General features: G+C 39.0%; 8 protein-coding genes, 1 long non-coding RNA gene and 1 pseudogene across 16 annotated transcripts; 5 read left to right on the top strand and 5 right to left on the bottom strand.

The window, feature by feature from the left end:
* Positions 1-30,248: 30,248 nt before the first annotated feature.
* On the top strand, positions 30,249-33,975 carry LOC125204673 (UBP1-associated protein 2B pseudogene; annotated as a pseudogene). Of its 4 annotated transcripts, none has more exons than XR_016130734.1 (2): positions 30,249-31,851; positions 33,322-33,975. The product of XR_016130734.1 is annotated as a UBP1-associated protein 2B pseudogene, transcript variant X4 (transcript). The 4 variants fall into 4 exon arrangements; XR_016130733.1 differs by having other exon boundaries at positions 30,249-31,861; XR_016130732.1 differs by lacking the exon at positions 33,322-33,975 and adding an exon at positions 32,874-33,214.
* Positions 33,976-34,649: 674 nt separating this feature from the next.
* Positions 34,650-42,180, bottom strand: LARP1A (LA RNA-binding protein). Its single transcript, XM_089058973.1, has 15 exons — positions 41,785-42,180; positions 40,602-41,121; positions 40,354-40,525; positions 39,790-39,880; positions 39,624-39,695; positions 39,257-39,485; positions 38,948-39,143; positions 38,287-38,359; positions 37,488-37,586; positions 37,081-37,409; positions 36,756-36,899; positions 36,550-36,613; positions 35,570-35,715; positions 35,377-35,481; positions 34,650-35,110 (listed from the first exon to the last, which is right to left on the bottom strand). The coding sequence occupies exons 1-15, from the start codon at positions 42,043-42,045 to the stop codon at positions 34,981-34,983; spliced, it is 2,631 nt and encodes an 876-aa protein (XP_088915099.1). The 5' UTR covers positions 42,046-42,180; the 3' UTR covers positions 34,650-34,980.
* Positions 42,181-54,714: 12,534 nt separating this feature from the next.
* Positions 54,715-57,942, bottom strand: LOC125190755 (uncharacterized). Of its 3 annotated transcripts, none has more exons than XM_048088144.2 (7): positions 57,856-57,942; positions 56,048-56,963; positions 55,813-55,980; positions 55,600-55,731; positions 55,396-55,477; positions 55,203-55,316; positions 54,715-55,132 (listed from the first exon to the last, which is right to left on the bottom strand). In XM_048088144.2, the coding sequence occupies exons 1-7, from the start codon at positions 57,869-57,871 to the stop codon at positions 54,971-54,973; spliced, it is 1,590 nt and encodes a 529-aa protein (XP_047944101.1). In that variant the 5' UTR covers positions 57,872-57,942; the 3' UTR covers positions 54,715-54,970. The 3 variants fall into 3 exon arrangements, with proteins under 3 accessions (XP_047944101.1, XP_088914636.1, XP_047944099.1); XM_089058510.1 differs by lacking the exon at positions 57,856-57,942 and adding an exon at positions 57,510-57,839; XM_048088142.2 differs by lacking the exon at positions 57,856-57,942 and having other exon boundaries at positions 56,048-57,839.
* A 1,576-nt stretch (positions 57,943-59,518) lies between these two features.
* Positions 59,519-62,429, top strand: LOC125188848 (early-responsive to dehydration stress protein (ERD4)). The gene has a single exon (XM_048085910.2). It carries the CDS (start codon positions 59,653-59,655, stop codon positions 62,119-62,121), a length of 2,469 nt encoding a protein of 822 aa, XP_047941867.1. The 5' UTR covers positions 59,519-59,652; the 3' UTR covers positions 62,122-62,429.
* Positions 62,430-72,446: 10,017 nt separating this feature from the next.
* Positions 72,447-79,284, bottom strand: LOC125188368 (protein argonaute 4-like). Of its 2 annotated transcripts, XM_048085165.2 has the most exons (24): positions 79,178-79,284; positions 78,809-78,855; positions 77,583-77,824; positions 77,282-77,487; positions 76,970-77,194; positions 76,745-76,881; positions 76,526-76,623; positions 76,332-76,429; positions 76,078-76,240; positions 75,878-75,994; positions 75,680-75,787; positions 75,488-75,550; positions 75,294-75,407; positions 75,044-75,209; positions 74,846-74,958; positions 74,591-74,728; positions 74,247-74,377; positions 73,927-73,992; positions 73,678-73,741; positions 73,494-73,605; positions 73,315-73,388; positions 73,030-73,124; positions 72,914-72,945; positions 72,447-72,805 (listed from the first exon to the last, which is right to left on the bottom strand). In XM_048085165.2, exons 3-24 carry the CDS (start codon positions 77,814-77,816, stop codon positions 72,630-72,632), a joined length of 2,730 nt encoding a protein of 909 aa, XP_047941122.1. In that variant the 5' UTR covers positions 77,817-77,824; positions 78,809-78,855; positions 79,178-79,284; the 3' UTR covers positions 72,447-72,629. The 2 variants fall into 2 exon arrangements, with proteins under 2 accessions (XP_047941122.1, XP_047941124.1); XM_048085167.2 differs by lacking the exon at positions 78,809-78,855 and having other exon boundaries at positions 79,178-79,277.
* Positions 79,285-91,967: 12,683 nt separating this feature from the next.
* Positions 91,968-93,507, top strand: LOC125191401 (calmodulin). Its single transcript, XM_048088954.2, has 2 exons — positions 91,968-92,126; positions 92,951-93,507. Exons 1-2 carry the CDS (start codon positions 92,051-92,053, stop codon positions 93,322-93,324), a joined length of 450 nt encoding a protein of 149 aa, XP_047944911.1. The 5' UTR covers positions 91,968-92,050; the 3' UTR covers positions 93,325-93,507.
* A 148-nt stretch (positions 93,508-93,655) lies between these two features.
* On the top strand, positions 93,656-96,430 carry LOC125191400 (uncharacterized). Its single transcript, XM_048088953.2, has one exon. It carries the CDS (start codon positions 94,955-94,957, stop codon positions 96,242-96,244), a length of 1,290 nt encoding a protein of 429 aa, XP_047944910.1. The 5' UTR covers positions 93,656-94,954; the 3' UTR covers positions 96,245-96,430.
* A 3,579-nt stretch (positions 96,431-100,009) lies between these two features.
* Positions 100,010-107,312, bottom strand: AKINBETA1 (5'-AMP-activated protein kinase beta-2 subunit protein). Its single transcript, XM_048085161.2, has 4 exons — positions 106,993-107,312; positions 104,108-104,283; positions 103,827-103,989; positions 100,010-100,676 (listed from the first exon to the last, which is right to left on the bottom strand). Exons 1-4 carry the CDS (start codon positions 107,161-107,163, stop codon positions 100,359-100,361), a joined length of 828 nt encoding a protein of 275 aa, XP_047941118.1. The 5' UTR covers positions 107,164-107,312; the 3' UTR covers positions 100,010-100,358.
* A 3,804-nt stretch (positions 107,313-111,116) lies between these two features.
* On the top strand, positions 111,117-112,422 carry LOC125187303 (uncharacterized). Its single transcript, XR_016130351.1, has 2 exons — positions 111,117-111,255; positions 111,915-112,422. It is a non-coding gene; the product is annotated as an uncharacterized LOC125187303 (long non-coding RNA).
* A 7,917-nt stretch (positions 112,423-120,339) lies between these two features.
* LOC125186304 (GCN5-related N-acetyltransferase 6, chloroplastic) lies at positions 120,340-125,005 on the bottom strand. The gene is made up of 9 exons (XM_048082654.2): positions 124,685-125,005; positions 123,354-123,576; positions 123,162-123,214; positions 123,046-123,082; positions 122,629-122,700; positions 121,896-122,000; positions 121,569-121,725; positions 121,392-121,468; positions 120,340-120,697 (listed from the first exon to the last, which is right to left on the bottom strand). The coding sequence occupies exons 1-9, from the start codon at positions 124,795-124,797 to the stop codon at positions 120,632-120,634; spliced, it is 903 nt and encodes a 300-aa protein (XP_047938611.1). The 5' UTR covers positions 124,798-125,005; the 3' UTR covers positions 120,340-120,631.
* Positions 125,006-125,757: the final 752 nt, after the last annotated feature.

Below are 125,757 nucleotides of genomic sequence, written 5' to 3'. Positions count from 1 at the left end.
TATCAATTTTTTTTTTCACTCTTCTTAGCTCACACACTTACACACACTTGGGAATGGATCTGGGGTAGTCGGGAACAGAAGGTTACTTTCTTAGAAATTTCGTGGTTGGCAACACTGTCCGAGTGAGGGCGAAGATACAATTACTTTTAATTTCAGTTGTTTTGCTTGTTTTCACCGTCGAACTTCACTTTTGGGAGTCGACCTTGATGTTGATGATGCTTATTTGTCTTTCCGTTTGTTGATCTGCGCTTAGCAGTTAAATTTCAAGTAAATTTGCATAGATCTCTCTGCTGTTAGTTTATTTCTTCAAATGTTATGTCGATCTCTGTTTATTTTGATGTTGTGGTGTTTGATATGGAATTTGGTGACAGATCTGTGGTTATTTGAGTATTCGGAGTTCCTTGTTTAAATCTGACGAGATGAAGTGTTTCTGTTGGTTGGAGTTTGAGTCGGACGCTTGGATCCGGAGTGGATTTAGCGTCTGAGGTTGGATTTGACGTGTGGAAGGATAGTTGTTAGAAGGATTTTGTTTCTCTTTGTTTTTTTTAGATTGCTTCGTCTAGAGTATGCAGATCCGTTAGGTTCTTTGTTGTTTATGCATTAATTTGATTTAAAGGTCAGTTGCTCTGTTTTAAATTTCGCTCATGTTGAATTTCTCGAGAAGTTTTAGGCAATTTGGTTGTAGAAGACGATGTCGCTGTAGTTAGTACGAGAGTTAGTTATTCTGCCAACTTTTCATTCGTACCTCGCTTTTTCAGACATGGTCCCCACAGTAGGTTTATTTCCTAGGTCTAGTAGTGTAGTGGTTTTCTTAGATCAAGTGTCGGACAGTTAAATTTCCTTTACTACGCTCTTTCATGATTTTGCCTAGGTCTAGCTGTTAGATTAAGAATTTTAAAGGTTCCCAAGTCAAGTTAATTTTGATTTTTCCTCAACCCAAGAAAATGCGTGGCAGCAGCCAACACCAAAAACACACCCAAATCCTTGAACATGAGTATTACGCATCCTTCTCTGCGGGATCGATCCCTACTTCCCTATACTAGGTTTAGTAAAGTGGTTGAGGGTTTTTGAAAAGAAGTGCTCTGTGTGTCCGACGACCGGGATTCCTCGCGTTCAACGAGTTCCTAGACCACGTGATCTAGTGGATTTACTGGATCTAGGGAACCTGTTATTCCCTATTTTTGAATACACGCACACACACACTAGAGGGCTTCTCAAATGGCGCCGTTGCCGGGGATGGATGGCATTTGTTGTTATTTCATTTAAGGATTTGGAAATAAAATTTTGATTTCTGTTATTTTCTTTCTCTCTGACAGTTTATGAAAGCAGGCTTCCAATCTGGAAGTTGGGCAAGCTCGTCTGGATCAGGGAGTGGCCAATACAAGTGGCGAGTCAAGGAATCTACATCTACCATCACCACCAGATCAGGTTTGAGGATGGAAGATCCATTTCCGTTCGAGTCAGAAAGTGAAAAGGAGTGGAATTCATCGACAGAGGAGAACCCAGGAACATCAACCGAACCAGAGCATTCCGAGACCGAGGAGGAGAAGGACCCAGATATGGCTCATCTACTAGACCCCGATCCGGAAATAGGGTCGCTCACCGCACATCTTGACGGTGAACCCGCTCATGCCATAGTCTCGAACCAACGGCGGAGGTCGATTGATATCAAGACCAATGTACTTGGAGTTCTACCTACTTTCTCTGAGCGAAGGAACGAATGCCCCTATGAATTCTTGAACGAGTTCGGTAAATTATGCAGCATTCAAAAGCGACCCAACGAGGCAACGAGGAGGACTACCGTCTTCGAGCAATTCCGTTTGCTCTCAAGGGGGAGGCGAACACTTGGCTGCTAAGGCTTCCACCGGACTCGATCAACACGTGGAAGGATTTCAAACTGGAATTTCTGGACTACTTTTTTCCATCCAACAAGACGAATGCCTTGAAGAAGGAGATTCAGGAGTGCAAGCAAGAATACGATGAGTCTCTGAGTTCTTATTGGTCCCGTTTCAAGGGGCTGTTGGATGCTTGTCCAAACAACGGGATGATAGAAGCAGAGACGTACTATTTGTTCTACGAAGGGGCAAACCCTGAATCAAAAGACTTGATGAACTCCTCGAGCGGGGGAAACTTTACTAAGAATAAGGCAAGTGAAGCTCGGGAAACCTTGGGGAGGCTGATCGAGGCAAAAAAAAGCCTATGATAACCCGCGAAGCATATTAAGGAGAGGATCAGCTAATGCAATGTTGGATCAAGAAGACAAGAAGGTGGAAGATAGGATCGATAAACTGGAAAAGGCCCTGCTAAATGCAATCGAGAAATACAATCCGCATGCTCCAGTGGAAATTGAGAAATCCCCTGGTCAAGAGGAAAGGCAACTGCAACCATACTACGGTCAGCCCTGCGAAGGGGAGTGTCAAGCTCAAGCAAATTCGATGGGGAGTTGGAATCCCGATGGAAGTTGGAATCAAGGAAGACAGAGGGACGCTCCATGGAGGACTCACCCAAACTTTAGATGGACTGACCATGATCAAAACCAGCCACCTCCATTTCATCTCACGAATTTTGCACACCCTCCGGAGAGGCAGTCCAACTGGTCAGGGAAAGGTCAAGAAGGACAATTGCAGCTGGGGTATAGGAATCAGGACCAAGCTAATTGGGGAAACAAAAATCAGAACAACCCAGGAAGCTCCTATGTGCCACCTCATCAGAGAAACAATCAAGGAAACTACCAGAACTCCCAACCGAATCATCAAGGGAATTGATAAGGCTAATTTCATGCATCGGTAATGTGCAAAAAAATGTTATAAATTTCTGGGTCTAACACGTTTCCTAAGCCAGGTATGTGAAGAAAATCGCTAGTTCAAGGAAGTAATGAAGGAGATGGTCTAGCGAGAGAAAAGGACGAAATGAGCAGGATTTACAAGGAAAAATTGGCGTGACGGGGGAGTCTACAGCTGAGGGCAACAAAGTCATTATCAATACCTCGCTGGACCCACTAAAGCGCCTATAAATAGAGAGGAGCATGTAGCGTAATGGAGATAGTTTTTCACTCTTCTTAGCTCATACATTTTTACACACACTTGGGAAACATTCTGGGGGATAATCGTGATAGGGGGGGTACTTTCTAAAGATCTCGAGTTTGGTAACACCGTCCCAGTGAGGGCGAAGATACATTTGTTTTAATTTCAGCTGTTTTTGCTAGTTTCCACCGTCGAACTTCACTTTTGGGAGTCGACTTTGATGTTGATGATGTTTAACTGCTTATCGCTCATGGATCTGAGTTTAGCTGTTTAATTTCAAGTTACTTTTGCTTAGATCTCTCTACTGTTAGCGTAATTCTTAAATTGCTATGTCGATCTCTGTTTATTTCGTTATTGAGGTGTTTGATGTGGAATTGGGTGACAGATCTGTGGTTGATTGAGTGTTCGGAGCTTAAATTTGTAAATCTGACGTGATGGAGAATTTCTTCTGTTTGGAGTCCGTGTCGGACGCTTGGATCCGGAGTGGATTTAGCGTCTGAAGTTGGTTTTGGCGTGTGAAAGAAACAGTAGTGGATAGACTTGTTTTATTTCCTTTGTTTTCTATTTCCCTTCGTCTAGGTATGCAGATCTGTAAGTTCTTCGTTATTTATGCATAGATTTGATTCCAAGTTAGTAGCTCTGTTTTTTATTTGCTTATGTGTTTTCTCAAGAAGTTTTATGCGAATTTGGTTGTAGAAGACGATGTCACTGTCAGTTAGTACTAGAGTTAGTTATTCTGCCACTTTCCAGTCGTACTCTGCTTTTTCTTAGATGTGGTCCCATCGTAGAATTATTTCCTAGGTCTAGCTGTTAGGTTAAGTTTCTTTCTAATATTCCCAAGTCAAGTTAATTTTAATTTTTCCTCAACCCAAGAAAATGCGTGGCAGCAGCCAACACCAAAAATACTCCCAAATCCTTGATTACGATTCTTACGCATCCTTCTCTGTGGGATCGATCCCTACTTCCCTATACTAGGTTTAGTAAAGTGGTTGAGGGTTTTTTGAAGCGGGGAAGTACTTGTGTGTCCGACGACCGGGATTCCGCACAACCTACGAGTTCCTAGACCAAGTGATCTAGTGGACTTGCTGGATCTGGGGAACCTGCCTTATTTGAATATCCCAACACTGCACACACACCACACTTGTACTGTCACATCCACACGTAGCTTCAAGTGGCGCCGTTGCCGGGGATGGATGGCGTTTGCTGTTATTAAGGATTTGTTGTAAATATTCTAATTTTTGTTATTTTCTTTCTCCCTGACAGTTTATGAAAGCGGGCTTCCAATCTGGAAGTTGGGCAAGTTCATCTGGAGCAGGGAGTGGCCAGTACGAGTGGCGAATCAAGCAATCTACATTTACCATCACTACTAGATCAGGATTGAGAACGGAAGATCCATTCCCGTTCGAGTCAGAAAGTGAAAAGGAGTGGAATTCATCGACAGAGGAGAATCCAGGGACATCAACAGAACCAGAGCAATCCGAGACCGAGGAGGAGAAGGACCCACATATGGCTCATCTACTAGACCCCGATCCGGAAATAGGGTCGCTCACCGCACATCTTGACGGTGAACCCGCTCATGCTATAGTTTCGAATCCACGACGGAGGTCGATCGACATCAAAACAAATGTGCTTGGAGTTCTACCTACTTTCTCTGGGCGTAGGAATGAATGCCCTTATGAATTTCTGAACGAGTTCAGTAAACTATGCAGCATTCAGAAGCGACCCAACGAGGCAACAGAAGAGGACTACCGTCTTCGAGCAATTCCGTTTGCTCTCAAAGGGGAGGCAAACACTTGGCTGCTGAGGCTTCCACCGGACTCGATCAACACGTGGAAGGATTTTAAACTGGAATTTTTGGATTACTTTTTTCCATCTAATAAGACGAATGCCTTGAAGAAGGAGATTCAGGAGTGCAAACAAGAATACGATGAGTCCCTAAGTTCTTATTGGTCCCGCTTCAAGGGGCTGCTGGATGCTTGTCCAAACCACAGGATGATAGAAGCGGAGACTTACTATTTGTTCTATGAAGGTGCAAACCCTGAATCAAAGGACTTGATGAACTCCTCGAGCGGGGGAAATTTTACTAAGAACAAAGCAAGTGAAGCCAGGGAAACGCTGGGGAGATTGATTGAGGCAAAGAAGGCCTATGATAACCCGCGAAGCATATTGAGGAGAGGATCAGCTAATGCAGTGATGGATCAAGAAGACAAGAAGGTGGAAGATAGGATCGATAAACTGGAAAAGGCCTTGCTAAGTGCGATCGAGAAATGCAATCCGCATGCCCCAGTGGAAAATGAGAAATCCCTTGGTCAAGAGGAAAGGCAACTGCAACCATACTACAGCCAACCCTACGAAGGAGAGTGCCACGCTCAAGCAAGTTCGATGGGAAGTTGGAATCCCGATGGAAGTTGGAATCAAGGGAGACAGAGGGACGCTCCATGGAGGACTCACCCAAACTTCAGATGGACTGACCATGATCAAAGCCAGCCACCTCCCTTGCAGCTCACGAATTTTGCACACCCTCCGGAGAGGCAGTCCAATTGGCAAGGGAAGGGACAAGAAGGACAATTGCAGCTGGGATACAGGAACCAGGATCAAGCTAATTGGGGAAACAAAAATCAAAACCCAGGAAACTCCTATGTGCCACCTCACCAAAGGAATAACCAAGGCAATTTTCAGAATTCCCAACAGAACCATCAAGGGAATCAAGGGTCGAGTAACCAATACAACAATCATCAAGGAAATTTTCGACAGAACCAAGGTCAAGGACAAAATTTTGGTCAATCCAACTTCAGACCACAACGGAGTTTGGATGACATGGTCCATGATTTGGTAAATCCACAGCAGTTCATGCAAGGTAACCTACATTCCAATAATGACATGGTGCACAAGTTACAAGATGCTCAGTCAGAGCAAAAAGCCGCCATGGACATGATGGCAAAACAACTTTCCCAGATCGCGGTATCTTTGAATGAGATGCGAGGGAATGAAGGTAAACTTCCTGCTACCGTCAAACCGCCAGATCGGGCAAATATTAGTCAAATTACTTTGAGATCTGGGCGGGGTTATGAAGGGCCAACGTTGGGAGCCGATGAGGAAGCGCCTATGCAAGCCAAAGAAGGGAAACAAAGTCAGAAACAGCATGAAGGAGGCGCTGAACCAAGGGAGATCATTGTTACCCCCAGAAGGAAGATTTAGGGGGATCTCTACCTCGACCAAGGGACCCATTCTTCCTAGACCCCGAACCTGAGGAAGTAAGTAAGGAAGGAAACAAGGGAGTTGATGAAACCCAGGCTGGGACGTCCACAAATGCAGTAAAGCGAGCAAAACCATTTCCATATCGTGGGGAGGCGAAGAAGAAAAAGGATGATACAGAGGATCTCATGGAGATTTTCAGCAAGTTGGAAATCAACTTGCCATTCTTGCAAGCCTTGAAAATGCCCACCTTCAGTAAGTTCATCAAGGAGTTTATTGCAGGGAAAACCAAACTAGATGGGAAGATTGTGATTAGAGAAACTGTGTCTACTGTGATACAAAAAAAAAGGATGCCCTCAAAATGCACGGACCCAGGTATGTTTACATTACCCATTTCTTTAGGGGATATCAAGGTTGAGCATGCCATGTGTGATCTAGGGGCGTCAATAAATGTTTTGCCTCTTTCAATCTATAAAAGGTTAACTGGGGTAAGAATGGTTGATACCAAAGTAGTAATCCAGCTAGCAGATAGAACTTGCATTTGCCCTGAAGGAGTGTTGGAAAATATTATAGTCAGGGTGCATGAGTTTCTATATCCGGCTGATTTTTACGTGATCAAGATGAATGATAATGAGTCTGCTGAGTCCAGTGGGGTACTTTTGGGGAGGCCATTTTTGCGTACGGCTAAGACCATTATCGATGTGTTTGATGGAACAATTTGCTTGGACTATAATGGGGAAAAATACACCTTTAGCATAGATGAGGGGATGAAAAGACCTTTGGATGTTGAGAATATCTATGCTATTGATGTTATTAACCCTTTAGTCCAAGAATATCTTGAGACAGAATTGATACAGGAACAGATTGATAACTCGGAGTTGAGCCATTCGATTGACAAAGAAGTTGTGGGATGGTGTGCAGCAGTGAACACAGAGGAATTGACAGATGAAGAGCTCATGGAGGCCATAATGGAATTCTGCAGGAACCCGGAATCAGCTAGGTCCAAGGGATCGGCTTATGTGGCCAGTTTGGAAAAATCCCCTGGGTTAGGGAAAGAGACTTCACCAGAAAATTCAGAAAAAAATCCCTTGCCCCAGGAGACAAATGGAACGAAAAAAGAGCTGAAAACACTCCCACCAGGCCTTAAGTACGCTTACTTGGAGAAGGACGAGACATTTCCAGTAATAGTCAACAGCAACTTGACCAAGGAACAGGAGAAGGAGTTGCTAGAGGTCATTAAAAGGAACAAGAAGGCAATAGGATGGACTCTCTCAGATTTGGTGGGAATAAGTCCAGATCTTTGCATCCACCACATCCGTCTAGAAGAAAGTGCAAAGGCTCATCGAGATGCACAACGGAAGCTGAACCCAAACATGCGAGAGGAAGTCTTGAAGGAGGTATTGAAGTTGCTTGCTCTAGGAATCATTTATTCCATTCCTGACAGTGAGTGGGTCAGTCCTGTCCATATGGTGCCAAAGAAGTCTGGGATACAAGTCGTCAAAAATGAGAAGAATGAATTGGTACCCACCAGATTAGTGACAGGGTGGAGGATATGCATCGACTACAGGAAGTTGAATGAAGCCACAAAGAAGGATCATTTTCCTTTGCCTTTCATTGATCAGATGCTGGAAAGATTGGCAGGCAAACAGTATTTTTGTTTCCTTGACGGATACAGCGGATATTTCCAAATCTACGTTAATCCGGAGGATCAAGAGAAGACCACTTTTACGTGCCCTTTTGGTACATATGCATACCGAAGAATGCCGTTTGGATTGTGTAATGCACCGGGGACTTTTCAACGATGTATGATGAGCATTTTTTCGGATCTGTTGGAAGTATGCATTGAGATATTCATGGACGATTTCACCGTCTATGGGAACTCATTTGATGCTTGTTTAGCCAGCCTAGATCTAGTGTTGCAGAGATGTCAGGAAAAGCATTTAGTGTTGAACTTCGAGAAGTGCCACTTCATGGTAACTGAAGGCATTGTCCTAGGTCACGTGGTTTCTGAGAGGGGTATCCAGGTAGACAAGGCGAAGGTGGATGTGATATCAAAATTACCATACCCTACGAATCAAAAGAGGTGAGAGGTTTCCTAGGCCATGCAGGGTTCTATAGGAGGTTCATAAGGGATTTTGCAAAAATCGCGCAACCACTCACTCGGTTGTTACAAAATGATGTTGAATTCGTCTTTGACGAAGGATGTGAGAGGGCATTCCAGCTGCTTAAGGACAGGTTAGTATCAGCACCAATAATCAGGGCACCAGACTGGAATCATCCTTTCGAGATAATGTGTGATGCGAGCGATTTCGCTGTGGGAGCTGTCTTAGGACAAAAAATTGATGGAAAAAGCTATGTGATCTTCTATGCTTCCAAAACACTAAATCAAGCTCAGAAGAATTATGACACCACGGAGAAGGAATTGTTAGCCATCGTGTATGCCTTTGAAAAATTCCGAGCCTACCTTCTTGGGTCAAGGGTTATAGTCTTCACGGATCACGCAGCAATAAAATACTTACTAGCTAAGAAGGAGTCGAAGCCAAGGTTAATCCGTTGGGTGTTACATATACAAGAATTCGATTGGGAAGTACGAGATAAAAGAGGAACGGAGAATAGGGTAGCAGATCATTTGAGCAGAATCTTCCAAGGAGAGACAGAAGAGGCTATACTCGATGCCTTTCCCGAGGAACATTTGTACCTTTTGGAGAAATTTCCTAGACCACCTAACTGGGAAGCAGTTTTGGCTCTGACCGGTCTAGGGGAATCAGATAAAGAGAAGCGCACGCTGAATGCAGAACCATGGTTTGCTGATCTAGCCAATTACTTGGTCACAGGAGAGATGCCGGTTTCAGAAGAAGTTTCCCGGGCCAAAGGATGAAGATTAGAAGCGATTCCAAATTTTATTTTTGGGATGATCCTTACCTGTGGAAGATGTGCTCAGATCAAGTGATTAGGCGCTGCATTCCCGAATGGGAACAAAGGGATGTATTAAATCATTGTCACGCGTTAGCATGTGGAGGCCACTTTGGGCCAAGGAAAACAGCGAGGAAGGTTCTAGACAGCGGATTTTATTGGCCAACATTGAATAAGGATGCTTTCGAATTCTGCCAGTGTTGTGAGAGATGCCAACAGACAGGGGGAATTTCAAGGAGAGATGAGATGCCTCTGATCCCAGTGATCGTGTGCGAAATTTTTGATGTATGGGGAATGGACTTTATGGGACTGTTTCCGTCATCATGTGGGAATACCTACATATTGGTTGCAGTGGATTATGTATTTAAGTGGATAGAAGCCAAGGCCACCACAACTTGCGAGTCAAAGGAGGTGGCGAAATTTCTCAAGGATAACATTTTCAACAGATACAGGGTTTCTAGAGCAATCATCTCAGACCAAGGAACACATTTCTGTAATCGCACAATCGAGGCTTTGATGAAGAAATATGATGTACACCATCGAGTGTCAACTCCTTACCATCCTCAGTCTAATGGCCAGGCAGAGATTTCTAATCGCGAGATCAAGGCGATATTGGAGAAAACAGTTAATCCGTCAAGGAAAGACTGGAGCAAAAGACCCGGGGACGCATTGTGGGCCTACAGAACTGCCTTTAAAACACCTATTGGAATGTCACCCTACAGACTTGTGTTTGGCAAGATGTGTCACTTGCCTGTAGGAATTGAACACAAGGCATACTGGGCAGTGAAGGAAATGAACATGAAGCCGATAGCATGCGAAGAAGAGAGGAAGTTGCAATTGCAAGAGTTGGAGGAACTTCGGCTGGAGTCGTTTGAATCTGCCATGTGGTACAAAGAAAGAACGAAATTATGGCACGATAAAAACCTTCGGGTCAAGGAACTTCATGTGGGACAGAAAGTGCTCCTTTTTCAGTCTCGGCTTAAGCTCATGCCAGGGAAACTGAAGTCTAAATGGATTGGCCCATACACCATCGTTGGCATCCGAGCAAATGGAGCAGTAGAGATCCAGGGAAGTGCTCCAAACTCTGTTCCTTTCCTTGTAAATGGTCATAGAGTGAAAGTCTATAGGGATAATTCCGAGTTGTGTGTTGTGGACGAGATTCCACTACACACACTCCCTATTATTGCCTAAAAAGGACGAGGGTAATTTCCGATGATATTCCTGGGTCAAGGGGTAAGTTAATAATTTTGGAAATTCACAACTGACCCAGGGAATCTCGGAAATACAACATGTAAATAGTTTAATCATTCTCTAAAAAAAAAAAGTGAAAAAAAAATGTGTATTTATGTGTACATAATTTCGAAGCACCAAACTCCTAGGGGAGCTCGTATTGTATTTCCTAACCTAGACCCAGGGGTCTGAAATCTTCAAATTTTATTTTGTAGGGCATGGTCGAGGGGATTCGCCAGGAGAGACCCTGAAGGAAGGAGTCAAGGAGGGAAAGGATATTTTGAATTTCAAATTCTGGCCGATAATTATGGGAGATGTACGGTTGCTTACATCACGCCTGCAACCGCACCATCTTTTCACCAGAAAAGGCAACCGTCGTCCTTCTCTGTCCATCATTCCTCATTAGACAAAAAAAATTGAGTTTGATCTTCCTTCTCTCTTCATTCACTTCTCTATCTAAAAGACGGACGAAACCCTAACAACAAAATTGCCCTGTTCTTTTCGTTTTCTTCTTCAGATCTAAACCGATGGATTCTACCAAGGGAACTGAGTATGACCCCACTTTGTTGGCCGAATTGACACAGAAGGTGGGAAGCATAGAGAAAGCGAAGGAGGTGTACGCCCTATTCGCCGCCAGTCTGATGTCGTCTGCGCCGACTGTACCGTCACTGCCAATTCCGGCGGATTCGGTCGCGACACCGGCAAGTCTCTCTGAAACAAAATCGCAAGTCGCGGAACCGCCGCATGCAAAGGCCGTTTCGCAAGTAGCGGAGAAAGAGGAGGTTTTACACAGGCAATCGGAGGACGGTGAACAGACGCATGACGAGACCTTGAAGGAGACTGAAGGTAAGGTACCGGAGAACCCTAATTTTGAGGGTAGGGAAATGTATGAGGGGGAAACCCCTGTTGCTGATGAAATTCTTGAGGGGGAAACCCCTATTGCTGTTGAAATATATGAGGGGGAAGCCCCTATTGTGTTTGAAGTTCGTGAGGGGGAAACCCCGGTTTCTGTTGATATTGCTGAGGGGGAGACCCCTGTGTTTGAGAAGGCTGCTGAGGGGGAGACCCCTATGTTTGAAACAATTACTGAGGGGGAAACCCCTACTTTGGAGAGAATCGCTGAGGGGGAAACCCCTATTCCAAGAGATGTCAGGGGGGAGAACCCCATCTATATTGAGGGGGCAACCCCAATGTTGATTGGAGAGGGGGAAACCCCAGAAAACTTGTTGGCGGAGTCGGATCTACATTCGACGGAGGTATCGGAGCCCGAGGAAGGGCTGAAATTGATCGTGGACCTGGTTGATGACCAGGAAACAAGTGAGCCCAAGATTGATGAAAGGGCCGAAAGGAGGCGCACCAGGAGAAGCCTCCTTGACGAAGTTGATGACTTCATACCTGAAGCGACAGAGACAGAAGCGCGCTTGGCCAAGGAGAGAGCAAGAAAAGGAAAGGCGTCGGCGACTGCATCTACCCGGTCAAGGAAAGCTCCCTCCGTCCAGGAGGTCGAGGAGACCCTTTCCCCTGAGACCGAGGAAACCCTTGTCGACGAGCACGAGGAGCCCATCCCTGAGCCAAGCTATAACTCTGAGGAGGTTGAGGAAGAGCCAATTCCCGGACGCCCCGTGATTTGGCTGACCAAGAGCTTGCTGGAGGAAATGAGACAGTTTGACGACCAGAAAAGAATCGCAGTGTACAAGGAACGATGCAGCGCAGGAAAAATGGCCAAGTCAGAAAAACAGTATAGCAAGAGGGAGCTCAAGATGATTGCATGTGACAAAGAATTTCGCGCCTATATCCAGGCAATAGGGTTTGAGTGGCTGTTGCAGCACAGCCAAGAGAGGGTACCAGTGGATCTGGCAAGGGAGTTTTTCTCCACTTTTCGTTTGAAGAATACCTCAGACCTGGACGCGAATTCCATCACATTCAGACTCTTCAATCAGGAACACGAGTTGAGCATTAGGGAGTGGTCCCTACGGATGGGGTTATTCACTAAGGAAGAAGATGAAGAGGGGGCTTGGAACGACAGGATGGTGGGGATGCCAAAGAACACACCTGGGTTCAAAGTCCAGACAGCATGGGAACTGGTCACGCACTCTAAATCAGGGGCGTTCAAATCCAGCTACTCCAAGGCCTCCCACATCGAAGATCGGATCCTCCGTTTTGCTCAAACATTTATCAGTTACAATTTGATGGGCAGTGCGAATTCAGCCCTCACTACTACCGATCTCTACTTCACTTGGTGCATGGCAGAGGGTGTTAAGGTGCACCTCGGATATTGGATGGCTCAGGCGTGCCACCAGATGACGAGCAACCCAGGACGTCATATGTACACCTGCCACCTCATCGGCGCTTACCTCCAGAGGAATATAGAAATGAGAATTGCCAAGGCTGCTCCACTTGTAGTCATGTGCGACCCCCCAGAGGTGTTCAGTGTTGATTATTTCTTCAACAAGGGGTTGCTGCAGACTCAAGGCACCAAAACTCTCTTCTATTCTTTAGGAGACAAGGTGAAGGCGGAGCCGGAGGAAGCAGAAGAGGCCATACCAAGTGAAGAGATCGAGGAGCTGCGGAAGGAAGTCCAGGACATGAAAAAGGAGATGCAGATAATGCGGAAGGATATGATGAAGGAACTCGGTGGGATAAGGAACGAATTGATGGGGAATCGGGAGGCAGTGCAGACCCTGAGGGGAAATATTGCTGATTTGGCAGTGAAATGTGCCAAACAGAATGATAGGATGACGGAAGCGGTGGAGCTTTCAATGAAAATGTTGAAGTGGATGCAGCAGACGCTCCCCTTGACCCAGTTGAGGACAACTCCTGGGTCCAGCAGTGAAGTCAGGCAGACCACCCATAGCAGTCCCTCCGTCAAGCGACCACAGCAGTCGCTTCAGATGATCTCCCCGACCATTCCCGTGCAAATTCCAGCCCCACCAAAATCAAAATCGATCGTGAGAAAGTCAGTACCGGAAATCCCAGAGCAGAAGGAAGAAGAGCTGGAGCAGCCAGCTAGGAAGAAGGTGAAAGTAACCCGCCCCGGAGTCCCACCCCAGTCTGGCTCCCGAGGGAGCCAGCCCCAGAAATGATCGAACATCTCTTGACCAAGTAACTTTTATTTTTCGTTCTTTTCGTTTTTTTTATTGTCCACCTGTTATATATGTGTTTAACATTTATTATATCTTCTCCCACTTAGCCCACTGCGTGGTCTAAGTGTGAGAAGTTCGTGTTTTCTGTTGTTTTATTTGTTTTTTTTTATGTTTTTCTGTGTCTTTCTCCCACTTAGCCCATTGCTTGGTCTAAGTGTGAGAAGTTTTATGATTTTAGTTTTGCATTGATCTCTCTGTTCCCCCCTTCACGACGATGGCTTAGGGACAAGCTTGAGTGAAGTGGGAGGGGGAGAGGAGTCAATGCATTACCCGTTTTACATGTTAAGAGTTTGTTAGTTTTAAGTTTTGTCACATGAGCCAGTGGATTTAATACGGCATGATTCTCTTAGTGAAAGTAATTGAAGATAGGAGGCATTTCAACTTAGAAGCTTTTTCCTTAAATGAGCCTAGTTAATTTGAATGAAGCAAGAATGACGGAGAATGCCTCTACTTACTTAGTTGTGAAGCCCTACTATATAGTGAGTTATAAACCTCAGATAACTTTGAGCTAACAAATGTTTAAGGGCCACCACTGAATGCTTAGGGAAGAAGAGCTATGAAGGAGAAAGAAAAAAAGGGGGAATTGGGTTATGAAGGCATAAGCTGGACGAAGTCCAGGGTAAGGCGGTATAAGCTGGACGAAGTCCAGGAGAAAAAAATGGAGGAACAAGCTGGACAAAGTCCAGATAAAAAAAAAAAAAAAAAAAAGAGAGAAGAAAAGAAAAAAAAAGAGGAGGAATAAGCTGGACGAAGTCCAGAGGGGGAATGGTCTAAAACGGGAATAATGATAGCCTGCGCCAGAAAGGAGATAACTCTCATAACCCAACGCTTCAGTGGTGTAGCATTAACTTAAGAGAGAATCGATCCTAACATCCCTGGTGAGGAATGAGTGATCGAGTGAACTTAACAATTGGGTAAGTAGAGAGCTATCTTGACAAACTGACAGATTGGCTAGGCAAAGGAAGGGAAAGGGCCTATTTGGAGGAGTGCAAACTATTGGAATGACCTTAATCTTGTGGGGACAGATGCCTAAAATTGAAACTAGCTCATGTATATATGTGTTTTGCGTGTTTGTGTGATTTTCTTATATTTCTTAGTTTTTCTTGAGTCTAGGTCTAGGAGTCGGTCAAGAGATAACCTCGCTTGAAATTTGCCTTATTCTTTTTCTTTTCTTGTCTTTATACTTGAGGACAAGTATGGTTTAAGTGTGAGCAGTTTGATAAGGCTAATTTCATGCATCGGTAATGTGCAAAAAAATGTTATAAATTGCTGGGTCTAACACGTTTCCTAAGCCAGGTGTGTGAAGAAAATCGCTAGATCAAGGAAGTAATGAAGGAGATGGTCTAGCGAGAGAAAAGGACGAAATGAGCAGGATTTACAAGGAAAAATTGGCGTGACGGGGGAGTCTACAGCTGAGGGCAACAAAGTCATTATCAATACCTCGCTGGACCCACTAAAGCGCCTATAAATAGAGAGGAGCATGTAGCGTAATGGAGATAGTTTTTCACTCTTCTTAGCTCATACATTTTTACACACACTTGGGAAACATTCTGGGGGATAATCGTGATAGGGGGGTACTTTCTAAAGATCTCGAGTTTGGTAACACCGTCCCAGTGAGGGCGAAGATACATTTGTTTTAATTTCAGCTGTTTTTGCTAGTTTCCACCGTCGAACTTCACTTTTGGGAGTCGACTTTGATGTTGATGATGTTTAACTGCTTATCGCTCATGGATCTGAGTTTAGCTGTTTAATTTCAAGTTACTTTTGCTTAGATCTCTCTACTGTTAGCGTAATTCTTAAATTGCTATGTCGATCTCTGTTTATTTCGTTATTGAGGTGTTTGATGTGGAATTGGGTGACAGATCTGTGGTTGATTGAGTGTTCGGAGCTTAAATTTGTAAATCTGACGTGATGGAGAATTTCTTCTGTTTGGAGTCCGTGTCGGACGCTTGGATCCGGAGTGGATTTAGCGTCTGAAGTTGGTTTTGGCGTGTGAAAGAAACAGTAGTGGATAGACTTGTTTTATTTCCTTTGTTTTCTATTTCCCTTCGTCTAGGTATGCAGATCTGTAAGTTCTTCGTTATTTATGCATAGATTTGATTCCAAGTTAGTAGCTCTGTTTTTTATTTGCTTATGTGTTTTCTCAAGAAGTTTTATGCGAATTTGGTTGTAGAAGACGATGTCACTGTCAGTTAGTACTAGAGTTAGTTATTCTGCCACTTTCCAGTCGTACTCTGCTTTTTCTTAGATGTGGTCCCATCGTAGAATTATTTCCTAGGTCTAGCTGTTAGGTTAAGTTTCTTTCTAATATTCCCAAGTCAAGTTAATTTTAATTTTTCCTCAACCCAAGAAAATGCGTGGCAGCAGCCAACACCAAAAATACTCCCAAATCCTTGATTACGATTCTTACGCATCCTTCTCTGTGGGATCGATCCCTACTTCCCTATACTAGGTTTAGTAAAGTGGTTGAGGGTTTTTTGAAGCGGGGAAGTACTTGTGTGTCCGACGACCGGGATTCCGCACAACCTACGAGTTCCTAGACCAAGTGATCTAGTGGACTTGCTGGATCTGGGGAACCTGCCTTATTTGAATATCGCAACACTGCACACACACCACACTTGTACTGTCACATCCACACGTAGCTTCAGGAATCAAGGGTCTGGTGGCCAGTACAATAACCATCAAGGAAATCAAGGGTCGAATAACCAATACAACAATCATCAAGGCAACTATCGACAGAACCAAGGTCAAGGACAAAATTCTGGTCAATTCAACATCAGACCACAGGAGAGTTTGGATGACATGGTCCATGATCTGGTGAATTCACAACAGTTCATGCAAGGTAACCTACATTCCAACAATGACATGGTGCACAAGTTGCAAGATGCTCAGTCTGAACATAAAGCCGCCATGGACATGATGGCAAAACAACTTTCCCAAATCGCAGTTTCCTTGAATGAGATGCGAGGGAATGAAGGCAAACTTCCTGCTACCGTCAAACCGCCAGACCGAGCGAACATTAGTCAAATCACCTTGAGATCTGGGCGGGGTTACGAAGGGCCGACGTTGGAAACTGAAGAGGAGGTGCCTCAAGCTAAAGAAGGGGAACAGAGTCAGAAACAGCAGGAGGAAGGCGCGGACCGAGGGAGATCATTATTCAGAGAGACCTCCAGAAGGAAGATTTAGGGGGAACTCTACCTCGATCAAGGGACCCATTCTTCCTAGACCCCGAACCTGAGGAAGTAAGTAAGGAAGGAAACAAAGCAGTTGATGAAACCCAGGCTGGGACTTCCACAAATGCAGTAAAGCGAGCAAAACCATTTCCATATCGTGGGGAGGCGAAGAAGAAAAAGGATGATACAGAGGATCTCATGGAAATTTTCAGCAAGTTGGAAATCAACCTGCCATTCTTGCAAGCCTTGAAAATGCCCGCCTTCAGTAAGTTCATCAAGGAGTTTGTTGCAGGAAAAACCAAGCCAGATGAGAATATTGTGATTGGAGAAACTGTGTCTGCTGTGATACAAAAAAGAAAGATGCCCTCGAAATGCACCGACCCAGGTATGTTTACATTACCCATCTCCTTAGGGGATATCAAAGTTGAGCATGTCATGTGTGATCTAGGGGCGTCCATAAATGTTTTGCCACTTTCGATCTATAAGAAGTTAACTGGGGTAAGAATGGTTGCTACCAAGGTAGTGATCCAGCTAGCAGATAGAACTTGCATTTACCCTGAAGGAGTGTTGGAAAATATTATAGTCAAAGTGCATGATTTTCTATATCCTGTTGATTTTTATGTGATCAAGATGAATGATAATGAGTCTGCTGAGTCTAGTGGGGTACTTTTAGGGAGGCCATTTTTGCGTACTGCTAAGACCATTATCGATGTTTTTGATGGAACGATTTGTTTGGACTATAATGGGGAGAAATATACCTTTAGCATAGATGAGGGGATGAAAAGGCCTTTAGATGTGGAGAATCTCTACGTTATTGATGTTATTAACCCTTTAGTCCAAGAATATCTTGAGATAGAATTGATACAGGAACAAATCGACAACTCGGAGTTGAGCCATTCGATTGACAAAGAAGTTGTGGGATGGTGTGCAGCGATGAACACAGCAGAATTGACAGATGAAGAGCTCACAGAGGCCATTATGGAATTCTGCAGAAGCCCGGAATCAGCTAGATCTAAGGGATCAGCTTATGTGGCCAGTTTGGAAAAATCTCCTGGGTCTGGGAAAGAGACTTTACCAGAAATTGCAGACAAAAATCCCTTGCCCCAGGAGACGAATGGAATGAAAAAAGAGCTGAAGACACTTCCACCAGGCCTCAAGTACGCTTACTTGGAGGAGGATGAGACATTTCCAGTCATAGTCAACAGCAACTTGACCAAGGAGCAAGAGAAGGAGTTGTTGGAGGTCATCAAAAGAAACAAAAAGGCAATAGGATGGACTCTCTCAGATTTGGTGGGAATAAGTCTGGATCTTTGTATGCACCAAATCCGTCTAGAAGAAAGTGCAAAGGCTCATCGAGATGCACAACGGAAGCTGAACCCAAACATGCGAGAGGAGGTCCTAAAGGAGGTATTGATGTTGCTTGCTCTAGGAATCATCTACTCCATTCCTGACAGTGAGTGGGTTAGCCCTGTCCATATGGTGCCGAAGAAGTCTGGGATACAAGTTGTTAAGAATGAAAAGAATGAATTGGTATCCACCAGATTGGTGACAGGATGGAGGATGTGCATCGACTACAGGAAGTTGAACGAAGCCACAAAGAAGGATCATTTTCCTTTACCTTTCATTGATCAGATGCTGGAGAGATCGGCAGGCAAACAGTATTTTTGTTTCCTTGATGGATACAGCGGCTATTTCCAAATCTACGTTAATCCAGAGGATCAAGGAAAGACCACATTCATGTGCCCTTTTGGTACGTATGCATACCGAAGGATGCCATTTGGATTGTGTAATGCACCGGGAACTTTCCAACGGTGTATGATGAGCATTTTCTCGGATCTGTTGGAAGTATGCATTGAGATATTCATGGATGATTTCACTGTATATGGGAACTCATTTGATACTTGTTTAGCCAGCCTTGATCTAGTGTTGCAGAGATGCCAGGAGAAGCATTTAGTGTTGAACTTCGAGAAGTGCCACTTCATGGTGACTGAAGGCATTGTCCTGGGTCACGTGGTTTCCAAGAGGGGTATTCAAGTAGATAAGGCAAAGGTGGATGTGATATCAAAATTACCATACCCTACGAATCAAAAAGAGGTAAGAGGTTTTCTAGGCCATGCAAGGTTCTATAGGAGGTTCATCAAGGATTTTGCAAAAATCGCGCAACCACTCACCCGGTTGTTACATAATGATGTGGAGTTCGTCTTTGACGAAGGGTGCGAAGGGGCGTTCCAGTTGCTTAAGGATAGGTTAATATCAGCACCAATTATCAGAGCACCAGACTGGAGCCATCCTTTTGAAATAATGTGTGATGCAAGCGATTTCGCTGTGGGAGCTGTCCTAGGACAGAAAATTGATGGAAAAAGTTATGTGATCTTCTATGCTTCCAAGACGCTGAATCAGGCTCAGAAAAATTATGACATCACGGAGAAGGAAATGTTGGCTGTCGTATACGCGTTTGAAAAATTCTGACCCTATCTTCTTGGGTCGAGGGTTATAGTCTTTACGGATCACGCGGCGATTAAGTACTTGCTGGCTAAGAAAGAGTCTAAGCCAAGGTTAATCCGTTGGGTGTTACTCTTGCAGGAGTTTGATTGGGAAGTGAGAGACAAGAAGGGAACGGAAAATAGAGTGGCTGATCACTTGAGCAGAATACATCAAGGGGAAACAGAAGAGGCCATACCCGATGCCTTCCCCGAAGAGCACTTATACCTTCTGGAGGAATTTCCTAGACCACTTAACTGGGAAGCAATTTTAACTTTGACCAGTCTAGGGGAATCGGATAAGGGGAAGCGCACACTGAATGCAGAACCATGGTTTGCTGACTTAGCCAACTACTTGGTCACGAGAGAGATGCCAAGTTCAGACGAGATTTCCCGAGCCCAGAGGATGAAGATTAGAAGTGAAGCTAAATATTACTTTTGGGACGATCCTTACTTATGGAAGATGTGCTCAGATCAAGTGATTAGACGCTGCATTCCCGAATGGGAACAAAGAGATGTGTTAATTCATTGCCACACGTTGGCATGTGGAGGCCATTTTGGAGCAAGAAAGACAGCGAGGAAAGTCTTAGACAGCGGTTTTTATTGGCCGACGCTGAACTGGGATGCTTTTGAATTTTGCAAATGTTGCGGGAGATGCCAGCAGACGGGGGGGATTGCAAGAAGATACGAGATGCCTCAGGTCCCAGTGATAGTATGCGAAATTTTCGATGTATGGGGAATGGACTTTATGGGACCGTTCCCATCGTCTTGTGGGAATACATATATACTGGTTGCAGTAGACTATGTGTCTAAGTGGATAGAAGCTAAGGCCACCATAACATGTGAATCGAAGGAGGTGGCAAAATTTTTGAAGGCCAATATTTTCAACCGGTATGGAGTTCCTCGGGCCATTATCTCGGACCAAGGAACTCATTTCTGTAATCGCACCATCGAGGCTTTGATGAAGAAATATGGGGTTCACCATAGAGTGTCGACTCCTTACCATCCCCAGTCTAATGGCCAGGCAGAGATTTCCAATCGCGAGATCAAGGCAATATTGGAGAAAACCGTTAATCCGTCAAGGAAGGACTGGAGCAAGAGACTCGGGGACGCATTGTGGGCTTACAGAACTGCTTTCAAAACGCCTATTGGAATGTCACCTTACAGACTTGTGTTCGGCAAGATGTGTCACTTACCTGTTGGTATTGAACACAAGGCGTATTGGGCAGTGAAAGAAATGAACATGAAGCCGATAGCTTGCGAAGAAGATAGGAAGTTACAATTGCAAGAGTTGGAGGAACTTCGGCTGGAGTCGTTTGAGTCTGCCATGTGGTACAAAGAAAAGACGAAGTTATGGCATGATAAAAACCTCCGGGTCAAGGAACTTCATGTGGGACAAAAGGTGCTCCTTTTTCAGTCTCGGCTCAAGCTAATGCCAGGGAAACTGAAGTCTAAGTGGATCGGCCCGTACACCATCTTTGGCATTCGAGCAAATGGAGCAGTGGAGATCCAGGGAAGTGCTCCAAACTCTGTTCCTTTCCTTGTAAACGGTCATAGAGTGAAAGTCTATAGGGATAATTCCGAGTTGTGTGTTGTGGACGAGGCGCCACTACATACACTCCCTATTATCGCCTAAACAAACGGGGGGGAGGGGGGGAATTTCCGATGAATTCCTGGGTCAAGGAGTAAGTTAACAATTTTGAAAATTCAAACTGAACCAGGGAATCTCGGAAATACAACAAGGATGTAAATAGTTTAATTGCTTTTTTTAGAAAATCCAAAAAAAAAAAAAAAAATTCGAAGCACCAGACTCTAAGGGGAACCGATATTTTATGCTCTAACCTCAACCTAGGGGTCTGGAACCTTCATTTTCTCTGTTTTGTAGGACATGGTCGAGGGAATTAGCTAGAGGAGAATCTGCGGGAAGGAGACAAGGGAAGTCTGGAAGAAGGAGTCAAGGAAGGAAAAGATATTTCGAATTTCAAATTCTGGCCGATAATTATGGGAGACGTACGGTTGCTTACATCACGCCTGCAACCGCACCATCTTTTCACCAAAAAAGCAACCGTCGACCTTCTCTCCAGTTATTCCGAATTAGACGAAACAAAAATTTATTTGCTCTCACTTCTCTCTAATTTCATTTTCTCTCTCTAAAAACAAACGAAACCCTAACCAAAAATTGCCCAGTTTCTTTTCAATTTTTTCAGATCTACACCGATGGATACTACCAAAGGCACTGTGTATGACCCAACCTTGTTGGCCGAGTTGACGCAGAAGGTGGGAAGTATAGAGAAAGCAAAGGAGGTGTATGCCCTATTCCGCCAGTCTAATGCCGTCTGCGCCGACCGCACCATCACTGACAATTCCGGCAGATTCGGCTGCGAAATCGGCGAATCTCCCTGAAGAAGGGTCGCGAGTCTCTACATCACCGCATGCAGAAACCGGTTCACAAAGAGGGGAGGAAGAGGGGGCATTACACAAACAGCCGGAGGATGGTGAACCGACTCACGACGAGACCATGGTGGAGACAGAAGGGAAAGAAACTGAGAGCCCTAATCTTGAGGGTAGGGAAGTGTGTGAGGGGGAAACCCCTATTTCTGTTGAAGTTCGTGAGGGGGAAACCCCTGTGTTAGATGAAGTTGCGGAGGGGGTAACCCCTATGGTGGAGAATGTGGCTGAGGGGGAAACCCCTGTGTTTGAAAAGACTACTGAGGGGGAAACCCCTAATTTGGAGAGAATCGCTGAGGGGGAAACCCCTATTCTGGAGACGGGGGATGGGTCCCCGATTGATTTCAGGGGTGCAGCCCCTGAGTTCGTGGAGGAGGGGGCAACCCCAGGAGATGTCAGGGGGGAGAACCCCATTTATATCGAGGGGGCAACCCCAATGTTGGTTGGAGAGGGGAAAACCCCAGAAAAGCTTTTGGCGGAGTCAGATCTACATTCAACTGAAGTACCGGAGCCCGAAGAAGGGCTGAAACTGATCGTGGACCTGGTTAATGACCAGGAAGAAAGTGAGCCCAAGGTTGATGAGAGGGCAGAAAGGAGGCGCACCAGGAGAAGCCTCCTTGATGAAGTCGATGACTTAGTGCCTGACGCAACAGAGGCAGAGGCGCGCTCTGCCAAGGAAAAGGCAAGAAAAGGGAAGGCGCCGGCGTCCTCATCCACCCGGTCCAGGAAAGCTCCCTCCGTCCAGGAGGTCGAGGAGACCCTTTCCCCTGTGACCGAGGAACCTTTTGTCGAGGAACACGACGAGCCCATCCCTGAGCCCAGCTATAACTCTGAGGAGGCTGAAGAAGAGCCGATTCTAGGACGCCCGGTAACTTGGCTGACTAAAAGTTTGCTAGAGGAGATGAGGCAGTTCGATGATCAAAAGAGGATCGCGGTATACAAGGAGAGGTGTAGCGCCGGGAAGATGGCTAAGTCAGGAAAGCAGTACAGCTCAAGGGAGCTCAAAATGATCGCATGTGACAAAGAATTCCGCGCCTGTATCCGAGCGATAGGGTTCGAGTGGCTGTTGCAGCACAGCCAGGAGAGGGTACCAGTGGATTTAGCAAGGGAGTTCTTCTCCACTTTTCGTTTGAAGAATACCACTGACCTGGACGCGGATTCTATCACATTCAGACTTTTCAATCAGGAGTATGAGCTGAGCATTAGGGAGTGGTCTTTGCGGATGGGGTTGTTTACCCAGGCAGAAGATGAGGAGGGGGCATGGAATGACAAGATGGTCGGGATGCCAAAGAACACGCCTGGTTTCAAAGTACAGACAGCATGGGAACTAGTCACGCACCCTAAATCAGGGGCTTTTAAATCCAGCTACTCCAAGGCCTCCCACATCGAAGACCGGGTTCTCCGTTTTGCTCAAACATTTATCAGCTACAATTTGATGGGCAATGCGAATTCAGCTCTCACTACTACCGATCTCTACTTCACATGGTGCATGGCGACGGGTGTTAAGGTGCACCTCGGATATTGGCTGGCGCAGGCATGCCACCAGATGACGAGCAACCCGGGGCGTCATATGTACACCTGCCATCTCATCGGCGCTTACCTCCAGAGAAACATAGAAATAAGGATTGCCAAAACTGTTGGGGATAATCGCAGCGGAAATTGCAAATAAAATAAATCCACAAAAAGAATCTATTTAGGTGATTATGTGGGTCGATTCAATTTCATGCTTGAACATGTAGAAACATATAATTGCGCAATTAATCACATAATTTAAATTAAATTATGTTATTGAATACTTGCAACAATGATTCTCCAAAGAATCGAAGTGGCTTGCTACTTCTCCACGTGTAGATCTTGAAGCTTGATTATGAATGCAAGACCAAAGATCTTCTAACCTATGACCCTTAACTCTATAGATCTAAATTCCTTGTGGGAGGAATCTCTTAGAAATTATAAGAATCTTGAAGGAGAAGACAAGAAAGCCAAGTGTGGAGGCTAGGGTTTGTAATGACATGTGTGTCTCCTCCTTACATTCTTATTTATAGAGTTTATGGTGGGCTAGGTTAGGGATCTATGGGGCTTGGATTGGGCCTCCCCAATTGGACCTTCTTTACTAATTAAATTATAACCCATAATTTAATATAAGGCCAATGGAATATTTCTTGTGCCACTATAGAAGAAATATTGACCGCCCATCCAATCCGTGATTAGAAGCAATCCGGGTTAACCTCTTTAATATATCATTTCCCGTGTCTAAGACTTTCTATATCCATCAATTAATTTGTAGTCTGCTATAGACTTTAAATTAATTAATATCTTTATTTCCAAGAGTTTGTCTAGTACGAGATGTATATTAAAATATACTTTTCCTTTTCTATTTATTCTTGGATTAAATCCAAACCGGCCGGGTTTCCGAATAATAAAACTTCTCTCGAACACCTCTTGGGGATATAGTCAAACCGCGCAGGCACACGATTCAATGTAATAATAAAACTGACACCATTCTAGTTATTAATTACTACTACCCAAGATATCAGGAATATTGGGTTACGAAAAACCCGCACCTATTGATAAGTCAAAGCAGCGTATGATTAAATAACGTGTGTCATATATTATTACAAAGATTAGGAAATATTAAATCTCCAAGACATCGTCTTACAGTAGATAGCAACAAAGACGTGTCTATACTTTAGATCCATTCAATGCTATACCACACCAGTGTCACTAGTCATTCTCAAGGTAAAGACGACTTTCGGATGGACACTGCAACCTTTCACGATAGGTAGCCAAAGCCTATCTAGGTTGTGAAAAAGTTTTACTTCTACAAGGTACCGGTTGGGCCACCTACTGTGATGACCTGTTCCACGACCCAACCTTAAATGTAGAAGACTTAGACTGATTTTACTTTCCGGCGTTTTAATTATATAATTTAATATATAATTAAATACGGTCAATACCCATTAAAGTAAAATACACAGTGTGAAGAAAATATTTATTATTCTCATTAAATGAAGAGTGTTTACAATATACAAGCAATTTATCAAATTCAAAAACTCGAAAAATGCTTTTTAGTATATATGTTCCAACAAAAACCACTCCGCTGGTAGTCATGTGCGAACCCCCAGAAGTGTTTAGTGTCGATTATTTCTTCAACAAAGGGTTGCTGCAGACTCAAGGCACCAAGACTCTCTTCTATTCGTTGGGAGACAAGGTGAAGGCAGAGCCGGAGGAAGCCGAGGAAGCCATGCCGAGTGAAGAGGTTGAGGAGTTACGCAAGGAAGTTCAGGACGTAAAGAAAGAGATGCAGTTGATGAGGAGAGAAATGATCAAGTAGCTTGGTGGGATAAGGAAGGAATTGATGGGAAATCGGGAGGAAGTACAGACCCTGAGGGGAAATATTGCTGATTTGGTGGTAAAGTGCGCCAAACAGAATGAGCGGATGACGGAAGCGGTGGAGCTTTCATTGAAGATGCTAAAGTGGTTGCAGCAGACGCTCCCCTTGACCCAGTCGAGAACGACTCCTGGGTCCAGCAGTGAAGTCAGGCAGCCCACTCAGAGCAGTCCCTCCGTCAGGCAGTCGCAGGAATCGCTCAAGCAATTGATCTCCCCGACCGTTCCCATGCAAGTTCCAGCCCCACCAAAACCAAAGTCTATCGTGAGAAAGCCAGTATCTAAACAAGCAACACAGGAGGAAGAAGAGCTGGAGCAGCCAGCAAAGAAGAAAATCAAAGTGACCCGACCCGGAATCCCACCCCAGTCTGGCTCTCGAGGGAGCCAACCCCAGAAGTGACCAATCATCTCTTGACCAAGTAACTTTTATTTGTCGTTCTTTTTAGTTTTTTTTCATTTTATCCCTGTTATATACGCGTTTAAATATTTGTTATATCTTCTCCCACTTAGCCCACTGTATGGTCTAAGTGTGAGAAGTTTGTGTTTTCTGTTTGATGTGTTTGTTTTCTTATGGTTTCTGTGTTTCTTCTCCCACTTAGCCCATTGCTTGGTCTAAGTGTGAGAAGTTTGTGTTTATATAATCTGTTTGTTATTTTGCATTGATCTCTCTGTTCCCCCCTTCACGACGATGGCTTGAGGACAAGCTTGAGTGAAGTGGGAGGGGGAGAGGAGTCAATGCATTGCCTTTGTCTGCATATTAAGAGTCTGTAGGTTTTAAGTGTTGTCGCATGAGCCAGTAGATATAATACGGCATGATTCCCTTAGTGAAAGTAATTAAAGATAGGAGGCATTTCAACTTAGAAGCTTTTTCCTTAAATAAGCCTAGTTAATTTGAGTGAAGCGAGAACGATGGAGAATGTCTCTACTTACTTAGTTGTGAAGCCCTACTATATAGTGAGTTATAAGCCTTAAATAACTTCGAGCTAACACATGTTTAAGGGCCACCACTGAATGCTTAGGGAAAAGAGCTGTGAAGGAGAAAAAATTGGGAATTGGGTTATGAAGGTATAAGCTGGACGAAGTCCAGGGAAAGGCGTTATAAGCTGGACGAAGTCCAGAAGAAGGGAGAAGTGGAGGAATAAGCTGGACAAAGTCCACAGAAAAAAAAAAAAAAAAAACATATAAAAAAAATAATATAAAAAAAAGGAGGAATAAGCTGGACGAAGTCCAGGGGGAGAATGGTCTAAAAACAGGAATGGTAATAGCCTGACCCAGGAAGGAGGAACTCTCATAACCCGACGCTTCAGTGGTGTAGCATTAACTTTAGAGAGAATCGATCCTAACATCCCTGGTGAGGAATGAGTGATCGAGTGAACCCAACAATCGGGTAAGTGGAAGCCATCTTGACAAGCTGACAGATTGGCTAGGTAAAGGAAGGGAAAGGGCCTATTTGGAGGACTACAACCTATTGAATTGACCTTAATCTTGTGGGGACAGATGCCTAAAATTGAAGCTAGCTCATGCATATGTGTTTAAGTGTTTGTATGTTTTCTTAGTTTTTTTTCTTCTTCTTATATATTTTCTTAGTTTTTCTTGTCTAGGTCTAGGAGCCGGTCAAGAGATAACCGTGCATTGAAATTCGCCTTATTCTCTTTCTTTTCTTGTCTTTATACTTGAGGACAAGTATGGTTTAAGTGTGAGCAGTTTGATAAGGCTAATTTCATGCATCGGTAATGTACGAAAAATGTTATAAATTGTTGGGTCTAACACGTTTCCTAAGCCAGGTGTGTGAAGAAAATCGCTAGATCAAGGAAGTACTGAAGGAGATGGTCTAGCGAAAGAAGAAGCGAAGTGAGCAAGATTTACAAGGGGAATTGGCGTGACAAAGGAGTCAAAAGCTGAGGGCATTAAAGTCTTATCTATACCTCGCTGGGCCCCACTCAAACGCCTATAAATAGAAGAGCATGCAACGCAGGGATTATCACATTTTTTTTCACTCTTCTTAGCTCACACACTTACACACACTTGGGAATGGATCTGGGTAGTCGGGAACGGAAGGTTACTTTCTTAGAAATTTCGTGGTTGGCAACACCGTCCGAGTGAGGGCGAAGATACAATTACTTTTAATTTCAGTTGTTTTGCTTGTTTTCACCGTCGAACTTCACTTTTGGGAGTCGACCTTGATGTTGATGATGCTTATTTGTCTTTCCGTTTGTTGATCTGCGCTTAGCAGTTAAATTTCAAGTAAATTTGCATAGATCTCTCTGCTGTTAGTTTATTTCTTCAAATGTTATGTCGATCTTTGTTTATTTTGATGTTGTGGTGTTTGATATGGAATTTGGTGACAGATCTGTGGTTATTTGAGTGTTCGGAGTTCCTTGTTTAAATCTGACGAGATGAAGTGTTTTTGTTGGTTGGAGTTTGAGTCGGACGCTTGGATCCGGAGTGGATTTAGCGTCTGAGGTTGGATTCGACGTGTTGAAGGATAGTTGTTAGAAGGATTTTGTTTCTCTTTGTTTTTTTTTTAGATTGCTTCGTCTAGAGTATGCAGATCCGTTAGGTTCTTTGTTGTTTATGCATTAATTTGATTTAAAGGTCAGTTGCTCTGTTTTAAATTTCGCTCATGTTGAATTTCTCGAGAAGTTTTACGCAATTTGGTTGTAGAAGACAATGTCGCTGTAGTTAGTACCAGAGTTAGTTATTCTGCCAACTTTTCATTCGTACCTCGCTTTTTCAGACATGGTCCCCACAGTAAGTTTATTTCCTAGGTCTAGTAGTGTAGTGGTTTTCTTAGATCAAGTGTCGGACAGTTAAATTTCCTTTACTACGCTCTTTCATGATTTTGCCTAGGTCTAGCTGTTAGCTTAAGAATTTTAAAGGTTCCCAAGTCAAGTTAATTTTGATTTTTCCTCAACCCAAGAAAATGCGTGGCAGCAGCCAACACCAAAAACACACCCAAATCCTTGAACATGAGTATTACGCATCCTTCTCTGCGGGATCGATCCCTACTTCCCTATACTAGGTTTAGTAAAGTGGTTGAGGGTTTTTGAAAGAAGTGCTCTGTGTGTCCGACGACCGGGATTCCTTGCGTTCAACGAGTTCCTAGACCATGTGATCTAGTGGATTTGCTGGATCTAGGGAACCCGTTATTCCCTATTTTTGAATACACACACACACACACTAGAGGGCTTTTCAACTACCGGGTTGAGACGCCTGGATCTGTAGGATCCACTTTCGCCTCGGACTCTGAGTTCGATCCATTCTTCGGCACCGAGGAGTATCGGGTTGAGGATATGGAGCCTAGTTGTGGGCAACCTCCTGCCCCTGCGCCGCCGCCGCCGAGGAAAGGGATGAAGAAGATGGCGCGGAAAGAAAATGCGCCATCGTTCCCAGTCCCACTCCCATCCGATGAGCCTAACGAGGAGTACGCAACAGGGTGTACTGACTACGAGTTGGATGAGTACCTGAAGGTGGCTCAGTGTTGGGTCGATATATCGGAGGATTCGATATCCTCCAACAACCAGACTTCGGCCAGGATGTGGGGTCGCATTGAGGAACGCTACAACGAGGTGAAACCGAGGTGGGCGTTCAAGCGGACCAAGGTTCAGCTGCGCAAGTGTTGGGATCGGATCAAGCTCCACGTCAACAACTTCTGTTATATCTACAACAGGAACAGGGATGGAAGGGCTAGCGGTGAGAGCATGGAGGATGTCCTCAACAAGTCGTTGCCCGAGTACCAACGGCAATTCGGGGAGTTCAAGCTGTACAATGTTTGGCTGATCTTGAAGGACAAGGCGAAGTTCAACGGAGGGATACCGGCTGGATCCTCGGCTGCGAAGCGGACGAAGAACACCGCCACTGGCGGTTACACGAGCAGCGGCCCATCTCCTGTGGATCTGAACGTTGAGCCGGAAGGGAGTTCCGGCACGCCTACGTCTACTTTTAGACGTCCCATTGGCACCAAGGCTGCCAAAGCCCAAGCGCATCTAGATCGACGGCTCCCCCGCAGGCTGCACCTCCTCCATCTGCTCAGCTCATGGACAGGGCGATCAAAGAGTTCAGAGGTTATCGCGAGGTGGTTGAGTATAGGTTTATACTTGACACCCAAAACAGTCTTCGTCAGGAAACCGATCCGGAAGCCCGACAGAGGACGAAGAATATGATTAAGAATTTGGCACAGAGGTTGAATTTAGATGACTAGTTTGTTTTATTTTAAATTTAGTATTTTAGTTTTAATGTAGTTTTTTTTTAGCTAAGTATGATGTAGTTTTACTTTTAAATTAAGTAATGTAGTTTTTTTTTTTTTTGCATTTGTGGTGTTTAATATAATATATTTTGGTATTTTAATTTAATTAAAACAAAATTAACAAATAATGATTTAAAATTGAAATGAAAAGTGGATAAGAAATAGGGTATCCACTAGGGCTTCACCATTACAGAAAGATAGGGCATGCTGATGTGGCAACCACTAGGGCTTTCACTAGGGCATCCATTGTGGATGCTCTTATCACAAAAGTCAAAGAAATATTCAAAAATATTGTTTGAACAAAAATAAAACTAAAATATGAACTCCTAGAATTGGATTGGGCGGATTGGAGGTCTCGTCTTCAATCTTGCGATGAATACTCATCCTCTGCTCGTTCTTCTCTTCTTTCTAGGTGAAAAACTGGTATTTTTTAGGGCTCGAAATTTCCTTCTTTAGAATTGTCGGCCGAACATGGCGGGTCGTCAGGTTCGTCGAGCGTCGAAGCTGGCGACTCACCAGCTGCTTACAGCGATTTTGAGTGGAGATCATGGCGAGTCGCCAGGTTGGTCAGTGCGAAGCTGGCGGCCCGCCAGTTGCGTTTGGCAATTTCGCCCTTTTCCATCCCGGAATCCGGATGCTTCCTTTCGCCATTTAACTATTTAAGCTCGTTTTTCGACCATTTTTCTACACATTCTTCATAAAATGATCAAAATATCAATATCATAGAGAAGTAGTAGCTATAATCATGCCTTAATGTACAAAATATATAATTAAAACCAATTAAAACTATCCTCTAAAACCACATAAAATCCAAGTGAATAAATTATCAGCTGTTTAGTAGTATTGTGTTAATATAGTCGAATAAATAACATTTATGGAATCATACACAATCTATATGAAGAGAAAAGATAAATGTCATTGTTTAAGAAATTGGAAAACAGGTAAATAGCGAGTACTCGAGTCTCGCAGCTATCAACCTATATAAGACTCCCTTTTGTTAGGTATAGTTCCCCTTTTTCATTTTCCCCCAAATTGTGATAATCCATTTATCGTGAAACCCTAGCCACCACCAAACAAAACCCTAACCCACCAATTTCTATGGCCCGGAAACGGAAAACCCGCGCTGCTGAACTCCCTCAGGACCCCGAAATCGTGCAGCAGGAGGAGGAGCCCGAGCCCGAGCCCGAGCCCGAGCCTGAGGTCAAGGTCGAGGAGGTTGAGCCCGAGCAAACAGTAGGAGAAGAGGAAGAGGGAGAAGGGGAAGGAGAGGAGGAGGAAGAAGAAGAAGAAGAAGCGGTCGACGAGGAAGAGGAGCAGCCGGACAACATGGAGGAACACAAGGACGAGGATATTCCGGAGACGAGTGCCGAAATTAAAGATGAAATTAAAGAGGAGCCCTCCGAGAACGTCATTTCCGAGAATGGCGCTGGTGTTCAAGGGGAGGATGAGGATTTTGAGGAAGAGCCTTTGGAGATGCTTCTCGAGCCCTTCTCTAAGGACCAGCTCACTCTTCTAATCAAAGAAGCGCTTGGAAAACACCCAGATCTGGCTGAGATTGTGCACAGGATGGCTGACTCCGACCCTGCCCACTGCAAGATTTTTGTCCACGGCCTTGGTTGGGATGCCAATGCGGAGACGATTACGTCGGTGTTTGGGAAGTATGGCGAAATTGAGGACTGTAAGGTGGTTAGAGACAAGAATACCGGGAAATCGAAGGGATATGGTTTCATTCTTTTCAAGAATAGGGATGGGGCTCGTCGCGCTCTCAAGGAACCTCAGAAGTTGATTGAAGGCAGAATGACTTCTTGCCAACTGGCGTCGTCTGGGCCAGTTCAGACTCCCACGCAGACTGCAGCGCCGTCCGTTTCTGTACCACCCGCGTCAGAGTACACACAGAGGAAGATATACGTTAGCAATGTGTCTGCCGAACTTGAGCCGAAAAAGCTTTTGGACTACTTCTCCAAATTTGGGGAGATCGAGGAAGGGCCTTTGGGTTTGGATAAACAGACTGGAAAGCCTAGGGGTTTCTGTTTGTTTGTGTATAAGAGTATTGAGAGTGCGAAAAAGGCGCTGGATGAGCCGCACAAGCATTTTGAGGGTCAGATACTGCACTGCCAGAAGGCAATTGATGGCCCGAAACACAGCAAGGGTTTCTTCAACCAGCAGCATGGTCAGCAGCAGCCGCAGCCACAGCAACATCATCACCAGGGGCACCAAGGGTATTATCATCATCAGGCTAAGAAAGGGAGATATGCTGGTAGTGGTGGTGTGGGGCACACAGGTGGACACTTGATGGCCCCAAGTGCGGGACCTGCTGTTCCTTCTGTAGGGTTTAATCCAGCAGTTGCCCCTGCGGCTATAGGACAGGCTGTGGCAGCACTGCTGGCCACTCAGGGGGCTGGATTGGGAATTGGCAATTTGCTCGGGGGGATTGGAAATCCACAGGGTGTACCACCTATGATGAACAATGCAGGTTACGGAGGTCAGGGCGCTGGTGGCTATGGAGGTCAACCTGGTATGCAGGGGGGTTATGGTGGCCAGCCACAGATGGGTCAGGGTGGTGTAAGGCCACATCAGGGTGGGGCACCCTATATGGGTCATGGTCACTAGGTAAGCGGAGGTACGTGCATGTTTATTATATTACTACTGTCTCTACATTCTAGCAACTTTCGTTGTGATACCTGAGCACCACATTACATACTGACTCTATAGTGTCTTAGACAGTAGTTGCTTTTTAGTAAATGCTGTTGCTTAATGGAAGCAGATGAAAATGATTTCTTTTGTATAAAAAATGGAGTTATCAAATTTTTGTAATCTATATCCTGCCCCTCCACCTTTTTCCTACTAGTTACTGTTTTCTGTTTCCATATTACCAATGGAAATGGTTATAATGCAATTATGCAAATCTCAACAACATACTGATTTAATATTCACTCATAGTCTTTAGTTATCCTGGATAGTTAAAATATGAAGCTTAGGAAACTGATCTCCCTTAAATGTGAATATTGTTTTCTCATGTCAAAGGAAGACGTCTGCAGCCATATCCATAATATTTTTGGAGCTATGTGGCTTGACATTTAAGTTGACTGAATATGACCGATATTCATATAGTGGAGAGACTTTCGATCTTGAACTTGGGGTCCAACAAATAGGTGAAGCAAATCAGTTGGACTAAAAATTGCTTGATCATCTCCTCCATTGGAGATCACTTAGATTTCGGTAGTGGTAGTTTATATATGTTTGTGTAACTATGTTTGGTGAATGCTTGTTATAGAGCTGTATAGTGAAACGAAGCCATTTATAAGAAAGATTAATAGTGTTATTGTGGTGTTTCTGTAGCATTTATTAAAACTCCTGCCATGCATATACTGCCGACACAGTTATATCTGTTCTCTTCATCCATGTGTCATTGAATTTTAGTTTAGTAACGTCTACATGCTTCAGATAGTAATTTACTTTCCCAGATTTCACAATTTTATGCAGTTGAGTTTCAATTTTCATGATTTTAAGAGTTTGCGATATTCCTCTTATGGTTAAACTTTTACTATGACTCAGCTTCAGCCTTTTTTGTTTCTATGAGCAAAAATTGTTTGCTTTTCAAATTAGTTTTTTATGTTTTTTTCATTGTGCAGATTCTTCATAAATGCATCAATCTTTTAGTTTTGGACTCTGGTGATTCTTCTGAAGTTCGGGCAATCATGCTAATGAAGTCTTTCCTTGTAGCAAAAAGTTTCCATTTGCCTAAAGACTAGAATCTAAAATATGTACCATGTTTCTCTTTTTATTACTTCTCTATGTCGAATATTTTTCTAAAATGTCTTATTTCAGTCTAATAACAACTTTTCGAAAAGGTTGAGTACTAGTTACTTGATTCCCACTTCTGTGTCTCTGAGATTTGGGGTGTTGGTCAAGTATGTATCTTTACTTTCACCTTCCGTTTGATTTATTTGAGAAACTACATTTTAGTATCCAATCCTTATTTTTGTTTCCAACGATGATCTCTAAGTAGATGACTGGATGGATTAGCATCTTCAATGCCTTGATTTTTACTAACATTCATCATACTTGATCTTTTAACAGCTTTGTTGCAGGAACTTATAGAGCTTGGCAACTCATAGCATATCAGTGCAACTGCCAATTCTTTGCTGTTTGTTCATTACACATGAGATGTTGACTAATACTTTCAGGGTTGCTTTTGAATGAGTAATGCGCTTGGGTCTAAAAAGTTTGTCTTCATTAAAAACAGTGAATCAATTCTTCTGGTGGGTGACTTTCTCAACTGATTCCTCAAGTTTCATATGGGCTTCACATCTTTGGTTGAAAATTGTGGATTTGTTAAGCTTCCCTTAGCTGATTTCTCAAATTTTACTTTCCATACTCTTTGGCAAGCCTAGGTCTAAAAATCTTGTTTTTGGTATCATATTCTCATTCCCCTAATGCTTAAAATCTGTTGCGAATCCATTGGCCTCATAATTATTCGAAGGCTTGATGAGTGTTTGAAAGTTGGTGCTGGACGAGCTTGGTTCAGATCTTGTTGCGCAGAGCAGGTAACTGCTTCTTGTCACTAGGAAGGCCTCATTGTTGATTCTAAAGCAACTTCACCTTTATGATGGAAACTACATTTCCATAGTGCCATGAAACATTATTCGATCTGGCATGTTTATGTATCACACTTGGGGTTTTTCCAGGAATCGTATCAGTGCTCCACTTGCCTCGGTGGTTGCCTGTTTATTATGATGATCTCCATGTTTGTGGCTTTAATAGCATAAGATAAAAGACACAAAAGCCAATTTGCGGTTACTATGCAACGAAATTCAATTATAGGTAACTTGGTCAATTAAGGCCTTCAATTTGACCCACAAAAATTGTAATGTAGTACTCCCTCCGGTCCCCATTAATCATGTACTTTTGACATTTTCGTTCTTGTTCACTTTTACTTTTTTATTATGTAGGCTCACAATTTACTAACTTATTTTACTATAAAATTATCATATAAAATGAGACACACGTCCCTCTATTGTTTTCTAACTCACTTTTCTTTATAATTTTTTTAAAACTCATGTCAGAATTAAAGTAGACAATTATTGAAGGACGGAGGGTGTAGTATAATTTTTTTCTTTCACTAAACACAACATTTTTCAAATTATCTTATCTGTGTTGAATTGACCATCGTTGGGCCTACCGATCAGAAAACTTGAATTTAAAAGTGAAGCGAATCAAGGAATTTCATTAGAAATTACGTTCGATTATATTCTCCTACTCATCCCCGCGACAGCTGCCTTTGGCCATTGCATGCACCATAAACATGTCCAATATACTTGAAATTATTGCTACTAGTTTATATATACGTTTCCATTTAAAAATGATGTTTTGAAATTGGAACCACTAACGACGAATTTGGATGCAAGTTAAAAAAGAGTTTCATGTTCTATTAATAAAAAAACCTCATCAAATCATCTATTGTAATTTATAAGTGTACAAGTTAAATCTACTTAGACAACAGAGTACCTCCCTCAACAGGCAGGCGGTAGAAAATAACTGTTACAAGTTCTGGGGTCAAATAGCTTGTTTATCTCGACGACTGATTTGTCGACAACTTGTATTTACGGAAACCAGCTTTGATTCCCATGTAAAAAAAACTGGAACCGCTACTAGTTTTAGATTTGCTCTATATGACTGTTAGAATTCTCTCCCAAAATTTCTGATGGCACTTCACCATACCTGTGATAATATGAATGCTTAACCTCTTTTACTCTTTGCTTTTTCCTGTTTGAAGTCGTCCATGCTACGATATTCCTCTCTAAGCAGTCTGTCCAGTTCTGGATGTTTCACCACTGGTTCATCATCTGCCCGGTAATGGTGAAATGCCCTGCATCATAAGAAAATGGCATTGTGATACCAGAATGACCTACCTCATGACGATTCATTCTATCATTCTAAGCACAAGACTTTGAAGTTAAAACATCCAAATAACGAAAAATACCCGATACTTATTGTGGAATATCACAAGGACGGATTGGGATGAAACTGGCAACATGACATCCTTTTGAAAGGTAGTTTTTTTCTCTAATCGAAGGTGAAGGTGATTGTGATGTGGTGTATGAGAAATATGATAAGGGAAGGAATCGAGATTACCAGTACTTCTCCAAACCATACAGGCTCCCCTTCTTATAAGAATCAAGTGTAAGCTGTTCAAAGTCCTCATATACTTCCCTTCTGAATTCCTTCTCCAAGCCATAACTTACATAGATAAAAATCAGAACAGAAAGGGTAAGTTGAGATTCAGCATACAAGGATCCTTATGTGTCAAACAAAACTCAAATCCCACCTATAAAATCTGAACAAGCACTCCATTCCGTAGTTATAACCAGCAGCAGCATCTTCTATAGCATACTTCTTGAATTCAGCATACATGGTAGGATTAAACATGTCCCTCAAGAAAAATGACCAAAACCTATAAAGAGTATTCATCTCCTGCAATTATGGAGTTCCATGTCATTAAACATCAGTGCTTACACATGAGAACAGATCATACATGTTACATTAGTGCCAGAATTCTTTGGTCGCAACACCTGGCACATTGGAGTGGACATATACAGATGAACTATCAGAACAAGGAACTTGATAAGACAAGAAAGGTTTAGATGAAACTAGAAAAGTCAAGTATCAGGTTTTGGGTCAACACGACTCAAACCGTGATTTGTTTAACGACACGATGATTCACACCCCAGTCTTTTATATAGTCAGGTACCTTTTGGCATTAAAAATGAACTACTACCCTTACCAACCAGAGAAAGGATGACTGGTGAACAGGTTTTCAGAGGCTGTCTTTGGAAAGATGGTGCTACAGGCATCTTTTACCATAGACCAAGGGACTTATTTTCTTTTCTTTGTTATGTACTCTGTTGTCATGTTGAAACTTGAAAGGACATAATTCTGAAACATATGATATGCTGGCCTTTCAGATTTAGGAATACCATTTACAAAAAATTTAAGAAATAGCATCTTGAAGCCTGGTAGGACAAAAGGGCTCAAAGTATCTTGGAACACCAGTGTAGACTAAAATTTAAGTTGACAGCCAATCTGAAACTGTACGAAACCTAAAGCAACCACTGGAATAGCGTTAATTTTAGTTTGTCATGTCATACAGTTCTAAATGAGGCTAGGCTTCTCTTATAAAAATGCAGGCAAAAGTATTCCAAGATGAAGAGAGATTGGTTAATTAAAGAAGACATCTCAAAACATATGGGCATGTTGGAAAGAGATCATAAAAAGATACAGCACAAGATCAAAAGTTAATGAAGATACCTCACTACAACCAACACCCATCCTCTTCCGCTCAGCAAGGCAGCGCTTGTTATACTTCTTGTACCTGAGACAAAATGCTCTTAAACTTAGTTGAATACTGGAGGACATTTCAAGAAAAACTTAGGCACAACCATGGATTTTGCAGGGAAGTGTAAATTTAAGCATGCAAACTTAGAGTAGCAATTTCACTTAATAAATTCGCTTACAGCTGCTGTTTGAAACCATTTTCCTCTAGAAGTTTATGACTTGGATGCTGAAATGGTGGGAATGGCTTTGGCACTGATCCAACTGGTGGACTACTTCCTAACAGATGGCTATGAGGAGAAGCACTCAATTTTGAAGGCCTCAGCCTGCAAAATAAAGTTTAGCATCAGTTAAGTCAAGTGGAGCTTGGTAGCAAATGGTTACTCTGAAGCAAAAGTAGAAACATTACGGTCAGGAAGACAATTACATAAGAGCTTACCCTTCACTGTTCCTTCACATAGCATAGTTTATAACGAAAAATGAAGAAGACAGAAATTTTATGCTCACGTATTACTATCTGGAGGTGTTGAACCAAAGAAAAAGCCAATAGCTTCACTAGGAGGACTTTCAGAAACTATTCCATGGGAGTTCCGCCCACTTCCATGATATTTTAAGTTTCCAGGGAAGAGCCGCTGCTTATGACTGAAATGATGTTTGGAATTGCTCTTGTTTTGCTTCCTTCGAGAATTAGAATTTCCATGTCCTTCACTGCTACTTCCCCCAGTAGAGCAATCAACAGCTCTTGGATTTATCAGAGAAGCATCATTGGAGTTCTCATCTCTGCTGCCGATGATAGGCTCATTGTTTCTTCTATAAGATCTATGGGATTTTAGTTCCTGCAAATTGATGACATTGAATGCTGCAGCATTTTTTTATACAAGAGCAACACGAAACAGATAAAACAATCATAATACCTGCTCATAAAAGTAGAGCCCATCATTTATCATAGCAGATTGAAGCTCACTGCATACGGCCTCTGATTCCTCGCCAGGTCTCTCACCTTTTCGCCTATTCTGCACCACACAATCTCATGAGCTAGTTCTTAAATCATTCAATTCCCTTAACTAAATAAGACAAATGGGACTTTTGCGTTAAAAATTAAATTACATACACATATATCTGGTCTGACATACTCCAAGTACAAATATAGATTTCAACCAGTGACGCCTTTTATAAAACTATAAATTTATCCAAGTATAAGAAGTTGACCCAACTCAAGTTGGTCGAAATGGAGACTTTTGAGGTTATCCAAGCATTGAAATAGCTTCTTCTGGAAATCAAAGGTATTGCACATCTGCAATGATCCACTCAACATTGCCACGGTGCAAGAAGGGCCAGTCTTTGGAATGTTATGCGGTGAGTCGGTGACCACACGCATAGTTAGGGCCATTTCCTTTGATGGAGGATAACACTAAATCAAATTACACAGAATGTAAATACTCTGTCCCCTAGAGTTAGGTCGTTATCCTTCATTATAATGGTCAGATAGTATCCCTAAGAGAGAAAGATGCATAAGGCAGTTAATATCGTCTACTGCTAATCAGATTTAAACAAGGAACGATACCCTTGAGAAAGTCTTCATCCTAGCATGAGTTTGAAATAGTGTGATTTAAAGGAACAAAAAAAATTGAAATTTGCCACAAAAAAGACATCAATTATCTCTACACACTTAGATCAGCAGACAACCTGTGCATCTAAAAAGAGTGGCCTTACCTGAGTGACAATCACAAGCTTCTCAACTGCTTGATCATTAACCATGACGACCTCTTCATCTTCATCTTCAAACCTGATTTGTAGAGGCAAGTAACACCTTTGAGCACATAAACTGATAGGATGTGCAATGATAAAAAATCGTGCAACAAAAAAATATTGTGCAGTTCAATATGGATGACATTTGAATACTGAAAATATTTCAGAATTGACAATATATAAAAAATAATGTGTAGTAATTAAAAAGATAATACCATACCAATAACAACGCCAGCGCAAAGTCGCAAAGGTGAAAATGAAAGAATAATAGATACAAAGTTTCCCTTATAATTGTTCATATCAAAATGACAATCAGGGAGAACAATAAATATATACACAAACCAATGGAAATCACACTATTCCAGGTACAAATATAAAACAGTACTACATTAAAGATAGACCAAAATATCTTAAACTGTCCCATTTTTAATTACTATTTGGACTTTGGAGCAAATTAAAGTGTTTTGAACAATTTTAAGAAAATTCAATCTGAGTTTTATATATTCTTTTCCAAAACACAGAAGCTTATCAAGAGACTGCAGAAAGCAGAAAATCCAATCTGAGTTTTCTATATTCTTCTCAAAACACAGAAGCTTATCAAGAGACTGCAGAAAGCAGGAATTACCTCTCCAAGGTAGAAGGTCTATCGCTCCTTTCTGTTCCCTGATCAAGGTCCAGCTCTTCGTCAAGCAAAAATGTGCTTGAAAAATCATTAGATAAGTCATTCAGGCGCGCTTTGTGGCGCGAATTAGTCTGCATCCTTTGGTTTTTGCTATTTTTATCAACACTTGACTTTGCTGAGTCTGCCCCTTTTGAGATATCTGGTAAATTTTATTCATTATCCAGTTCAGTTCATATGTAATATCATCAAGATGAAAATCTATCCCCATGATTGAATTATTTCCAGATGTTTTACCACTGAAAGAAGCCTTACCCTTGTTTTGATCAGTGTTGTCACCAACTGATTCACTTGTGCAGTTTTCATCTAATTGCATGGGACCCAGAGCATTTGATGAAGGTACTTCCTTTAAGCCTTCAGCGCAGTCACCTCTATTTTCAGTGATATTATCACTCTTCCCATCACTTGAACCAGGAGAAGTTTGGTGATCTGCTGAGGTTGGAATCCACTTTGACCACTCATTGCGTCTCCTTACCTTTTGACCCTACAGTGATTGAAAATCAAAGCAAGAGAAGTTTATTTAGAGAAATGGTCAAATACAAAAGGAAAATCACAAGGAAAGTTTATGAGGCAAATGTATGGGACTGATTGTGAGGTACTCAAGAGAGGAGTATTATTTTACCTGTGTTTCGATGACCTCTGAAGCCTGCAATGCATCCAGAATAAACGGAACATCTGCATCCATTCTTTTAACCTGAAAAAGAAATTTAGATAACATAATCCAACTTACTCTACCAAAATGTGTCGATGGCATGCAATATCATGCACATGAACTTTTAGTATATTACCCTTTTAAAGTCAGCAATTACTGACACTGGCACCCAGCCTTGGTCGTCCATCAAAGAAATCAAGTATGGATCAGTCTGCAGATTCTCATCGCTGCCAAAAATAGAAATCTCTGAAAGCTCAGTCATCATCATTTGCAATATAAAAACAATTAACTAGTGTAATTAGCACAGCATAAGGACAGTTCCACTAAGACAGCAGCACGTCCTACTCATCATAATTTTCTTTGAATTATGAACTGTTCCAAATGAAAACTTGGCAGGCTCAGGACACAGATGCATCATTCGAATAATTATCATGACCAGTCAGTGTCTTCTAATATTGAATTATTTAAAATTTTAAACTAGACTCCACATGTTCGATAATACAATCCATTGATTCATTACAAATAGGTTAACATCAGAATTCCTCAGTAAAGCAGTATAACATACTCCACTCCACAGACTGAATAAGATTCTTCCAATTGTATGTTCTTGGGGGGAGGGGGTTTGAAAATGTTAATTATGTAATCCATTAGCACTGCAGTAATGTTGAAGCATTGGCAAGCTTGGGATCTTTCAGTTCACCTAAAATAATATTCAATTTGTTTCACAATTTTAGCCCTCAAAGCTAAGGCTGGTGAAGGAGGCGGCATTGGAATTCCAGAGCTCAAAGGATGTGGAACAAAAACTGGAGGGTACGGTACTCTCACAGCGCTTGAAGGAGGAGCAGGAAAATAATATACAGTTCCTGGAGGACCTGTACAACAGATAACCTTGTTAGGTGATAAAAATTATCACATACTGACAGCATCATATTTAATTAATTCATATACCTTGGAAGTTTGCTCCATCAATGAAGCCTGCAGGGACAAGGAATGGAGGTCTTATGAAAGGTCTTGGAACCATCGGCTGTTGCAAATGGAAGTTGTTGTTAAAACCAGCTGGCCTTTGATTATTCCACGAAGGATTCATTTGACCATCCTGTTCTTTTACATTAGGCTTTCTTTCAACAGAATTGGAATCATGAGCATTTGAATTAGCATGTGGTGAAGACTGCATGTCACCATTCGCTGGAGGAACAAAGGGTTTTGAAGTAGCATCACCACCAGGCTTTACCAAACGACCATCAACTCTGGGAAAACCTCCAGGAGGGAATGGATAGGGGTAACCAGGAGCTGAATTAGGGGGAATGGGAACCATAGTATGAAAAAGTGGTGGATAAATGGGTAAGGGCACAGGTAATGGAGATGCACCATTTGGGCCATGGTGCTTGGGACCAGTTTTATGTTGGTAAGTGGGCTTCCGGGGGGATCTGATATTGCCTCGTCCATGGAACTTCTGCTGCTCTGGAGCCTGAAAGACCAGCAAATAACTATCAGGGAAGCTGCTGGAATAACTAATAATAATATATGTGTATTTACTTGGCTAGCTTTTTAAAAGAGCAGGAAAACTACAACATTCCTATGTGAGTGATTCCAATCCAAAGCAAAGCTGGTCTCTCTTGTTTTATTCCCACTCAGGTAATTCACTAAACACCATTTTCTTAAATCACGTGCTCAAAACAAACGCATCAAGTAAGGTGAGATGAAGGGAGTAGTTTTTTAAATATTGGCCCATAATAGCTCAACTCACCTCAATGTTAACAAAAAGCTTTGCTACACTTGAAACAGAAACTTTTTCAGGTTTTTGTTGGACTTGAAAAGGTTTATTTTATACATTTAACCATTTTCCAACTTAAAAATAAGCAACTATATATTCATATCGCACACAATTATCAGCTATTTGATAATGAAACCTCAAATGCTTACAAAATAATTCCTCACTTCACAATATTAAGTTGTTGTTTCCGATGTTCATACTTTATATAATATCTATTCCCGATCAGACTGCATGCAAAATGAGACCACAAATTTGGACTAAAACAACCTGCATTGATAGATACATAGGCAAAAGCACAAAAACGAGAGAGGGAGAGGTAAAAATGAAATTAAGAAGCAGCAAGGCAACAACACTCACCGGCCGCATCAGCGGAGGTTCACCACCGTTACCATCAGCCTGTGGTTGAGCTGGCGGAGATTTGGCGGAGTTGAAATCGATAACCCCGTTGCACTTGGGCCGCTGTTGCGCATCGCCAAGCGCGGGCCAGGACTCGGAATCAGAGGCCGCAGCTGGAGAAACAGCGGCAGGGGTCTTCCACGGCGACTTGGAGGGGGCGCCGACAACGACGTCGTTGGGGCTATCGAACTGATCAGTAATGCTGCCGTCACTCTCCCCCATCCCCTTGCTTGGGAATCAACAAGCAAAGTTACGCGGGCGAATTAATTGTTGGAAATGAATTTAGGCAAAAACAGAGTGAGGTGAATTTGGTGGTGGTGGCGGCGGGGAGAGGTGGCGGGAGGGAGGGGAGGGTATTTGTGTGCGCGTGTGTGGAGAGAGAGACACACTAGGGTTACAATGTGAATACTTTTTGACAGATTTGTGACGTAGATTGACTGCGCTCACTTACCCCTTCCCTATATATATGTACTAGTACGATTTCTAATTCTATTTAATCTATTAATTTTACAAAATTGGATAAATTTCAGAATTCTTTCTCTAAGAGCATCTGCAATGGTAAATAGGCCAGCCATTCTCTCCCCTGCCACGTCAGCAACACTCAAAAAACCCCCTGCCACATCAGATTTAGGCCAGCCATAGGCCAGCCATAGGCCAGCCGCAATAAAAATAATTCAAAATACACTACATTTACGGAATTAAAATACGGAATTAAATTTACGACACATATACGGGAAAAATAATCCATTCCATTAAAAAAAAGTACAAATTTTTTTTAAAAAAAAATACATGATTATTTTCAAAAAAAAAAGGGCTTCAACACACGGGCCCCGCCGATCTCTACTCCTCGTCGCCGTCTCCGTCGTCGTCGCCGCCCCCGCTGCCGCTGCCGCCACCCGTGGTATCTGAGCCCACGTCGGAACCCGCAAGCCGTGCCCTCGCGGCGGCTAAATCGGCACGCATGCTCTCGAGCATCTCCTGAAGAAACATCTTCTCCGTGGGGTCTGTGGCGGCCCTCCACTCCTGTAAGACCTTGTACATCTGATCCCGCGTATGGTTACGCGAATGGAGAGTGTACTCGAGTGGGGCGGGTGGGAGGGCGGAGGACTGGACCTCGCGGGGCGATAGGGGGGATCCGCCCCTCGCAGCTCGCTGCGCCCGCTTCTGGCCAATCGGGCGGGGGCGACCTGTAAATGAAGGAGGAGACGGAAACTCCTCGACATCCGGGGGGAGGTCGTGGGATCCGCCGCTGCTGCCGCTGTAGTCGCCGCTATAGTTCAGTCGCTGCTTCTTCGGCCACCCAGCGTCGCACCCCGCCCGGAACTTCTCGGAGTCCTTCAGCAACAAGAAGCACTCCCAGAAGGTGAACTCCTTATACTTCCCCTCCACGGGGAACTGACCCGCGGCTATCCTCCGGGCGTCCTCCTCGGTCTGCCCACTCTTGAGCTGACGGAGGGCGTTGGCGTACAAGTTCGCAAAACGGCCCACCGCGGCCCTGGTGCGCTCCCACCCCTTCCGGACCTCCTCGTTGCTGAAGTCCTTCCCCTGCGGGCAGTGCCTCCTATAGGCAGCTCTGATCTTCGCCCACATGTTGACGACCCGCTGGTTGTTCGCAACCAGCGGGTCGTCGCACACCTCCAACCAGCCCCTGGCCACCCCGACGTACTCATCCTCCGTCCACTTCCTCCGGGTCGGGGTGTGGTCAACCGCGGGCTGCGATGACTCGCCAACCGCCTTCGCCTTCCCCCTCGTCTTCTTCTTCGGCGCGGCCCGCCTCGCCGGAACGGGAGTATCCGGATCATCGAGATCGATCCCCATGTCATGCAACGACAGAAGGTCATCGCCATCGCCAGTGAACTGCGTCTCCGCTGGGGTCGAAGTGTGAGACGACGCCGTCAAAAAATCAAGAGACGGCCGATATACCGGGTCCCCTCCCGGTGACCCCTGCCCCTGCAACCCCCCCTGCATCCCGGGATACATACCATGCTGCACCCCCCCCCCTGCCACATCATCCCCATCATCTGCTGCAGCATCATCTGCTGCTGCATCTGGGGCATACCCCCCCACCCGGGCGCTGACTGCCCGCCGCTCCCCTGCCCGCCGCTCCCCTGCCCGCCCGTCATCCCCCACGGCATACCCCCCGGCATCCCACCAGGCATACCCCCCCCCCCCCGGCGCACCAGCCATCATCCCCATCATCTGATTCCAAGGGATGTTAAATCCCGGGCCCATCTGCCCCCATCCAGATCCCACAGGTACTGTGGGAGTCTGAGAGCCACTCGTCGCCGGGCTGGACTCGTTGTTGTGATCCATCGCTCAATAATGCTCTTGTACAGAAAGTTAGAGAGAGAGAAAACTCGTTAAAACAAGTGGTGCAAATGAAAATGAAACGAAAATCGCGTTTATATAGGTTTTTAAAAAAAAAAAAAAAAAAAAAAAAACGGAAAAACCCGCTGGCCGATCGCTAGCCGATTTGGCGTCTGCAATGGCGGCCAGCGCATCGGCTAGCGCATCGGCCAGCGACGAGCGATCGGCCAGCCCACGCCGATGCGCTCGCCGATTTCGCGCTGGCCGATTGCAATGGTTCGGCTAGCCGATCGGCTAGCGCGACGAATCGGCTAGCCGGTCGCTAGCCGACCATTGCGGATGCTCTCCCAGTTTTGGAATCGATCATTGATGCCATCTTCCTCAACCAAATGTCGCCCTAATTTTGTTCCCATTCTCGTACATTACGAGTCGTCAACAACTAGTTCATCACATTTGTCGTCAAATCAATCAGTGCCCATCATTGCGCCACCACTTGAGAACCTCCACTCATGACGCATCAATTATTATGCCAAGCACAAGTCGAAAGAGTAGCGTCTCTAGGCAGAGCATTGTGCAACACGAGTGTAGTCGTGAGCGGCATAGTTAGCTAGTACCATTTGACGTGAGAGTAGCTATGGGTGGAGCATCGTGCCAATTCAAAACATGCACACCAAATATGTGCAGTGTCAAGGTCGAATATGCGTTGGAATAGTATGCATGGTTTTAATTTGTTGAAATTAAACCACGTAACACCAAACTAGCACGAAGCATCAATGTGGTGTGCGCACTAGATCGATATGCAAAGTTTGCCCAATTCAAGCTGTACATAATGTTGAATTTTGAAAAATTCCGACTATGTGTACTAAGGGAGGGTTGAGCAATATAAAAGCCTGAGGTACGCGACTTGGTATGCATGGTTCGAATTCAATAATTTTAATTGTCATGTACCAAGCCAAAGTGCGTTCAACTTTGGTAGGTGTGGTCGATATTAGGTTGATTATATCCATTTGAGATGTTTAAGACTGAGGTTTATTGTATGTAAACTATAGTCAGATGGAATTTATTCAAGTACAATACTGTAGGAAAACATGTAACATGTGGGAAATTCCTAAAGGCTAGGCCTTTGGCCTTTCATATGGTGTAACCTCCAAAATGTTTATGGAGTGCCTTAATACCAAAACCTTTCATGTAGGCTCCCCTTTCCTATAAATAGGTGGAGTTTGGGAGAGGAGAACACACCAACAATCATTCTCTCTTCTCTCTAAGCTCAAGCATTCTAGTTCGCATCTTAGGAGCACTACATTGCTCGGTTCTCGCCTCCAATTCAAGTTCGCCGGAGCCTACGAGTTTGAGGTGCTTCAACTCGGTAGGAGGAAAGTCGTTTCATCTTTGGGGACGTTGCGCCAATCCGTGAGCACTAGCCGGGGCGTATCTCGTCTTGTGGAGAGAGGGTTACCTCGACTCGACTTGAAGAAGACAATAGTTTGCATCTTGTTCTCTTATTGTATTTCTTTTGTTTTATTTACCTTCTAGTTTTTTTGGTTCTTTTGTAATAGCAAGAGTTGCCCGTGTAAAGGCTACACTATTTCCAACAATCGCAAGACGAGATAGTGTACTCTTGCCGAAATCATGTCGACCGAAGCTGGAGGGAACGGAAACAACAACATTGGATCGTCTTCCGCATCCGCTAACACCTCAACGATGGCACTTGTTTCGACCTCAAGGGTCATGGCTCAAGCTGACAAGCCTGAAAAATTCAAGGGCTTGGATTTCAAGCGTTGGCAACAAAAGATGCTGTTTTACCTAACTACGTTGGCTGTTGCTAATTTCCTCAAGGAGGATGCTCCAACTGTACCGGAGGAAGAGACGGACTTTAATGTCCGGGCTGCCTATGATGTTTGGCATCAAGGAGATTTCTTGTGCAAGAACTATATCTTGAACGGCTTGGGGGATAGTCTCTATTCCATCTTTGCCGGGGCTAAGACCTCCAAAGCTTTGTGGGAGGCTCTTGACAAGAAGTATCGCGTCGAGGACGCCGGTACAAAGAAATTTGTAGTCGCAAAATTTCTGGACTACATGATGGTGGACTCTCGCTCTGTGGTAGAGCAAGCTGAAGAATTGCAAATCATTATCCATGATGTCCACGCTGAAGGGATGGCCTTGCCAGACCAGTTTGTTGTTGCATCAATGATCGAGAAGCTTACTTCGTGCTGGACAGATTTCAAGAACTATCTAAAGCACAAGAGAAAGGAGATGAAACCAGAAGACCTGATTGTCCGTCTTCGTGTAGAAGAGGATAATAGGTGGTACCATCAGAAGTCAGGAGGGCCTGAACATGCCAAGGCAAATCTGATGGAGAAGGGAGGATCTTCCAAGCGTCCCCGCCCAAGGGAAAATGACAAGGGCAAGGGGAAGGTAGCTGCTGTCCGAAAGTTTGAAGGCAACTGCTTCAACTGTGATAAGCCGGGCCACATGGCGAAGGATTGCCGAAAGCCTAAAAGGATGAAATTCAAGAAGAGTGCTAACATGGTCGAGAGAGACTTCAACGATGATGACTTGGCTGCTGTGGTTTCTGAAGTGAACCATGTTGACAATCCGAAGGCTTGGTTTGTTGACACCGGAGCTACTGTGCATGTGTGCTCTGATCGTAGCCAATTTTCGACCTACAAGCAAGTAGAAGGGAAGAAGCTCCACATGGGAAACCAAGACTCGTCTGAAGTCATTGGGATGGGAGAAGTGAAGCTCTTAATGACATCTGGTCGTGAGCTGAAGCTGAAGGATGTGCTGCATGTCCCAGACATCCGCAAAAATCTTGTTTCTGGTAGTTTGCTTGTTAGTCATGGCTTTAAGCTAGTGTTTGATTCTGACAAGTTTATGTTATCCAAGTTTGGTACTTTCCTTGGAAAAGGTTATCTTTCCAATGGCTTGTTCAAACTTAATGTAATGGTCACTGGCCGTGTACCGAATCAAGTGAATGATAATAAGAATGCTTCTTCGTCTTACTTGCTTGAGTGCGCCGATTTATGGCATTGTAGATTAGGACATGTGAATCTAAATGCTATAAAAAGATTAGTAAATCTTGATTTACTAAAAGTTGATGAGTTTAATTCACAAAAGAAATGTGAAGTCTGTGTTGAAGCAAAAATGACCAAGCTGCCGTTCCGCTCGGTAGAACGGAGCACCAAACCTCTAGAGTTGATCCATACAGATATATGTGATTTAAAATTTGTGCAAACTAGAGGTGCTAAAAAGTATTTCATCACATTCATTGATGATTGCACAAGGTATTGTTATATTTACTTATTAAGAAGTAAAGATGAGGCAATTGAAGCGTTTAAAGACTTCAAAAATAAAGCCGAAAATCAACTTAATTGTCGAATTAAGTGTGTTCGAAGTGATAGAGGTGGTGAATATGTGGCGCCGTTTGCAGAATTATGTCATGCAAGTGGTATAATTCACCAAACCACGGCTCCATATTCTCCTCAGTCGAATGGTGTTGCTGAACGCAAAAATCGAACACTGAAAGAGATGATGAATGCTCTGTTGATTAATTCAGGTTTACCCCAGAACATGTGGGGGGAAGCTTTGCTAACCGCAAATTACATCTTAAATAAGATTCCACTCAAAAATAGGGATGTGACTCCTTATGAATTGTGGAAGGGAAAGAAACCTTCATATACATACCTCAAAGTGTGGGGGTGTTTAGCAAAGGTACAAGTGCCGCCTCCAAAACAAGTTGCAATTGGCCCTAAAACAGTCGATTGTATCTTTATTGGATATGCATTGAACAGTAGCGCATGTTGCTTCTTAGTTCATAAGTCAGCTATACCTGATGTAGCTGAAGGAACAGTAATTGAGTCAAGGAATGCTGTATTCTTTGAAAATGTGTTTCCTTGCAAGAAGTAAGATGATCATTCTAGTGAAAGAATGATGGATGAAACCACTAGTTCTAATTCTCCAAAAGTGACGAGAACAAGTCCCGAGGATGTAGAACCAAGACGTGGTAAAAGAGTTAGAGTTGCTAAGACTTTTGGTCCAGACTTCATAACATTTATGTTGGATGGTGAACCAAAGTCACTATCAGAAGCACTGTCTGGCCCAGACGCAGTGTGGTAGCTAGAAGCTATCAACAGTGAAATGGAATCCATTATGCTAAATAACACATGGGTGTTAGTAGACTTGCCGGAAGGCTGCAAGGCCTTAGGATGCAAGTGGATTCTGAAAAAGAAATATAAACCCGATGGTACTGTACATAAGTACAAAGCTCGCCTAGTGGTGAAAGGCTTCAAGCAGAAAGAAGGGCATGACTTCTTTGATACTTACTCACCTGTTACGAGAATAACTTCCATCCGGGTGTTTCTTGCGATTGCTGCGTTGCACAATCTTGAGATTCACCAAATGGATGTGAAAACTGCGTTTCTGAATGGTGATTTGGAAGAAGAGATATACATGGAGCAACCTGAAGGGTTTGTTGTGCCCGGGCAAGAACGCAAGGTATGCAAATTGGTAAAGTCTCTTTATGGATTGAAGCAAGCGCCGTTGCAATGGCACTTGAAGTTTGACAATGTGATGTTGACAAATGGATTCACTATCAACGAGTGTGATAAGTGTGTTTACATTAAGAACACAGATAACGGGTTTGTTATTGTGTGTCTTTATGTTGATGATATGTTGATAATGGGCAGCAATAGTGCCATTATTAACGAGACAAAAAACATGTTGAAAAGAAATTTCGATATCTCGGAATCAAAATTTTGAGGACTAATGAGGGAATTGCCTTAACGCAATCTCATTATGTTGAGAAAATGCTTAAGAAATTCAACTCGTTTGATTGTAAGCCAGCAAAGACTCCCTTGGAGCTCAATATCCATCTAAGCAAGAATAAGGGTGAGCCTGTTGCTCAAGAAGAGTATGCAAAGGTCATAGGAAGTCTGATGTTTATCACGAACTGTACTAGACCAGATCTTGCTTGTACGGTGAACAAGTTGAGCCGATTCACGAGCAATCCAAGCAAGGAACATTGGAAAGCTCCGTGCAGAGTTTTGATATACTTGAAGTATACTATTGACTTTGGGCTGCACTACACAAGATATCCCCAGGTACTTGAAGGGTATTGTGACGCAAATTGGATCTCTGATTCTAAAGACTCATTTTCGACGAGTGGGTATGTGTTCACTGTGGGGGGTGGTGCCGTTTCGTGGAAGTCAGCAAAACAGACGTGTATTGCTCGCTCCACCATGGAATCTGAGTTTATCTCTTTGGATAAAGCAGGGGAAGAAGTCGAGTGGCCATGTTGGAAGAAGCCAGTGCCCACAGTAGTGATATACTGTGATAGTAAAGCAGCTATAGGTAGAGCACACAGTGGCTTCTATAATGGTAAGTCTCGACACATTCGTCGACGACATAATACCGTAAGGCAGTTGATCACAAATGGTGTTATCGCAGTTGACTATGTTAAGTCGGTGGATAACATAGCGGATCCATTAACAAAAGGTTTAAACCGTGATCAAATGCATAAATTGCTAAAAGGAATGGGACTGAAAACCACATCTTAAAAGATGAGTATAGTGGTAACCCAACCATACGATTGGAGATCCCATGGGATTGGTTCAATGGGAAACAAAGCTATACAAATCTAGTTGTATAACTCAGAAGATATTTATCTTCGCCCATTCTTTAGAAAGCATTGAGTGTTGTAACCTGCACGTGGTAAGAGGCTAAGTCTTTTGACTTTTAATGATTCTTGAAATCTCAAGGAGATGCAGTATGGCAGGACACTCATGAAAGAATCACCTATGGAAGTGAGAAGTGGGGCCGCTTCGTGTGTGTGAGTCACTTACGAATTCCAAAGAGGTGTTCCATGGCCGAAACGGACACAAACGTGAGAACTGATGGAGTTGAAACAATATTGTGTTGATGCTATTGACTAGGCATACACCAAGGAGGAATAGTTCAAGGCATCGCGTCCACTAGCCCGCCGGTATGTCCGATAGTGTTGACTATGGAAGGTTCAAAACCACAAGTTACCTTTCCAAAGACAGTATCGTTTCTCGAGAACTGAGCAAAGAGTCTGCATACATGCATTTGTGTCTGGTGTTGGTTTGAGCTTGCGGCGCTCTAACCAATGTGGGGGATTGTAGGAAAACATGTAACATGTGGAAAATTCCTAAAGGCTAGGCCTTTGGCCTTTCATATGGTGTAACCTCCAAAATGTTTATGGAGTGCCTTAATACCAAGACCTTTCATGTAGGCTCCCCTTTCCTATAAATAGGTGGAGTTTGGGAGAGGAGAACACACCAACAATCATTCTCTCTTCTCTCTAAGCTCAAGCATTCTAGTTCGCATCTTAGGAGCACTACATTGCTCGGTTCTCGCCTCCAATTCAAGTTCGCCGGAGCCTACGAGTTTGAGGTGCTTCAACTCGGTAGGAGGAAAGTCGTTTCATCTTTGGAGACGTTGCGCCAATCCGTGAGCACTAGTCGGGGCGTATCTCGTCTTGCGGAGAGAGGGTTACCTCGACTCGACTTGAAGAAGACAATAGTTTGCATCTTGTTCTCTTATTGTATTTCTTTTGTTTTATTTACCTTCTAGTTTTTTTGGTTCTTTTGTAATAGCAAGAGTTGCCCGTGTAAAGGCTACACTATTTCCAACAAATACTCCCCCCTCTCTAATTATTTTCATTTTAGCCTGCCTCTTAAAATTATGAACTTCTCTTTTAGAAAACCATTTTTCTCTAATGAGACGACATCCATTCTCCATTAATAATACTTCAATATTTTTTTTCTTTTTACACACCTATTACTTTACTAATTATGTAATAATTGTCTTGAACTAGAAAACTCTTGGTAGAATAAGTTAGTTAAATTAAATCATCATCAAGTTTAATCAACTAAAGAATATTGGATGTCTCAAACACCAGGAAATAAATAAAGTAACCCCGAAATATTCATAAATTTGGCATTGAGCTTGGATATCAATATTAACTTTGATAATGACGCGAGATAATATTCGTTTAAGCTAAGATTAAAATGAGACTCGATTTAATCAGTATTTAGCTCGTCGGGTAAGCTTGAGCTCAAGCTCCCTTGGTCTCCTAATATAGTTCGAGTATTGTCTGGCCAAATAAAATGAGGGGAATATTTTATGAAAAAAATGTTGCATAAATACACTGCAGAAAAAGAAGATATTGCTCTAAAGATGATGATCGCGATTCGCGAAAGAGGTGGTTCTGGAGTAACAAAACCCACCATCATAGAGACGTTGAAAAGCTTTGAATTTGACATTCACCATCCATTAAAAATATGGTTTTTGAATTCATTTTTGGCCTAGGTCATGTGGAGAAATATGTTATTGTACTACACAATTTTTTTTAAGCAAAATCTCCCCAATTTTTTGACCCACTCTCCCAGTAGTTCTCACTATTTTTCTTATGTTTGACTAGTGTTAAACAGTCAAATTACTATATTGAGAACAAGTTAGAAAATCGATGGTTGAATAGAGGGAGCCAACTCGAGGAGAAGACGCAAGGCATTGTCATATCTTGAAGGGTATGTATTCTAAATTCTAATCACTTAATTAGATCTCCAACACGAAGAGAAAAATGGAAGATGTATATTATTTATTTACCTTCTCATAAAGTGAAATATACTCTTGCAAAAATAATATATTCCAAAAGAAAAAGGTATATAGAAAGGTAAATCATTTAAAAAGAAAACAGTACAAAATGCAATCAAAACCATAAAGTGATTAACCTTCTCAAATACCTTCCCCCTTGAAGAATGATTTTTCATGAAAAGAAGGTAAATATGGTAGTTATAAAATTTTATCTCTCCATTGATGGAGAGGTAAAGGTACATCTTCAAAATGGGAAAATGTATAATACTCTCTCAAATATCTCTTCCCTTGAAGCATAATTTTTTCATGAGAAAAAGGTAAATATAGTAGTTATATGCAGTTGCGGACGCAGAAATTTGTCAGGGTAGGGGCTATATATTCAAATTTTGTATGGGATAATAATTTCCTTATACTTTTTTTTTTATTTTGGTAGGGGCTTTTACACATTAATTCACACAAATTACTAACAAAATTATAATATTATACAACTAGAAAAAGTACAAGAATTTTTTTTGGAAAGGACTTAAAACCCTCCCTCATGCCTATGTGTGTCCGTCAGTGGTTATATGACTTTGCCTCTTCATTTACCTTTCCCTTGGAGATACTTTTAGTAACAATTAGTATAATCCTCTTTACTCTTTTTGTTTTGCCAAGTGTGCATCTAGATCCATAGGATTTATTTTATAATAATATAAAAATCGATCATTTCTACGACATCCTAAAGTGGTCTTTGGTGCTTGACCAATTTTTCATCGAACATTCCTTTCACCAACGATCCAATTCTTCAAAGGTGGATGAAAAATTATAACTCCCTCCATCCCACATAATTTGTCTCATTTCACTTTTATCATTTTTGGTAGTGAACCTCATATTTCACTAACTCATTTCTATTCACATTTTTATTATAAAACTAATATATAAAAGTAGTACCAGCATTCCACTAACTTTTTCAACTCACTTTTCATTACATTTCTTAAAACCCGTGCCCGATTAAAGTGAGACAAATTATCCGGAATGGAAGGAGTATTATTGAACTGATTATAGCTTTCAACAATTGGAAAAGCTCGTATAAGTAATGTTGCTTTTTTAAAAGATGATCAATAATGATTCAGTATTGTTGTAGTCGTGGTGACTCGAACTTTTGACTAATTGATTGAATGAGAAGAGTCTTATCAGCTAACTAGCGCTTTTGTTATTATGTAATATTACTAATATTTATCTTGGATAAATATTAGTAATATTTTATACCTTAAGTTTGAAGATAAATATTAGTAATATTTTATACCTTAAACTATTTTCAAACTATAAATTTTATTTTACTAAAAGTTAAATTTAAAATTATGGTTATCAATTTGTCTCTGTCTATTACTCCAAAATAGCAATGTTGCCCACCATTTGACATGATATATGTACAAAGTTTAAAGTTTATGCGGCATTAAAAGAGCAACTTCAACGTTCGAGGCGAAAAATTGATAGATGAACGAATATTAATAGTCTATAGTTTATATATTTTTGTCATGAAATTCACTAAGATAAGCTCTTCAAAACTGTTGATATAAAATAAGCTCATTGTAGACAAAAAAAAAATCAAGTTTCTGTTTTGGTACTGCATTTATAAAACTAATAACACCAATAATATAAAGTATTAGAATTAAAATAAATATATAAAATATATGTTAACATCAACTTACAAAATCAAGTTTTACAACTACGGATAATGTTCATTTCAATTTTCAAATACGCGGAGTCAATATTCATGGATAATGCACAAGTTAAATACGTGGCATAATAATTTTTGCTAAAAGGAAGAATTGGAGTAGTTGATAGTATAAAAATTATAAAATACTATTGAATATTGTTACTATATTCATTAATGGATATTTTATTTAGATAAACAACATTTTTTTGTTTTATTTATTGAAAATTGATGGAGGAAGAGGAGAAGAGCCAAACAATTAAGTGACAACAGAAATCAACATCCATGCACGAGCAAAAAAATCATGAAAAACATAGCGCCGTGAAATGTGACTAACCAAATTAACAATACTCACAAACCAACAAAAAATATTCAATACTACAACTTTATCATTTTTTAATTTATATACAGCATAATTTTTTACGATGATTTTAAAAGTACAATAAAAATAAAATAATATGTAGTATAATTTTTTAATATTTAATCTAAGTATATTTTCACATATATTTTTTTTTTAAAATTATTTCACTCATTTTAAAAGTTTGGAAAAATAAAAATTAGGTCAACTCTATGGGGCATGGGATGGTCCTACCTTATCGGGTTGCACACTATTCGAGCTTCTATGAATTTTCAACTCTAATCCTATGAAGTTGTCGGATAAAGTGAACTCCTGGACTTTGAGCTGAATTGACGCCTCTAACCACACCCCATTTGGAATTATTAGAGCATCTCCAACGGCGGACGTCCGGTCGGACTTCCGCGACGGGGACGTCCGCCATTGGAACACATCGCCTCGGACACGGACGTCCCATGAGGACGTCGGATATCCGCGCGACGGGCGGGCAGACGTCCGCCATTGTGCCGTGGGTCGGACGTCACGGTCGGACGTCCGACCTAATATTTAATTTAATTTTTTTTAACTCTATAAATACGGCTCGTTGAACTTCATTTAATTTCGTAAATTTTAATTCCGTAAATTGAATAATTGTGAATTTAATTGCGGGAAGTCCTAGTGGAAGTCCTAGGGATGTGGCAGTGGAATGAGAAGTCCCTAGGACAAAAATAATAAAATCTTGATATCAGGAAAAATTATGACTATGCAAATCTCACCAAGTAATCAAACAACCTTCTTCCCCCAAAAAAAAACAAGTACTTAAAGACGATTGGCTATGCAAATATGAAGTTGAATGGATATTGAAACTGAACTATCTGGCAAAACCTTAAACAAAACCTACTTTTTGCAAGCACACACATCAATACTACAACCAACACACTTGAAACAAAACATCAAAGCCAGTGCACATCATATTCAACTTCCATCATCTGCAATTCTTACAGCAGCAAGGAACAGCAACAGCAACTCGTTCCGATGATTCAGAGACAAGCTCATGAACAAAGTTAGGCTAGGCTACACGACACACATACATACATATGCATATATTCCTATACGTTCGCTATCACTCGTATTCACGGCGTGCAAAAGATAAAGTTGCATATTTGGCAGAATCTCTATTGGTAGTACTTAGCCTCTCATTTTCTTAGAAAAGTATGAACAGAGGACGCAGCAGTAACTACTTCGATAGAATCACTAGAATCATAGGAAGCAGGATCAGGGTCAGTTACACTAGGAAGAGCCTCTAGCTCTTTGCAGAAGTACTCCACTTGGTCATCGGTGAACCAATCCTTTCCCATCTGCAATACAGTATAAACCAAAACTAAGGCACGATAAGGTAGACGTGAAGTAATATGAGGCAAAACTCACCATGTTCGGATTACCCTTAGATACATTGAAACTTTGAAGGGGGCTATCTATGAAGTGGCGTATGTAGTATAGAACGTAAAATCCACATTCGTTGCCCTCTTTCTGCTGCGGGACCTGAAATGATGTTACACTGGCATATGTAAGCGCATGTTCTTCAAAATCTAATGCCAAAAATTAATGAAAGAGCTCCTACCTCCGGAATCCAGAGAGGAATCTTCTGGAGCTCCTTCTTGCTCTCTGTCCTCCCCTCCGATTCATAGATGTCAATGAGAAGTCTACAATATATAATAATAGCAAAATTAAAGGCTAAATATAATTATAACATAAGCATACGCATATATAAAAAAGTAAGCAATGCATATATTGATCAAGTGAAGTCTTGTAAGACTAATGATACCTTCTTATTGATGGTTCGAGCCGTTTAGGATCCATGCTTTGCAATGAATCCAGCAGCAGCAGGCAAGGAGCATTAGTTTCTGAATCAAGACTTTGGCCCAAGTTATACATGATTAAGAGACTCCAGTGAGACCTAACAAACAAAATCTTAATAGAGGAACTCCAAATTATATGATGAGGTATTGGTTTGCACAGATATTAAATAAATTCATACCACTTAACTATAGGGACGAAAACACATTTCTTTGATAAAATGTCCTTCTCCTTGATCCAGCTCAATACATTGGCTCTTTTATCCCGATTGGCATACATTTCGAACCACAAAGGGTCGAAATATGTAGCTGATTCCACTTTCTCTTCCGGTAATCCATCCCATATGTGCCTACATGAATTCAAAAATTATTCTTTATCATCAGAAATGCAAATAATAAGTTAGCTTAATAACCTACATGAGGTAGCAAAGGAATCTGCCTGAGTCCAACTTTCCTCTTTCAGTGGTGATTGTGCAATTGCTGCTTCTAGATTGCCTTGCATGACCACGGCGATGAATGTTCTTAGGAACAGTGACTTCAACAGCACTAGACTCATCCTGTTTTAATACATTTTTCCGTGGGCGCCCTAACTTTGCGCGTGGGAGCAAAGGTACAGTGACTTCAGCGCCACTAGATTCATCCTGTTTAAATACATTTTTCCTTGGGCGCCCTAACTTTGCGTGTGGGGGCAAAGGTACAGTGACTTCAACGTCACTAGATTCATCCTGTTTTAATACATTTTCCCGTGGGCGCAAAGGTACAGTTACTACAACATCACTAGATTCGTCCTGTTTTAATACATTTTTCCGTGGGCACAAAGGTACAGTGACTACAACATCACTAGATTCATCCTGTTTTAATACATTTTTCCGTGGGCGTCCTCTCTTTGCGCGTGGGAGCAAAGGTAAAGTGACTTCAACATCACTGGATTCATCCTGTTTTAATACATTTTTCCTTGGGCGCCCTAACTTTGCGGGTGGGCGCAAAGGTACAGTGACTTCAACATCAGTAGATTCATCCTGTTTCAATACATTTTTCCGTGGGCGCCCTAACTTTGCAGGTGGGCGCAAAGGTAGGGTGACCACAACATCACTAGATTCATCCTGTTTTAATACATTTTTCCGTGGGCGTCCTCTCTTTGCGCGTGGGAGCAAAGGTATAGTGACTTCAACATCACTGGATTCATCCTGTTTTAATACATTTTTCCGTGGGCGTCCTCTCTTTGCGCGTGGGAGCAAAGGTACAGTGACTTCAACACCACTAAATTCATCCTGTATTGATACATTTTTCCGCTTTCGCCCCTTTTTGCGTGGGCGCCCTACCTTGGACATTCCTGCACAAAACCATTTGCTCATTACAATTGCTTGCAGGAAAAGACATGGCATGAAGAAGTTAACCAAAGAGCTAAATAACGTCTGTCTTAACCAGAAACTATTCAAGACAGAATTTACTTCCACAACCCGTGACTGGTTAAATAACTCGACCCAATCACGAATATGGACAGACATCAGCTGCTGAGTAAGATGGTCAAACGATTTAACATGATTTTGAAGATTACAGCATTGGCACAATTGAACCTGCACAACCTATCTATATGGAGTATATAAATCAGACATTTTCATGTACGATTCGAGTAATTCCTATTGCGTAGCGAGAATTCACACATCCATTCACATGATAGTTGACTCACCCTCACTAGGCAGTTCTCAAAATACTGATTGAATTCAAGATACTGTAGTATAGAGGATTTAAAATGCTTCTTAACAATTACCACCACTCCAAGAGACATCAACAATCAAGTAATCTAACAAATGATCATAAACATACACAATTAACATGACAAAGTATGAAGGGAAACACTTCATCATTTCCACCTTACCTTAGAGCAGAAACAACAGTAACACAAATTGATCGTTTCTAGGTAAGAAATAGTAGCTTGTTTATAACCTAGCACCTACAATTAGATACTGGAATTCATCAGATTGATCTTTTTTTCCTTCTCCAAAAACCAATGTGACATTTCTCAACTGAGAGCCGTTTGGGCTTCTGTTTTCTACAACATTATTTTGCTCAACTTTTCACCATGAATAGAGATGAGCATCAGTATGATATTTGATGAAGTAATACAAAACCATATTCTTCAAGCAGGAGTCTTTGCTCAATTGATACAAAATATATGATAAAAACACAGATTTTTGAAAAAAAAAAAGGCATGTAAAAATTACTAGGGAGTGCTCTCATCGATGAAGAGAGTGAGAATGGGAAACCTTGCCTGATACTACTTGATTCATTGTTGTGGAGTGACTGTTTTTTTTTATTACTGAGCAGAAGAAAAAAACTATACACGAAAAAGGAGCTTTATTGCGCAGACATACGAAACGACTATTTTGCTCTTATCACATATTTAATTATATTTGACAGATTAATGGATTCATTATGTATTATTCCTAATTAAGTTGAGGATTAAAACCTAAATGTGCTGTCACCAAAAATGAAAAGAGCATTTAGTGGAAAGCTTATCAAAAACTATGGGACATAAAAAATATGTTAAACCAACATAAATAGTGAAACACACAAGGTTTACAACTCGTGACACGTAACTCCAAAATAATGAAATATAGTGGAGTAATTGATTATCGTTTTTCATTTAATTAGGCTGTAGTGTGTAAGGGTCAACAAAATATCCTGAGTTGAATTGGATTTTATTAAATTAAAAATTAAAAATTTGGTATGGAATGGATCGCAATTTTTTAAAAGATGTTTAAATTGGATAGGATATGTTATGATATTAACATCTGAAATTCAATATATATTTATAAAAGCATATTATAATTATAAATCTCTTAAACATAAAGTATTTATGTAGAACAATTCTAATGATATTTGGTTTATTATATTTTCGAAATTTGGTATCGGATTTTCAATTTTTCAGATTTTTTGTTTTAGACTTTCATATTTTTATGTATGCAATTTGGATTTTTCAGATCAAATTGGACGATAATTTGTTTTGGAAGCCGATTACCCACTCCCAGTTAAGTGACATGCAGTTCAGTAGTTCACTAATAAAAAGGGCAAATTGCCAAAAAAAATTAGTACTCCTCTAAAATTTGATCAAATTCCGGTTTACTCCGCAATTTTAAAAATCAACTAGAAAAATCATAAACTCAAAATTTATTCCTAACTATCTTAAGTTGTTTTTTTTTCCTGAAATTGTATATGGTCCGGAAATTATTACATCTGATTTGAAAGCCGAAAAATCAGATATGTATATAAAACGACATTGTTTAGTGGGAAAATGTAAATAATACTATGTACTAGGCATAGAATTTTTCGTCATAAGATAATTAAGAACAATCTAACTTTGTGATTTTTCAAACTGATTTATAAAATTGGGAATTTCATTATTTATTTATTTTTTTGCTATTATGCCCTAAATTTCAAAAAATAGAGATTTTGATCAAACTAATTAAAAAAACCCTTCATAATTAACTTATTATTGGGGTTGGATTGCTGGATTTCAACCTCTAGCGATTATAAAAGTTTTTATACAGTACTTCTATTTTATTTAAATTATATTCCCTCCGTTTCACTATAATTGAGTCATTTTATTATTTCGGGAAGTTTCTTCATAGTTGAGTCGTTTCGTTATATGGTAATTTTTTTTCTCTTTCTTACTTTTCTCTCTTATTTTATTATCTCTACTTTATTCACTTTATATTTTATTCTTTTTGTCTTTTCCTATCTCTTATTTTTTTATCTATTTATTTAACACACCCAATATTCATTTTTAAAACTTCGTGCTGAAAAGTTTCGCCTCAACTATGGCGAAACGGAGGGAGTACGTTATAATAAGATTTGTCATTTTAATAGTAAAGAATTATTATAGTCCGACATCTTCCAATTCAAATCCCAATCTGAAAGGAGCCCTAACCCTCGGATGAATTGCAAATCAGAATTCAATATTTATCAAATTCCGATCATTCGATTCCCGATTCAGAAGCGCTGAATCTCCGCTTCTCGCCATGAACCCCACGCTGTCGCCGCCGTTCATGGCGGACGCCGCCCTCTCGCCCTCCGGCGACGGAGACGGGAGCATCGAGGACGCGTGGTACGGCAACATCCAATACCTCATCAACATCTCCGCCATCGGAGCCCTCACCTGCCTCCTCATCTTCGTCTTCGTCAAGCTGCGTAGCGACCACCGCCGCGTTCCCGGCCCCACCGCCATCGCCTCCAAGCTCCTCGCCGTCTGGCACGCCACCAGCCGCGAGATTTCGCACCATTGCGGCGCCGATGCCGCCCAATTTCTCCTCATCGAGGGTGGAGCCTCCGCTATCCTCCTCTTCCTTGCTGCCCTCGCCCTCCTCGTCATGCTTCCCGTCAATATATACGCCGGCGATGCCCCAATTTCTGATGAATTCTCCAAGACTACCATTAATCATATTGCTAAAGGTTCGCCTTTGCTTTGGGTGCACTTCGTTTTTGTTATTTTGGTTGTTTTGTTGGTGTATTATGGCACAAACCAGATTGAGAGGAGGTTGAGAATAACTAGGTTTCGGGATGGGCACGGGAATCCGGGTGAGCCGACTGCGAATTCGACTGCCATATTCACCATTATGGTCCATGGTGTTCCCAAGACTTTGGGGTTTGATAAGACTCCTCTGGTTGAGTATTTTCAGCAGAGGTATCCGGGGAAGATTTATAGAGTGGTTGTGCCGATGGATTTGTGTGCATTGGATGATTTGGCTACCGAGTTGGTGAAGGTGAGGGAGGATATCACAAAGTTGGTGACAAAAATTGAAACGAGGGGGTTGGCTGATGAGGATGACGATGGAGAGGATGCACAAGAAGCAATGGGATTCTGGGCTAGGTTGAGGTTTCTTTGGAGGAGAATGAAGGATTTTTGGTACAGGGCTGCTCATGAATTGGGTTTTTCAGAGGAGGAGAGGCTGAGGAAGTTGCAAGAGTTGAGAGCTGATCTTGAGATGGAGATGGCAGCTTATAAAGAGGGGCGTGCAAGGGGTGCCGCAGTTGCTTTTGTGGTGTTTAAGGACGTTTATACTGCAAATAAAGCTGTTCAGGATTTCCAAAATGAGAAGAGAAGGCGGGTTGGGAGATTCTTCTCTTTGATGGAGTTGCAACTACAGAGGAACCAGTGGAAAGTAGAGAGAGCTCCGTTGGCGAGTGATATATATTGGAATCATTTGGGATCGTCAAGGTTCTCGTTGAAATTAAGAAAAGTTCTTGTCAATACTTGCCTTCTGTTGATGCTCTTGTTCTTTAGCTCCCCGCTCGCAGTGATCAGTGCCATCAAGAGTGCAGCTAGGATTATCAATGCCGAAGCAATAGATAATGCTCAGATGTGGTTAACTTGGCTGCAAAGCTCCAGCTGGATAGCTACCATAATATTCCAGTTTCTGCCTAATGTGATTGTTTTCATAAGCATGTACATAGTTATTCCATCAGCACTTTCGTATCTCTCTAAGTTTGAGAGGCATCTTGCAGCGTCCAGGGAGCAACGAGCTGCTTTGTTGAAGATGGTTTGCTTTTTTCTGGTGAATCTCATTCTCTTGAGGGCCCTGGTTGAGTCATCACTGGAAGGTGCTATTCTAAATATGAGCAGGTGTTACTTGGATGGGGAAGATTGCAAGCGAATTGAGCAATATCTAAGTGCTTCATTCCTGTCAAGATCGTGCCTTTCGTCTCTCGCTTTTCTCATCACAAGTACTTTCTTGGGAATATCTTACGACCTACTGGCTCCAATACCTTGGATCAAGAACAAGCTACGAAGGTTTCGGAAGAATGACATGCTGCAGCTGGTGCCTGAGCACAGCGAGGATTATCCCTTGCAGCATCAAGACATTGATAGCCTACAGAGACCTCTCATATCAGAGAGGATTTCTGAGGTCATGGTTGGCAATAACGAGTTCTCAAATGGGTCCTCACCGACCTCTCCTAATGCAATCGGTCATGATATGTCTGAGTATCCTCCAGTCAGCAGCCGAACATCTCCAGTGCCCAAACAGACTTTTGATTTTGCACAATACTATGCATTCAACCTCACCATATTCGCCCTGACCCTGATATACTCGTCATTCTCACCTCTAGTGGTTCCAGTTGGGGCGATCTACTTTGGGTATAGGTACGTTGTTGATAAATACAACTTCTTGTTTGTGTATAGAGTCCGAGGCTTTCCTGCTGGCAACGATGGGAAATTGATGGATACAGTGCTGTGCATCATGAGGTTTTGCGTGGACTTGTTTCTGCTTTCGATGCTGTTGTTCTTTACCATTCATGGCGACTCCACGAAGCTGCAAGCGATATTTACACTTGGGTTGTTTGTGATGTATAAGCTTTTGCCTTCAAATCAGGATGGATTCCAACCTGGCTCGTTGCAAGCCTTACAAAATGTGGAAAGTGCAACTAGTGGATCCCTTGATTATGAGGCTTTTTCACACCCTACATTTGAATGGGATACTTACAGTTCATGACCTTGTACTTTACTCGTTCAAAATTCATTCTTTTTGTTGCCCATCTTGTGTTCCTGCATTCCTCTCTCTCTCTCTCGATCTCGGTATGTATAGGTGTAGGTGTGGATATCTATAAGCAGAGAATCTAGAAACCATTCCCTACCACTCGTAGAAGAGTTTGCAACTCCCAGCAAAGGAAATTCTATGTATTACTAGTAGCATAGACCATTCACTCTTCCTCGTAGCCCCAATCAGATTACACATAAATGTGATAAAATTGAACCACTATAGATTTATTTTTAATGTTCGTTGTATGTTTATTGCAGAAACTATGATGTAGTGTGTCAATTTATATTCGAGGTGGTAGAATAATTCTGAAGACGATTATTGATTATGATCCGTCTTTTTCAAACTGACCCATTATTTAGAGTGAAAATGTTTCCTATCATAAACTCATCGCTTTAGTTTGTGAAAAGATTGAAATAAACATACATGGGTTAGTCCAAATTCACTTTTATAAGAACACCTTGATGTTCAATGAAAGTTTAAGTAAGTCTAATTGAATTTATCACTAAGTTTTGTACGATTACTCAACAACAAAGCCATTTACACAATAGAGAAGGCGTGTTCAAATGTCAACTGAAAGATGCTAATAAAGATGACATGATCTATTTAAACATGCTGTTCATCTTGGTGTGTTTCCTATTGTTGGAAGACAAAAAAAATCAGTATGGTAACTTTTTTTTTGAATTATACCTGAAAAAAGCCCTACATTTGTGACTATGTCTATGTTATCATCCTCTCCACAAACACTAAGTTCAACCAATAGTGTCAAAAATATAATAAGAATCAAACAAAATACTTAGGACTCCCTCCATTCCACCACAAGCAAGGCGTTTCATTTATGCACTCGTTTTGGAAAAATGATACCATAACATAGTCAAAATAGAAAAAATATAAAGTAAGATAGAGAACAATGTAGATATGAGTCTTAGAATCCACCTATTGTCATTAGTGTTTAAAGTGTACATGCGTGGAAGCATGTATGTCTAGTATAGAGAACAAAAATAGACCATTAGGACACTCACAATAGCGTCCAAAAATCCACCCTAAGCAATCGGTGGGTGTATGGCCGCTATTGCACGGGTTTGGACGATAAACCCGCCTTGTGGTCCGCCCTTGGGATAAGGCGTGTCGATCGGCTAGGGTGGATTGATCGGCGCTATTGCACAGCCTTCTGCTGAAAATTCTCCTGTTTCATGTAATTTTTTTAATATTTATTTTTGCACTATTTTCACTCTATATATATCTTATTTTCACCTCATTTCCCTCATTCGCTCCAATCTCTTCTCTCATCACATTTATCTATCTCAAGAAAGCAAAAAATGAATCTCAGTGTTTCCCAACGGAACTCCAATGTTCCCCGTCTTTAATTTATGTAATTTTTATATTATATTATTAGATAACACGAAATTAAAAAAAAATGAAAGTAGTGGTGAAAATGGTGATTGGCGGATTTTAAGGCCAAATTTTAGGGCTATTGCAGGTGTTGTAGCTTGAAGATAAAATGTTGATGTGAAGGGGGGAAAATGGGAATGGACGGATGTATAGGGCGGGTTTTAAGGGCGCACTACTGTGAATGGCCTAAGGAAAAGAAGGAAAAAAGAGAAAAGGGAAGAAAGTGGGGATTAAAAGGTAAGGTCTAAAGTCTTCTTCACGTGATAGTCGTTGTTCTCTACCTAAAATTTATGCCACAATTCCTTGATGTGTAGGTTATGTTAGTATGACCTATGTTTGAGTTGAGGTCCGACAATCTGGGAAATGTTGGAATCTATGCCCGGTCAATGGACTTTGACCAATTATAATTTTAACGAGACATTTAATTTTGTAAAATTAAATGATATAGCGAAGATCTACGTTCGGAGTAGATGACCGTGGTATATTTATTTTCTCAAATCCGATTCCCGGTGAGTGAGAAATAATTATTTAAAGTTGTGTAAAAATTGCAAACTTAATGAGCTATGAGAAGAGATTAGGGAATAATTAAGAGAGTTAATTATCTCATATTGAAAGTTTCAACCTTATTAAACTAGTATTTAATAAGAAGGATTATTACATGTAATAATTATAGTGGACTAAGATGGGCTGTAAGAGCCCACACGCGCGCACACGCGCGCGCCGCCCGCCCCGCCGCGAGCCGCGTGCCGCGTGCCGCGAGCTTCGAGCCTCGAGCCCGCGCCCGCGCCCGTGCTCGTGTCTGTGTCTGTGTCCGTGCCCTTGTCCTTGGCAATTGGTCTTTGGGCTGTTCTTTGGGCCTGGTCGTGGGCTTGGTGCTTGGGCCTAGTTGCGGGCTTGACCCAAGTCTAGTGGGTCTAGTTCTTTTTAGACCACCACCGTTTCCACGTCAGCGAGCCAAGCGGGATGCCACCTCGTCAGTATGACGCGGTAAGCCAACGTGGCTGACACGTGACACCCACCGTTTCTACGTCAGCGAGCCAAGCGGGATGCCACCTCGTCAGTATGACGCGGTAAGCCAACGTGGCTGACACGTGATAGTCCACGCCGTGAACGAATCTAGAAGCTTCTAGATCAGCCTCTCTAGCTCTGAGCGCGTAACGGCTTGTAACGCCCGAACGTTACAGCTCGTAACCGACGACCGTTACGGTCTAGCTTTAATGACGGCCATTATGGCCGTTGACCCCCTGCAGTGGACCGAGCCTATAAATAGGCTAGTCATTCCATGCATTCTACACACATCAAACACTAGAAAGCATTCTGCATCATAAGCTCTCTCTCTCTCTACATTGTTCTTCTGTCGAAACTCTGCCCTCTCCTCCATCCAGTTCGCCGGAGCTCTGCTGATAGCGGTGCTGCTTCACCAGAGACGTAGCCGTTTTATCTTTGGGGACGAAACGCCAATCCGAAGAGCACTACCGGGGCGTATCTCGTCTTGCGGAAAGAGGACTCCTCGACTCGGCTCTTTCCTGTTCTACACTTTGTAGTTTCGATTTCCATTTGTAATTTTCGTTTCAGTTCTTTTCTGTATTCCTTCTTGTAATCCCTAAATCTCCAACAATCGCAAGACGAGATATAACTTGCCTTTGAAGGGATCTGGACCTAAAACTGAAACTAAACCTTTCGAAACTATAATCACCTTTGCTGGAGATGTCGACTGAATCAAACTCTGCCGCTTCCACCACTCCGGCCACCACCGCCATCATTTCCTCCACCATGGCATCCACCACGATGATGCTAACTCCCGGGCTCTATCCATCTTCATCAACAACCCCTTGGGTGCATACTACTACCCAGGGGCTCACTGGTGGATCCACCTCGAGTGGGTCGGTTGGTTCCACATTTAGTGGTTCCTTCGGATCCTTTAATGGATCGAGTGTTGGGGCCTTCGGGTCTCACACGAATGCTGTGACCTTCGAGTCTCACGCGACTGCTGGGGCCTTCGGGTCTCATGCGAGTGTTGGAACCTTCGGGTTCAACACGGGTATTGGCTCCTTCGGGACCAGTGCGACCATGACGGGCTCTATGCCCAACATGAATGGTGGGGGCCCTATGCCCAACCATGTTGTTGGCTCCTTCGGGGGCAACATGAATGGTTCATTCCAAGGACCAAGTGCGGCACCGTTGGCACCTAGAATGATGCCACCCGCCGAGAAGCCACCTAAATTTGGAGGGGCTGACTTCAAGAGGTGGTACCAAAAGATGTTGTTCTACTTGACAACATTGGGCATCGCCAACTTCCTCACGGAGAACGAGCCGCCCGCGCCAAGTGATCAAGAGACAAGTGTTGAGGTCATGGCGGACTATGAAGCATGGCGCAAAGGAGATTATCTTTGTAAAAATTTTATTCTAAGTGCATTAGATGATAGTTTGTACAATGTATACTCTCTTGTAACCACATCAAAAGAGATGTGGGACAGCCTAGAGAAAAAATATAGTATCGACAATGCCGCCGGTACGGAACATGTTGTAGTATCCAAATTCATGGACTACAAAATGGTCGACTCTAGACCGGTCATGGAACAAGTTCAAGAGTTCCAAATGATCATCCACGGACTCGCGGCTGAAGGGATGAATTTGCCCGACAACTTTGTGCGGTGCATACTCATTGAGAAGCTTCCTCCTAGTTGGAAGGACTTCAAGCACTACATCAAGCACAAGCGAAAGAAGATGAGTTTTGAAGACTTGATCGTGAAGCTGCGCATTGAAGCGGATGTGCGCAAGATCGATCAAAAGGCTAAGGGCTTTAGCCCACTTGACGCCAAAGCCAACTTGTTGGAGCAGGGCGGACCCTCCAATAAACGCCCCCGCCCAAATCAGAAAGACAAAGGGAAGGGCAAGCAGCCTGCAAAGAAATTTGAAGGCGAGTGCTACAAGTGTGGCAAAATTGGCCACTTTGCCAAAGACTGCCGCAGCAAGAAGAAGAAGCCGGCAGCCCACGTCGTTGAGAAAGAGTTCAAGGACTGGAATGAAGATGACCTCGTTGCCGTGGTCACTGAAGAGGTCAACATTGTTGACAACAAGGGCGGCTGGTACATCGACACCGGCGCTACTGCTCATGTTTGCTCCGATAGGAGCAAGTTTGCCTCCTACACCGCTGTTGAAGGGAGGAAGATCAACATGGGGAATCAAGCATCGTCCGAGGTCCTCGGCATTGGCAATGTGATACTCATGATGACATCTGGAGTCATGATCACTTTGAAGGATGTGCTACATGTCCCGGACATCCGCAAGAACCTAGTTTCAGGATCAATACTAGTTAATAAGGGGTTTAAAGTTGTATTCGAGTCTGATAGGTTTGTTTTGTACAAGTTTGGGAAGTCCCTCGGAAAAGGTTATGTAACCGACGGACTTTTCAAGCTTAGTGTGGCTACGCGCCTTGTTCCAAAGCCTTTGGCTAACAATAATAATAAAGCATCTACTTCCTCTTATTTGACCGAGTCTTCAAATTTGTGGCATTGTAGATTGGGACATGTAAATTCAAAAGCCGTAAAAAGATTAGTAAATTTAGATTTACTAAAGGCAATTGAAGTAGATACCCAAGACAAATGTGAAATATGTCTTGAGGCAAAAATGACTAAGTTACCGTTTCACTCAGTTGAACGAAAAACAAAACCCCTTGAATTAATTCACACGGATGTATGTGATTTAAAGATGGTGCAAACTAGAGGTGGTAAAAAGTACTTTATCACTTTTATAGATGATTGCACAAGATATTGCTATATTTATCTTTTAAGAAGTAAAGATGAAGCAATCGAAGCGTTCAAAAATTATAAGAACGAAGTTGAGAATCAACTTGGTTGTAAAATCAAAGCGATTCGAAGTGATAGAGGAGGCGAGTATGTAGCCCCGTTTGAGGAGTTATGCAACGCAAGTGGTATAATTCATCAAACAACTGCTCCATACTCACCACAATCTAATGGTGTAGCGGAACGCAAAAATCGAACTCTAAAAGAGATGATGAATGCGTTACTACTAAGTTCAGGATTACCCCAGAACATGTGGGGGGGGGGGGAGGCTATTTTGACAGCCAACCATATCCTAAACAAAATTCCACTCAAAGGAAAAGACATCACTCCTTATGAATTGTGGAAGGTAGGAAACCATCCTACAAATACCTCAAAGTGTGGGGGTGTTTGGCCAAGGTGATGGTTCCCCCGCCCAAAGAAGTTACAATTGGCCCTAAAACAGTCGATTGTATCTTCATTGGATATGCACTTAACAGTAGTGCATATAGATTTGTTGTTCACAAGTCTGAAATATCGACTATTACAGTAGGAAGAACAATCGAGTCAAGGAATGCCGTATTTCTCGAAAATACATTTCCTTGCAAGGACAAAGAAGAAGTCCCAATCAATTCCGAGACAAGAATTGAAGATGAGGCCACTAGTTCTAAAACATTGGATGAAGCCACTAGTTCTAAATCCGCGGATGAAGAGCCTAAATCGCGCAAGCGAGTGAGGCATGATCCAAGTGATGCAGTACTAAGACGTGGTAGTAGGGTCAGAACACCAAAAACATTTGGTCCTGACTACATTGCTTTTATGTTGGATGAAGAGCCAACGTCAATAAAAGTAGCATTCGATGGCCCAGACGGGTTACATTGGAGAGAAGCTGTTCAAAGCGAAATTGACTCAATTTTGCTAAACCACACTTGAGTGTTGGTTGATTTGCCCGAAGGTGCCAAACCTTTAGGGTGCAAATGGGTGCTTAAAAGAATATTTAAGGCCGATGGAACAGTGGATAAGTATAAAGCCCGATTGGTAGTAAAGGGTTTTAAACAAAAGGAAGGACATGACTTCTTCGATACCTATTCACCTGTAACGAGGATTACATCTATCCGAGTGCTTCTCGCGATTGCTGCATTGCACAACCTTGAGATTCATCAAATGGATGTTAAGACTGCGTTTCTAAATGGTGAACTAGAGGATGAAATCTATATGGAACAACCCGAAGGGTTTGTAGTGTCCGGACAAGAAAAGAAGGTATGCAAACTGGTTAAGTCCCTCTATGGATTAAAACAAGCGTCGTTGCAATGGCACTTGAAGTTTGATAATGTGATGTTATCAAATGGGTTTAAAATCAACGAGTGTGACAAATGTGTCTATATTAAGAGCACTAATAATGGGTACGTTATAGTGTGTATCTACGTTGATGACATGTTAATCATGGGGAGTACCACTCAAGTGATTAACGAGACAAAAGCCATGTTAAAGAGAAACTTTGACATGAAAGACATGGGTCTAGCCGATGTAATTCTTGGAATGAAAATTCTAAGAACATCCGATGGAATCATCTTAACCCAATCTCATTATGTTGAGAAGATATTGAAGAAATTCAATGCCTATGATGGCGTGCCGGTTAAGACTCCAATTGAACTCAATGTTCACTTGAGCAAAAACAAGGGCGAACCCGTTGCACAAGAAGAATATGCACGGGTCATTGGGTGCATTATGTACTTAACTAATTGCACTCGGCCGGACATTGCTTGTGCCGTGAACAAGTTGAGTCGCTACACGAGTAATCCAAGCAAAGAGCATTGGAGAGCTCTTGTAAGGGTTTTGAGATATCTAAAACATATTCAAAATCATGGGCTACACTTTTCGAGATACCCCCCGGTACTTGAAGGGTACTGTGATGCGAATTGGATATCCGACAATAAGGACTCACTTTCAACAAGTGGATACGTCTTTACTATTGGGGGTGGTGCTGTCTCGTGGAAAACCACGAAACAGACATGTATAGCTCGTTCAACTATGGAATCAGAATTCATAGCTTTAGATAAAGCTGGGGAAGAAGCCGAATGGCTTAAGAACTTCCTTGAGGATATTCCGGGTTGGTGTAAGCCAGTGCCTCCAGTGTTGATTCACTGTGATAGCCAAGCCGCTATCGGGAGGGCGAACAATGGCTTCAATAACGGCAAGTCTCGACATATTCGACGACGACATAATACCGTGAGACATTTGATCACAACAGGCGTGATTACAATTGACTATGTGAAGTCAATAGATAATCTAGCGGATCCGCTAACCAAAGGGTTAAATCGTGATCAAATGAATAAGTTGCTAGAGGGAATGGGTTTGAAATCCACAAACTAAAGAATTGTCATAGTGGTAACCCAACCATGATGACTGGAGATCCCAAGAACTTGGTTCAATGGGAAAACTAAAGATGAGAGTTCGTGAGAAACACTCATCGACATCTATTCCCTAGAGAGCAATAGAGTGTTTGAAAACTTGGCTTGTGGTGAGGATAAGTCTATGACTTTTAATGATTTCTAAGGATCTCAAGGAGATTGAGTTCTCAAAGAGACCGAGTAGGGCAAGATACTTGAGTAGGAATCACCTATGTAAGTGTGAAGTGTAGCCGCTTCAAATTACACACTTATGAATCCAAAGTGGTGACCAAGGCCGCAAAGGACACAAAATGTGAGAACGGATGAGGTTGAGGTGTTTAAGTGTTAACACCATTGTCTCGGTGCACGCCGTGGGGGACTAGTTCAAAGCATCGCGCTACTAGGCCGCCTGTGTATCCGATGGCGTTGACTATGGAAGGTTCAAAGCTAAAAGCTACCTATCCTTATGCTTATATACCTCTCGAGGGTTGAGCTTGTGTCTGCATGCATTTGCATTTGGCTATTTCCACTCATGTGGGGGATTGTTGGAATCTATGCCTGGTCGTGGGCTTGGTGCTTGGGCCTAGTTGCGGGCTTGGCCCAAGTCTAGTGGGTCTAGTTCTTTTTAGACCACCACCGTTTCCACGTCAGCGAGCCAAGCGGGATGCCACCTCGTCAGTATGACGCGGTAAGCCAACGTGGCTGACACGTGATAGTCCACGTCGTGAACGAATCTAGAAGCTTCTAGATCAGCCTCTCTAGCTCTGAGCTTGTAACGCCCGAACGTTACAGCTCATAACCGACAACCGTTACGGTCTAGCTTTAATGACGGCCATTATGGCCGACTGCAGTGGACCGAGCCTATAAATAGGCTAGCCATTCCATGCATTCTACACACATCAAACACTAGAAAGCATTCTGCATCATAAGCTCTCTCTCTCTCTACATTGTTCTTCTGTCGAAACTCTGCCCTCTCCTCCATCCAGTTCGCCGGAGCTCTGCTGATAGCGGTGCTGCTTCACCAGAGACGTAGCCGTTTTATCTTTGGGGACGAAACGCCAATCCGAAGAGCACTACCGGGGCGTATCTCGTCTTGCGGAAAGAGGACTCCTCGACTCGGCTCTTTCCTGTTCTACACTTTGTAGTTTCGATTTCCATTTGTAATTTTCGTTTCAGTTCTTTTCTGTATTCCTTCTTGTAATCCCTAAATCTCCGAAAGAAATTGGAAAAGTTGTTGCTATACTGTTCACCACTGTGCGATGCAACAACTTGTTCAATTTTTTCCTAATGGTTCAACGTCACAACTCTTCAATTGATAGGCTATGAAGATCATGTCACGACTCTTCAATTTGATACCAGTTGGATCAATGTTTTGAATTCGAAGTTATAAAAATAAACAGTTATTAGACTCTCCTCTAAGAGTTACACTAATTTTCATAATCACCTAAGTAAATTCATTTTAATCACCTAGACTCTCAAACCAAGTCGCTAGCTTGATGTAGTTCGTCAATTTCTCTTTTGGCATTTGACTCCATTTCAGTTCCAAACGATCCCATGTACTGTGAAATTCTCAATTTGTGTTATTTATGGACCTACATTAGAATTCAAGCATGAACATTTCACATATAAATTGCATCTTACCCTGAGATCATCGAGGTGGGTTCTTCTATATAACTCACAACCAAATTTTAGATTCGTCCATGAAAAAAAGTTTTAGTTGTATTTATAACATCGCTACAAAATGAATGGATATTTGAAATTTCATAAAAGTATCAAGCGATCATATATCCATTGAAGAAGAGTGGTAAGCATAAAAGTATGATTTGGACAATGTAAATGCCCATTAAGGGGTTTTTGGCACTCAACCTAATTATTCCCCCTGTCCATATTTACAAGGTCAAGTTTGATCGGACACGAATTTTAAGAAATGTATCAGAAAATGTATGAAGAAAGTTAAGGAAAGGTGGGTGCTACTTTTATATTCTGTATATTTGTTTTATAGTGAAATGTGAGTAAAATAAAGTTAGTGAAATGTGGGGTCTATTATAAAAAATGGAGTAGTAAAAAAGCAAATGAGACATTTGTTGGTGGACGTATTAAAATGATAAAATGAGACGATTATTGGTGGGCAGAGGGAGTATTTCAAATGTCTTCAGATCTTGGAGATCGAGCTGGTTGAAGACCACCTGCTAATGGTGTGGCTTTAATGGTGACCCTTATGTTACGTTGTTTTGGTTAAACAATCCCAGCTGCTAGTGAGTTTATGACTGTACATATACAAACAATTTGTGTATAAAAAGGTTTAATTATTGAACTTTGGAATATGTGGTCTGGTAAAACATCTTAATTGTTGGCAGATTATAATAAGCTCATATGCATGTGAAGATTTTGAAAAGCCTTGCTGGAAAAGCCTAAGCAGTTTTGTTTTAGTACATCTTTTTAAATTGAGGTGTCGCCTGTGACAAATATTCTTTTGAAGTCCACTTAAATTTTTAAACAATAATTAGAATATAAGCATTTTTTTATAACTTGATCAAATAGTTCAACAATAAAAAAGATGAGAATCTAATCGAAAAGGAATTGGGGAATGGGGCTTTAATCTAATTAGGCTTTGATATTAATAATAAAACTAATATAAGCCAGCGGATTAGCATTTTAAACAGGATCTTTAGGAGTCACATAAAACCCTAATGCATAACTTAGGACCATAGCCAGATACCGATACCTTACGAGGCCAAATTAAAACAAACGGGCGTTCCCATGCGATCACCACAAAGAAAACCAAAAAACATCGCAACGGAACGAAACATCCTAAAAGCTACGAGTTCAGCACTCAAAGTCGTTTCCAAGTCATGAGAAAAGCTACATACAACCTAGTAGTCCACATAAAGTAGGCATCCTAGCAGAAGAACATCGAGTTGCGGACACTCTCCTGCAACTTGGGCATTGGGGGAACTGGTGGAGCAGCAGCTGGCCCAGTCCCGTTGTGGCTGGATGACGTCTCTGACACATCTTCAAATTTCATCCACTGGCCCAACTGGGTGGCTGCCAAGTGTGCATAGCAGATCGGGGCAACTGCAGAAAGCACAGACATATAGGAGAGTCAGGGACATGAAGGCGAGAAATCAGGAACAAAATAGATGAAGATGAACAGAAACAGAAATCTCGTTGTCGATTACTTACCAACAGATATAGCCGTAGTACTGCGCTGATACCTGCAAAGATCATGACAAGAGTATTAGGATGAGGGAGGAATTTAACACACGGATTTTGGTTTCCCGGCTTGACGATCCACTTACACATAGGACAGGGAATGGACGAGTTCTTGCAAGTCATCTGGTGAAAAGCCCACCTCATCCAATAAGACATGGTAATGTGTCGGCCGAGTCGTGCCCTGTAGATTAAAATTAAAACAAATTAGCAGGTTACTCTTATACCTCATTTCATGGAAAGGATTAAATTCAACATTAGCATACAAATAGGCCATTAAAATGATTTTCAACAAATTTTTCAAACCATAATTCTTGATGGCTGAAGATATATATAAGTATTCGTGCATATAAAAGAGATTAAAATTTGCTTACAATCATTCCAGCGTGTGCACACAAGTAGAAGTCATAGTTCCTCGGATGACAAACTTTATTGTCTATTATAGTCCCTGTAAATTGGATAAGCAATAAACACCAATGAGAGTCAAATTATTCCACTTCCGTAAGATGTGAGGAAATTTCATTCAAGGTAAATGAGAGTTTGAAAGTGTCACCTGGCTGCACATTCTCAGGAGCATTTGGCAGAAAAAATTTTGTGTGATGGTTCTTCTGCGCAACAATGACCACAAACTTTGGATTCCAGTTCTCATCAAGGAATTTGCAGGCCTACAGAATGTGGAAGAATGGTTGAGAACAGGATAAACCGGCATGCATTGAAATGTTGGAGGGAGCACTGACCTCTATGATTTGGTTGAGCTCAATATTCAGAACTTGATTAAATTGGGATTCACTCACGCCATCTCTGAATTCATTCCAAGAAAATAGGTCAAACATAATAAGAGAATCTAACCATACAATAACTTAAGGAAAAAATGAATTTTAAGGTATATTCTAGTATCATCTTAAATACAAACTTGTAAATTGCTCAATATGCTTGATTCAATTTGTCACTTTGCCTGTGAGACAAGTATTACGTTCACATGGTACCTGAAGATGATTATCTGATCGGGCTTCCTTTTCCCAGAACTAGTGTAGAAATCAACCAGAAGCTCCCTACAATAAGAGGGGAAAGAAAACTAGGTAAAACATCATTTACAAGCATTTTGGCTTTTCATGCCAATATATAGATGCAGGATATATTATTTTCTGCAGTCAAAATGTCAATCATCACCATGACCTGATTTTGAATTTCAGTGCATCAGCGATGAAAAACAAGAGTGAGCTAGAACTGTACAATGCCATACAGTTACAGCTCAAAGTGGCATCTCATGCCTAAAAACAGTGGATAACTTTAATCAAATCCTTACCTCATTATTCCATCATCTTCAGTGTCAGACACACGTTTGTATAGCGAATCAATCATCTCAAGCTTCGGAGATTGGGTACGCACACAGGCTCTATAGCGAGAAATTGAAGGCCACTGCCTTGAGCTGACAACCTGTGTATTAAACAACACATCTCTATCTGAGTGCCCAAATAGAGGAAAACATTGATGGATTTGCACTGCACAATTTTAACTTAAAGGAGAACGTAAAGAAAAATAAGTAAAACCTTCCCCAGTAAGATCGAAAGAAATGATCGTGTGAAGCATATAAATACAAAATGGAGATAAAATATCATATATAAAAATCAAGGACATTAAAGCCCTTACAGCAGCAATTGATGGTATATCAGATTGTCCAGGTGAGCCATGAGAGACATCCATGCCAAGAATCAGGGTGGGAGACTTTGATACCACTGGTATTGAAGGAGATATCTCACCAGCTAACATAGAGTTCAACCCACCAAGCTGCCAGAAGTTAACAGTGAGCAAAAGAAAGCTGAAAACTATCCTGAAGCTATAATATTATGTATATTATCATTATCAAGAAACATCAAGGGGACCATGAATGATGATGAAATTAACCTTGGCATTAATCTTCAACAGAAGATTGGTAAGATACTGATCATTGACCCTCATGGGTGCCAAGCATTGAGTAACAACTCCAAAATCAGACAGGTTTTTACGCTTCCATGGACCTTGAATGGTTCATCGTGCCATCATATCATAATGAATCATAACTTATATCAGAAAATTATGATTATGAAAAATATTAATACAAACCATATAAGTCGCAGTTCTTTCTTTCTGGAAGCAAACATAGTAGAAATTTCGGTGGGCCAGGAAGCTTTGTCTGCACCTCTTCAAACATCTTATCCACTCTAACCAAGGGTGGGGCTCGTCTAAACTGCTGACTTTCTTCGAAAACATCAAATGGTTCTTCCACAGCCTACCATATAAATTATATAAACTATAAAGTCCCAGCCATTTACAAACATAAAACAGCCAGGTCAAAAGAATATGGTTGACGTACGATTCCTTTTGATTCACCAACTTTCATCAAATCTCTGATCAGGCCACGTACATCACAGCGAGCAGAAAAGTTTACTACAGCCCAGCGCTCAATCTTGCAAGCATTAACAAATTTCTGTCCAAAATACAATTGTTATAAGAACATGGAATTACATACAGATATTTTCATAAAGCAAGGTGAAGTGTGCAGTAAACCTTATTATTGAAGTTCCATCTCCCATTCCGAGTAAACAAATCATCTCCACCCGCAACTTTCAGCTGCAATCAAACATAAAAACAGTAAATCATCGACACCCTTCATCAGAATATAAATGAGTACATCAATCATAACCAACTTACATATACGTAACTTAGTGCTGAAGGATTATCAGTATACCAACACTATACCTTAGGAGGAGGAAGAACACGGCCTTCAACCTGAGTAAAATTGCTATTGATGGTAACACCACAGGAACGAAGCATAGGTTCAGCATCATAGTTGTTGATTTTTAAAGCCTGCAACAACAAAAAGGCAACACTAAGTAAGTTGACATTTACATACTATGCTAGAAGGTGTACAGAAGTCGTGAGCAGAACAAAGCATACATTACTCAGTACAGACATCCTCTCCTGTGGCTTTTGCCGTGATTTCTCAACCAATGATGAGCGTTGGAAAGTTGACAGAGCTTTTGTATAACGTTGCAATGAGACCAGAGAACATAGCTGATACCAGCCAAAAATCAATCAACAAAACATTATTGTGAAGTAAGTATTTCATAAAAATAGAATCTAATCCACATTTCCACCTCAACAGGGAAATATGTTGGTCGTTTAGGCTTCCCAACATTAATGCATGGCAGATCAGCAGAATATCGCAGGTCAATGTTACGGTGCTTGACAAAGTAATCATATACAGTCACTTCTACTGGTTCAGAATCACCATCCTTACTTTTTTGCTTTAATGTGAACCTGCAATTTTTCAATTTTTCAGAACCTCTAATAAACCGGGGAAAGAATTTAAAAGAGAAGCAAGAAAATTGAGAAGAACAAGGAACCCTACAATTGCTCACGGCAAGACTTTTCACTTAACCCGGTTATTTTGAACTCTTGGTTTGTAGGACTAGTTGTGATCCTCAAATTCTTGAGAGTGCGTTTGGCCTGGGAAATTAGAATTGAAGAGAATCCATAATCAATAGACACACCCTAAATGCAATGACAAAAGAAGACTGAGAGTCTGAGACATGTTATTCTCACCTTTGCCCAATCAAGTGAGAACGGGTCTCTCGCATTTTGATTGGCACACAGAAAGTCGGCAACAGGTCCTGGCTGGATGATCATGGTCGTAGATACATCTGGGATACAAACAGCACACATCAATCGTTATCAATATGAAAAACTGGAGACCATATGGTAAAAATAGATACTACTACTACATAACAGAGGGGAGAATATATTTTTGCAACCGAACATTACCAATATTCAACGACAAGCCACTTTGCGTAGTTCTGAAGCTTGAATGAAAGCCTCGGCAGCCAAGAACCCCGCCTCCAACATCGGCAAAGTTCTTTGGATCATTATGGAAGAATGATTGACGAACAAGCAGACAACCCCTGATAGAAAAGACACAATGAGGACAACGTCAGCAAAGTTCTTTGGATAAAATTCATCATTTAGCATTCCAGTGCAAGCAAAACTTACTGCTTAGCAGCATGTTGCCTTAAGATGATATCCAAAACCCGGAAGGCCTCCATAGAGTTTTCAGATTCCTGGCCACGCAAAGCATTTGCTATGGCTTGCATAGGAATTTTAGCAGCAAAACTTATCTCCACTTTGAAGGTTTTGGATTGATACGGACGTCTCATCCTTTTCTTATCACTTTCATTGGGACTTCCTTGTCCCCCAGGACTGCTATTTCCATTGTTCCTAATGCAACAACCCATAAGCATTAAGAGACCACTATAATAATAATACCTCAATAACACCCTTTAACCAATAGAGAGGATTACTCACCGACTTGAAGTAACATCTTCAAGCACAACAGTAAACTCAAGTTTATTTCGGGGAAGTGCACCAACGGTAAACAAACTCTTTTCCCCATCATAAGCAAAATCCTTGCCAGCCAACTCAGAATCATAAGTGTCATGAACTCGGTCAAGTACTTTCCTACCAACACCTTTTCCATCAACTGGGCGGCCATCTTCATAAAAAAGGGCAACCTGTCAAGTAACAAGAAAGATAGCCCAAGAGTGAGATGAATAATCAACGACATTTTGAACACAGATTTCAAAAGAGACTGTGTCTATGAACATACACTATAGTGAAAGAAGTGCCCATCAACATTGTTCACATTCACTTTGAAGTGGTTTGTCAGGATAGGAACTTTATTTCCTCTAGTTCCAAAACCACGTCTAGCCATTGGGGCCCGGTAAACTTTCTTTACTTCTGGTTCGGTAACAGCTTTTATAGGAGTTACATTTGGAGGAACCGGAGGTGGAGGAGGGAGAGCCTCTGAGGCCCCATTTCCATCATGTTCAGATGGATCCATTGACAGATCTAGTAAGAAAGTGAATAAGTCATCAAGCATGTAATCAAAATAACATAAACACCATGCATGTATTCAACGGAAGTGTAGTTCTTACCAAAAACTGAAATCAAACAAAACAACTATACATTTCTATTGTAACAAAAAAAAAAAGACCCAGGGTCTATATTGACCTTCTTTCTCATGGAATATAGTCATACTCTTCTAACATGAGGCAATTAGATGAGTATTTTTATTTTCTAAAGCATGAAAGGAACAAACAGCACACACAGAATAATGCTATAAAAATCCACAGCAGAGCAAGAATCCAAAGGAAATGGTCATGGCAGCTAGAGGATAAAGGACAATATACTAAAGTGATTTCTTTTATACATACAAAGAAAAGTAACAACAACATGCAAATCCAGACACATTTGTGACAAGATAACAAATAGCAACTATGATTCAAAGAAGGCCATTGACTGAAGACTGAACATTTATTTAGTAAAATGTACCAGTGGTAAAAAGAAGTTTATGAAATAGAGACTCAAGAACTTCAAGCCACAAACTTGTGCTCTGACAAAAGTACAGATAATTTTGAAAAACAAATAAAGACTTGGATCCATTGTACACAAAGTACTAACAGTCATAAAAAATAATTGCATGTCAAATTAAAAATAAGGAAAACGGAATGCATCTACCCAATATTGTAGATCTATCAAAATAGCCACTAAAGGTTACCATGAAATTACTTTTTTTAGAGAATTCCGAGAAAAAAGACCCTAATTTTAACAAAAGTTCAAAACTTTTAAATAAATGTAGAAAAACTAACACACACACACAAACATGGCTGTGAATATATGATAAAATTGCCAACAAGTAAAACCCATGGCGATTCAAGTTAATTTAAACACATGCATGTCAGGAAAGGGGAGAAAACAAAAAAAAAAACAGAAATTGAACCCAAAAAAATACACACACAAACCCGCAAAATGTAGCAAAATACAGTTTTATACCTCAAAAAAACTCCCGAGAAAAGCGACTGCTCTCTGTTCTTGAATAACTGTAAAAATTCGCCCAGAAAAAACAAGTCAACACAAAGATTAAATTTTTAATTTTTTTTAAATAATGACACATGCACCACAAACAGATTTCAGCAAAAGTAGAGTAAATTCACTCCCAAACACCAATTTACAGCAAAACTACACAGGGTGGGGGAGACGAACAATGAAATTGACAAACTTCACATACAATAAGCGGCGACACTGCTCAAAAAATTAACCCAAATTGAAGTGGAAGAAGATGAAAAACACAACTAGATTCGTACGGGAAACCCTAGAAATGGGCCTCTTCAACGCCTTTAATAAGAGGGAGAGAGGATTTACCAAAAAATAAAAGGACGAAGGCGTTAGAGAGAGAAAGGAGAGGAGTGAGGAGTGGAGCTACAGAGTGACGCAAATTGCGAGATATAGAAACAAACCGAGGACTACTGCTTTTATTTGGTTTACATTTTCTATATTTATTAGAATGAATTTTCATTTCGGTCCCTTGAAAATGAATTTTACACTTTAGATCCCTGAGCTCATACAAATATCACAAAATATTACTCCTTCGTCCTCCAATAATTGTCTAGTGGTAGGAGTAGTATTTTTCGTCCGTCCACTAATAAATACTCCCTTAGTCCTAAGATAAGTGACCTACTTCTTTTGGGCACGGGATTTAAGGAATAGTATTTAAATTTAAATAAGTTAAAGTGAAGAGGGTAAAGTATAAGAGAGAAAAAAGTTGAGGAGAGAAGAGAGAATAAAATAGGTGGAGAATAAAGTAAGAGAGATGACTTTTTGCTAAAAATGGAAATAGGTCACTTATAGTGGGACACCCCAAAAAGGAATACAAGTCACTTATCTTGGGGCGGAGGGAGTATCTCATTTATTTTTTTATTCCTCTTTTGAAATGGACCTCACATGATCACATTCAGCTAACTTTATCTCACAGTATAAAAATAAGATTCATCTTCCACTAACCATTTCCGTTACATTTCTAAAAATTATGCTCGGTCAAACTTAGTCTTGTATAAGTAAGGGAGTACTACTTTTAAGTTTTCTTTCCTTTTTAATAATTACGTTTTAAAACGGTGTCAATACCAAATTTCTTTACATTACGATACTATCTTATCTCACTTCTTTATTTTCTTTTTCTCATCTCTCTTCTAACTTTTCTCTCTTTAATTTTCATGCCACTTTTGTTACATTTGAGTTATGCCGGTATGAAATATTATCAGAATAGAGCGAATAATTTTTTGAATGTTCAAGAATTTATGAGTATTTTTAAATAATACTAATAATGCATTTTCTTCTCGCAAGTAAAATATATAAATATATCTATAAATATGTATAATCAAATATTTTTTTTATAACTAAGATATGTCAATTATTTAGTTACAACTTACAATCACTTGCTAAAGTAACAAATCATGCAATAGTGAACATAGTCGTAAAATATTAAACACGAGTAACAGACAACCATAAATAACACGGAGTATCACATAAAAATAAATAATAACAATAAATAACTATAATTGTGGTAGTAATGATGTTAATATATATACTATTATTTTTGTTATAATGTTCTCGTTTAATAACTTATTAAGTAAATTTTAATGAAAATTTATAGTTATTGTTCATATTGTTATTACTTTAATTAAAAATATCTTACGTAAATTAATTATATTTAATTGATAAATACAAGATCAAAAAATCATAACAATTTCATTTATATTTTCAAACATATGATAGGTAATCAATTGTGAATCATGTGCACATCAATCATAAACAAAATTTATCTGACAATCAACGGGCCCGGAGTGTTAATTGATTTTTATTTCCAATACAATACGATAACGTATCAATTATAAGCATAATCGGTGAAACTGATCGGCCTAATCAAATTAAATTTCATGTAACAGAATTTGGAACAAATATAATTAGATTAAACAACTTAACATGAAGAAATTGTCTGGCCGATCAATATTCATATCCATCAAATTACAATATAGTATTGTTATTATTGCATTATACTTTGTCAAATGTGTGGTTGAGCTCTACTATGCCAATATTTATAAGCCCCATGAAGCAACTCGCAATCAATTATGGTGTATTACGATATTTAACATCTTTAATTACAGAGTACAATAAATTTAATTTTGTTTAAGCTCGCTTTAATTATAGAGTACGATAAATCTGTTCTTTTTTCAGCTTCCAAAAGCCACACATATTATATACTCAATTTAAAAAGATATTCATCTTTTTTCAATTCTTACCAAGTGGAAATCATACTCTATTTATCAATTATAATTACATTCTACAATAAGATTAATATATAAAAAATTAGATCGATATTCTATTAACTTTTTTACTATTTTTTATATAAGTTTAACAATTTCTTAAAATATGTGTTGAATCAAAATATAAAATTCGTATCGAGTCAAAATATGTATGTAAATAACAGACCGGGTATTTAATAGTATCTCTAATTATATACACAACCTTATTTCTTTCTTTCAATATACACAGAAGTACAATAAACTATAAATACTTACATTATGTCATAATGTCATCACTAGAACTTTACACGTATTGAAGTATTGAATTCAAACTAGTTAAATGCTATTGATTAAAACAGAGTAATTGGGGATTGCCACGAGTTTAAATGCTTAATAGGTAAAGTAAGATATAATGATAAAATATGATTTAAATAAGTGGATGGTGGACCCATAAATGATATTCCGCTCTGTTTCACAAGAATATGCACTATTTTCTTTTTAGTCCGTCATACAAAAATATTCACTTTCTAATTTTGAAAAATATCTTCTTTCTAATGAAGTGTCACTCACTCTCCACTAATAATATTTTATTTACTTTTTCTCTCTACATCTTTCTTATTTTATCAATTTTAAATTAAAACTCGTGTCATCCCTAAAGGCTAAAGTGCATATTATTTAGGAACGATAAACCCTTAAATTAAAAAGTTTCATAAATTGATATAGACACTATTTCTGTGAGGAAAACAGAAAAAAAATTATTAATTTATTTGTAGGTGACGGATGGAATATTAATTTGTACTCCCTCCGTCCACCATTAGGAGTCTCATTTCTCAATGGCACGGGTTTTAAGAAATGTTAAGAAAAGTAGATGGAAAATAGTTAGTGGAATAGGGGTCCCACTTGTATATATTAGTTTTAAATGAAATGTGAGTGGAGTGAGTTAGTGGAAGGTGAGACCTTATTACCATTTATGATAAAAGTGAACCGGGACTCTTATTCACGGACGGACTAAAATGGAAAAACGGGACTCCTATTCACGGACGGAGGGAGTAATGTTTAGCCCTTTTCAGAACACATCAAACATCGCAATACTACCAATAATATAAAATATTACGATTACTTAAATACAGATTAGTCAAATACTCAGTATATTCTCCTATACACAATTACTTTAAATTAGGACTAGCAAATCGTGCATATTGGATCGCTATCGGGTCAACCTAATATCGACCCAACCTCATCGTGTCCCAACCCGAAATCATCGTGTTCTTATCGGGTACAACCCAACTAATTCGTGTCGGATTCGTGTGGATTTCGTGTCATCTAAAAAAATACTTGTCATCTTTTAATGATAGTAAGTTACTGTACAATATAGTTTAACGTTATACGATAACGACCGACATATGATATTTTATAATTAAAATTTGATATTACACGATAAAATAAGATATTATAAAATTTAAATAATTAATTTAAATAATTTTTAAATCCAATAATAAAATTAAAGTATATTAAAATTAAATCTAAATAATAAAGTAAAAATAATTAAAATAATTATTTTTTAATAAAATTTAAGTATGCAGTAATATTTTTTTATTATAAAAAATAATTAATAATAGTATTAATCATATTTTTACTCATAAAATTAAAAAATATATATATGTTTTAATTAATAAAAATAATTAAAATTAAAATTTAATATATTATTTTAATTAATAAAAATAATCAAAATAATAAATTTTTTTCTTAACGGATAACCCAACCCGACCCAAATCCGACCCAACCCAACCCAAATTTTCGATTATTGGGTCGACCCTATAAGGACTCAAATCCTAAACGTATGTGTTCATATGGGATTAACTTCATACGAATTCGTGTCGGATCAAAAATTGTCAGCCCTACTTTAAATATATTACGATATCTATAGTTTAACATTAATATTTGTAATCGGAATAAAAGAACATTGTTTGGTGTACTAACAATAGAAATAGTACACTATCATTCTTTTCTTCTATAGGTAGACGGTATTTTTAAGTAACTAGAATTACTGAATTTCTATTACCATACTTATATACACCGTTATGTAATTGTGTGGGGAACATGTGTGCATAAGACCATTAATTTAGGTAATGGTGTTGTAATGTTTCCCATATTTAAGATTTGCCTCGATACTAACCCATCAGTCCCATCTCACTGACACGCCCGCCCTACCCACTGTACCCTAATTGTCATTATTTTTACCATCTAGAATGTCACAAACTATTTATAACCACAAAATAAATATGGATGAAAGTTAATCAATTTTTATAAAGTTAATATAGGGTTCCATGAAAAATAGTCTCGTATCGCCATTTTAAAATATCTACAAAAAATAATCTCATTTATAAAAATGGAAAGTTTCTCTTTCATATTTTTCCTACTTTTTCTCATCTTTCTCATATTTTACTCACTTTTTCTTCCACATTTCTCTTATTTAACCAACTTTTTCTTATCTTCTCTCTTACTTTATCAATTTCTTATTAAAATTCTTGTTATACACTATCTTTTATGAACGAATGGGGTATTTTTTTTGTATGAGAGTGGCTAACTTTGCAAGAGAATGAAGAAAAATGATAGTTAAAGTAATGTTAGTAGATATTGAGACCCACGTTATTATTATTCTATTTATTTTCTATTTCTTGTCCAACTTTGCCATTTTTGCCCATCTCTAATTATTGTCCCATTTTCCTTTTTTTTTTTACCATAAATGGTAAGTAAGACACACATTACACTAATTCATTTCACTCCAATTTATTACACAATTAATTAACACCCCTCCGCCCCAAAAGACAAACTTTATGCGGCCCGTGTTTTAATATGCAATGGTAAAATAAGAGAGAGATCGAAAAAAGTAAGAAAGAGAGAGACAAAAGATAATAGAAGTAGTGTTGGATTGTGGGGTCCACATCACATTCCATTAAATTTTTAAACTAATTTTTTTTACATTCTTAAAATCCGTGCCCAATACGAAGTGGATAAAAAATGAGGGACAGAGAAAATAGTGTTTAGTAAGTTGTAATGGTAGGTCTTAGTGATATAAGTTGTAAATAAATAAACGTATATAAGTAATGAGTTGAAGAAAATTTTACATGAATGGAAATTAGTGACTTTGTCTAGTTTTGGGACAAATGGAGAATCTTGCTGCAATTGCCCACTCATACTTTTATAGGATGCAGGAGCAGCGCAATTGGCAACGGAGGGACAGATCTTGCTGCAATGAGTCTGGTTTGAATTCCACTACTGCGTATAGCTGCTTTCATCTCTTAGGTACAAGTATGAGGCCTTGGGAGATGGACTTTGGCAGCCAGTGGGTTAAGGTCTCCCCCTTAACAGGCTACTGCGTACGCTGATTGAACTCCCTCACATAATATCGGGCCGAAGTGTGGGGGCCACCAAGACGACAAAATCGCCTTTTGCTGATTCTATTTTTTATGAGATAGGGGAAGTATAATAGCATCAGTAATATTTATAAACTAATATATGAAATAAATAGTACTCTTAGTTTTTTTTTTCAGAAAAATGTTATCCGTTGATACATTTAAAGTCGATTCTGTTCCATGTAAATAATCATTCAATTATAGCTAAAAGAAAAATATATACTATTGTGTTGTGGGTTTTTTTTGGAATTAGGAGATAATATTGATATAGTTTTTTACATTAAAATATTATACATTCCATTTTAGTGCATTGAACGGTCCATTGCAGAGGAGGGGATCATTTTATGACACGTGATTTAGAAATGACACCACTTTCCCACAAATATAAAACGGTTCAACTACTTTCCTGGTACAATTGTGCTAAATTCAATTTGGATGATTAAACCACTAGATTCTCCATTTACTATACCCGTTGATAATTGAAGGAAGTGTAAATAATTATGGTTATAAAATTGCATATCGTCCAAAAACATAAAAATTGGAGTAAGAGTGGGCAATTGCCAAAAATAGCATAAATGGTCTACAAAATGCATATTCTAAGTTTAGAGCATCTCCAATAGCGGCTAGCTCATCGGCTAGCCGATTCGCGTCGCTAAGCGGTCGGCTAGCCGAAGCATTGGTATCGGCCAGCGCAATTTCGGCGAGAGAATATGCGAGCGCTCGCCGCCATTGTGGCGTGCCGATCGGCCAGCGCTATTTTTATTATTTTTATAAAAGTTTTTTTGAAAAACTATGTATACGCGATTTTGGTCTCATTTTCATTTGCACCACTTGTTTTAACGAGTTTTTTCTCTCTCTAAATTTCTGTACAAGAGCAACATCTAGCGATGGGTAACGCGGGTGGTAGCAGTAGTGGTAGTGGTGGTAGTGGTGGTGGTAGTGGTAATAGTGGTGGGATGCTGAGGAGTACGAACGGCGGATGAACGAGACTATGAAGGCATACATGAACCGAGAGATAGAGCGGTACATGCGAAGGGTCGAATAGCAGGCGGTACCTCGCCCTCCACCCGTTGTCTACCGCCGAGCAGTGATTGATCGGGATCACGTAGCTGCACATCTGCAGCTATATGACGACTACTTTGCTCCGGACCCGCGGTTTCCCGCAAACATGTTCAGGCGGCATTTTAGAATGGGCAGGGAGTTGTTTATGCGTATCGTTGACGCTTTGGAGTGTCGATATCTGTATTTCCGCTTCAGGCACGATGCGGCTGGCAGACCCGGCCACACCCCTATTCAAAAGTGCACGGCGGCAGACATGTGGGATGAGTACCTCCACATCGGTGAGTCGACAGCCCTGGAATGTCTGATGTATTTCTGTCATTGAAATATTCCGTGATCAGTACCTTCGAAGCCCTACCCCCCAAGATTGTCAGGATCTGATGCAGATGCACGGGAAGCAGCATGGGTTTCCCGGGATGTTAGGCAACATAGATTGTATGCATTGGGAGTGGAAGAACTGTCCGACTGCCTGGAAGGGGGCCTACACAACCGGATACAAGGGAACGAATCCCACGATGATCCTCGAGGCCGTAGCTGATTACCGGCTGTGGATCTGGCATGCGTATTTTGGGGTAGCCGGGTCGAATAACGACCTCAAGACCCCAACGTCCTCAACTCGTCGCCCCTCTTCAACGAGCAATGTCAGGGCATCGGTCCGACCGTCTCATTTGTGGCCAACGGCAACCGGCATGATATCGACTACTACTTGGCGGATGAGATATACCCTAGGTGGCCCGTCTTTGTGAAGACGATCAAGCACGCAAATGATGACAGGAAGGCATACTTTGCAGAACGACAGGAGTCGGTGCGCAAGGACGTGGAGCGCGCATTTGGTGTGCTCCAGTCACGATGGGCAGCAATCAAGGGTCCAACGCGTTTGTGTGATGTCGGCTGCATTGCTAATATAATGTACGCCTGCCTAATCTTGCACAACATGATCGTCGAAGACGAATGCGTACAACTGACTAATTGGGCCAATGACGATGAAGCCGATCCAAGATACAGAATGACCACCCCTAACGTACGACGTGGGGTACCTCACGATGAAGCCGGCCGCCTCTAGGCACATGCTGACATGCGCCAAGTGAATGCTCATATTCAACTCCAAGAGGATATAATTGAAGAGTTGTGGGCACGAAAGACTGCATGACGATTGTTTTTTTTATTATGTAATTTTTTTTAAATGAATGTACTTTTTTTAAATGAAATGAATGAATTTTCCCGTATATGTCTCGTAAATTTAATTCCGTAATTTATCGTAAATTTAATTCTGTAAATGTAGTTGTTTTTGAATTATTTTTATTGCGGCTAGCCTGTGGCTGGCCTTAGGCTAGCCTATTTGATTAAAATGATGATGTAGCAGGTGGATTTTTAGTGTTGATGACGTGGCAAGGAGAGAGATAGGCTGGCCTTAGGCTAGCCTATTTGATTAAAATGATGATGTAGCAGGTGGATTTTTAGTGCTGATGACGTGGCAGGGAGAGAGAGTGGCTGGCCTATGGCTAGCATGTGGCTGGCCTAAAGCCATTGGAGATGCTCTTGCATTGTATAGTTTTATTAATTTAACAACAATAAATTGTTGGTTTATGTGTATACCGATATATAAATATGCCATACGAAAATTAAAGGGAAATAATAAGAAGAAAATTAGACTAAATAAATTGAAAATTACATGGAATAAACTTGTAGAAAAAGGTAAGTCAAATCGAGGAGTCCTCTTTTCGTAAGACGAGATACACCCTGATAGTGCCCTCAGATTGGCGTGTCGTCTCCAAGATAAAACGGCTTTATCTCTGAAGTAGTAGCACCGCTAACAGCAGAGCTCCGATAAACTAGAGTAAGGCGAGGGCAAAGATTCCACGGGAAGATTATACAGAGAGGAAAAGAGCGTGTGTGCAAAATGATGGAGTTTGTTGTGTGTGGAATGCAAATGATGCATACCTATTTATAGGCCAAGTCCACCCGGAGGGGTTACGGGAGTCAACAGACACAACGTCTGTCATCAAGGCCATTGACTGTAACCGCTGAGGGTTATTGACTGTTGCACTAGCCGTTGGGAGCTGAAGAGATACGATGCATGTGGACACGACGTGGACCAGGACCCCCATGAGTCGGGGTCCGTCGGGGACAGCGTGGAATTTCACGTTGTATAAAAAGAATAGGCGGGACTCGAACCAAGCTCAATGACCAGCTCCAAATAACAGTCCAAACACCACTCAAGAGACCAATTACCAAAATCCAAGTTTCTGGCACATGGGTCACGATGCGCGGCGGCAACGCATGTGTGGGCTCTATCGCCCCATCTTATCCACATAATAATTCATCTTCTTAAATACCTCTTCAAAGAAGTTTATCATCCCCGATGTGGGATAATTTACACTTAGTTAATTAATCAACTGTTTTTTCTCATAGCTCATTTCTAGCTTTATTGTGACCAACTTAAATATATTATTTCTCACACATCGAGAATCAAATTGAAAAAATGAATATATTACGGTCATCTACTCAGAATATAGATCGACTCGACTTGATTGCATTGAATTTCACAAAATTAAATGTCTCGTCACATTTATTATTAGTCAAAGCCATTTGCCCAAGCACGATTCCAACATAAATATTCTTTTTGCTACTAAAAATATTTTATGAGTGGTCGATACGAGTTTTAATAAGAAATTGACAAGTAAGAGAAGCAAGAACAAGTGGTTAAAGTATGAAAATGAATGAAAAAATGGATAAAATATTAAAATATGAGAGAAAATGAGAAAATGTGGGTACAATAGTGTTAACAATTTGAAAAAATCTCTCCGTCCCAAGAAAGATGACTTCTTTTTTGAGCGACATGATATTTTATTGTAACTTTATTTTATGTGTTAAGTTGAGAAAATAAAATAAGAAAGAAAAAAATATATATAAATAATATACTCCCTCCGTCCGCGAATAGGAGTCCCGGTTGGCCATTTTCATCCGTCCGCCATTAGGAGTCCCGGTTAGACATTTTATCTTGGGAGTATAAAAAATGACTCCACTTTTCCCTTAATTTAGAAGCTGCAATTAATTTTAATCCACTTTGATTGCAAATAATAATATAAATGGGTCTCACATTCCACTATCACACACTTAAATTATTATACTCAAACTTTTCTTAAAACCCGCACCCAACTCAACTGGGACTCCTATTCGCGGACGGAGGGAGTATATTTTTTAATTTTTAATAATGAGTTATTTGATTGAGATAAATAAAAAAAATTCAAGAATACTTTATTTATAGATAAACATGTCGAATTTGAGAGATTTTATATTTCGATTTAATCAGAAATCATTGGTGAAAAAAGTACTATGGGCCTCCCGAAACCTTTACAAATTAACAGATGACATGTATGTAATCAGAAACCCATTCAGGTTATGTGTGTGTGAAACTAACAGATGACAAAAATTTGAAATTTAAAATTTGAAATAGAAAACCAACTTTGACTGAGAGATTTTATTCTTTTATTCAGCGACTTCAGTAAATTTATTAAATTTTTTTTTTTTTGCAATGCCATCAGATATTAATAAACAATAATATGATACTTTTTCCGTCCTTGAAAAGTTTCACTTATTTCTATTTTTATCTATCTCTAAATTTGTAATCTTTTATTTTTTTTGTTATGGATTTCAAATTCCACTAACTCATTCATACTCACATTTATATAAAAGTAGGACTCACATGTTTACTAACTTTTTCAATCCACTTTCTATTATATTTCTTAAAACTCGTGCCAGATCAAATGGTGACAAATTATAAAGGCCGGAGGGAGTAGTACTTATGAGACGGTTTTCCCTCTCCCATTAAAAAGACACAAATATGAGAGATGTATGAATAAATGATAGTTTGATATAAAAATGGGTGATGAATGAGGGTACTTATAAATGATTTGAATTACTTGGGGATAAAAAATATAAAAAAATATAAAAAAAGAGTTATGAAACGGCTCTACTGGTCGGAAGTGAATTTTTTACGAATTTAATTAAAAACATTTTATTGAATTTCCACACATAGCACGCCATGTGTCCTGCGCGCGTTCCGACCACCCAAAGAGCAGAGCTCTTAGCTAAGAGCACGTCCGTGCCGACGGCACGAGCGCAACCGTGAGCAAGCGTATTGCCGTGCCGACGGCATGGCCGTGCTCTTCGCAAGGCACCCGTTGGGGATGCTCTTATTGCCTAGGTGAGACATTTGCCCCTCCTCATTTTCCAACATATGTATATATATATTACTACCGAGTTGTGATCAATGTCGAACCAATTTTAAAGACCGAACTAGAGACCAAATCTGGGCCATTAGATCTAGTTTTTTTGATGAGATGTGCTGATGTGAAAATTTTTCCGGCTTCATTACAAGCCCATTTTACTTCATTATATAGGTTTATTACTTCATTCTGTACTTCAAATGCTTCTACACATACTTCATTCCAATAATTTATTACATTATTCCATATGTTTATTAAACCATATTAGCGCCATGGCGTTGGTGATAGATATTGTAGCGAGAAAGAACGGCACGCGACGGCGAAACCACATTTACGTACTGGAATGAAGTAAAAACCTACTGGAATGAAGTAAAAACTTACTAGAATGAAGTAAAAACCTACTAGAATGAAGTAATATATTCTGGAACGAAGTTAAATCTTCGTAACATGTTAGTATGACTTATTTACCTTCAGATGAATTAAAATAGGCTCGTGATGAAGGCGAAAATAATTTATAAATTTCTTTATCTTATCCATAAAAAACTAGATCTAAAAGCCCTAATTTGGTAGGGTTCGGTGGTTCGGTCTTTAAGAGTGGATTTGTGGATAATGAGACTCTATTACTGCCTATTATATTTTTTTTTTACTGAATATACCTATTATAAATTTTATTTATTTTTACTGAATATTCCTCCACAAATTTTTAAAATTTTCATTTTCTACAAACTCATAAAATTACACCAATCCTGTAACAACAAATAACGATATTTACTCCACACAGACACATAGACGAATCATATAAGTTTTGAAGAACAATAAAACCATAATTTACTTGACGATAAGCAATAGACTTTTATTTTGGTAATGATACTTTTAATTTTTGTTTGTTGAAATTGGGGAGAAAGGGTGAAATTTTTGGAAGAGATGAGGGGATATCTAGAATAACAAAATTAATGGTTTCAACTTCAATACACCGTAACAATGTCGATTTTGTTTTTATTTTAATTAAGAGGATGCATACTTGACTTTCTCTATTTAGGATTCCTTTTCTGTTAGTTCTGTGAAAGGAAAAATATTATCATTAACCTAAATCAGAATTAACAATAACCATAATTTAAGTTGGAAAGTTTTATTCCATCCGTCCAAAAAAAATAGGGCATATTTGCCATTTCTGGTTGTCCACGAAAAATTAGACACATTTACAAAAAGAAAGTCTTCAACAACTTCTTTCTTACTATTTTTTCCCCCATCTCTTACTAATAATATGGACTCCACATTCTATTAACACTGTTTCGCTCTTACTTTGCCAATTTTACATTAAAATATGTGCCATTCACAAAGTGTCATATTTTTCGTGGACGGAGGGAATATAATTTCTTAGCTACTCAGTTAGATATTCAGTGGCCACCATTTTTTTCAATTTTTAAATACATATGAATTTAAAGGGTGCATTTTTTTCAATTTTTAGCTACTCAATTTAAAGATTTGAACCTGAGATCTTTGTTAGGATGCATTATCCCTCTACCTTTTAATCAACTCACACACGCTAATTGACTCTAGATTAAACGGACATTTTGACATGTCGATAAGAAAAATACAAAAAAATATCATATACTTATGTTTAAGATTGATAGTATATATATATTGCATCCAAAATTAAAGTAGTTTCATATGAGCAAAAAATAGTCTTGTAGTTCAGTTTAATATGAGCTGGTTTTCGTCCTAACTTCGTTTTTAACCCCTCGACGAATCAATTTGATTATATATAAATTTGGGTATAAATATCTTAGTATCATTACATTTATCACACAAATGCACTGTTTCAAATAAGCAGTTTTTTCCTACTAAAATAATTACTATAGAAAAGAAAATTATAACATCATTATATAAAAGTGATGTCCCTTTTCACATTTAATTTAAGAAAAAATGGTGAAACATACCTTTAAAAATTGAAAATATTACATCTGAAATGAATTTATTTTCTCCAAACACCACAGCCACTAAAACAAATTTAGTAGTCGACCTATATTTGTATTGTTGAAGAAGAAAAAAAATAATGATTTTAATTTTTTGAGTTGAATAATGCACACATAAATTAAATTAATATTTAAAAATAGTGAAAAATATCTTTTCCTCTCGTTTTCATGGTGGAGACGCCCACATATCATTCTCTATTACTATTATTTGAGAGAAGAGAAGAGGAATCCACATCCAAGCAACAATCCAAACCAAATGGCGGATCAGCTAACCGACGAGCAGATCTCCGAATTCAAGGAAGCCTTCTCGCTATTCGACAAGGATGGCGATGGTAAACATATCATTTTCTATTGATTTTGTTTTTCTTCTTTTTTGCACATCGATACGTCTCCATCCGGATCTGCTCAAATGCTCGTTATTTTCTGATCTGATTCGGTTCTGGTTGTATATGCGAGTTATTTGTATTGATTTTGCAATTGAGATGTAGATCGCTCACGGATGGAGATTTTGGATGATGGATGTTGTTGTTTGCTTGTGAGTGGCTATTCAGATTCTCAGATTCTCCTCCCCGCCAATGCATCACGTGTTGTCGTGGCGAATTGATATTATTGGAAATCAATGATATTTCGCTGCTTGTTTTTCAATTGCTTGCTAATGCATTTGACCTCCTCTCTAATCACCATGGTGTTTGCTTGGTGGAATGTGTTGTGGTGTGGTGGTTGATTTTGAGTCAGAATTATGATGGTCAATTCGATTTTAGACCATCTAAGATGTTGTGGTTTCAAAGTTCCTCTGATTGACTATAAATGTTGGTTATACAGGCATTAACAAACACAGGGCAGGTAATTAGGATTGACTTCTTTTCTTCGGGTCGGGTTGGGTTATTATTCTGCAGCTTTGATGTAAATTATGTGTCCTTTGTTGGCTCTTTTGTTGTACATTAGTATTCACATTGATTGTTCTGTCAAAGATGTTCATTGATTTTGATGGTATTATCTGAATTATTGTTCTTGTTTCCTGTGATCTTGAATGTTTTAAGCATTTGTCTTTCTCTCATTTTCAGTTGCATCTTTTTTTTTTCCTGGTAATTTGTTGTCATTTTCTGGAACTTCTAAGTTTCCCTTCCCATGTAAATGCTTGTGAAATCTATCACAGGCTGCATCACTACCAAGGAGCTTGGTACCGTGATGCGATCTTTGGGGCAGAACCCCACAGAGGCGGAACTTCAGGATATGATCAATGAGGTTGATGCTGATGGCAATGGGACAATCGATTTCCCAGAGTTCCTCAACTTGATGGCCAGAAAGATGAAGGATACTGATTCAGAGGAAGAGCTCAAGGAAGCTTTCCGTGTTTTTGACAAGGACCAGAATGGATTCATTTCTGCAGCTGAGCTTCGACATGTCATGACAAACCTTGGGGAGAAGCTTACTGATGAGGAGGTTGATGAGATGATCCGCGAGGCTGATGTAGATGGTGATGGGCAGATCAACTACGAGGAGTTCGTCAAGGTCATGATGGCCAAGTGAGATCCGAACAACCAATTCTAAATCATTTGAAAGTATGAAATAGACCATAAAAGGAATAAGGGCAGATAAGTCTGATGAGATTTCTATTTTCTCTTAGATGTATTCTTCTGGCATTATCAGCTTTATTTTGGTACTCACCTGTTTTTCATTTTGCATTGATTTTTAAGTGCTTTTGTTCTTCAATGTATGCTGTTTGCCCTGTTCTTTTTCCTCGTGACCCCATTTCGTGACATTGATCGTAAGAACCTATATAAGTTGGACTGTAAGTAGCTGTGCATCATCTTTGTTCTGCTCATCTCATTTACTCTGATCACTTACTCATGGATGTTTTTTTTCTATGTATTCACTGACAGTGCTCTATTTTTTGCCCTTGTTCTTACTCTTTTCTGCCTTTGTTCTTACTCTTTTCTGCCCTACTCCATGGATCCATGTCTTGGGATTGTTTGAACTTTGAAATAGTGATTTTTCCCCCCCAAAAAAAAAGCAAATGCTCTCCCCTTCACCTTTTTTATAGAAAAAACCTTTGCTTGTGCATTATTTTTGAATTATGTTCTATGTAATTTATTTTTAGAATTTGCTCCATGTGCTCATATTTTTATTTGTTTTTGCCCCTTATACTCTCATTCCTTAGTTTTTGACAATTTACTTGTGCTTTTACTGAATTTTTCCCCTATATATACTCTGTCCCAACATAAACAAGTCACTTTCATTTTTGAAATGTCCCACCACAAGTGAGCCTTTACCCTTTTTAGCAAAAAATATAGGAGTAACTTTTATAGTACTTGATTCTACCAACTACTATATTCTCTCCGCTCTACTTTTTTCTATCATACCATACTCTTTCTCCTCTAAACTCTTTAAATATTAATTTCTTAAACCTCGTGCCCAAAAGAGTGCCTAGCTTATAGCGGATTGGGGGAGTATACTTTACATTATTTTTTAATTTTTGTGTGAAAAAGAAGAAAAGTAAAGAAAATATAAAGTATGGGCCACAGGTGTATAGATTTAGGTATGGAGGTAACAAAAGTGTGAATTAAAAAAAAGGGTAAAAGTACAAGGGGTGAAGTTTGTCCAGTTGCATCCACTATTTTCCCGTAAAAGAGCATGAGCTATTTCTATTTCTATTTATCTACTAGTATTATACTATTATGATTAGTCCAAAAATATACGAGTTTGGAGGTATGACGTTCGCTTTTCAGTCCTATCTAAAATGGGTCCAATTTTATTGAGTCTTAGTTTGTTTAGGAAAAGTATGCATGCAAGTAATAAGAAAACAAGAGGACTGAACATAAAAGTCAATATTATGAGATTGTAAAAGTTGAAAGTTAGAAATTGATGGTATTGCTGGGGTTTCAGCTGGGACATATGGTTTGAGAGTTCGAAGGGGCCATCCAAGGGGAAGACGCGCGAATTGCGAGCTCGATTGAAGAAACTTTGCCACAACGTTCACCCACGCCGATCCTCCATCCTCAAGCTCAACAACAATGCCTCTCCCAATCACAATCACCATCACTCCTTTCCCAAGCTATCTGCCAAAAAGTTTCTTAGTAAAGCACTGAAGAAGAAACCTAAACCTAGCAGCGAACTCATACCTGATCCTAGGGAGTTCAATGACGAGGAGGAGAAGGAGATGCAAATGGAGGTGGAGGTGGAGGTGGACATGGATACGGACACTGATAAAGAAATGAAGAAGGAGAAGGTTAAGGAGATGGAGATGAAGATGAAGATGGAGATGGAGAAGGAGCTGGAAAGGGAGAGGGAGAGGGAGATGAAGGAGGAAAAGGTAAAGGAGATAGAGAAGACAATGGAGATGGAGATGGAGATAGAGAGGGAGAGGGAGAGAGAGAGGGTGAGGCAGATGGAGAATGAGAAGGAGAAGGCTCTAGAGATGGAGATGGAGCAGAAGGGAAGAAATAGCGTTGGCAAGGAAAAAAAAGAAAAAACTAGAGAAAAGAAGGAGAAAAATCTCCGGCATAAGGAGAAAGATGCAGAGCCAAAGGAGAGCAATGACGATGAGGAAAATGCCAAGGATAAGGAGAAGGAGAAGGAGAAGAAAAATAGTGAGCGTAAAAAGTTAAGGGAAATATTTTTTCTTAAGGAAAAAAAGGAGAAAAAGCTTCGACAGAAGGAAGAAGATGGTGAGCGCAATGACAATGAGGAGGAGAAGGAGAAACACGTCGAGCCCAAGGAGAGCAATGAAGATGAGGAAAATTACACGGGCAAGGAGAAGAAAATTAGTGAGCACAAAAAGATAAAAGAACTATTTTTTCCAAAGGAAAAGAAGGAGAAAAAGCCACGACAAAAGGAAGATGTTGAGCCCAAGGAGCACAATGACAACGAGGAGGAGAAGGAGAAAGACGTTGAGCCCAAGGAGAGCAATGAAGATGAGGAAAATGACATGGGCAATGAGAAGAAAAATAGCGAGCACAAAAATTTAAAAGAAAGATTTTTTTCAAAGGACAAGAAGGAGAAAAAGCCCCGACAGAAGGATGAAGATGTTGATGCCAAGGAGCGCAATGGCGATGAGGAGGAAAACGAGAGATGTAGCACTCACAAAGACAAAAAAGAAGGTTTGTTTGGTAGGGCAAAAAAGGAGATGAAACTTCGACACAAGGAGAAAGACAACGAGCTCAAAGAGAGCAATGGCGATGATGAGAACACGCAGAAAAGTAGTGACCACAAAGAAAAAAAAGGAAATTTCTTTCATAGGCAAAAGAAGGAGAAAAAAGTCCGAAACAAGGAGAAAGATGACGACGAGGAGAAGGAGAAGGAGAAGGAGAACGAGAACGAGAACGACGAAAATAGTGAACACAAAGAAAAGAGTAAAGAAAAGGAGAAAAAATTCCGACGGAAGGATAAAAAAGGAGACAAATATATGCAGTTGGAGCAAATGGAAGAGCGCCAATCCTTTGAAAATTAGATTCTTTGTTTTCCACTATAGCATAATATTTGTGGCAGGGATATAGAAATTTATTGATTTTTTATTTTTTAATTTCTTTTTTTGGGGTGTTCTCGACCAGTGTAATTTTGTATATATACATTAATACATGTATATACATTAATATTCTTTATATATTCAATTATGACAAGAAGGGTCTTATTCTAATGCTTATATCATCCTAATCCAAAATCAAGACTAAATCTCCACTCTTGGATTTTAAAATGAGTGGCATATGATAATTTTCGTGGGTGTTTTTTTATATCAACATTGTGTATTACAAATATCAACAATATGATATAAGAATATCAACATTAGTACAAGAAAATATCAACACATATTTATTGAGATTTTTACATGGTTTTATTGAGATTTTTTGATGTATTTGTTGATAAAAATCTGGGTATCAACATTTACGAAAACTAAAATAAAAAATATCAAATTTCATCATCCGAACGTCGTCGGAACATATGCAATTGAGATCTCGTTGGAATCCTTATTAAATTATCGTTAATTTGATATATTTTTTGCGAAAAAATAATTTAAATTGAGAGAGTTACGTAAATTTAAAGATTTGAGATGATTTTGAGGAGAGAGAAAGTAGTTAGTTATAATTACTATATATAGGATTTGACATTAATACCCTTTTAATTTAATTAATAATTATTTAAATTTAAAATATATTACACTTGGCATTATATTAACCACAAGATCTTCTAATCTAATGGTTAAAAATTGGTCTCAATTTGGGATTGGTAATTAGTTAGCAATTGATTAGAGCATCCGCAACGCTGCCTCGTTGCGGACTCGATCTCGTCTCGACGAGACGAGACGGCATCGAGACAGCGTTGCGGCTCCCGTCTCGTCTCGACGAGACGAGATGTCTCGACGCCCAACGCGTCCCGGCGAGGCAAGTCTCGAGGTCGCGAGACACGCGCCCGGCGCCACGTGGCGCGCGCGGGCTGGTGGCGTGACGCCCACTCGCCGACCCGCGAGTGGGCGTCAGATTTATGACGTCATAATTCAATTTTTTTTTTAAAAATCAGATTTTTCAAAAAAAAAAATAAATAAATAAAAAAAAAAAACGGTAATATTACCGTTGAACGGTAATATTTTAATTTTTAATTTTTAATTTTTTTTTTTATATATTCTATATATAATCTTCTCCATTCTCCATATTACACACAAACACACATTTATCCTCTCATCTCTCTTTCTTTCCTCTCCAATCACTTCTATAAAATCATTCCTTTATTTTTTTCTTCTCCCAAATTTAATCAATTATGGATCCATTTGAGCAAATGCGTCGAATAATGGAAGAATCGCTAGAAGCAGATCGACGTAGGGAGGAGGAAGCCGCCGCGCCTCCTAGGCAACGCCGGACATACATCCACCGTAATCGGGAGGAAGCCGCCGCAAGGTTGGAACGTGATTACTTCAGTCCGAACCCGGTGTGGGGAGATATCTACTTCCGTCGCCGTTTCCGTATGTCACGCCCGCTCTTTTTGCATCGCGAATACATTGGCGGCACGGGAAGAGTTCTTCAGAGAAGGGTTCGACGCTGTTGGCCGTCCTAGCCACACGACGCTCCAGAAATGTACTGCGGCGATCCGTCAGCTTGCTACTGGACAAACGGCGGATGCGTTCGACGAATACCTGCACGTCGGAGAATCCACTGGGCGACTTTGTTTGTTGAACTTCTGCAAAGGCGTCCGGGCAGCCTTCACCGCCGAATTTCTGAAGAAGCCAACCACCGCAGATTGTCAGTTTCTGCTCCGTCTTCACGAACACGTGCACGGATTCCCCGGGATGCTCGGAAGTGTCGATTGCATGCATTGGCAATGGAAGAATTGCCCTGTGGCATTGAAGGGGTCATACACGAGCGGCCACAAAGGCACCCACCCCACCGTTATACTCGAGGCCGTCGCCGACTACCGGCTATGGATTTGGCATGCGTATTTCGGGGTCCCCGGCTCGAACAACGACATCAACGTGCTCAACAACTCCGACCTCTTCGCTGAAGTTCTGAATGGTAAAGCGCCGGCCATCAACTTCGTCGCTAACAATCGCCAGTATAAAATGGGGTACTATCTTGCCGACGGCATCTATCCGAAGTGGCCAACCTTCGTGAAGACGTTCAACAGGCCTACGGACGAAAAGCAGTCTCTTTTTGCGCAGAAGCAAGAGTCTGCTCGCAAGGATGTGGAGAGAGCGTTCGGGGTTCTCCAAGCTCGATGGAACATTATCAAAGCCCCGGCTCGACAGTGGTTTATAGAGAATATGGTCGACATCATGTATACGTGCATAATCTTGCACAACATGATTGTCGCCGACGAAGGACCTGAGGCGGGAAATTGGTTCGACCCTGAAACCCCGGGAAGCTCAACCGCAAGTAGTCCGCCTCGAACGGGAGTGCATCCGTCTTTGCAAGAGCGGTTGTCTATTCGGGCAAGGACACGTGATTCTACCGCCCACGCCCAACTCCAGGAGGATTTAATGGAGCACATTTGGGCAAAATTTGGCAACCATTAGATGATCGTCACTAGAGAACTCCTTCTTCTGCTTCTTTGCCTCCATTTTTTTTTATTTGAGTTTAAGTGTGCAATTTGTAATTTCTAGTTTTTTAATTATGTCTTTTTTATTTTTTTATGTATTTTAAATTGTAATTTTATTTTATTTATAATGAAGTGTGTTTTTTATTAATTGAATTTGTTGGAATTAAAAATAAAAAATGAAATTGAATGAATAGTTAAGAGATGGTTAAGAGATGGTTAAGAGATGGAGGGTTGCAGGTGCTGTCTCTTAGTTAAGAGATGAGCTGAAAAGTACAGTGGGGCCCATGAATAATGAAGAGATGAGACGGTTAAGAGACGGATAAGAGATAGCGTTGCGGATGGCCTTACATCCCAGGACAAGAATAGTAAATGTATTTAACCATATTTTTGTTTTAACATCATCAGGGATCGTATCTTTCATTCAATTTCGTATTTAATTATATAAACCAAATTATACATAGAAAAGTGAAGACTAAAGTTATAGTAGTAGTAAAAATACTAAAAGAAACAAAAAGTAAAGAAGAATCCCCAATATTAAAAACTACTATAATTATAATTTTTTTTAATGAAATACACCAAAGTCAAAATTTTAAAAAGAAAAAGTAAAAGGGTAACGATAATGGAAATGAGAGTATATTTTCGAATAGAGGACAGAAAGTTTACAGGTTTCAAACCATAAACAATTACTAACTTTTACATTTAAAATTCGTCCACAGTACATTAAAATTTTCTATCCGAAAAAATAATACAGATATTTAGGGAAACTCAAATGCTCAATCCTTATTAAAAAATGAATTCTAATACTCCACTATTGTGATTCACTTAAATTACAACTTTCACTTTTCACATATTATTTTTCTTTTTTAATTTAAATGAACTTTATGGTACTATTTATTTAATTTACTGAAAATGGGGTACACCTATAACTTTAAAAATTCTATTTTTATAATTAAATTATTAAAATAATTGAGTGGGACAGATGAGTGAGACATAAAATGTGGGACACTGAATCTTATCCATACTTAAATCACCCTCACAAATCACAATCACTCATTATTTACAAAAAATCATTTATTGATACACATTACACACTAATTTAAGTAATTACTCATGAGATCATTTCTAAGACAAAACAATATGATACACGTTCTCTTTTGAGATGGTCGTGCAAGAAATAGCTTAAAAACTTGGCTAATTGAAACTTATGCAAAATATAAAATAAAGGCAATAATTCAAACACAAGAATGTCGAAGATGAGATGTTATTCACTACTGAAAACAGAAATTGGTGCCTATTCTTGCCATATTAACAGTTACGCTCTGCTTGAGACGGGCTCAAGAAACAAACATCGTATGTGATTGTCGTTGCCGTTGAGGTTGCGCGCTGCTTCTTCTTCTAACCAAATTTTTACAGCCAAGCAAATGCTCTTAGGTTGCTATTGTACAACAAAACAAAACATTACAAGTTGAATTGCATCACGCAGATTAAACTTGTCGAACTGAAGTTACAGCACTAGCTGCGTGATGCAAAGGTTAGAGATATCATCCTTTTAGAGGCTTGTAGAGGACGACAGTCACGTATTTGGACTGGAATCGGTGGGTCAGGCCAAGGGCAACCACAGACTGGGCTGATCGTTCTTTCTCCATGAAGAGGTGGTTCAGCACTACATGCTGTGGCCTTGAAGCACTAGCGTCTTTGTTGCTTTCTGAGCTAAGAACACTCGATGACAGTTGAGGTGGAACCATCAACGGATCCTTTGCAAAGTCTTCGTCTCCTGGAAAATCCTGACCGTAACTTGACTCAGGTGATAGGGGAGCCTCAAATTCTGCCACACTATCAAGGTTTTCAGGAACATAGTCCTGTAGATTCCACAAACACTTTATTGGTCAGTAAATCTTAATAAAAACTCCGCTGTGTTCGAACTCTAACTTGCAAATTTGGTATAAACCGATATTCATCTGCACAATCAATGTAACTTGTTTTCTAGGACATCATGAGATCAAATCTATGATGTAGACTTGTTCTCAGCTTCACACTCCAAAAATGCTATAGATGAAAACATATGCTACATTTGTTGAAGGAAACGGTTTGGCTATTTAGTTGAGGAAAATAATTTTCTGACTTTTAGGCATCCTGCAACCTAGATGGGGTGAAATATGCCAAAGAAGGGGTTGAGTTCTATACTATTTATAGAAAGAGCGACTAAAAGGTTGAGTGCTGTGATATACTTTTCAGATGTTAGACTATTTTTGTTAAAAACAATGAAGGTTGGGTCTCTCTCAGCATTTTAGCCATTCAAAAACATACATCAATAGATAAAAATGAAAACAACTATATCCCTAACCAATGTAAACATCAGCTGTCTAATAGATTGATCATAAACCAATCATCAATGCTCTCTATTGTAAAGAAAGTGAAACTGTGTGTTATGGTGTTCAGAGGTAGAGATCTTCTGGGCATTGAGAGGAAAATTTGCTTGCAAGAGTAAATCTGCAAGAAGGGGCAGGATGGGATGCTGGTAATGGAAGTAATGGTAAAGAGGAATTTGAGGAAGGCAATGCCTTGGCTTGAATAGGCATGGGAACTGTTAAAGGATGGAACAAGGTTCGTCTTGTTTTTCTTTTCTTTTATTTCTACTCTATATTTTATTTGCATAACTCTAAATATGGAGTATCTTTTATATAAGACATGACTACTTCACTCTCCTGCTATCAATTACTACAGGTTTCAATGACATTTTTTTTTTAATTTCTGATTTGAATTTTACTCATGTCTCATAGTCAGATATTCTCAAATTCACAAATTTTAAAAACCAAGTACTCTGTATAATATTTATTTTTGTACTACTAAAAGTATATCCATTCATGCAAAAACAAAAATCACAAATCATAATAACTCACAAAGAACATAAAGACTTTGGTAAAGGATATCCACAAACTGTGACTCAGAAAAATGCAAAGTCATTACTTATCCTATTCCTTACATCCTTACATATTTATAATTGCACAAATAGCTTAGGGATGTCATTGTCCTGACACATTTCAACAGCAATAAAGTAAGACAGCTAAGATTTAAAGTCATTTCCAGCATAATGTAAGCAAATTTCATTGAAGTAATGAATAATAATGCAGATTGTGAGATGGAGACAAACATTGAGGGGGTTTAAAAATTTGGAAAGTAATAAGGCTAAACCTTTGGGGGTTAACTTGTAATTACTTCCTAACCTACAAAACAAATCCTTTTTTCTGAACTAACACGTTGTACTGCATAATGCCCATTAGACAACCTAGATCGATAGATAGCGCCGGAATTCAGGTGACCATAACAATCACATGCTGATTCTGAGGAAATCTAGATCTCTTCGCTTCAGTCACCAGAAACTACAATGAGATCTCAATTTTCAATTGGTCACTAGAACATATTACTTGGTAAAATTTCAATTTTGACACAATATAGTTGGTATACCTTATCAAGTACGGAGGATACTCATATCGCTAGGCACTGTTTCTAAGAAAGACAAACAATTCTGAATTATGGCAATAACTAAATATTAGCTACAAATCTCATATTCTGACTACACATATATTCTACATACCTATTAATTCATTATACATTGTTTAAGGTTTACAAAATTTGGTTTGCCTATTATATTTTTGTTATATAGTATACTGTATCTAATTTGAGGGAAATAGTGTACTATGGCATATTATATTTAATAATTACAATTATAAAATGTGTATTCCTACAAAGCTGATACCTATAACACCCTTAATATACATTTAAAGAATTATACTACACACACTCCCTCCATCTCTTAAAAATATGAAATTTTGAAGGGGGGCATGACTTTTAATGCACAATTGGTAGAGTAAGTGAAAGATGGGAAGAAAAAGTGATTGAAGTATTGTTGATGGGGAATGGGTCCCACCTCATTAGAGAGAATTTTCCTAAATTACAAAGTTCATAAATTTTAAGGGACGGACTGGAAATGAAATAGTCACATTTTTAAGGGATGGAGGGAGTATTTCATATAGTTGATACTCCCTCTTCCCACTACCAATAATCTTAGTAGTGGACGACACATATTTTAGTGCAAAATTGGTAAGGTATGAGAAAGATAGAAAGAAAAAGTGGTTGAAGTATTGTTAGTAAAAAAACGAATCTCACATTATAGAGAGAAACTTGCCAAAATATAAGGGGACGGCCCAAAATAGAAAAACAAGACTAATGGTTGTGGACGGAGAGAGTACAAGATAAAAATCCTTTGTATATAATATACTCGGAATCGTGATGATATTTATCTATTTTTTTTTATATATATCATTTAAAGTCCAATACTCTTTTGTCAGTCGCACGTAACATCGTGCTAGTACATAAAAAGCCTTTTAAAGAGGGAAAAATGGGAAAATGCATCTGTCTTGCAGAAAGAAAGATTGTGCCCCTATTGTTCACAATCAACTTTCTCCATGTTGACCTCCATAACCTCTTAGATAATCTTTTCCTCATTTTTCTCTAATTCACCCTTCCTGCTCTTAGCTTCACTGACAACCTACCCTACAGCTGTATACTACACATCTGCTCGCATCAACTAATCTTGACAACTCCAATACCAAAATTCTAATAGCCCATATATACGTTTCTCCAATGATACTATTGGGTGACTGAGTTTAGGGTGTCTCAGTAGAGGAGGCAACACAGTGAAGAGAAAGGGTATATGGTCATGGAGCTGACAAAAATGTTGTAGATAGAGGAAGAGTAGGTGATGCAGGAGGGATTCCATGGCGTTATAGGTAACTTTATTAATTGAGTTGACTGTTTTCATCCACTAATACATAAATCTACTAATACATACCTATGTTAAAAATACATATTGCATGTTAATTATGTCTTGTCTTTGAATAGAAGTTGCTATTGAAAAGGCCCAGAAAGGGGAAAAAACTCCAAACCATCAAGAGTCAAACACCAGGTCTTTGATTGAGATATATGCATTGGGTTAAGCATTTACTTACATTGACATCAAGAAGATTACAAACATGGCCGCTCTGATCTGTTTCAGTTGGAAGATCGGGGATATATCTCACTTCACCATCCACGATAAATCTGTAACGAAATATGCCTGATGGCAGCACCAAAAGAATAGAATAATCCTTGCCTGTTCTTTGGAGCATTTTCCTGCAGGTAGAATTAATACAGTGTCAAAAAAAAAAAAAAGAAAAAGAAAAGAAAAGCAAACAGCTTAAGAGAATGAGTGCATATATTAAGTAAATATTGCAGGAGTGAGGAGATTCACCTTGTCCTCCAGTTGTCCCATGAACCCTCCACGACCACGCTATTTCCACCATAACTCCAAGTTATTATAGTTGGTATGCCTTGTTCAAGGGGGTGATCGACAGCTCTTTGAGCTTCATTCTGCCTCAGTGGATTGAGTGACTGACCATCATTTCTTTGCAAAGGAATTACAGGGGCCTGCCTAGGTATAGAAAAAATCAGGTACATAACACACTATAAAATCATTAAAGATGTCTTCCTGAACAAAAAGAAACAGCAGAATTTACATTTAGGTAGTGATATAGTGTTGAACGCACTTGAGGAAACCACTGATTAATAAATTTGGTAAAATAATGCCAATATAGACAAACACCAGACAAGGGAAAACGCGTAAATAAGTCTACTGTGCTAGATCCAATAGTAGAATAAAAAATAATAATTTTTACATGCATCAAAATGAAGAATAAGGAGACTGACAGACAATATATTTTATAAGACAGACAACAACAGAGGACCAAGACGAGTGCAAACAGGACTTAGAACTTGAATTCTTGAATTACTCAAGGATTAGCACAATTTTGATTTTTTTTTTTAATTCCTTCCTGATAACATTGTATCAAAGTTAATAATAAATTGTTAGAAACTAACCTAGCTTGTGCTATGCGTCAAATTCACCTTCTTCTAACCACTAAAGTCTACACAAGCTTAGGGTACTATGATCCTATCCCATATTGTCAATTAGATTCATGTCTACTTCCTCAAGTAAATTCTTTTAATCATGTTCCACCTTTGGAGATCTAAATGGAATAGTTTAAAACAAATGTACCAACAAGGTACAAAGCCCTGTCAAAACCTGAATAATGGATCTAAAATTAAGAGATACTACAAAATTCTGGATACCAATAAATGGTTCTGGCTTGCTATTACTAGGTATTCCTTCTTAAGTTCACAATTTTGTTCCTCATATGCAGAGCTCCTATACTCGTTCCAAATTCCAATTGAAGATCATGACCAAAATTTGCCCCGTGTCCCTATTTTCCTAGCATGGATATTGAGCATTAAAATAAATTCCCTGAGCACGGACTTAAGAATAATTTTCCTCTTCTAATGCTTTATGACCCCCAGACTTAACTACCTTTATTTCCTCTCTAGTTCAACCAGAATAAAACTGAAGACTCATGTAGATATTAACACTTGAAACATCTAATAACTGATATACATAAGTGAAATAGATAATAGATAATATAAATAACAAAGGAAAATATGAACTTATACATATGAATACTGATTACTGTGCATTCATATACAAATTAAATTTATGCATTAATTAGTCATAAATCATAATTACATTACACAATGTTATGGAGTATTATGTAATTTACATTTTTGTAGCATGCATTCATATATCTGTGCATATAAAATATTTAAACATTCTCTGCGCATACAAAACAAAATATAAATTCATAAACACTTTACTTTGCACAATAATTCAGTTTAAGTACTAGTCTTCTACCGATCAAACATAAATATTTTATTGGAGAATAGGACTATCCTGAAACTAAATATTTTTTGATTTATTATTCTCGAAGAGCCGCAAATCAAACATCTTACTATCTCAAATCCAGCACTAATCAATAACGTGAGCTATTAACTGGGAATCGGGATATAGAAGATATTATAACAGATGTCACAGATGGTTGGATACAAGGAATCACATCCTTTCTTTCACTATACACTTCCACCTTTTCCTTGTGTACTAGACTGCCACATGATAACTTTGAAAAAAAGCCTAATGGTATTTAGGAAAGTGAAATATTTGTAGGACTATCTGTGGCTCAAGTTCAACACAAACCTAATGGTACCAAATGCCACAGGTCAGGGATTATTAATAAGAATGCTTATGAAAGGACTTTAAAATTTTTCCAGTGGACTTGAAGAATAATAATATGATGTCACGTCAGATAAGACAATGCATAAGTTCAACAGAAACTAATCATATGCATTTATTTGGGACCACTCATTCCAAGGCTGTATATTTGTTCAGCACATGCCAACAACCGACTCCAATGAACCACAAGAATTTAAAAGGACAAGAGGTGCTAGATTTACTCCAAGACCACAACCATGTGGGATGACAATAAAACACATCCCATGCCTAGCTTTATTTCCTATTCCCACATTATTTAGATAAGTAAAACAACATCAAATTAGAAAACAGAGATCACCATATCGCCTATATACGTCCACATTGCAGGAATCCAGAGAAATGCATGCTCTCCCAGCGAAACAAGGTGTCACTAAGAGAATTAGGGATTGCACACATGCACTTTTACCCTAGCAACCTACACTCTTACCCATGGAAACAATTGAAAAGAAAATCAAAACAAATGTTAAGAGGCTGGTCATGAGATCTCTATAGGAAACTATCTTAGCATCCACTCAATGATTGGCTTGTCTAGCTACATATGTTCAGAAAGAGCTTCGGCATTTGGATCATATCCGACCCTCGGTTCTCGAACAGGATAATATAGTTCACATCAATTTCAACATCCGACAGTGACAATAATCGATAAGAATTGGCTTTGATCTAAACTTGAATTACTATATGCTATTGATATTAGTATTTCACTTGCCACAATAAGTAAATGCAGAGTTGACCTGGCTCTAATGATTTCCAAGAGCACAATAGCGACACGATAGCAATTTGCAAAACCAGATCTCCGCAAGTAACAAATTAATAGGCATAGGTTACTAACATCCGTGCAACATTCTTCAGCATTAGCCAAATAACGCTTACTAAAGCTGTACAAAATTATACCGATAAATCCAGGTGCAGTTGGATAAATAGCTGAGATCGACACAGAGGCACGAATAAATAGCATCTAGAAAGGGAATGTGAGACCTAACCTGCGACGAAAACAAGAGAGGAGCGCGAGAGTGATGGGGATCACGCGGCGGAGAGCTCACCATTAGATCAGAGGAAGCCACGCGGATTGTCGGCGCGTGGTTCGAGCCTTCGGAGACTTCGTCGCCGCCGCCATTCTCACAGCCTTCTTCTTTTCCATTGGCATTTCCCATGCGAGTAACGCAAGTGCATGTAGGTGAATGCGTATTCTGCAGGCGTGGAGAGAAGATATTAACAGAGAGGGAGAGAGAGCACGGGCGGTGGAGAGATGAGGGTTTTAGAGGGATCAAAAGGGCGGTGTTGGGGCGGAGGAGAAGGAGGCGGGGGGATAAAACTGGAATTATAAGCAATGTCAACTCAGCAGGAAATTGAGAGGATAGATCTGAGTACGTGGATTCATCCTGGTCGTCAACTTTGGATAAGAACTATTGTCGCAGTGAAATCCTCGTCGTTCAATTTCTGATCGACGAGTTCGATTGACTCACTTGCGTCTCAAATCATCAATTTCCTTGTTTAATCATTATCATTATTTTTACTAAATCGAATGACACCCAAAAATAGAAAATATACACTCCATTCGTCCATCTTTAAAAAGACATTTTCTAAATCCAAGATTCAAGAAAATTGTCTGCTCCTATTGAATAAGTTAATTATATATTAATAAAGCTATATTAATAATTTGATATACTAATTATATATTAAAATAATAAATATAGTAAGTGTACAAGTTAAAAAAATTTATTAGCTTTTAACTTTATTTTTTATTTTTATATTTGAATTTCCTTTCTATTTTTATTTTAAATTTGAATAAAAGTATGCACTAATTACATTTATGGTTCTAAAAAAAATAAAAAAAATTATACACAAATCATAAATATATGACCACAATATTATACACTTTCCATGTACTATATATGCATCCATATACTTTAATTAAATGCATAAATAAACCTATTTTTTTTCAAATAAACTAATTTTTGGTTATACGAAATTTGATCACATAGATTTGTTGCTAAGTTAAATGGAGAAAGTGAATCAATTAAAAATCAATAAAATAAATAGATAAAAATAAAAAATATAAGAAGGAATAAAATAAAATAAAATAAGTGAAGAATATAAAATAAAGAAATAACTCAACTATCGGATACTTACAATGAGAAGGACGAGTACTATATTTGTCTCGCACTCACGCTAAAGTAAAGCGTAACATTCCTATTTCAACATGTATTTTTCCATGTAATTTTTTTTCGAGTAAAATTGAGAAAAATTAAATAGAGATATTGATGTTTTCATTTTAGAAAACATATTACTTAAATAGAACAATCTATAAAAGAAAAATGTAACTACTTTAAAGAAAAAGTAATAAATTCTATTTCATCCGTTTCAATCTAAGTGAGATATTTCATTATTGCATGTATTTTGAAAAAATAATACTCCCTTTGTCCAACATTTGGAATCACATTTTGACATAAAAGTCCATCCCAGTTTTAGAGTCACATTTAGAATTTTCTATATTTGGTCATACAATTTTACCCCATTGTTCATCAAAATTATATCAAAATGCTAGTACTATCTACACATTAAAATAAACCAAATCAAAAATAAAAAAACCAAAAAGTCAAAAAGGGATCCACCTTCAACCAACTCACTTCATTTATTACACACTCCATCATCTCACTTCATTTATTACATACTCCACCATCTCATTTTATTAATTACACACTCCACCAATTTCTTAAAACCCGTGCCATAACTAAATGACACTCTAAATACGGGACGGAGGGAGTAAATAGTTAAATTGAAGAGAAAGTAAAGTACTAAGAGAAAGAATATTGTAGAAGAAAGTCTCATTTACATTATTATTTTTCTTAGTTTACTTTTTCATCACTTTAATTATTCATTATTATTTTTTTAAAATATGTACGAAAATGAAACGTCTCGCTTAGACTGAGACTAAAGATAGAAAAAATAATTTGATTAATTTTGTGAACGTATTAAATAAAAGAACTCGGACGATGGAATTATATACGTTTTGGATATTTAAATTCATTTTAAAATGGATAAGGTAACTTGCATATTAGCTTTTATTGATTTTTTTTATTTGATACTCTATGTAACTATTTTCTTTTTAATTCATTTTTTAAAATTAAAAACTTTTTATTTGTGGAAAATAATTTAAAAAACAGACATATTCTCGACTAATAATATTTTAATTATTTTTTAAAATTTTTTCTTATTTTTCCTTTAAAAGCTTATATTTTTAAGTGACACAGTAGAATAGAAGATAGTTACCCACATGCTCATATGACATATCGTATCCAAATTAATAAATACTCCCCCAAGAGCATCAATATAGTGATTTTACTCCAACTATTTACTAGGGCATGATTGGTAGCCCATAAAAACTCATAAAAGCCCATAAAATGTTGCATTATCCCTTCTTCTTCACCGTTTGGTAGAGCTCATTTTTTCGGAGAACTCGACACAAATTCCCCGGATCTCGGTGAAATAGAGAATAGAAACGACGATTCAAGCATTTCACTATCAGAGAAAATTGGTGGTATAACTTTTTCTCCGATTCTCCAACTTCCTGATTTGGAGCTTTATGCCTAAATTGCCATCCCGGTTTTCCACTTCTACAAGCACACGCCCATCACCAGAAGGCACTCATTCGCGGCAGAAAATTCAGGCTTCCGACCACCACAGATATGCAGGAGGGTACTCATTAGCAGTAGATGTGGTTGAATCTGAAAGATCAGATGTGGTTGATAATGTTGATGCTAGCCTCACAACTGAGGGGGATGTTGTTGTTGATACCATCAAGGTTGATGTGAATGTGGTAGATCCTAGAGTCGCTGTTGTTTGAGGTAAGAAAGAGAACTGAGACGGGGAGGAGGTTCCACTTGAATCAGTCGGTAGTGCTACTGGAAATGGTGATGGTGTCGAGAAAGATGTCGTTACCAAAGTAGGGGCATCATTAATGTCATTGTCATATGTATCCTAATGTTGGGATCTATCACAAAACTTCTAGGGATTATGTGTTTTCTTATCTTCTACCAAACAACATAATATTGGGAAAATGTTATCCATTCATGTGAAAACCTTCTTATGTGCAAACTCATGAAAAGGGTTTCAACGAACCAATCACACCCTAACATTTTATTAAAGTACTCTCTTTTACAAGGGAGTATATCAATGATGTTTTTGCTATGATTGGGATAATAGTTCCTAATATTGAAAAGTACTGATTGTACATCCCTTTTATAAGAGCATTTTTAACAATTTATACTAAATTCAATTTTAGTGTAAATGTTATTATCATACAGTAGTGATTTTACTTCAACCATTTACACACTATTCTAAAATTAGAAAGTTCATACTTTTTCATGGACAGACTAATAAGAAAATATGTTTATATACTTTTCAGAGATGGAGGGAGTATTATTTGTGCTGCCCAGCGGGTCAACCCCAAGCCCACTGGGTTTACCTGCTTAACCAGTCAGCCTGAACGGATTAGCCCTATTTCTAATTGCTTTATAATTTTTCAGTCATACTCTTATTTAAGTGAGCTAATCAGATCAAGCTCATCATGTTCGGATTAAACTGACATCCCTACAAATACGTACAATAAATAATTGTTAGAAGTTACACAATACAAAGAACAATAAATGCTCCGAATATTTCATTTGTGTCGTAATCGTGTAAAGACTTAACCGATGTTGTTAAGATATCAATGTTTTGTAGTTCCACACCATCACCAAACCGCTAAAATACTTGCCGTCAAAATCTAACCCCCTCTCGCCTTCGTTCGATTTTGAAGTGATTACGTTTATTTATTTGATTAAATGATAAATTGATGTCAAGTATACATATTAAGACAGGGATGCGATCAAATGCAAACCATATATTTGATACAAACTCCAAACTTTAATCCTAGCCACTAATTATTAAAGATCTGTGGTTAATATTGTGTTCAATTTCAATGTCAATAAAAGTATGTAATTTGTCAACATGGGTCAATTTTGTAACTTAATCTTCTAGCGGTTTTTGTGCTCCTAATTTCTCTCCCATCTTTCAAAACTGAAAATAATCACATATTCTTTAGGATCTTAACACGATGCGGAAAATTTATTCTGAAGACTGAAATTCTTTTTCGCCTGCGTACTCTTGGAGGTTTTTTATTATTCGGCCGAATCTTACATTGATTTCTTTGCTGGTGTTACATCGTTTTTTTTATTATATGGAGGGTTCTAACGCTGATAAAGGTAATTTCATGGAGATTCTCATCTCTCAATGCCGCAAAAGTTTTTTTATTTTTCATTTCCAGATTCGTGTTTTCAGTATGTCTCAGATTGTCACATTCGTGATTCATAATTTCCATACGTTGAAGACTGACACATTCTTGATTCGTTAATTCCATATGTTAAAGATTGCTCATTTTCCGGATTTGTGATTTTTAGTATGTTGAGTCGATTGCGGATACAATTTGTGATTCAGATTGTTTTTTTTTTTTTTTTTTTTTCCGTTGAACATGTGTTGAAATTATTAAATTTTTTGTTGAGACGTCGTAGCACATGGCTGATCCTATGTTGACATTTGTAAGCTACTGTTTGATTTTACATTGCAATCCTATTGAAATGCTATTGATTTTTTGTTGATTCAACACAAGATGAGACTCAACAATGTTTTCAACTATTTGATAAGCCGCACACTTCTATTTACTTTTTGTTGATTCTATATTGATATTATATATTATGTTGACATTTTTGTTAATTCTATTCTATTGACATTTTTGTTGATTCTGTATTGATATTCTATATTGATTCTATATTGATATACATACATAGCTGTTGTTCTATTGATATTCTATTTTAATTATCTGTTGACATTTGAATGCTTTGTGTATCAATCTCAATTATTTCAGAATGTAGATCCGACTTGAAGCCTTATGTTGGCAAGCTTTTTGAATCAGTAGAAGATGACGTTTCTTTTTATGAAGAATATGCTAACCTATGTCGGTTTGATACCCGAAGATTTGGTCACAAATTATCAAATAGGGTCAAAACTTGGCAGACTCTAGTTTGTAGCAGGCAAGGTAAACTGTTGTGTGATGAGGAAAATGAAAGCACGATGCCCGAGGGTAGTGCCAACAAGCGTAGACGGCGTTCTAGCAGATGTCTCTGCAATGCGAGACTTACCTTGAAGTACGTAATCATTGCTGGCAGCACAAGATATGTTATTAGCAACTTCATAGAAAACCACAATCACGAGATGGTTGACAAGAAGCACGTCCGATACATGAAATCCAACCGTAAGCTTGGGGGATATCCATTATAGATTCAGCAGATCATGTATGCTGATTTTGTAACCAGTATTAAAACAATTGTCAACCTAGACGCAATACGATTTCAACAAACACTTCAAGAATATAAGGAATTCAACGTAATATCAACATAAAATCAATACGATTTCAACAAACACTTCAAGAATAGAAGGAATTCAACGCAATTTCATCTTAAGAACTGCCTAACAACAGAACAGAATAATTAACAAATTGTTTTAGCAAAAAAATCAGCAAAGGTTTCAACACCAACAAAGAATTACTAAAAATTCAACATCAAAACAAAATCAACACAGTTTCAACATATATAGAATTCCTGCGTTTTTTTCAAAAAAATCATCCCAAAATCGAAATTCGCTAGGTTTTTAAGCCGGAAAAACAACCACCTAGCCGATAAAAAAATAGAGAACTTGTGTAAACTAGGGTTTTTGCTGGAAAACTCACTCCTCGAGGATTCAGCAGGTTTCCGCTCAATTTTTTGCTGTCCAGAACTCATTGAAAATTGCTCCTTCGTGTCACCACTGCTGCTTGGAATTACTATTGTGCCGCCACAGATTATTGCCGATAAGGTTGAGAGAATCCAAAAAGGCCAAAAGTTTGAATGAGGGGAAATTGAAACGGTTAATTAAATGTGAATAGTGGAAGGAGAGAGGACGAGGGATCCGGGTTTACACGATCTTTCTCTTATTAAATCATCAATCATATTATCAAATTGTCTAAAATAGCTTCTGTTGCCAAATTCATAAAGGTTATTGACATTTTATTCTAGAAAAATCTTAAGCGTTGATTTGTTAAATTCAATGACTAAAATTAGAGTTTGGAGTTTGTATTAAATATATGATTTTCATTATATCATTACCCATACCCATGCCCATGTATAAACGTATTAACTAAGGAAAAAGGCGAACTTATGTAGTAGTTTTATGTTGAGCTAATATATCTGAGTATTCCATCCATCCGACTAACAAAGTGGGATCAACTAATCTCGTTATTATATTGGGATTCAAGTTTTGAGATTGTCACTTAATAGTAGTTTGCGGCTACAAATTACTTAATCGTCCCAATTAACTTTATGTAATGATTATATATGTCTTCTCTTATTTATTCGATTTTGAAATATATTGAACTTAGTTATGTACCTAGACATATATGCAGACTAGAGTGAACTCAAGGATACCAAAAATTTTACTCGTTGAAAGTTAAGTAAAGGTGCACACGTTGAAATTTTACTCAAGGATACCAAAAAATTGATATATTCCGCACACCCACAAATATAATGGGGAGTAAAGGCGCCTACACTTATTTGTTAAAAATCCATTTTCCCTCGATTAGATTATATAATGATGGAATTATATGTTTTTTTTTAAATTTTAATTTAGATTTAATGTTAAACTACAAAAGCTGAATATGTATCGTGAAAATCTAACTATTCAAAGCAGATAATGATGACATAGGATTATACCAAATCTCATCTTTTAAAATGTAAAAGGGCAGCACATTTGTCCATTCGGAAAAGGAGAAAGAAATGTTTACATTTTTTCTTTTCTGTTTATCAATACACTTCAAAAGAACTGTCTACTTTAAAGGGGAAGGAAGATCATCAATTAATTTGTATAGAAAAATTACAACGAGGAGAAACAATTAATGAGTAACAATATGAAATGTACAGTAATTATTAGGTTAACCGAATGCTTTGTATCTTCGCATCTCACTAAAACATAAATATGGTCCCATAAATTTTGAGCTTGTAACGCTAGATTGGTAAAAAATCCAACCTGTTAATTACTATGATCCTATCACTACAAAAATTTATGTATCTTTTAAAGATAAAAAAAATGGAGACACAATTGCTAGTGTTTGAAAATATTTAAAAATAACTAATAGTACTATAATTTAGGACATAAAAAAAAGCATTCATAAGTTGAGGATAAATTATCTTAATATTTTGCTTATTTTAGTTGACACACCAATAATAAGGACATTTTATAAATCATTAATGTTATAATTAGATACACAAATTAGTGTACTTGGTAACCTTAAAAAGTGTATTTTTTCTTTCTTTTTGTTGTATACAATGTTTCATTTAATATGACAATTGTATATATACAAGTATACAATATATATATCTATTTCACTCAAATATTTTATCAATTTCTTTAAAAAACAATGTTCCATTTTTAAGAATTATACGAGGCATATATAGTAGTCATTTGTGATAAACTTTATGTATGAGCATTATCTGTAGCATCATTCTGGTTTACACCTAATTACTAATTAGCATTATTTGTTTTCTTTTTATATACTATATTTTTATTTTAATATGCCAAAATTATACTAATGTAATTATTTTTATGTATTGCACAAAAACAATAGCTCAATTTGTATGTTTCTTTATACTTTCAAATATATCAATAAAGGAATAAATTGACCTTTGGTTTTATTTAATTTTTAAATTAATTAATGATGTTAATAAAAATGTTTAAGGTATTAAATAGTAGTGTACTAGTACAAACTAATATATAAAATAAAACAAATATAACTAATGTGGACTAATTAACGAGAGCAATATTCGGTTCACATAAATTATGTAGTACTAGTATTTTCTCTCTAGAAAGAGGAATCAATTAGCATCCAAATTCCTTAGGTAGTACTAGTACTCCTAGTATGTATTAGTAGTACTATCTAGTAGTACTACATATTACCCTCCATCCATGAATAAGAGTCCCATTTAATTTTGATACGAGTTTGAAAAAATGTTAAGAAAAGTGAGTAGAAGAAAGTTAGTGGAATATGAGTCTCACTTGTATATATTAGTTTGAAATAATACTGTGAGGGGAATGAATTGGTAGATTGTGGAGTCTCTTTACCATTTATAGTGATAATGAACCGGGACTTCTATTCACAGACAGACAAAAATAAAAAAATGAGACTCCTATTTGCGGACAAAGGGAAGAAGTATTAGTTTAATCATCAAAATGCGTTTTATAAATAAAATTAATATCAACTACTATTACTATTCATCCAACTACTTTCAAAAAGTGAAATTTAATTAGTTATTATTGACTCAATCATCAAACAAATTTTGGAAAGTGTATATGATAATATGAGATTATAATATCGTACTAGAGTATAAGCTTACCAAGTACTCTCTCACATAGTTATTTGTTAATTGATACAATTTTTTTTGGCATGAAGATTAAAAATAATGTGTTAAGTCCAAGATGAATAAAGTAAGAGAGAATAAAATAAGCTAGAGAAATGATTATTTTTGCCAAAAATATAATAACTTAATTAACATAGAATTTTCCAAAATAGTAATATAACTCAATTAACATGGCTGTTAATCATATCAAGGTGATTTTATTGAATGCTATATTGGATTTTATATATTCAGGAAAGTCCATATTAACGTAATATGTACAGGATTATTAATTAGATTCCTTAACAAAATTAAAACCTTGCCACTAATTTTTTTTTAGAATAATCGTTTTTCTCTTAAAGTTTGAATGTTCTCATTGTTGCAGCTTACAAGATGGGTATTGTATTTAGGTTATATATATAATTTCATTATACATATATATGTCCTCAAATAAGAACATATGAAGATCATTTCGAATTGATCTCTCACCTGCACCGCATTAGGGCATAAAATGCTTCGTTGATCATTGAGTTCATTTTATTTTTGAAAGAATGTTAATTCAGCTCAGCCAATAGTATAAAACATTTAATCCCAAATAAAATCATATGAACATATATATGCATTATTTATATTTGTTAGATCGTTATATTTTTTGGCAATGATGAAAAACGCGGTTGCTACTAAATATACTGAAAGTCAGAAAGAGGGAAGAAACAATTAAACTGTAAAAGCATATAAAATAAGCCAAAAATCATTAAATAAGACAGCAAGAACCAATAAACCCTAATAATATCTCATCTTTTCCCCATCAAATTGAGATGAACCTCAATTTGACCAGCCAAAGATTTGAACAACTTCTCTGAATTACACTATAGAAGTAAAATTAAAAATCAGTCCCATTTCCTTAATTTGGATGCTGCCTTGAAATATTTTTTTTTAAACAAATCCCACTAGAAATCCCATTTTGGAAGCTCATTGAGGTCAAAATCAAAGACTGGTTTTTTAGGCTGGTTACCTTTCCACACCTCATCTCTGGCCTGGCCAGAAATCCCAGCAAACCCTTCAAATTGTTCTATATTGCAGGATGGTCCAAATTCATCGCCATGGTTGGACTTGACACATATCTCACAAGAAAAGGAATTTTGTGATTCGGCGATTGGGATTTTGTGATGAAAATCACCCCTCTTGCCATTGACCGACAAGGGATCCTCACTCATGACCGATTTACCCTTGGCAACAGATATGAGGTCACGAGGAGGAGAGATTCCCTTGTGGTCAAGTGGCTGAGGAGAGCCCTCTGGGGGTGGAGGGGGCCTCATTCCCCTCCAGCCACGGTCGGGATGCTTCCTCATGTGGCCGTGCAACGACTTGTGGGTGGGGAAGGGTTTGTGGCAAACCGGGCAAGGAATGAGGGTTTTCTCACCGGTTTTCTCACCTTGGAGCTCCATGGATTCGTGATTCCTCTTGTTTTTCTTCTCCGTGTGGATCCTCGTGTGCCCTCCTAGAGCCTTCGGGCTGCTGAAAGACCGGGCGCAGGTGGAGCACTCGAACCGAATCACAGCCGGGATCTTGAGCTTGACTATCAACATGTTTCAACAAATTAAATCACCTGAAAAGGAATTTAAGTAAAAAAAAATTGAATTAGTTATAATAAAATGTGATTTGCTTAGAAGTAAACAAAGGAGAAGTTGCTATACTAACAGAGAATTTGATGCTGAATCGAATGTGAGAGTGAAGAAGTGATGGAATGAAATGAATGAGGTGCTTAATAAGCAATAAGCCTAAGAGCAATGATGACACCCAACTAACTAAGAGATGAGGATACATTAATGCACCAAATTCATTTTATTTTTAATTATAAGAAACAATGTTATTAGAATTAAGATAAGCTAATTAAGCGTGTTTATTGTTTTGAAATTGGCTTAAATAAAATTGCAATTGACGACGGTTTCATTGGTTTAAATGCATGCATGGATTTTAGTGAGAGAGATTTGAGTGTTTTGAAGAAGAGCCAAAATATATGTCAAATGAAAAGATAGTCTGCTCAAACTTGTTGTTTCCTGTTCCCAATAAACAGTTTGCTTCTTCTACTTCAGAATTTCTCCAGAATCAACAGATAATTTTTGTTCCTTTTTCCCTTTGATTGAAAGAATTGATACCTTTTTTTGGTTGAGCTAATAATAGTTACTCGGGAAAAAAATCTCTCAATTCGCCAATTGGGTATCGAAATCCGGCTGTTTTAATAGGAAAATAATTGGAACCAAACCAAAAATATAGTACTCCATTACTATTGTCTAAGTTAATAGTAACTTATTTTAACATATTATCGCATGTTTCTATTTACAATTTGCATAAATCAAAGCTGGATTTGTCGTTTTTATTCATTTATTAGAAGTTAAAAAACAATAAATTAAACTTTGTTTTTTAATAAAAAATGTAATTAAAAGCTTACATGTACACCAATTTTTAATAAATTTAAATAAAATAAATATATAAAACAAAGTAAATAGTAACTAAATTGTCGGGGCTATAATCCCCTCATCGAATTGTCTTTAGAATGTTCAAGATAACATACATATAGTATTTGGAATTTTACTTGAAAAGTATAAACTACTTTTTTATTAGTCAATTCTTGAAAAATATTATGAACTTTTCAATTTTGGAATAGTTAAACAACATACAACACCATTTATTTCTCTCCCTTACTTTAATAATTATACTATACATTAAAATTTCAGTTCAAATTAAACAAATTAACCTTACATCAAATCCTCACATTCAATCAAATAAAATAATAGAGAAATAAATGATACCGACAATTGAAACAATCCAACATAAGCAAAAAATATTTGAAACTGAAAGGAGAATTCTGGAGCAATAATTTTTAGATAATACATGATCCATTCCTTAAGCATATTTGTGTACATATTTGTGTTTAATAATTGTGTGCTTTAACAATATGATTGTTTTTAAATCTTATAGCAAATTTGGTGATGATTATACCCTTATTGCAGTAAAAGTAGCTTCCATCAACTTAAAACTACAAAAGAATTTAGACCATAAGATCTATAATAGTAATATTATCAAGTACACATCTCTAGTGGATTGGATGATTAATTTTATGATAAATAAATAGTGTCAAGTGGCATCTGTTCAGTGTGTTTGAATGCTTGATTAATAGGAGTCTGTACTTATTTTTATACTCTCTCCGTCCCTTTATAGTAGAGACATTTATTTTCGGCACGTGATTTAAGAAAAAAATTGTTTTAAATAAGTTAAGTAAAATGAGAATAAAAGTAGAATGGAAAAATGTAAAGAGATGAAGAGAGAGTAAAATACCTTTTGCCTGAAAAAGAAAATGACTCAGCTACAGTAGGACACCCAAAAAAGAATACGACTCAGCTATAGAGGGACGGATGTAGTATATCTTTCCAAGTATTTGGTTTCTTGGAATATTTAGAAGATTATTTAAATGATAAAAGATATCAAGAAACTCCTTCTCGAATGCTAGATATAAAAATATGTACACCGAGCAACAAGCCACTCGACACCGTGATTGGTTTGCAGTAGAAGATTTGTGAAAGTAATAAATTCGCATGATTGAATCTATTTGGGTGGTTATTGGATTAACCATAATCCGCGCTTGAATTTACAGATTGCATGAATTCTACGTTTTAGAATTAATTACCGTTAGTTAACGAGACAAAGAATAAAAGGTGACTTGTGACTTCTCCACATGACAGATTCTTCATACTCTAACGTAGTTCTTCTAATTTATTCCAGATATCAAAGTTTAACTATTGTGTGGAAAAAACTTATAAAACTAGATCTAGAAAAGAGACATAATTCTCTTTACGATAGAGATGGAAATTTCATAATCCCCAGAGTGTATTTTCGAAAATTGCATCTTGGAGGCTAAGGTTTAATTCTCAAATCTTTTGTCTCATGTCAAATCTCCTTTATATAGAATTGTGATGGATTTCCACATGAATACATAGAGGTTGGATTGGGTCTGACCTGTGCTGGACTCTTAACTTATTAAATTGAGCTCACATTTAATTCAAGATCACAAAATATTACTCCAGTATTTTGGATCACTATTAAAAATAATATTGGAAGTCCTTCCAATCCCATATTGATATGATGAGTAATTTGGGCATCCTCTTTTAGTTAAATTATTTCTCATGTTTGAAGTCAGTTACCGACTATGATTATATAACGTCAATACCAAGAGTGGTTTAGTTCAAACATTATTTAATGAAATAAATTCCCACAGATATGAACACCTTTAGTGCATATTATCAACCCAAACTTGTCTAGGGCACAATTTAGTAGTACAAGACATTAACTACTACCACCCATGATATTAAGTTTATCGGATTGCAAAACAATCACACCGATCGATAAGTCAAAATAGTGCGTAATTAATATTGTAAAACCACCCATGATATTAAGTTTATCGGATTGCAAAAAAATCACACCGATCGATAAGTCAAAATAGTGCGTATTTAATACTGTAAACTCAATATTAAACAACTATCATTGAGATCTCTTCTTTTAGTAAGTAACAATAAAGAATTTGTTGCCCTATTAGATTCGTCAAGTGCTATATTACACCAATATTGTTAATCTCGCAAGGCAAAGAAATTTTCAGACTAACAAATGGAACCTTTCACGATTGACAATCAAAGTTTTTACTTCTGCAAGCATGGACGCAGCCAGGAATTCATATTTTGCAATTTATAAGTATTTTCGAAGGAGCAATTAATGAGTAAATTGAAATAATTTTGCTGTATAACAAATTTTATGTATGTATATGAGAAATTTGAGTGAGGGCATTTGCCCCTTCTGTCAATAGACACACAGAACTGAAATCAGACTAAATAAAGTTTACATATTTTACATGGGTGAGACCAATCGATTGTTATTACACAGGAATGCAAAGAAACATGCATGTAGCCTAATTGAACTATCTAATTCATGTACAGATACAATTGTAATTACAGTTTGCTAACTTGTGCTAAACCTTCTATGTATATATATACCTAATCATGGAGTAGTATTAAAAAGTAGACACACAGAAAACCAACAAGTACTTGACTTAATGAATATAGAGGCACTGTACAATATGAGGCAGCATCAGCATCAGCACATCACCAGATCACAGTTCCATGGACATCAGTATCTTATCATCGTCCGAAGTTGAAGAAGAAGCCTCCTCAACCACCTGCGGGGCAGAGATATTCAAAACTAAGGTGCAAATTATAATTCTCCAACTACGCCGATTGAATGATATAACACTATTGCACCACAAATGCAAAGGCGCTTGATGAGGCGACAAAAAATTACCTAAATTACAACCATTGGAATAAATTACTTCAATAGTAGCGAAAAAACCAACGATTGTTCTTAAACATCACTTTACAGAGATGTGGACCTCTACAAAGTCTTGTTTAATACTAGTAGGCCAGTGAAGAGAAGACAAGTTTATCAATGAGAAAGGTCGAGACAGCATTATGTCTAGGGTTAGGAAAGGCGATAAAAGATTAGCAGTGGTGTTAAACTTTAAAATTCTTGTGGGCAAGGGAAGGTATAACTAAAAAGAAAGTATTCATTTCATAGCTAACAAAATAATAATTTTTAAAAAATTACTCCCTCCGTCCCAGAAAGATTGTCCCATTTTCGTTCACACCCGTTTTGCAAAAATAATAATAAATAGTTAAATTAGAGATAGAGTAAAGTAAAAGAGAGAATAATGTAGAGAATAGTCTTACCTACATTATTCTTTCTCTTATTTTACTCTCTTTCAATTTTACCTATTTATTATTATTTTTGCAAAACAAGTGCAAAAAATGAATTGGGACAATCTTTTTGGGACAGAGGGAGTACAAATTTAGTGCATTGGGAGAGTAGGAACTCACTTCAAAACCAATCTTTTTGTACAGATCCTGGGCAGAATTGTTATCTGCATTCACGTGAACAAAAAGCTGCTTCATCCCTGTTTCATAAACCAGGACAAAGTTAGACGGGCAAATGGGATATGCTGTGTAAAAGTAAACAATAGAGAACAATGATTATTCAAATTGACAATACAAAACCTGCCGTTGTGGCTACATCGGCAGCCAAGTATAACATGTTCGAAGCAATGCCCCGGCGGCGAGCAAACTTTGCCACACAAACATTAGCGATGTAAGCATATTTACAGGTTTCTAAAGCCTCTTGGCCAGCCAGAACAGCAGAAAGTTTCTTTGTTTTCTGCAGAGAAAAAATAAATCGTGTCTGAGGAATGGCCTTCTTATAAAGCAATCTTGCAAATACTGAAATATTTATCATTCATTTCCACTTTCGAAAACTAAATTACACAGATCAAAATTGCTCTGTTGAGTATAAAAAAGTGCATCAGTTTGACAGATGAAAGATTGTACCCCGAGATGTGTTTCCCCTTGCCTGAATTGCTTGATGCTTAGATCCAATGTTCCCACGATACTGTTCAGGACTGTTCTTCTGACATTTTTATCTTCTTTCTTAATCTACAAATGTCAAGAAAAAAAAGGAAAAAAATAAAGAATTTAAGAATTTCCAAGGTAACTGCAGTCAAGAAATACTCCAACTCTGATAATATTTGGAGCATGCATATACACAATTATAGATTACACTTCATTAAACATGGTTATAGTATCCATAATTCTATGAGATTTTTTGTTGCACCGACAATCTTTTGCAAACATATTCAAGTACTTCTTTTTCAATAATTATTTACACATAATGCAGAACTTTGGAATAAATATCATCAAATAGGTCATAGAATGAATGATTGCTGAGCCTAATCAAAACTAACAGAAGGTAATGATTTTATTCTTTTTCTAAATATTAAAACATAAAGAGAATGAATGAGATTCTGGGAAAAATATATCCAAAAAATTATCTAAAACTGACACAAGTGCATCACAAGATCTAATAGTGTTGTTAAAAATCTCTGCCTAATTCTACATAGGCACTTCCAAGACACTAGGGTGTCCTTTGCCGCTTCCTGGGTTTTTTCCGGTGCCATCCCTACCTAATTAAGGGAGTATATTTCCCTTTGCAACACTGTGAACTAAAAAGAAATAAACTAGCACAATTATTAAAAAAACTCATGCAATGATTCAGATGACTTACTGCAACAAAACAGAAGCAGTTCAATGACTTCCCCTCTTGTCCATGACATCTTCGCTTCAAAGCATAAAATTCCTGCCAAGTTTAGAAAATATAGTATAAATTCCTCACAAAAAAGGAAGTAGTAGAACAAGGCTCATGAAGACGTCATAAAGTTAAATTGCGATTAGAAGCTATCGAGTTTATCCAGTACAAATCACCATAAAGAGAATATTAACGGTTTATAGGGGAAGGTTGATGTCTAAGCAGACTTATTGCACGGCGTCCATTGATATTCAATAAGTTCTTATAAACAAACTCAGGAATACTACTTTACTTAGTCGGTTATCAATATAACGGCTATAGGGACAGCTAGCCATTCTGAAAAGTGAAAAGTAGACGCTGGTATGATAAACACTCAAGTGAATTCACTGGACTCACCTCCTCAGCATACTTTCTTTTGTAACTATCAACATGCCTGAAACATCACATAATTATCTACATCAGTTATTAGCACAGTGAAGCCTCCAACATAGCTTAAACTAGAGATTATTGACCTCATATAAGAAAAGGATTCCCAATGGGCTTCTGCTCGGAGCCATGCTGCTGTCTGCGATTATTAGTCAGACATGGAGACAAGAATTCTGAAGTGCTTTTAGAAAAAGAAATGAACCACATGGGACATATAATGCATTATGAATTGTATTTATATGTATTTATTAGAATGAAAAAGAGAGAGCAAAACCAACCCAATATTCTTCATCCAGTATAGCATCACGAGCAACAAAATGGCCAAATTCTCGCCTTCGGGCCCCTGTACATTCGTGGTCAGTAAGCTGTGGTCGATCAAAGGAGAGCTCATGTAGCTTTGATATCTCATTCTTAGGAAGAGCCAAATTCTGTGTGCTTTTTTCTTTATTACAGTGAACTTCGAGATTCTTCCACCGATAGTGCCGAGCAGGAAGAGGTTCCCTGAAATGTTTTTATGTACTCAGGGAAAAGAGCCAGATTAACGATGACCCAAAAGGCACAAGTAAATGTATTTACCAAACAATTTTAAACCAACTAAATTTTATATTCAAATTTTCATTTCGACTGTTTGCAATCAAAGATCAGTTAACTTCAACAGTTCAACCATGAGTAATCTAAATTGGCTTCCGAAGAAACACAACATTCATATGAGTAACGCATTCAACACGAACTTAGTTTCCACTTGCAAATGGTAGCAGCCATTTGTTTATCTTCAGCAGCAGTGAGGGGATTGCTTTTGAAGAACTGGGAAACAACAGTGCCATTATTACTAACAACCAACACACAGACAGAAAAAAGGATTCACATGTCATTTCTTGTAAAATATGCTAGGACAAACATTTCATTTATTGATGCAACTAGAAAGAAGCATTATTCCTTCACATCTCAACCCAACTAAGGGGCCAATCCTCAGATTTTCCAGGCGGCTTTACCATGAACATTTCATTGATGGACTTCAAATCATAACTATAGTTAGGATCCCGTAAGTACATGAACTTAACAATCAACAATTATTAAATTCCTCAAATGTTTAAGGTTATTCAAAGATCCCCTGCCTTTCTTCTAAATGCTACCATAACAAAACGGTTAAAACCCATCATTCTTTCACTCAGGCGTGGCTCCCGAATATTTTTTATCCAAATGATTCAAAGCAGTAGAAATATGCACTTAATTCCAATAATGATACATTATGCAAACCACCAACTAAGCCTGAGTCAGCAAATGTCCAGCAAAAGACAGGTGCTTATGTCCAAATGAAAAGCATTAAAGATTCATGAAACAATTTAAGAAAAAAAACACTAGTTTCCAATATCAGTTTTTTCACTTAACTTTTCCAAAATCAGTTTTTCACTTAACTCTTCCAATATCAGTTTCTTTTCCTTATTATCATAAAGAAGTTTTGCACTTAACAATTCTCCCAAACTAATCAAAACAAAAATATATGTATGGTTCAACAATCACATAGAAGTCTAAAACCAATCACAACAAATTCAACAAGAATGAGGAATGAGTGGATTTTCCCTCCACATAGAAAATTGAAAAAAATTACCCAGTAAATATTGCGACAACAAGCAGAGGCTGGTGTTTGATTGAGGGAAGCAATCCGAAACGGGTGGGACGGACTCTGAATTGCGGCAGGAAATTTCCGTTCAGCTCCATCATGTTGTGAGATAAAGGAAAAAAGAAGACTTTTTTTTTTCTTTTGGGTTATCTGAAACGCATCATATCCATCAAATATTCAATTGCAACAATTAGATAAATGAAATGGGAATTTGGAGGAGGATTTGAATCAGAGCAAAATTTGGAAGTAGTGTAGAGAAAGAATCCCAGAAATGGTAAGAATTGAAGGCTGGGCAGCCGGATTTGCTGTACCCAAAATGGGTCCACAGATAAAATTCAACGACTTTGCGTCAAAGCAACCAACAAAATGGCCGCCGTTTCTGTGCTAAAGTCGCATTACTATAGCCTATGCGACTCTACGCAAGTTATTATTATTATTATTATTATTATTATTATTATTATTATTATTATTATTATTATTATTATTATTATTATTATTATATACTCCTACTACTAGGTTTTTATTTGTAAATAGAGTTTACATAATTCATTTTTCATAAATAATCTATGCTGTTGTAGAGGAATGAAATGCTACATATCTTATGTGAGCTCATTATATGAGCTCATTATATGAGCACTACTCTCATTTGATGCACATTTAACGTTGTTCGTTTCGATTTATATATTTAGTTTGATTCTAATACATTTATAAATATTATTGAAGTTTTTAATTTCTCAAAATTCAAAAAAATCAAAGCTCGATTTGCTCGTTTTCTCTATAATTTCAAATAAATTAATAAACGACTAAATCGAGCTTTGCTTTTTATGAACTTTGTAAAATTAAAAACTTCAATAACATTTTTTCATGTATTAGAATCAAACTAAATATATAAATCGAAACGAACAACGTTAAACATGTGTCAAATGAGAGTGGTGCTCACATAAGGTATGTAGCATATCATTTCTCTGCTGTTGTATACTCCATCAAGCAAAGTTTAGAAATATGTTTAAAACTTCGACTAAACTGGAAATGCTACAAACTTGAACATGAATTATTGATGT

The sequence above is a fragment of the Salvia hispanica genome, chromosome 5 (assembly GCF_029641045.1).
Source record: "Salvia hispanica isolate PSC_SH4W2 chromosome 5, Shi_PSC_v1, whole genome shotgun sequence".
Lineage (NCBI taxonomy): Eukaryota > Viridiplantae > Streptophyta > Magnoliopsida > Lamiales > Lamiaceae > Salvia > Salvia hispanica.
Note: the sequence above shows the minus strand (reverse complement) of the source record. Positions and strands in the feature narration are given on the sequence as shown.

Excerpts from the sequence above, each read along its gene's own strand:
- LOC125186304 (XM_048082654.2), bottom strand. The coding sequence starts at position 124,797 with ATGATGGAGCTGAACGGAAATTTCCTGCCGCAATTCAGAGTCCGTCCC. Across the intron at positions 122,701-123,045 it reads AAAGAAAGTATGCTGAGGAG|GAATTTTATGCTTTGAAGCG; the intron begins GTGAGTCCAGTG and ends TAAACTTGGCAG. Across the intron at positions 122,001-122,628 it reads ACTGCTTCTGTTTTGTTGCA|ATTAAGAAAGAAGATAAAAA; the intron begins GTAAGTCATCTG and ends TGACATTTGTAG.
- LOC125188368 (XM_048085165.2), bottom strand. The coding sequence starts at position 77,816 with ATGGATCCATCTGAACATGATGGAAATGGGGCCTCAGAGGCTCTCCCT. Across the intron at positions 76,624-76,744 it reads TGGCTTGTCGTTGAATATTG|ATGTATCTACGACCATGATC; the intron begins GTAATGTTCGGT and ends TTTGTATCCCAG. Across the intron at positions 76,241-76,331 it reads AAGTCTTGCCGTGAGCAATT|GTTCACATTAAAGCAAAAAA; the intron begins GTAGGGTTCCTT and ends GAAAAATTGCAG.
- AKINBETA1 (XM_048085161.2), bottom strand. The coding sequence starts at position 107,163 with ATGGGAAATGCCAATGGAAAAGAAGAAGGCTGTGAGAATGGCGGCGGC. Across the intron at positions 104,284-106,992 it reads CTCTCTTGTTTTCGTCGCAG|GCCCCTGTAATTCCTTTGCA; the intron begins GTTAGGTCTCAC and ends ATACCTAGGCAG. Across the intron at positions 100,677-103,826 it reads GTAATCTTCTTGATGTCAAT|GACTATGTTCCTGAAAACCT; the intron begins GTAAGTAAATGC and ends TGGAATCTACAG.
- LOC125191400 (XM_048088953.2), top strand. The coding sequence starts at position 94,955 with ATGCAAATGGAGGTGGAGGTGGAGGTGGACATGGATACGGACACTGAT.
- LARP1A (XM_089058973.1), bottom strand. The coding sequence starts at position 42,045 with ATGGGGGAGAGTGACGGCAGCATTACTGATCAGTTCGATAGCCCCAAC. Across the intron at positions 40,526-40,601 it reads TGATGGAGCAAACTTCCAAG|GTCCTCCAGGAACTGTATAT; the intron begins GTATATGAATTA and ends TCTGTTGTACAG. Across the intron at positions 39,881-40,353 it reads CAAATTGAATATTATTTTAG|CGATGAGAATCTGCAGACTG; the intron begins GTGAACTGAAAG and ends TATTTTTGGCAG.
- LOC125188848 (XM_048085910.2), top strand. The coding sequence starts at position 59,653 with ATGAACCCCACGCTGTCGCCGCCGTTCATGGCGGACGCCGCCCTCTCG.
- LOC125191401 (XM_048088954.2), top strand. The coding sequence starts at position 92,051 with ATGGCGGATCAGCTAACCGACGAGCAGATCTCCGAATTCAAGGAAGCC. Across the intron at positions 92,127-92,950 it reads ATTCGACAAGGATGGCGATG|GCTGCATCACTACCAAGGAG; the intron begins GTAAACATATCA and ends AATCTATCACAG.
- LOC125190755 (XM_048088142.2), bottom strand. The coding sequence starts at position 57,138 with ATGTCTGTCCATATTCGTGATTGGGTCGAGTTATTTAACCAGTCACGG. Across the intron at positions 55,732-55,812 it reads TTCGTCCCTATAGTTAAGTG|GTCTCACTGGAGTCTCTTAA; the intron begins GTATGAATTTAT and ends TTTGTTTGTTAG. Across the intron at positions 55,317-55,395 it reads TTCCTCTCTGGATTCCGGAG|GTCCCGCAGCAGAAAGAGGG; the intron begins GTAGGAGCTCTT and ends ACATCATTTCAG.